The following is a 144,179-nucleotide window of genomic DNA, read 5'->3' as shown; positions in this document are numbered from 1 at the left end:
ATCATCTTTTTTATTTTATTTTTCTTAATAATTTTCTACAACAATATGATCTTTACGCTACAACAACAGTTAGAGCTCTTTTTTTTTTCTTTTTTTTTTTAAAGAAGGCTAACTCCCAACTGGTTCAAGACTACGCACAAAGCGAGTATTTAACTCTCTTAATCAAACTAGTAAGAGACTAAAAAGGGATTGGGGGTACAATCATTGTGAACGGCTTGATAATGCAAATAAGTGGATAGATTGAGGAGATCTATCGCCGGTACTAGCCATGTAGGATGTTCTAAAATTGTTCCCTTACGTTTTTTCTCCTGCAAAAACAAAATATGGAATACCTTTTACCTTTTATTGTCCTTCACCCTAGACCTGATTAATTAATCTTGAGGAAATACAAGTTAATCTTTATGATTGACAAAATATGTAAATCATAAGGGTAAAATTGACATTTCTATGAATTATTTGGGATAATTTTGTAATTTTAATAGGATGTCCGTTAGTTTTAGCATTTCTTCCAATTTCCTACTGCTTTCTCATCCTTCTCTCTGCTCACTCCTCTAACTCAACAATGGAGCTTCAACACTCAAAAATTAAGCTCAATTGAGGGAGCTTCAATGGAGGACATGGTAACCCCTACCCTTTGGGGTTGACCATGCCCTTAATTTCACCCTTCATTCATAGGGTTTTCGTTTTAGACCGGAAAAGGTGGGTGAAGATCTGGGAAGCTTCATTGGTGTTGGTATCGGGGAAGCTTCTATGGTATTTGAGATCGGGGAAGCTTTAATGGAGGAAGAGCAAGAAGCTTTTTAATGCAGGAAGTTCAATGGAGGTGTAGTCGGTGGAGTAACGGCGAAAACAATCGTGAAGTTGGCGTTATCTTTGCTCATGATGTGGCATCAAGTATTGTTCCCTATTATTACAATAATGCCATTAGATTGACAAATTTCGTCAATCATAAAGATTAACTGGGGCTGGCTCATTAATCTTTCATGCTTCCTTGACGTGGCAAAGAAGGTGAAGGTAGAGAGTGGTGGAAATGACTGCATCTATTCAAGTTCAAACATCATGGGGTCTTCATCATTAAATTAGAACCTACGGATTCCACTTCAGCAATATCAGTGGTAGTTAAATCTCTCGCGGTAACCTCACTCCCCTCCTCGATACTTGAACCCTCACTACTGCTAGAACTAAGGATATATAGTAGATATATGATCATCTAATCAACCTCTCAACGGCCCATGCTGACCACGTTGGTGTCTAGAGATCGCTTAGCCTTCTTCTTTTGGCTCTTCTTGACGCGACCCCTCTTTTCCGAACCCACTATCATAATGGGCATGAACAAGGTTTCAAAAATTTTCGATTCCTTTGCCTTGTGAAAATTAGGTTTTCCATCATGTGTGGTATTTTCCTTCACTTGTACAGTTATCCATGACTATGAAACAATAGAATGTTTGTAGAAACTCAAGGTTTTCCCTTGACTGAGCTCCGAGTAAGACAAATCTAAAACCTTAAGGGACTTATTACTTCTCGATCCATGGAGGAAAATATTGGTTTTCCTCGATCCCTTGACCTTAGCTTGCCTAGAATCCTGGTTGTCTGGGAAGCTGGTAGCATCGTCGTCTCCTTTTTCTAATGGGAGAAAACATTGATTGTAGGGGTAAGACTCTTTACCATCATCTCACTATTAGCGTTCGTGTTAGGTAATTTCATAACATCACTTTGGACGTCGGTACAAGACAACCTATCAGATTCCAGATTGGCAGCACACTAATCTTCCCCCTTTTGTTGAAGATGACATGTGATTGGTCGGAATCCTCAATGCCCCTTTTTCCCTTGAACTTGCTAGCCTTGCTTCTTAGACCCTGGCCTCCACTTTTTCCATTATACGGTGACTGTTTTGGTTGTTAGGCTCTCCTTGTATCAAATAAGCTAGAACTTATTTGATACAAGGAGATCAAGAAGCAATAAATGTCAATTAGTTAAGTTCATAAATGAACTAGGTTGGGGTTGGAGGAATATAAATATATTATGTGAAGTCAAAAATATTTTGTAAAGTGTTAAAAAAAAGAAACCGAACCGCTAAACCGATCCGACCTAATTTTTTAAATTATGAAACTAAACCGATTCGAATGTTTGAGAATCATTAATGAACCGTACCTGATATCAATCTGAACTAATACAACCCAAAACCGAGAACAACCTGAACCGAGTACTTTTGAATCCGATAGCAACCCGACCCATTGTAAACCGAAACTGTTTAAACCCGACAAAAACCCGATAAACCCAAATCATTTACAACCTGTAACTGGTTAGGATTGAACCGTTTATAACCCGTAATAAGTTATGATCGAACCGTTTATAACCCGTAATCGGTTATAACCGAACCATTTATAATCCGTAAGTCCGTAACCCGTTATGATTTTTTTTTTCTTTTTTTTTTGGTATATTTTATCAATAGTAAAAAAAAAGGGTTTAATTTGAATTATAAAGTATTTATATTGAAAAGGTTTGGAAATTTGATGTCATTGAAACTCTTATGCTACAATATTATCGTCCTCTAACGAGTAATGGCTTATGGAACACTATATTGTATTAAAAAAAATTAAAAAGCTAAATCTAAAGCTAACTCTAGATTTGTTATTATTATTTGATCCTTAAAAACATTATACAAAAAAGGACATAAAGTTAAACAACTAATTAATACTCCGTATGATCTACTGGAATAACCAATCAAAGAATAGTGGATAATATACGTTAACGAAACCCGTTTAAAACTAGCAAAACTAGTTGTCAAACCGACTGAGTTCAACTCGAACCAATTACAACCCAAATCGATAACAACCCGAACCGATTACAACCCGACTCGATTAGGACCCGATATATATGTGTTGACCCAAAACTCGCTTTAAACTGACAAACCCCGTTTTTAAACCGACCAATTTTAACTCGAATCGATTATGACCCGAATCAATTATAACCCGACTCGATTATAATCCGACCCGAAAAGAAACTGTAATAAAAATAAACCAAATCGAACTGACCTGAAATAATTTAAAACCGACCCGAATTGACCCGAAAAGGCCTTTTAATGTTTGCAGAAAGAGCTACAAGAACAATAATGTACATGACATTCGAAATTTTGAATATACCAACAAGAGTTGGCTTAAGTGGTAAACAACTTGATGTCGCTTAAGGGAGGTCTCGATTTCAAGCCTCACCGTATACAGAAACTCTTGTTGGGAGACTTACCCACCATAAGTCAGGTGTGGTACCCGAGTCGGATCCGGATGTAGTCGGAGCTAAGCTCCGGTGAACCGGATGGATAATATGACAACAATTAAATTAGAAGGTAATATGAGAACCAACATATAAATCCTTTACAAGAAACCTAGATTTCATTAACACATGACAAATACCGTGACCGTGCCATTGTTGCCATCATTATCGTCAAAATCGTTATTATCAACTTTCGTTCACTACCTTTATAGCTTTGAATTATTACTACAAACAAAATTTTATTTGCTAAACTTAAATTATTTTTATTGAACTTAAATTAATTTTACTGAACTAAAATTATTTTTGCTAAACTGATTTTCTATTACGCGTATAATTCTTCTTTAAGAAAACTGAATTTTACTTAACTGAAATTATTTTTACACAAGTGAAATTATTTTTGCTGAACTGAACTTATTTTTACTGAATTGAAATTATTTTAACTTAATATATATTTTTTTAAAGATGAATAGAACAGGGCCTTCATCTAACTTCACCCACAAATATTCTCTATTGGTTTCTTAGATGTATCTGTTATAGGTTAAGCAATCCGGCCTAATTGCAAATTGTATGAAACTTTTTGGCAATTTTGTCTGCAACATGTTATACGGAGTATATGAATAATTCTCATTCCCTATAGAAAGGACATTATTTAAGAGGAAGACCATTATTGAAAGAAAAACAAAAATAAATGAGAGATTTTCAGGATGATAAGTTTATATGAAATAAGTATAAATGTGTGTGATTCAAAAAATTTAGTAGGCCCTTCATTAGGCCATGTTCACTTCACCTTTAAAAAAAAATTAGTAGTATAAATTTGTGTTAGTCCATGTTCACTTCATCTTAAAAAAAATAATATTCAGTAAAAATAATTTCAGTTTAGTAAATATAAGGTCATTTCAGTAAAAATAATTTCAATTCAGTAAAAATAATTTCAATTCAGTAAAATAAGTCTAGTTCAGTAAAATTCAATTATCTTGAAGAAGACTTATAATTGAAAATCAGTCAAAATAATTTTAATTCAGTGAAATTAATTTAAGTTCAGTAAAAATAATTGAAGTTTAGCAAATATAATTTTATTTCAGTAAAAATAATTTCACTTTAACAAAAATAAGGTGAAGTGAACGGGGCCTTACACACAATAATCACTAATCCTCCGCGTTAACTTTTATTAAGCTCACACTACATTTAATGTTCATACTTTTTTTTACTTTGCTAAACTGCCAACAACAATTATGGTCACACACTTAATAATTTACAGAGTATAATAAATCTGATAAAACGTACTCTTTACTAACTTTTCATGTGTAACGTTTAACATAACTTATTTTTGTGTATATTCATCAAGGGACTGTTCTGATTTATTGAATTGAGCTGAACTGAACTGAATAGAGCTGATTTGAACTAAACTGAATTTATGTGAAAAGGAAATTAGGAACTGAACTGAACAAAATTGATTGGAGCTGAACTGAATTGAACTGAAATTAAGCCGAAGAGAACAAGCCCCAACTATTACTATTAACCCATAAACCTATAAATCAACAAGAATGTGACATGTAACGAAACTTTGTTACCAACCATTACCCCTAACCTATAAACCAACATGCAATGTGAAGTGTAAAAATATGTTAGCTATTTATTCCAAATTGAAATAAAAACCCCTTTATAATCCATCCTGCGTGAACAATTATTTGAGAATTTGTTTAATAAATGATGGACAATTATTTGAGAATTTGTTTTATAATTGATGCACAAGGGGAATTAATTTTTCGTTTTAACTATATTAAGGAAAATCATTTCTATCATATTAAATTTTTTTTTTTTATTTTAAAAAAAAGAATGTCGGTTTACTCGTATATCTCCTACACTATTTGAATTTGATGTATGGATCAAATCCATAAAAGTGATTCAAAATTGTAAAATACTAGATATAAGCTCGTGCAATGCACGATTTTATATATATTCTTAATTTAATTAAATCATATAATATTTTGATTAAGTTACTTTTTAGAAAAGGATAGTTTTTATTATTCATTGGTGTTAGTTATGTGAAAATTGTATTTATAATTAATAAAAAAAAATCATAAATACGGTATCTCGTTTCAAATATTAGGATACATATATCACTCAAAAATATTCTTTTTCATTGATCAAATTATATATATCACAAACTTCATTCACAACCAACTACATCTAAAAAAGTGAATAAATAAAACACTCAAATGTTAGCAAAAAATAAAATTGATATTTTTACGTTTATATGAAATATGCATTATTGAGTTTTTTTTTTTTTTTTCATTGTCCCTAATTGCTAGAACAACGGTATTTTAGAAAAATTGAATTATTATACGTGATATTGCTTCTTATTCGAAACGATAGAAAAGTAACTAACGGAATAAACTTTTGCTTCAATAAATTTTGGACAAAAGTGTTGAACAAAGTTGACTATTGAGGCATGAACTAATCACACTATAATCAAAAATAAGAAATTAAGTTGATTTAATAACTTGATTAAGCCACCTAAATCATCAATTCTGCTATTGTTCATAAAATAAATTAATAATTAATTTAAGAGGTTTATGAAAAATTAAATTTGTAAATACAATATATAAAAATACCTCCTTGTTCAATAGGACCATATCTAGACGTATTAAGTTATCTTTTTGGTGGAAATTTAGTACATCAAACCGGCTAATAACTCGTTCGTTGATTTTTCAATCATTTTTGGACTAATTTAATTCTCAAATTAAATTAAATATTTAGATTGCATGTGAAAACAAAATCAGTAAACAAAACATTAACATACAATCATTACGTTACGTTATCCAAATAAACACAATGTAAGTATAGTAATAATTACAGAAGTAAGGGCCTATTCATATTTATTTAATTTCAGTTCAGTTCAATTCAGTTCAGCTTCAATCAGTTCAGTTCAGTTCAACTCTAATCAGTTCAGTTCAGTTCAGTTCAGTTCAACTCTTAATTTCCTTCTCTCATAAAATATTCATTTCAGCTCAGTTCAGTTCAGTTCAGCTCTAATCAGTTTAGTTCATTTCAGTTCAGCTCAGTTCAGTAAATGTGAACATGCCCTAAATTTAAACATGAGTGAATTTTTTAATTCTTAAATAAAATACAAATCTAATTTTTAATTGGTTGAAATAATACATTTGCTTATGTGGCGCCGAATGTTCCTGAAAAATGAACATTATTTATATATATTAGATTTGTTGAAGTGAGTGTGCCACATTGATTATAGTTTGAGAAATATAAGCCCATTATAAGATCAAGAGGTTATTACTCATATTGTCATATGATTTTGCACTGAAATTTTCTTGCCCTTGCAAAGTGTTATGATCAAGTTATTAAATTATTTGATGTTAAAAGATAGGTTTTTTTTTTATTTTTTTTTTAATATAAAATCTCAAATCACTTTTTGCAATATTTTACTCGACATTTAAAATTACATTTGCAAATCTTATTCGTTAAATGTTTTACTATAAAATAAAATGTAAATTGTTTTGATTCAAAATAATGTCTTTGTAGATGTTATCTCATCCGTCGGATATTAGGATAAAAAATTTAATGCGAAAAGACATTTTTATTTTATAAACAATTTAAATCCTAAATCACTATTTGTATTTTTTTTTTTCACGGGACATAAAAATAAACTCTCAAATCTCATTCTTTAATTTAGCTTGATTTTATTAATTTAAATAAAATGTGAGTCACTTTTTATTGGTTGAAATAATGCATATGCTTATGTGGCATGCTGAATGCACCCAAAAAATATGTCTGTGCGATGCATGGTTTTTTAATTAAAAAATATTTTTCTTAGTTACATACCAAGTTTTTCGTTATCATTATTTGATTTATTTTGTTGTTTAGAAGTTTTTAGCAAAAAAAACACTTATGTAATTTAACTAAACTACTATTGGCTATTAAAAAAGTACAATTTTTATTTTTTTAAATATAATTGATAAATCTTATTTATGTAGGATTTATAACATGTTTATGCTAGTTTTATTATTGCTTTACAGGTCTTTTAGTCGCTTTTTTAGGTCATATTTTCATAAGCTGTCCATTTTGTCCTTTATTATATTTTGTTTGTGTTTTTAATGTTTCAGATAGTTTTCGTAACTATTTAGATGATTTCATAGTGGTTTTGGAGAAATCGAACAATGCAAGGACGAAACGTTGATGAATCAAGGTCGTTGAATGAATGATACGAAGTATTTAGCTGTGGAAACTTCGGTCCAGATTTATATGCATGAGGAATGAAAATAGCATCTACAAGATTCGCTATGCATCTTTTGAGAATGGATTTGAGTTAGAAACAAAGAAAAACGATGGTTTGTATAGTGTCAAAAATGACTGTTGTTCACTCTTTTGATCATAATTACTTGAGTTCTACGTATTAAATTGAGATGATTCAAGTTGGGTTGGAAACAAGACTTGAAGAGCTTTCTAACAATAGGTCACATGCCCCATACAATCTCTTGAACAAGGGTAATAGTCTCTACAATTTTCTCCTTTGAACTAGAAGCAACCTGCGGGTGCAGCTCGACACACCCAGCCACAAGCAGCTACATTATAAACTTGGGGAAGGCGGCGGCGGTGGAGATAGTAGAACTTCTGGTGGCGGTGTTGGAGATAGTATGTAACACCCCCAAAATTCGAGTCTTTTAAAAAAAAATAAGAGTAACCTTTAACTTTCAAAAACCCAACCATCGAACTCTGGAAGTGTTACTGCTACACTTATTTTCCGTAGAAAATAAATGCAAAGCAAAAATAACATAATATTTAAATAAACTAAGTGGTCTAAGTTGTGGCAAAATAATATAGTCATTACATCAAAACTGCAATTATTTTGAAACCAATAGTTGAAAGGAAATAATTAAATTTGGAAATAAACTAAATTGTCTTAGCTACGTGATTATTCTAACGTCTCCTCACACGTAACCGAGTACCCTCTTACCAACCTGCAAAATAAATCAGAAACAAGAAAAGAGAGAAAACTCCCAAAAATCAGATAAACTGATTAATTCCAACTCCATCCCGTAAAATAAATAATTTAAGTTCAAAACATTTTATACATAGTATAGTCTCATAAATATTTTAATACTCAACCAAGTTCAATAGTCACATAACATATTATTACTTTATTTAAGAAAGGGAAAGAGAACGCTAGTAAGCCGAGACTAGTTCCTGTCACCACCTACTTTACAGAGGGTCGCGCGTAACCCCAAATGGCCATGGAATAAACAGAATGTCCCTAGTGTGAACACCCCTCACTAATACCCAGTGATTAGGAGGAAGACTAACAGTAATATACAATAATTTAAACCAACTAGTAGCAACCATAACTACTAGTGGGCAACCTGTTCTTCACCCTTTCGGGTTTCATTTCCCCTCTTAAATCAAATTTCAATGGACATTTTATTAGATTACATTATCCGATCACATTGCACACAAGCATTGCACAAATCAATTTAATCCCAAGTAACAATATTTCAATTCCAATATTATTAGAACATAGTCATTCCACATGACATACTAATTATAACTCGATTCTCAATAGGCTTTAGAGACCATCAATTACATATAGTCAATCATCTAATTCCCAAGATTGTATTTATTTTAAAAAAAAACTCAAACAATAACAAACCATCAAATTTTTCGAATATACATATACTAGTACACAAAAATAGAAAAATCATATATAATATATGTGATTCTATAATATCATACGATAGCACACTCATCACATATAATTACATAAGCACGTATTTGGCACATAATATTTCAAAACAATTTCCTAACGGGATTCTAGAGATGATGGACATTGAAAATTACTTTGATTGCGCGTAATATCTCAAGGTAAATAACCTCTGAAACGTTCACCTAGTAGCCCCCGTCTACAAATAAATAGATGATAAACTAAGTTAGTATGTCTCGCATAGTTAATAATGAAGTTAGTACTAGCACGAGGAGAAAGAATTCTCATAAATCAAATATGTTGTGAGAAATTAGAAGTATAAAGGATTATTTGAGGAATCTAATGGCCCACTATCTACAACCTATTTCTCCTCCTAGTTTGCAATTCCCACGCACCAACTCCCAAGGTTTTCCTTCTCTGAAATAAATTTCATTGCTGTCTACTTTTTTCAGAAAGAAAACAACTCCCTTCTCTTAAAGTAATTCCAGTTCGTCAATTACATAGACAAAATTTTACAAAAAAATTGGGTGGGTAAGACATGAAATCATGAAAAAGTTTAATGATCAGTATATATATATATATACACCAAAATCCTCAAGTTGAAGCTTATCTTTTCAATAGGAATTTGCAACAAACTCAATCTGAATTGAGTCTTATCTTATGAATATTCTAGAGAAATTCAACCTAAGCTTTCTAACATATATATATACACCAAAATCCTAAAGCTAATACTACACTCACCTCTTTCAATTTACCCAGCCGTCATTCCCGATTAATCCCTCGTCGGTAAGCCATGGTTCCTTAATTTGATACACTGATCATTAAAAATTTTCATGATTTCATGTCTTACCCACCCAATTTTTTTTGTAAAATTTTGGCTCTGTAATTGACGAACTGGAAAACTTTAAGAGAAGGGAGTTGTTTTCTTTCTAACAAAAGTATACATCAATGAAATTTATTTCAGAGAAGGAAAACCTTGGGAGTTGGTGCATGGGAATTGCAGACTAGAAGGAGAAATAGGTTGTAGATAGTGGGCCATTAGATTCCTCAAATAATCCTTTATACTTCTAATTTCTCACAACATATTTGATTTATGAGAATTATTTCTCCGCGTGCTAGTACTAACTTCATTATTAACTATGCGAGACATACTAACTTAGTTTTATCATCTATTTATTTGTAGACGGGAGTTACTAGGTGAACGTTCAGAGATTATTTACCTTGAGATATTACGCGCGATCAAGGTAATTTTCAATGTCCGTCATCTATAGAATCCCGTTAGGAAATTGTTTTGAAATATTATGTGCCAAATACGTGCTTATGTAATTATATGTGATGAATGTGCTATTGTATGATATTATGGAATCACATATATTATATATGATTTTTCTATTTTTGTGTACTAGTATATGTATTTTCAAAAAATTTGATGGTTTGTTATCGTATGAGTTTTTTTTATAAAAAAAAATAAATATAATCTTGGGAATTAGATGATTGACTATATGTAATTGATGGTCTCTAAAGCCTATTGAGAATCGAGTTATAATTAGTATGTCATGTGGAATGGCTATGTTCTAATAATATTGGAATTGAAATATTGTTACTTGGGATTAAATTGATTTGTGCAATGCTTGTGTGCAATGTGATCGGATAATGTAATCTAATAAAATGTACAGTGAAATTTGATTTAAGAGGGGAAATGAAACCCAAAAGGGTGAAGAACAGGTTGCCCACTAGTAGTTATGGTTGCTACTAGTTGGTTTAAATTATTGTATATTATTGTTAGTCTTCCTCCTAATCACTGGGTATTAGTGAGGGGTGTGCACACTAGGGACATTCTGTTTATTTTATGGCCATTTGGGGTTACGCGCGACCCTCTGTAAATAGGTGGTGTCAGGGACTAGTCCCGACTTACTGGCGTTCTCTTTTCCTTTCTTAAATAAAGTAATAATATGTTATGTGACTATTGAACTTGGTTGAGTATTAAAATATTTATGAGACTATACTATGTATAAAATGTTTTGAACTTAAATTATTTATTTTACGGGATGGGGTTGGAATTACTCAGTTTATCTGATTTTTGGGAGTTTTCTCTCTTTTCTTGTTTCTGATTTATTTTGTAGGTTGGTAAGAGGATACTCGGTTACGTGTGAGGAGACATTAGAATAATCACGTAGCTAAGACAATTTAGTTTATTTCCAAATTTAATTATTTCCTTTTAACTATTGGTTTCAAAATAATTGCAGTTTTGATGTAATGACTATTATTTTGCCACAACTTAGACCACTTAGTTTATTAAAATATTATGTTATTTTTGCTTTGCATTTATTTTCTACGGAAAATAAGTGTAGCAGTAACACTCCCAGAGTTCGATGGTTGAGTTTTTGAAAGTTAAAGGTTACTCTTATTGTTTTTTAAAAGACTTGAATTTTGGGGGTGTTACAAATTGGTATCAGAGCCAAGGTTTTTCAAAATTTAGGGACTAAAATGAATTAAATTAAAGACTTAGGTTAAAAACTTGTATATAAGTTTGTAAATTGATTTAAGGTTAGGAAAGCCCTGAGTGTGGGAATCACGATAAGGGATTTATGTGTTTTATAATACTTTTATTTAATACTTATTATGTGGTTATTTACTTTCTTTTATTAGATGGTACGAGTACTTAAAACTGCAAGAAAGTCGAGTGCTAGGAAGAGTACACATTTATTACCTGATTTTCCTTACGGGATTCGTATGAATTATAATGAAAACATTCGACATTACGTGCACCGCTTAAATCGCTGCATTAAGCACTTCCATTACAATATACTTGGGGGCCAATTTGATTACCTCACTCTAGAGAGGCGATCTCAAATCCTTCTGCACACGTTAATTGGGAATGGACCCTTTGCTCAACTTACAAAGAAGTATGTTGACTTATACATTAATGGAAAACCGAATGATAAGTATTATTATTGTAGACATCCATTTGTGTCTCCCCAAAACCAAACCCGGTGATGAGTACCTTTCACGTCGAATCATAATCAAATGAAGTGAAAGTGTGGAAAGTTTAGTGTTGCGGATAGTTTTAATTTCTTTTCTCTTCTCTCTATTTTTGAAAACTTATTTTAAGAAAACAGCCAATCCAGTTTGGTTGGTCCATGATATGGGTCCAATAGTAGTGTAGTTGGATGGGGCTTGACAAGAGCTTTCCAACGATATATTATAAGCCCAATTCCGATGAATATTGAGGAAGTTATGGCCAATTTACTAAACTAGGCCCGTTTTGAGCCTTATATGCGGCCCAATGATCTAGGGGAGGGCCTGATAGATTTATCATTCCTAATGCAATTAGGAATGGTTTTAGTCTTCTAGATTCTTCTAGAAGGTTCTTTTCATTCCTAATTCAATTAGCATTGATAAATTGACTTTTGTTGACTTTTCGGAGTTTTAATTAAAATCAAAGAACGTTTTTTGAGGAAAATACGATTTTATCCTCCTGTACGGCAATTTTTATCTGATTTTAAGAAAACGCGTGAATTTCTGAATCAGCGCCAAACGCCAGCTGTAGCGCCTGGCGCTAGCATTGGCGTCTGGCACTAATGTTGGCGTCTGGCGCCAAAAGCCAGCGTTGGCGCAATCATCGTTTTATGTGCGCCAGAACTCTGTTGTGATATTTTATCTTTTTGGCTGATTTTCTCTATAAATAACGTGATAAAAGCTCCGTTTTTGATAACCAATTTTCATTCATCTTCAATCTACCAATTCTCTCTCTTTTCTAAACTAGCTTCTCTCAAATATAAAAATTATGCATTCATTAGATCTAGAAACGCTTAGCCATATTCGAAGTTGCCTTCGCCCTAGACGTGAAAGGTTTAATTTCTGAGGGTTTGGTCCCAAATCTCTCTTTCAATTATTTAATTTAATTGTTTGTTTATTATTTTCCTCGAAGTTACTAACGCGTGTATTTTGTTATTAGAAAGAGGTACGAGGCATCAAAGTAAGTGCTTTAATTGATTTATTGATGTTATGATATAGAGTTCATGTTTAGGTTGTTATTATGATATTCTTAGTATCATGTCTAGGGTAAATTTAATTTCAAGTACGATTATTATGATGCCTCCTATATTCTTCCTAATATTTATAATTGTTTGTATCATGTTAGGGTTAAAGATTTGATCTTTATTGTTTAGTGACATGTTAGGGTTTGTTATTAATCTTATTAGTATCATGCCTAGGATCTTGCTGTTATTATTATGCTTTAACATGATTATTGATTATGATTATTATTATGATTATTTTTATAATTGTTATGATTTTTATAATTATTTTTATGATTATTATGTTGCTTGATTATTTATATTTTTTATTGCTTGATCACGCCTTTTATGCATGTTTAAAGGGAATTTGTACTTGTAATCACGCTTAATAAGATATTTAATAATCTTGTTTAGGGTTAATTTGATTATAATTCAAGTGATCGCCAATAATAGATTTATTTGTGCATTTAATATTCAACCAACATAGATAAACAGGTTTAGGGTAAACCTATTGATTGCATGTTAGTCAGAAAGCGCACATGAATACGATCAGAATAAAGTAGAGGCCTATTACTAGGGCAGGTTCAATCTCTTTTAGGTTGGATTTGTACCTTCATCCCCGAACCCTATTTGGTTCAAGACCTTATGGAGTTGACGATCTCTTGGATTGTTAAGGGGTGTAACCTTCACCCTGTGAACGGTTTACAAGTTCCTAAAAAAACTTGTTGGCGACTCTTTTGCTCTATCTTTTTTCCCTTTGGACGCCACCGTACTTTAGTGTATGATCACAGTGGGGTTCAAGCTAGGGTATTAACGCTTGAAATATTCCCTACAGAAAATCTTGATGAGAGTTGGTGAAAATTGGTGATTGTTGATAAATGAAAATTGGTTATCGAAAACGGAGTTTTTGGCACGTTATTTATAGAGAAAATCATCCAAAAATATAAAATATCAAAACAGAGTTCTGGCGCCAAATTCTTCCAATACCGAGCCAGAAATATGCGTTCTAATTTCGACCAGTTTTTCGCATTGTTTGCTCGATCCTACTTCCTGATTGAGTTTTTCTCACTTTTCTGAAACCCATATGTGTTCTACATATGGACATAACCCTCTGGGAATTCATGCTCCATCTACCTGATTGAACGCTCTGAGCAACAAAGGGTACATCCGAGAATGTTGAATTCACCAAACCATGGAAGCGAGTTTTTCTAAAACTCGCGGTGTCCCATCCACTCGCGCCAACCCTTCACGGTTAGGCTTCCGCGCGGTTCATCCGGACAATTAACCATGGACCCTCTATTAACTAAACCATATCCCAAACTTTAGAGAACTAGAGCCATGGTTAGGTTGCAAACTCATTGCATCATATTGCGCCTACTTAACTAATTGTGCATTATTTGTTGTGCATATACTATGATTTCTTAACCGTTTGTTTGACTTGTGTTGAGATTTAATAAATTAATGACTTAAAGAACTTTTCCTAATTAATAAATTGATTAATTAATTTGAGTAAATAAAGTCTAATATTTTAATCAGAATTGACCTAGTACGACTTTAGGCATACCCCTATTGATTAATAACACCGAAAACAGTCTCAGATTGATGTTCCAGCACTGGCGCCAAAATATGAGCTGTAGTGCCACTCTGTGGAGTGTGGCGCCTGGCGACAGCTTTGTCGTCTGGCGCTACACTACACAGTGCGACGCCAGTCCGGTCGTTTTGACGACAGTTCGGATTATTGATTGAGTCATCACCTAGTGTCTAATTAACTAGTTTGCTAAATAATTCGGTTAAATTTTACTGTCAATAATACCTTGTTAAGTCATTAATTGAGTCTGGTCACATAGTCTAGCCACATAGTCATGACACGAGTATTAACATGTCACCTACACTCACTAGTCTTAGCACACACTTCGAGTATATGTCACCATGACCATGTGTTAGGTTCATGCATAAGTCGGTCTTTCCGTCATTTGAGTTGGGGGGTACATTCTATTCCTAATTCTTCATATCCCTCCATCTACATCATTTTCCTTCACATTCTATTCTAATATTTCTTCACTTCCTCCATACATTGCATGTTGAATAAAATTTGAGTCAAATAATTAACAATGAATATCTTCAAATTCCTTTTCCACAGTACTTGGTCGAGGAGAGAAGGGCGATTAATCAAGGACAACCTCTTTATTCAAGTCTCAGTTTTTGATAAACCAATTCGTCAAAAGAGGAAGGCTAAAAAGATAATGGAAAGTCAAGAAGAGGTGAATGAACTTAGGAATCAATTGAATGACGTGACTGAGGTGTTAAAGGCTTTAACCCTCAAAATTGATGACCCTGTGAAGCAACAACAAATGAACCTTATGCAAGAAAGCTTGAGCAAGTTATCTAGTGACTACAAATTTCAGGGCACACATTAGTTCACAAGGGGTCTCGCTGGACAAGGAACTTCTTTCGCATATGTTCAATGCCATTGACATCCCTAAATTCAAGGCAACAGATAACCCTTACTTTCATCTAAGAGCTTTTGAAACTATAATGAGCATTAAGGTTATCGATAAGAAGGTTTTCCCCTCTCTGTTCCCACTATCTCTCAAGACCGTTTGCCAGCAATGGTTCTTTTCTCTCGAGAAAGAAAAAACCTCCACCTGGGAGTCCATAGCAAACTCTTTCATAGATAGATATAAGTGTAACATTCAAGACGAAACAGACCATAGACAACTCGAGATGTTAAAACAAAAAGAAAACGAAGGGTTCACTTCTTTCTTCAACAAATGGAGGGAAACTTCCGCTAATATAGTCAAGGCTCCCACTGAAAAAGAATCTATGAGGATGTTTATTAAGAATCTCCAAGGGAAGTATTCAAGACACTTAAAGTACCAACACAACTTGAATACATTCAAGGCTGTCTATAATATAGGCATTGACATTGAAGATGACCTTCTGAAAGATAATAATGCGAGAGGAAAGAAGAACGACCATCCTTCTTCTTCTTCTTCTCCCATTAATGAGGTACATGCCACGAACGCCTCTAAATCATGAATCCAAAGGTCAAAAAGGATGTTCACTCCACTTGGTATGAGTTATGAAGCAGCTTTCGAGAAGCTACACCACAAAGGACTAGTTATGCCCATAGGGCTTATCAAAGATCCAGTTCCAGAAGCCAGGCCACCTAAGTGGGACCCCAATAAGCACTGCAAATATCACCAAGGAAAGGGTCACGACACTGAGGAGTGTTGGAAACTTAAAGAAGCTATTCAAGATCTGATCGATAACAATGAAACTTCCGAAATTCTAGCCATCGAAGAAGATCAAGCATCCTTCGATCCATCACTTCTTATCACACCTGTAGGAGAGCCCATTATCGAGACAGCTTATATAACCTCTCTCGATGAAGTGGCCATAATTGAGGAGGATGAAAGTCTTTTCTTAGATAATACCAGGGAAGATTCGTCAAGTCTAAAAGAGGACGTCCGAAAATTGCAAGATGTCGTTGCCATGCTCTTGAACGTGGTAGAAGGATTAGCAAATCGGGTGATGGTCATCGAACAAAATTCTCGCCAAGAGTTTAATGAAGAACTCAATGCTCCTAAGCCACGGGCAAAACGGACCATTGAAGAATACACACCAATAGGAATGACTCACAACGAAGCTTTTGACTGTCTTCACGATCAAGGCCATATTCACTCCATTGGTCCCAGTCAAGACCTTCCACATGAAAAACGTTTTCCCAATTGGGATCCAAATTCCTATTGTCAATACCATAACGGTCGCGGACACACTACTAAAAGTGTCTCGCCCTCAAGGATCGTGTTCAAGACTTCATTGATGCAAATCTCCTTCATGTTCCTCCGCGCGACAAGAAGGCCAAGATTAGTAACGATAATAACAGTGGCTGTAAAAGGAAGAAGAACGACTATCCTTCTTCTTCCGAAAACACCTACTCTAGCAACAGTGTTGGTACTTTCGACCTTAGTGATATCCTAGCCATGGATAGTCGAGGGTTTAGAAAGCAACAAAAAAGGGATTTTACCCTTATTGGAATTAGCTACGATGACGCTTTCGATCGACTCCATGCCAAGGGACTCATTACTCCTATTGGACCTCTTCAAGATCCCCCGCTTGAGAAGAGGTTTCCTATTTGGAATCCAAATGTGCGCTGCAAGTACCATCAAGGTAGGGGTCATGCTACTGAGAGCTGTTGGAAGCTAAAGGAGGCTATCCAACATTTGATTGATAATAAAAAGCTTCTCATACCTCCAGTTAACAAGAAGAGTGAGTGATGATAAAGCAAACAACAGAGGCGAGCTTCAACGACGAGATTTCATGACATCTTTTTTCCTTTTTTCTTTATTTATCCTTTCCCCAATAAGTCTAGCATATGCATCTTTCCTTTCCCTTAAATTAATTTTGTAGATTCTTTCTTTTCCCTTTTTTTAAATAAAATGAGCATTTATTCTCTTACATATAATCATTTCATTATACTGCATTAAAAAAAAAAAAAAAAAAAAAAAAATCCATGTCGAATTAAGCACAAGGTATACTAATGATTTGAGGCACCCTTTGTAGCCACATCATACTACCTTTCATCCTTCAAATATACAATCCTTTTTTTTTTTTTTTTTGATAAACCACTTTGAGCCTCGTCTAACGATAGACCTTTCATTTTTCAACCCATATCTACCTAACCTTGGGATGGGATGGTGTGTAACTTATGCAATCTCAAAATCTTGAGTGATTTCAAAAGATTAAAATAGCAAAAAAATAAGCGAAAAATAAATTAAAGTGTACAAAAGGGCAAGTGTTCCAATGTCATTGACATAAACATGTCTTTGATATGAATACGTCTCAGATTGCGTCTCTTATCGAGTGCTCAATACCGTGCCTGAGAAACATGAATGCCAAGTGAGTGATAGACCGCATGATCGGGATTGCCCACACTTATTAAAATAAAATAAATACTAAAGCAAAAAAGAGCTAAAAAAGAGTAGAAACTCAAGCATAAAAAAAAAAATACAAAGATTCAAAAGCGAGGTTGCACACCTTGGGGGCTTATCGAGGGTCTTGAACCTTTATTCCCTTCTTCTTCAAGCCTTTAGCCTAACCACGTTACAACCCTTAAAAAGACCTTTTTGAGGTATACATACACTTGTGCGAGGTTCGGCTAGAGCTACGTTCGGCCTGATTCCTAACAGATACATAGGCAACCTCACATTGAGGTGCGGCCGTAATAAAAATGCATTCATATTCACATTCACACACTTACACCATGATCATGTCAAGGGATATCCTATGTTCATCCCTATTCATGTAGAGCTAGACTTGGGGGCTTGATCCCTACATCATTAGCTTACCTAGCCTAAGAGTCACCACCATTTGACTCTTTTCAATAATATCTTTCCACACACTTAGCCCTTGCGGCCTAACTTTAGTTTCACTATCACACACATCACAGATACATGACCAAATATACTTCCCTTATGAACCCTTTGTCATGAAATCTTAACACGACGCTGAAGTATGCCTTGTCATGTCAAAATGCCCAACATCACTCATCAATCATAACCATCATTGCACATCAAAGTATGAAGTGCTTAGCCTCCATGCCTAAGCTACCCAAATACTTTCATCATTGAGTCAACCATTGAGATAGCCTAGGATGAATTAATCCTTGCACCTTGAGAGATAGTATCAAACAACATTTGACTAAGCTCATTTAACATGCACCTTCAAAACCTTCGATTCTTTTTTTTGTGTCTTTCTTTTTCGGGAGAAAATCGGTACCCTCCACAAAATAATGGAAAATTTTTGCTGTTTTGCATTTTTGAGTCGCATGATCACAATACAATGCACACACGGGTCATGGGTCACACGTGTCATTTCACTTCGAGTCAACCTCGAGTCAATCACAACGAGTCAAGTTTATACCTTGAGTCGTGTCAAGTCAATGAGTCAAGCAACGCTAAACATTATTAGGTCAACCCTAAGATAATTAAAGAGATTATCAAAGTTCTATATTAAAAAATAAATACAGGTGTGCAGCAGAATAGGGAAGACCCTACTCTAGCGCCAGACGAAAATATCTAGCGTCTGGCAATAGTTTTTAGCGCATGGCGCTAGATCTCAGCGTCTGGCGACAGAGTCAATTCTTGGCGCCAGAGATATTTCAGTAGCGATAGAGCTCGAAGCCTCTCAGAAAGGTGATTTCGACCTCATACAACAATTTCGGGTTCCTTGGCACGCCAGTTAGCCCCTATGAGCAATTTGATACGATTAAGTAGTCGGTTTGATTACAGTCGCAATAAGTGATCGACTTGACGAAAGATCGTCTCACTTAGCTTAAAGCGCCTAAGCGTTGGCTTATCACGGACATAATGGTTCACAAGCAGCAAACCGTCGACGTACTGGCAGAACGAAAGCAAAGATCAAGCGAGCTTTAGAGATCGGCAAGCGTTGGTCTTCAGAAATTTTTCTTCAGAATATTATCGCAACAAAAGTTCAAGTATCGAAGCTCTATTGTTCAGAGACGCGTGGACATATCATCAAAGCTCTTTTGTTCATAGACGCGTGGACATTCCTTTCAAGCTCTTTTGTTCAGAGACGCGTGGACATTCCTTTCAAGCTCTATTGTTCAGAGACGCGTGGACATATCACTCAGGCTCTTTTGTTCAGAGACGCGTGGACATTCCTTTCAAGCTCTTTTGTTCAGAGACGCGTGGACATTTCTTCCAAGATCTTTTATTCAGAGACGCGTGGACATATCCTTTCAAGCTCCTTTGTTCAGAGACGCGTGAACATTTCCATCAAGCTCTTTTGCTCTAGAGACGCGTGGGCATATAATCGAAGCTCTTTTGTTCAGAGACGCGTGGACATTTCTTTCAAGCTCTTTTCTCAGAGACGCGTGGGCATCCTATTTTCAAGCTCTATTGTTCAGAGACGCGTGGACATTCCATCAAAGCTCTATTGTTCAGAGACGCGTGGACACATAATTCAGAAGTTCATATTAAAAAAGAATATAATAAAGAAGCTCTATTGTTCAGAGACGCGCGGACATATCCAAAAAAAAAAGAAGCTCTTTGTTCAGAGGCGCATGAACATATCAAAAGAATATAAAAAAGAATCTCTTTGTTCAGAGACGAGTGAACATCGAAACAGTAAGATGGAGTTCCCTAGATTGTGGAGAGTTGTCATAAACAACTGAAAGTAATTTCAAGCGAAGTTGTCTTCGATCATGTTCCCTTAGACATGGAAGATGGTCATAAAGCGGAAGGGGATTGTTTCAAGCGAAGCAATCTTCGATAGTGTTCACTTAGACGTGGAATATTATCAAAACTGGAGAGGAACGTTTCAAGCGAAGCAGTCTTCTATATCGGAAGCAGTTACAAGCGTAGCGGTTTTCAAGCGGGATGGCATTCTCTTGGAAGGAGGTCGTCAAAACAACAAGGATACGACAGCAAATCGGTTACTTTTAGAGACGTGTGCTCGACGGTGCAAGATACGCGTTTCTTAACTCTTTTATCTTTTCAACTAACGCTAGTTTGCAGGTATCGGCGTTACAAGAGTGGTTTAGGATCGCAGAACGTTCTGAATCATTCTCCGTCCCTATCGATACTTTGACTTTTATTTTCGAAACTTGCGTTTCTCCAAACTCAGTCAAAGTGGGGGCTTCTGTAGACACCCATTTGTGTCTCCCCAAAACCAAACCCGGTGATGAGTACCTTTCACGTTGAATCATAATTGAATGAAGTGAAAGTGTGGAAAGTTTAGTGTTGCGGATAGTTTTAATTTCTTTTCTCTTCTCTCTGTTTTTGAAAACTTATTTTAAGAAAACAACCAATCCAGTTTGGTTGGTCCATGATATGGGTCCAATAGTAGTGTATTTGGATGGGGCTTGACAAGAGCTTTCCAACGATATATTATAAGCCCAATTCCGATGAATATTGAGGAAGTTATGGCTAATTTACTAAACTGGGCCCGTTTTGAGCCTTATATGCGGCCCAATGATCTAGGGGAGGGCCTAATAGATTTATCATTCCTAATGCAATTAGGAATGGTTTTCGTCTTCTAGATTCTTCTAGAAGGTTCTTTTCATTCCTAATTCAATTAGCATTGATAAATTGACTTTTGTTGACTTTTCAGAGTTTTAATTAAAATCAAAGAACGTTTTTTGAGGAAAATACGATTTTATCTAATTTTAAGAAAACGCGTGAATTTCTGAATCAGCGCCAAACGCCAGCTGTAGCGCCTGGAGCTACGCTTGGCGCCTGACACTAGCATTGGCGCCTGGCGCTAATGTTGGCGTCTGGCGCCAATAGCCAGCGTTGGCGCCAGCATCGTTTTATGTGCGCCAGAACTCTGTTGTGATATTTTATCTTTTTGGCTGATTTTCTCTATAAATAACGTGCTAAAAACTCCGTTTTCGATAACCAATTTTCATTCATCTACAATCTACCAATTCTCTCTCTTTTCTAAACTAGTTTCTCTCAAATATAAAAATTCCGCATTCATTAGATCTAGAAAAACCTAGCCATATTCGAAGTTGCCTTCGCCTTAGACATGAAAGGTTTAATTTCTAAGGGTTTGGTCCCAAATCTCTCTTTCAATTATTTAATTTAATTGTTTGTTTATTATTTTCCTCGATGTTACTAACGCGTGTATTTTGTTATTAGAAATAGGTACGAGGCATTAAAGTAAGTGCTTTAATTGATTTATTGATGTTATGATATAGAGTTCATGTTTAGGTTGTTATTATGATATTCCTAGTATCATGTCTAGGGTAAATTTAATATCAAGTATGATTTTTATGATGCCTCCTATATTCTTCCTAATATTTATGATTGTTAGTATCATGTTAGGGTTAAAGATTTGTTCTTTATTGTTTAGTGACATGCTAGGGTTTGTTATTAATCTTATTAGTATCATGCCTAGGATCTTGCTGTTATTATTATGCTTTAACATGATTATTGATTATGATTATTATTATGATTATTTTTATAATTGTTATGATTTTTATAATTATTTTTATGATTATTATGTTGCTTGATTATTTATATTTTTTATTGCTTGATCACGCCTTTTATGCATGTTTAAAGGGAATTTGTACTTGTAATCATGCTTAATAAGATATTTAATAATCTTGTTTAGGGTTAATTTGATTATAATTCAAGTGATCTCCAATAATAGATTTATTTGTGCATTTAATATTCAACCAACATAGATGAACAGGTTTAGGGTAAACCTATTGATTGCATGTTAGTCAGAAAGCGCACATGAATACGATCAGAATAAAGTAGAGGCCTATTACTAGGGCATGTTCAATCTCTTTTAGGTTGGATTTGTACCTTCATCCCCGAACCCTATTTGGTTCAAGACCTTATGGAGTTGACGATCTCTTGGATTGTTAAGGGGTGTAACCTTCACCCTGTGAACGGTTTACAAGTTCCTAAAAAAACTTGTTGGCGACTCTTTTGCTATATCTTTTTTCCCTTTGGACGCCATCGTACTTTAGTGTATGATCACAGTGAGGTTCAAGCTAGGGGATTAACGCGTTAAATATTCCCTACAATTATGATGAAAGATGGATCCCTACAGTGGACTACCTTTAAAAGGCAATGATGGAAGCCAAGCGAGACTTTGACTATAACCTGGATGATGAGGAGGAGGATGAGCCCCAGGAAAGTGAAGCTCGTGATAGTCAAGGGGAAAATAATAATTGAATTATTTTGTAAAAGTTGTGTTTAGTTTATTTGGTTAAAATTTTTATATATTAGTTTTACAAATAAAGGCTAGTTTCTTATGACTAGAAACTATAGTTTTGATTTATTTGTAATTAGTAGTTTATTGAGCTATTTAGTACTAGTATTTTATTTCAAAGACGATTTTCATTCTCTTCTGGTTTTGCAATAAAATACTTTTGGATTAACATATATATACTTTGCTATTTTATGATTATTAATAAAAATCAATTCATTTTTCTATCTATTGTATTTATATAGAACAAAGTTCTTATTTTCTTATGCTTACTTTTATCAAGACTAGTAATGACTTGGTCGGGTGACAGTGAAATCACAAAGCAATGCGCGAAGTTATAGTCTAATGCAATGCTAAGTTGATGCATTATTTGGTTTGGAAAATTGGACGACTCTATAAATCGCTTAATCCTTGTCTATATGTGCTGATGTGTGACATGAAAGAATGTGATTGTTAATATAATTGCAATTCACACGATTTAATAAGCCGTGTTTAAAAATGTGTGTGGTGGTAACACCAGTGTTGAAATTGTGCAGATTGTGTATGCAAAATTACAACGTTTACACTAGGTCTCGTCGGAGAAGAATTGCACAAATGGCTGAGACTCCTGACCAACTTGCTGCATGGTTGAGAGCACTTGAGCAAATGAACCAGAATCTTGGAATGTTGTTGCAAAACCAACTGAACAAAAACAACAACAACAACAACAACAACAATGACAACGACCCTCAAGCTGCCATGGCTAAAAAACTTGCTGCATTGAAACCTCCACTATTCATGGGGAAGGAAGATCCCATGTTGGTTGAGAACTGGGTACGCGACTTTGACAAGATTTTCACTGCTTCTGGTACCCCTGATGCTCAGAAGGTGGACCAGGCCACTTTCTATTTACGTGAGGCTGCTGATATTTGGTGGGAAAATGAAGGAGCCACTATAAGAGCTCAACAGAATTTTAACTGGGAGGCTTTTAAGAAAGCAATAAGGGATCGTTTCTTTCCTGAGCATATCAAGAGGCAGAAATACAGTGAGTCTAAGGTTTAACCAAACAGCTGGTATGAGTGTGTAGGAGTATGCTGAGAAATTTAATGAGTATGCTAGGTTTTGTCCCAATGTAGTGCCTGATGAGAGATCCAAAGCTCAGAAGTATGAAGATGGATTGACTTTTAGGATTCAAAAGAAGGTGATTGGGGCTGGTACTGCTGCTACCTATAAGGAGGCCTATGATAGAGCTTGTAATATCGAAAGGATTTTGAAACGCGAGCAGGAGGTCAAGGATAGGCATAAAAGGAAAGGGAATGGTGAGAGCTCATCGAACCATCAAGGTTATGACAAGAGACCACGCCTAGGGGGTAATAGCAATGGGAATGGTGGAAATGGTCAGCAGGGAGGCTGTAACAACAACAATCGAAGAAATAACCACCGGGTCCAGGGACAACAGAATCAGCAAGAATCTCGCAATCGACCATGCCGTAAATGTGATAAGAGCCATCCAGGACGTAACTGCAATGGAGATTTGCTTACTTGCTTTGAATGTGGGGAGGTTGGTCACAAGAAATTTGAGTGCCCAAAGAAGCAGAATGGCAATAATCAGGCTCAAAATGGGCAAGGTAACAATAATGGCAATAATGGAGGTGGTTATGGGAGGAACTCAAACTACAACAACCGCTTCAACAACAACAATTCTCAGGGCCAAAGTGGCAATGCTCAAGGAGGGAATGGCCAAAACAACAACAATGGCGAAGGAAGCAACCACAATGGCAATGGTAGGACCAGTAATGGAAGAATCTATGTCATGAACCAGATTGAGATTGACTCTAATGCCAACGTTGTGACAGGTACTTTTCTCGTGAACACAAAACCTGCTTACTTAATTTTTGATTCTGGGGCGTCTCATTCTTTTGTAGCCACTTCTTTTGTGAATAAGCATGCTTTAAAACCTTCATCTTTGTGTCGAACCAATATAACAATTCCTTTAGGGAAGGTAGTTCCTTGTAGATCCATATACCAAGACATTCCAGTTAACATTGCAGGAACTGAGTTGCTTGCAAACCTTATTCAGTTTGACTTAACTAACTTTGATGTGATATTGGGGATGGATTGGCTTAGCAAATATAAGGCTAGAATTGAGTGTCATACTGTAGACACCTAAAAATGTCTCCCCAAAACCAAACCCGATGATGAACAACCTTTCACCGCCACTATTGGTCGGGTTCAGTATTTAATCCCGAGAGTGCTTTAAAAATCGTATTTGATTAAATTCAATTTTTGAATAGTCCATGGATTAGTCTTGATGTTTGGTCAAAGCATAGTTTTAATTTCAACCCAAACTTATTATTTAATTTTAGCCTAAACCTTTTTTATTTTTATTTTACTGTTTTATTATTTATTTTGGCCCAAACTTTTTATTTATTTTATTTATTTTAGCCCAAATAATAATAAAATCAGAAAATGACCCGAAATTATCAATCGGCACTTAAAATGCTGAACGAAATTAGGGTTAAAAATGAATTTAGACGGAAAAGCGGACTGAAAATTCCCGCGTCACGGCAAAAGTCCACCGTGTCACGGGAAACTTTTCCGTCTGACGGTGGGATTTCCCTTGACACGGGAAACCTGCTGTGACACGGGAATTTCCGTGTCCTTTCCGCGTAAACCCTTAACGCGTTTTCTCCCCCGTTCACTAAATATTTCCCTCGTCACACAAAATGTGCACCGTGTCACGGGAATGTTTCCCGTCTGACGGTGGGATTTCCCGTGTCACGGTACACTTTGCCGTGTCGCGGGATACTTTTTTAGGGTTTTTATCATTTTAGGGTTCCGTGTGTTCCCTCAGCACATTTTTTCTATAAATACCCCCTCATTTCTGATGTACGGGGCATCAATTAATTCTCTATTTTTTCTCTCTCTTCTATTCTCTAGCCTAAACACTAGCCTACCCTTCTTCTTCCAAAATTCCTTCTTCAAGAACTCCTAGGAGTTCGTACTTTACTCGTGGTTCTGTCCTTAAGCCAAGGCGTGAAAGGTAGAACTGTTTGAGGGTTTGGCCCCAAATCAACTCTATTTAATTTAATTTAATTTAATTATTGTTTTATTATCATTTCCTTGAAGTTACTAATTCGTTATTATTTTGTAGTTGCAAACAAACAGAATCAAAGTAAGAATTATGTTCCTTTTATTTCTATTATTTTTCTAACGATTTTATATTGTTAGAATTATTGTTAAATTGCTTCCAATATTGATGTTATTTTATTATATTTATTGATCACCATATTGCATGTTAAAGGGAATATGTAATTGAAAATCACGCCTAATAAGATAATTTGGACAAACGGTTTTTAATCTTATTGTTTAATCAAGTGATCACAAATATTTTAGAATTATATGTTGCATTAATATTCAACCAATTTAGCTTAATAATAATAGTTTGGAGCGAATTGAATATTTTGTTTGTATGCCTTTGAGATCGCAGGATTGTTTTTCACTATAAGAATCGAGTAGAGGCCAATACGGGCGAATGTGACTTCATGACTCACTTCGTACCATCATCCCCGATCCTCTTTTCGTGGTTCCAAACCATATGGAGTTAGTAATCTCATGGATTATGAATGGGGTGTAACCTTCACGGGTCAATTGTTGTTGCCTTCGTTGTCCCTTATTCGTGGTTGCCTTTTATGATCCGTGAACGGTTTACAAGTTCCTTAAAAACTTGTTGGCGGCTCCCTACTTTATTTGTCCCTAATCGTAATGTCAATTCCCACTTCCTATGAGTGCCAAGCATATTCACAACATGCTTTAACGTAGGTGCACTTCGAGCAGCGCCTACACATACCCAAAAGGTGTCTCTTAGGGGGCCAAGGGGGAATAAAATCTCTTACCAGGGAGTTGTGTCAAAACCAGGGATCAGTATTGTGTCAACCATGACTTTTCATTATTATATCCGAAAGGGCTACCCTATTTATTTATGCCATGTGCAAGATGGGAGTGTAGAAGAGAAATCCATAGAAAACATTCCAGTGGTGAGAGAATTCCAAGATGTGTTTCCAGATGAAATTCCAGGGATGCCGCCGGTTAGGGAGATGGATTTCAAAATAGACTTAGTGCCTGGGACTAGAGCTATTTCTAAAGCACCATATAGAATGGCACCAGCAGAGATGAAAGAGTTGAAGGTACAGTTGGAGGAGTTGCTGGAGAAGGGTTATATAAGGCCAAGTGTTTCACCTTGGGGAGTACCAGTTTTGTTTGTAAGGAGGAAGGACGGATCCTTAAGGTTGTGTATTGACTACCGAGAGTTGAATAATATCACTATAAAGAACAAATATCCATTGCCTAGGATTGAGGACTTGTTTGATCACCTTAAAGGTGCTGGGATCTTTTCAAAGATTGACTTGAGGACAGGATACCATCAGTTGAGGATTGCTGAGGAAGATATACCAAAGACAGCCTTTTGCACAAGATACAACCATTATGAGTTCACTGTTATGCCTTTTGGACTCACTAATGCGCCGGCAGCTTTTATGGATCTCATGAATAGAACTTTTAAGCCATATTTGGATAAATTTGTGGTGGTGTTCATAGATGATATTTTGGTGTACTCGAGGGATAGAGAAGAGCACGAAGAACATCTAAGAAAAGTGTTGGAGATTCTTAGAGAGAAGAAGTTATATGCCAAATTTTCAAAATGTGAATTTTGGCTGGAGAAGGTAGCATTTCTAGGCCATGTGATCTCAAAGGAAGGAGTTGCGGTGGACCCATCCAAGATTCGGGCAGTTTCTGATTGGCCAAGACCCAAAAGTGTGATTGAAGTGAGAAGTTTCTTAAGGCTTGCTGGATACTATAGGAGATTTGTACAAGACTTTTCGAGGATAGCTCAACCCTTAACAAATTTGATGAAGAAAACTACTAAGTTTCAGTGGGATGAGAGGTGTGAGAAATCTTTTCAAGAATTGAAGCGAAGACTCACCTCAGCACCAGTCTTAACCTTACCGTCAGGGACTGAGGGGTTTGAAATCTATAGTGACGCGTCTAAGAATGGCTTTGGGTGTCTACTTATGCAACATGGGAAGGTTGTAGCTTATGCATCAAGGCAGCTCAAGCAACATGAACAGAATTACCCTACTCATGATTTGGAGCAAGGAGTTGTAGTGTTTGCTCTCAAGATTTGGAGACAATACTTGTATGGTGTGAGATGTAAGGTGTATACGGACCATAAGAGCCTTAAATACATATTCACACAGACTTATTTGAACATGAGGCAAAGGAGATGGCTTGCGGTGCTAACCGACTACAACCCAGACATTCTATATCACGAAGGAAAGGCGAACAAGGTAGCTGATGCTTTGAGTAGGAAGACAAGTCATACAGTGAACTTGATGATTTTAGCTAAGGAACTTTGTGAAGAATTTAGGAAGTTAAACATGGAGGTTGTAGAGTATGGCCAAGTGAACGCTCAGTTGAATGCAATGTCAGTCAAACCTACCATATATGATGAGATTCGTGAGAAGCAAATGTTAGATGAGTGGTTGACCAAGGTGAGAAAGATGAAAGAAGAAGGAGCAACAACTGAGTTTGATGTAGATGATAGTGGAGCAGTGAAATATAAAGGAAGATGGTGTATTCCTAAAAATGAAGATCTCAAAAGGAAGATTTTAGAAGAAGCTCACAACACCCCGTACTCTGTACACCCTGGAGGAGATAAGCTCTATAAGGATCTTAAGCAACATTTTTGGTGGTCGAACATGAAGCGTGAAGTAGCCGAGTTTGTGGCAAAGTGCCTTACATGTCAGAAAGTGAAGATACAACATATGAGACCTGGAGGGAAGCTGCAATCGTTAGATGTGCCAGGATGGAAGTGGGAGTCTATCTCTATGGATTTTGTGATGGGATTACCACTTACAAGGGAAGCAAAGAATGCTATTTGGGTCATATTTGATCGTCTAACGAAAACATCAAGATTCATAGCAATAAAGGATACTTGGAATGTGAATCAGTTGGCAGATGCCTATGTGAAAGAAATTGTGAGGCTACATGGAGTTTCCAAAGATATTATTTCATACAGAGATCCAAGATTTTTGTCAAAGTTCTGGGAAATGTTTCGGCAAGCATTTGGCACTATACTGAAGTTTAGCACAGCGTTTCACCCTGCTACAGATGGACAGACAGAGAGAACAATTCAAACCTTGGAGGACATGTTGAGAGCTTGTGTGATGGACTTTGGTAGATCGTGGGACTAAAGATTACTGTAGACACCCATTTGTGTCTCCCCAAAACCAAACCCAGTGATAAGTACCTTTCACGTCGAATCATAATCGAATGAAGTGAAAGTGTGGAAAGTCTAGTGTTGCGGATAGTTTTAATTTCTTTTCTCTTCTCTCTGTTTTTGAAAACTTATTTTAAGAAAACAGCCAATCCAGTTTGGTTGGTCCATGATATGGGTCCAATAGTAGTGTAGTTGTATGGGGCTTGACAAGAGCTTTCCAACGATATATTATAAGCCCAATTCCGATGAATATTGAGGAAGTTATGGCCAATTTACTAAACTGGGGCCGGTTTGAGCCTTATATGCGGCCCAATGATCTAGGGGAGGGCTTAATATAGATTTATCATTCCTAATGCAATTAGAAATGGTTTTAGTCTTCTAGATTCTTCTAGAAGGTTCTTTTCATTCCTAATTCAATTAGCATTGATAAATTGACTTTTGTTGACTTTTCAGAGTTTTAATTAAGATCAAAGAACATTTTTGAGGAAAATATGATTTTATCCTCCTGTACGGCAATTTTTATCTGATTTTAAGAAAACGCGTGAATTTCTGAATCAGCGCCAAACGCCAGCTGTAGCGCCAAAAGCGCTACAGCTGGCGCTAGCATTGGCGCCTAGCGCTAATGTTGGCGCTAATTCAATTTTATGTGCGCCAGACTCTGTTTTGATATTTTATCTTTTTGGCTGATTTTCTCTATAAATAACGTGCTAAAAACTTCGTTTTCGATAGCCAGTTCTCTTCTACAATCTACCAACTCTCATCAAGATTCTCTTGATTACTCTCTCTCTCTCTCTCTTTTCTAAACTAGCTTCTCTCAAACAAAATTCTGTATTCATTAGATCTAGAAACACCTAGCATAATTCGAAGTTGCCTTCGCCCTAGACGTGAAAGGTTTAATTTCTGAGGGTTTGGTCCCAAATCTCTCTTTCAATTATTTAATTTAATTGTTTTGTTTATTATTTTCCTTGAAGTTACTAACGTGTGTATTTTGTTATTAGAAAGAGGTACGAGGCATCAAAGTAAGTACTTTAATGGTTTTTATTGATGTTATGATATAGAGTTCATGCTTAGACTGTTATTTTGATTCTTAGTATCATGTCTAGGGTAACTTTAATATTAAATATGATTGTTACGATGCCTTTTATGTTCTTCCTAATATTTATTATTGTTAGTATCATGTTAGGGTTAAAGATTTGATTTTTATTGTTAGTGACATGCTAGGGTTTGTTATTAATCTTGTTAGTATCATGCCTAGGATCTTGCTATTATTATTATGCTTTAACATGATTATTATTATGATTATGATTTTTATGATTATTATTATTATGATGATTATTTTTATGTTGCTTGATATATATTTTTATTGCTTGATCACACCTTTATGCATGTTTAAAGGGAATCTATACTTGTTATCACGCTTATATAAGATAATTAATAATCTTGTTTAGGGTTAATATGATTATAATTCAAGTGATCGCCAATAATAGATTTATTTGTGTATTGAATTCAACCAACATAGATTAAACAGGTTTAGGGTTAATCCTATTTGTTGTATGTTAGTCAGAAAGCGCACATGAATACTATCAGAATAAAGTAAAGGCCTATTATTAGGGCAGGTTCAATCTCTTTTAGGTTGGATTTGTACCTTCATCCCCGAACCCTTATTTGGTTCAAGACCTTATGGAGTTGACGATCTCTTGGATCGTTAAGAGGTGTAACCTTCACCCTGTGAACGGTTTACAAGTTCCTAAAAAAACTTGTTGGCGACTCTTTTGCTCTATCTTCTTCCCTTTTGGACGCCACCGTACTTTAGTGTATGATCACAGTGGGGTTCAAGCTAGGGGATTAACGCTTGAAATATTCCCTACAATTACCTATGATCGAATTTTCATACAATAAGAGCCATCATGCGAGTATAGGAATGGCACCTTATGAAGCATTGTATGGGAGAAAATGTAGGAGTCCCTTGTGTTTGATTGATCTCAGTGAGTCTTTGACTTTGGGGCCAAAAATGATTGAAGAAACAACCAAGCAAGTTAGGCTTATCCAGGTAAATATGAAGGCAGCTCGGGATCGACAAAAGTCATATGCAGACCAGAATAGGAGAATAGTGGAATTTGAAGTTGGGGAAAAAGCCTTACTTAAGGTTTCACCTACCAAGGGAGTAATGCGGTTTGGTAGAAAAGGGAAGTTGAGTCCTAGATACATTGGCCCGTATGAGGTATTGAAGAGAGTTGGAGAGGTGGCATATCAACTAGCCTTACCCATGGAGTTAGCCAATGTTCATAATGTTTTTCATGTTTCCCAACTCCAAAAGTATGTTCATGACCCTACCCATGTTATCCAGCCCGAGACTATTGAGCTAGATGAGACCTTAACTTTCGAAGAACGTCCTGTGAAAATTCTCGACACCAAAACGAGAAGTACTCGAAATAAGGCGGTAAAGTTAGTTAAAGTGTTATGGTCTAATCAGAATTCTTAAGAAGTGACTTGGGAAGCGGAACATGATATGAAAAAGCGTTACCCGGAACTTTTTGAGCAGGTATGCTAAGTTTCGAGGTCGAAACTCTTAAAGGGGGGTAGAATGTAATACTAACTTAGCCTTTACCATCGCGTGAGCCTTATTTGAGAGCTAGCTTTAAAGTTCAAGGACGAACTTTCGTTTTAAGGGGGAGTAGATGTAATACCCCAATTTTCTAGTAAGTATAAACTTTAAATTTATAATTTACTTTTTTTCAAATATATATATATTAATATTTTTTTTTTCTATTTTTGGATTTAAAAAAATAATAATAATAGGTGTAGCAGTAACACTCCCAGAGTTCGATGGTTGGGTTTTTGAAAGTTAAAGGTTACTCTTATTGTTTTTTAAAAGACTCTAATTTTGGGGGTGTTACATAGTAGAACTTCTGGTGGCGATGGTTGAAGATGCAGCAGTAGCGAAGGCAGCAGCTACGACGATTTTGACCATTGAGTCTCTAGAATTGATTGAAAAAAAATAAAGATTAAGAGAAGAAATTAGAAAATAATCCCATGAATTTTTATTTATCCATGCCCAAAGAATTAGGATTTAGAGAGAATTGCAAGATAATCCCATTATACTAACCAAAAAAATGAATCAATAAATGAAGTTCCCAAACTTTTGTTCATCCCCAAATTGAATAAGAAAATCCACCCACCTTGACTTTAATGATGATGGACTATGAATAATGACATTTAAAGAATGAATTAAAGAAGTTTGATTTTAATTTTTATGCCTGATCTAAAGCAATGGAGGAAACCATACTTTGATTTGAACGACATGAGAAAGAGCAGAAGAAATGGAAGTAAGTTTTTTTTTTTATTTAAAAAAAGACAGTATTAGGTGGATTTCCTAACTGCTACTTCAAGTAGCGGTTTTGCCAAAAAAAACAACGAAAATAAATCTAATTGAAGCGGTGACGTGGACGATAGGTTGGAGATTTATAAAAATAAAAAATAATAATAATAATAATAATAAGCAAAGGTAATTACGGAAGGGAGGTACTAAATGTGGGTACCAAATCATCTAAATGCAGAGCAAAAGATTTTTTTATGAAAAAATAGATTTCAAATCTTATCCTTTTGATTAACGATAATCTTTCAAGGGTTCCAACCCATAAATTATTTTAATCATTATTCACTCCAGATTTTCAGTATGCATTTTCAATTTTTTTATAACCACTTTCATCCTTCTTTAATACAATGTTAATATTACCTTGTTACATTGATGGAAGATTTTCTCGAAAAGATTAATGAAAGGTAATGAATTGCATGCATTATAACAATACTTTCAAGACCTGCATCTACCTACCGGATTAAACTATCGGGGCTCTAAGTGGCCTACCAGATCAATTTCCATGGCTCTAAGATACCTACTGGATGATGTTTTTGAGACCTTTAGCTACCTACTGGTTGGTGTTACCGGTAGTCATGGAAAATACCTTTGTCAATTTTGGGGTAACATGATACATATCAAAATGTAATGAACCAATTAAATGGCACTTTTTTTATGAACTAGGCATATACCTAATTATGAAACAATAACTACAATCTGTTAAATTAATCGATTAAGCAACCAAAAATGTTTAAGAGATGAATATAGAAGTTGTTTGTAAGATTATATTAGACATTTTGGAAAAGGGGAAGAGTGAAGAATCAATTAGTGAAATGAAAGCATTGATTTCACTGAGAATATTTTTGTTAAATACCGCCAACAACTTTTATCAAAACCGCCAACATTTAAAGTGAATGGACATCAATAGCCTTACTATACCCCCACCCATCTTCTTTTTTCTCTTTTTTTTCTCCCTCATCACCCACAAGGCCACAACCACCACTTCCCAACCATCATCAATCACAATAGCAACTGTAAGTCGGAGAAGAAGAGAAGCGTCGGGCCCAGCAGTGGCAGCGATCTCAGGTAAGGAACTGGTATCATAGTGGTTTTACCCCCGATTTGTTTCAAGAAAATATCCGTCGCTCACAATCGACAATAGAATGATAATTATTTACTGATGAAATATCGAATTGGAAGAAGCAACACAATTAAATTACTGTAGAAATTCTTAACAAAAACCTTATCTACTGATTTGGATATTGTAGGGAATATTTCAAGCATTACCCCAAACTTGAACCCCACTGTGATCATACACTAAAGTACGGTGGCATCCAAAGGGAAAGAAGATAGAGCAAAAGAGTCGCCAACAAGTTTTAGGAACTTGTAAACCGTTCACGAGGTGAAGGTTACACCCCTTAACGATCCAGGAGATCGTTAACTCCAATAGGCCTGGAACCATGACCGGTAGTTCAGGGATGAAGATACAAATCCAACCTAAAAGAGATTGAACCTGCCCTAATAATAGGCCTCTACTTTATTCTGATCGTATTCATGTGCGCTTTCTGACTAACATGCAATCAATAAGTTTAACCCTAAACCTGTTTATCTATGTTGGTTGAATATTAATGCACAAATAAAACTATTATTGGCGATCACTTGAATTATAATCAAATTAACCCTAAACAAGATTATTAATTATTTTATTAAGCGTGATTACAAGTACCAATTCCCTTTAAACATGCATAAAAGGTGTGATCAAGCAATAAATAATCATCAAGCAACGTAATAATAACAATAACCATAATAATAATAACAATAATAATATTCATAAACATGTTATAGCATAATAATAGTAAGATCCTAGGTATGATACTAACAAGATTAATAACAAACCCTAGCATGTCACTAAGCATTAAAAATCAAAGCTTTAACCCTAACATGATACTAATATGAATATTAGGAAGGAACATAGGAAGCATCATACTTTTAATCATACTTGATATTAAAGTTACCCTAAACATGATACTAAGAAGATCAAAACACCCTAACATGACGCTAGGATTCATAATAACAACCTATAAGCATGATTTCTACATCATAATAACAATGTAAACAAATTAAAGCACTTACTTGGATGCCTCGTACCTCTTTCTAATAACAAAATACACACGTTAGTAAATTCAAGGAAAATAATAAATCAAACAATTAAATTAAATAATAATTGAAAGAGAGATTTGGGACCAAGAAATTAAAACCTTTCACGTCTAGGGCGAAGGCAACTTCGAACTTGGCTAGGTGTTTCTAGATCTTGTGAATGCGGAATTTTGTATGCAAAAGGGTTGTTTTAGAAAAGAGAAAGACAGAGAGAGTAATCAAGAGATTCTTGATGAAAGTTGGTGAGAATTAGTTATTGTTGAGAATTGATGATTGTAGATGATTCAAAACGGAGGTTTTAGGAGGCTATTTATAGAGAAAATCAGTCGGATGGATAAAAAAACAAATTAGAGTTTCGACGAGAATAAAACTCGATTAGCGCCAGACGTTGGTCATTAGCGCCAGGTGCCAAGCCTTAGCGCCAAGCGCTAATGCTTGTCGTCATGCGCTAATAATCAGTTTCACGCGTTTTTTGTTTTTATCATATCTTTTGATTAGAAAGTCCAAATAAGGCATATAATATGTCGTTGGAAAGATCTTGAAATCTACTTTCCAACCCAATAAGAATCAGATTATAATCTTTTGTAGATAAAAATATATGGCTGAAATAGTGGAAGGGTGTTAGTTTTGGATAAAGTTTTGTATTCCATTCATATCTTTTTCGTTATAGAACGGATTTAATATTATAATATATCATTGGAAAGATAATTTCAAGATCTATCCAACCATATAAAATTTGGATAAATATTATGAGGCATGAAAATAAAATCTGAATATATTCCACTTCGTACAAAACAAGGATTCTAAAAAGGAGTAGTTTTTTTCAATTTCAAACTCTTTAAAACATAATTATCAATCCTAACTCCATTAGGATTTAAAAGAACCTTCTAGAGTATTCTAGAAGACTATAATCAATCCTAATAGCTTTAGGAATGATAATTAATAATAGGCCCTCCTCTAAATCATTGGGCCGCATATAAAAACCAAATCGGGCCCAGTTTAGTATTTTGGCCATAATTTCCTCATTATTCATCGGAATTTGGCTTATAATATATCGTTGGAAAGGTATTTTCCAGCCCTATCCAACTAAACCATTATTGGACCCTTATCATTGACCAAACTAAATTGGAATTCACGTTTTTCATAAATAAGGTAAGAAAAGAAATATTTTCAAAAACAGAAAGAAGAGATATTTTAATAAAAACATCCTCATCACTAGACTTTTCACACTTTTGCTTTGTTCGATAATCAAATGACATGAAAGGTACTCATCACTGGGTTTGTTTTTGGGGAGACACATTTGGGTGTCTACAGATATCAACCCAAATTGGGCGTTGATTGTGTTCAAAATGTTCGAGTCAACTGAAAATTCCCTTATTGAAGAAAAATAGCAAAATTCTGCAAAACATGAACAAGTATAAGCACGTTTATTATTATGATGAACTACAGTACACTATTGAAATTATTAAGAGCAGCCATATTATTTATACATCTTTCTCATATAAACTTATTTATACACCTATATAGTCAATCACTTCTTTAAGCAACATGTCTTCATGAGCTACTGTTCTGTATGCGTAGCTAATTGTGCTGATTTGAAGCAAAGCCTCCCTCAAAACCGATTAAACACCATGGTAATCGGTTTTTGCACGCCGGTCAACCGTGGTCAATCGGCGTGCAAAACCGGTCACCCGGGACGATAACCGGTTTTGGACGTCGATTACCGTGGTCAAACGGCGCTAGAAATCGATTACCGTCTTGGGTGACCGGTTTTGAGCGCCGGTTGTGCTGGTCGCCAAAATTAAAAAAACCACCTTCCCGCTCGACAAGGGAAAGTGGTGGGTCGTCATTTCCCAATCATTGATGATTGCTCTTAATTTTGGCACCTCTTACTTTCTTGGTTGTCGTGGGCGGTGATGGTGCGGCGGGTGGTGGTAGTTGTGGGCGGTGATAGAGCAGTGGGTAGTGGTGGTCGTGGTTGTGGTGGCGTGGGTAGTGGTGGCAATGGTGGTTGCTTTGTGGTGGTTGACTATTGAGTTTGAGACATAATGGACTTATGAGAGAGAAAGCAAAGTGTGGATAAGTAAGGGTAATTTTGTCCCTTCATCACTTTTGTTGGCGGTTTGATAAAAAACGTCGGCGGTATTTAGCAATCCACTTTTTATTTATATGTTTTTAATCTTTTTCTACATTTAGATTATTTTGTATTGCATTTAGTACTTGTGTTAAAGAATTACAACTCTCCCAACATTATTTAGGGAAAGCACTCAAGGATTATTATTTTAATTCCCTTATGTCGTTTATGCCATTTATTATTTTATACGTTCTTTTTAATTAGTTTAATTTTCTCTCTAGCCCTAGTTTTTCATGGACAACTCCATGGATTCTTCCATGGATTTTTCCTTGAATTTGTTACCTTAATTTGATGAATACGTTCTTTGTGGTGGTTGACTATTGAGTTTGATATATGCGATAGATTTACCACAGTACAAGATCTATTCAACAATCGTATTTTTGATGAAGGAAACCTAATTTGATTCAATTTTATGTATTTGTTGATTTAAATTTCATTTATAGATGTATGTCGTATGGCTTTTGATTAATGATTTGTTTTGTTTAAAAAAAAAAGGAAAAATTGCAAGAAACCACCTTTTATAACACTTTTTTAATTTTGTGAAAAAATACCTTATATAAATTTTCCTATGGAAGCACACCTAGAACCACCTTTTTTTTTTTTTTTTTTTTTTTTTTTTGCAAAATAACACCTTAACCCGGTTCCTGGTGTTTGACTTGGTTTTCCGGCGTTGACTTTGCACATGTGGGTCATGTGATTTCATAAAACCAGCTTCCTTTATATTTTTCCCCTTTCCCTCACCAACACCACCACCACCTCACTGCCACCCCAGGCTGCACAAGAACGGGTACTAACACGGATACGAGTATGATACGAATACAAGAAAACGCCTATCTTAAAATAAGAGACACGAGCATGGGATGTTAAAATTCATATAATATATTTCAAAAAAAAAATTAACCATATATTTGTCATGTCGTCCTCTTATTAGATCATACTATATATGAAGGCACTCACCCTTATTTATCTTACTTTACTTAAATTTTCTAATTAAAAAATGTTGAACAACTCATAAAATTGTAGGATACGGTCCGAGACGTGTCCCACAAGTATCAATGTCTGACACGGTATTCGACACGGACACGACATTTGGATGAAGTGTCCATGTAACCTAGCTAGTGGCACCCTCACCAACGCCATCTCACCCAATAAATCTACTCCCATGAAAATTCCATCCTCACCCCCTTCCTCCATTAAAGCCCAATATAGCAAGCACATACAAAAAAATAAAATAAATAAAAAAAATAAATAAATAAATCAAAGATCACATTGGTGGGTATACTAAACACATTGGTCCTTTGAAATTATTGTTAATTCCATCCTAAACACATTGGTGGGAAAAAATCAGTACCAAAATAGTAATCCTAATTCCCAATTACAAACCTTAATTTATGAAAATTTGAAAACCCAACTAAATTAATAACCAATTTCATTAAATAAAACAACTTACTAACCTCGAAATTAGGTTAATTGCAACAATTTGAGCTCAACAATGGAGTTTCCTTCTTCAATTGAGAGTAATTGAGGCTTGGTTGGAAGAACAGAGGAGAGAGATAGTTCAATTGGAGGGAAAAGGGGGGGGGGGGGAATTAAGAAAGAGGGGTTTTGACCGGACCACATGAGGATCAATGCCTGAAAACCAAGTCAAACACCGGAAACCAGATTAAGGTATTACTTTGCAAAAAAAAAATATAAAAAAGTGATTTTAGGTGTGTTTTTACAAGAAAAATTTTCTAAGGTGTTTTTTCACAAAAAAAATAAAAAAATAAAAAATTGTACTCATTTTTTTATTTATAATGAACATCAAGTCGTCAACACCTACCTTCACTTATATGAAAGGGTTAACCACAATTAGTCAAAATTATACCATTAGAGATTGTTACAAATGTCAAACAAGAGGTTTTTTATTTTTATTTTTAGGAAATTTTGTGTAGAACTACCCTAAAGATAGGGTCATTTGTGAACAATTATCCATTTTTTTATTTGCTTAGAACTACCCGCAAGTTTGGAAAAGTTTGTGTAGCACTACCCACTAACGTTTTTCGTCCAATTAAAACGTTATTTTGGCCCAAGTTTTCACTTTTTCAATTACAATGGCCAATTAATGCTAACATAAGCAAAAAAAACCCCCAATTCAATTAAACCCCCAAACCTTAGAAATTAAAATCCCCAAATAATACTACACTCATGAACCCTAAAATGAATTATGATTAAAACCCTATATATTAGGTTAATTAAAGTAGATTAAAACCTTTATACAAATTGGGAGAGTTAATTGGGTGGCAAAAGTGAAAAAAATGAGCTCCGATTACGTCTTAATTAGACGGAAAATGTTAATGGGTAGTGATACTCAAATGTTTTCAAACTTGTGGGTAGTTCTAAACAAATAAAAAAAATGGGTAGTTGTTCACAAATGACCCTATCTTTAAGGTAGTTCTACACAAAATTTCCTTATTTTTATTTTGCCACTTGTACTGTTAATGCTTTGTCATTATTCAATTTTTTTTCTAATTCAAAGCTAAGTGTTTTTTCATTTCTCAACTATTATGTGGCCCAAACGTTGTACTGGGTTGTTACTTTTAATTACACCTTGTGATTATATGTACATAATAATTTTTTTTTTTTTGAAGGAATATGTACATAATATTTATGTTGTCTTTTATTCTTTTTTAATTAGTCTTTGTGATTTGCCATTATATACTACCTCCGTTAACTAGCAACAAAGGAATATTTTGTATCTCACAAATAATACCCCTTTGTTGCAAATAATAGTTAACGGAGGTAGTACACTTATTTTCATATTTATAGTATGATTGATGATTGGCTTAGATGATTAAATAAACATCCTTTTTATAAGATGCTGGATGTTCAAAGTACGGCGAACGTATAAGTTAGAGGTTTAATCCCTACTAGTGACAGTTTATGGGATGAGAGTCTCTTCTTACCTTCTAGAATATGTTATATACACCCAGGTGCACCGTAATCAAAATAAAAAACAATAATCAAAATCAGATTAAAATATCCATGGTGTATGGTACATTATTCGGGTGTATATAACAAGATCTCCTTACCTTCCCACTCTCCCAAATTGTTTAGCCCACTAACCAAGACAATCTATATATCATACTTCCTCCGTTCTTTTTTACTTGACCCGCTTTGACTTTTACACTATTCATCTCATCCTTTGACCGTATTTTGTTTATGATATATAAGCAAAAACATATTCATGTGTGATCTTTATGAATTCGTCTCAATAAATACTTCTATAATATATAACTTTTATAATATATTATGGAGAATTAAAGTTATTAATCATTAAAATTTTGCATTGACAAACGTGATAAAAGAAATCGGTCAAGTAAAAAAGAACAAGGAAATATGATTTATAAAAAAATTATATTCCGTGACAGTTAACATGAGTCAAGCATGCAAATAGTGACTAAGTTTTTGCATTTTTCACCTTTTGGGGACTCACTTTTTTTTCTTCACCTTCTGGGGACTCGAGTCACTTTTCCAGCCATTTGACCACACTTGGGTATCATTAACTCACTATTAACCACATATGCAATAAAAAAAAAGTAAAAACATTTACAACTTTGATTATCCCAAAAAATAGAGAGTCATTATTAAAAGGCAAATGCTAACGAATGCCCCCGAGACGTTGGATAAGCTAGCTAAAAGTACAAAAAATTAAAGTAAAAAATTAACATTAATTACACCGATCGACGTGTGATTTTTGTCATGCTCTCCCAAATTAATAACACTTTAGGTGATATTTTAAATGTTTATCCAACGCCCCGAGGGTGTTCGTTAGCAAGATTCTAATTAAAACTAGCCTCTCACCTTTATTCATTAGCCATCACCAACCAGAAAATTGTTCTTCGGGTTCTTTATCAACTACGGTGGCATTTTTTTTTTTTTTTTTTTTTTGGGAGTAGCTCGACTTTTTTATCTCCAATCCTTGGCATGCAATATTTTCTCAAACTACCAGTTGCTAGTAAATTACTTTATAAAAGTTGTTAAATTAACATGCTCAATTTTTTTTGTAATTAATGAGTTCAGTATATCTTATTCTGAAATTTAACTCAACTAGTCGTTGGAGCACGCGCGTTGCGCGTGCCCCTCCCCCCCCCCCCCCCCCCCCGACGGCAGGATAAGCAATATTCGTTGACTTGTATTTCAATTGCGGTATTTGTGTTTTTTTTATAGTATGAGATTATATAATTTTAGTCATTAGTGCTAGTGTTGTTATTGCGAAGTTTGTACCGCATAACATTGTGGAAAAGTAAGGTTTTTTTGGCTATTTGTGTATATCTAAATTATACGTTTCAATTGAACGTAAGGGATTCAGTGTGCTACAATTATACTGTGTCTAAAATAGACATGAGAAAGCTTTTACTCGTATTTACCATACGTGTGGTTAAATATCATGTTGAAAATAAAGTGCTATAGGAATTCGTATAGGAAAATAAAGCTTTTGCTCGATGGTTGGATAAGTACGTCTCGCGAATTCATATGGTTTATGTAGCATGCGTAGTAATACAAAATATTGCGTTATAAAAAGAGCGCGTTGCATTCCATAAATCTCAAATTTATTTAATCATCTATACTACTCTAAAAGTAACTCACTGAATTAGATTAGCGAAAGGAATTCATTTATTAATAATCTAAAATAATTAAATTAAGAATCATTATTAAGTTGTAGATAAACATCAAATGTAATAACCTTCCCGTGCTTAAGCTTTAGCACAGCGCCTTCATTAATCTGCACTTCATAATCTTCAATCAATTTATCAACACCTTTTCTGATAAAACATCTTATGATTTTATTTTCACAAATGTGGACCTTCAACTCAGCCTCAAAAGTTGTATCATAAAGACGTAGAAGGACCTTAGTCGTTTCTGCAAGGTTTTGAAAATGCTTCCGGGCAAAATCTAACGGGACATTCTACATTAAAAACAAAGGGAAAAAAAAATTAAAACAAGGCAAAAAAAAATATAATAGACAAATAAAGACATTTTCGATCTGAATAAATCAATATGAACAGACATACTATGATTCCTTGCGAGTGATATGATTCAGAGAATACAAACTGAAAGTTTCGCCTTTTCAATTTTGTTGAAATAGTATTTGCCCAAGAATTTGCTTCAATCATCATTGTCGAACAGCCTTTAATCAATTAACAAACCCCAACTGTCTAGCCCGTAATGAAGTAGTTCTAGGTGTAGTAAAGCGGAGCTAAGTAATGCTGTAATGATGTATTCTGTGTTGCTTATATAGTATGTAGTAGGCTATTAGGCCTCGTTTGTGGCTGAACTTTTATATAAAGCATCAGTAGCTTATTTAACTGAAGGTATATTAGATTGGTTTTTGCACATGGCTTTTATATATGTTTGTAAGCCCTAATACACTGTCCATTGTAGAAACTTTCTTGTTCAGTCATAAGCTGAAGCTGAATTGTTTTTCCCTTAACTGTCTTCTGCTCTTTGATTAAGACTGTCACTCTGTTACTTTATATTTTCGTGTATATGCCTTACTATATTAGAATGCATTTTCAATAGTGATAGGGAGAAGGCCTTGCAGTTTCATATCATATCAATATATTTCGTGGTAAGGAAGGGATAGCATTTGAGCTTAGTATAGACAGGGGAATAGTTTCAGATTGGAAACTGGTTTATGTAGAAGAAAGGTGAATACCTCTTACATCAAGATAGACTGATTTCTTGCCCTGTAGAGAAATAATAGCTTTCTTGTTTTTGGTTTATCTTAGCTTTTTACCAAAAGGACCATGGATAGTATAATAATCAAGGCTAAACTAATATACTTAAAAAATTGTCTCTCATGAACAGAAGTTGAACATGCTGTAGTTTTCTTTTTTTTTGTTCTAAAACCTCAAGTTATAATCTAAAGAGTGTATATAACTTGGTAGGTGTTCAGATGTTTAAAAGGGGAACAATCATTTGTCCAATGCTTTAAACTATATTAAAGAGTATATTTTGCAACAATCTAAGAAAGAAGTTATAATAGCATGAGTTATATTATAAATAAGCATCCTGATTTAAGGATAGAATGTCATACATCATAGATACCTTAGCATTTCTATATACACACCAAAAGATTCCAGTTCTACTACAGGACTATGCCTTAGATACTATCATAAAGGAGACATTTTGCATATTCCTACCACTATATACAATACTTAGTGTTTATAGGGAACAAAAGATGTCCAAAATGTTCCTTCTAAACACTCAAAAGGTCTTCCAGACTTAGTAAAGCATAATACCATAATACTTGACTAATACTACTATTTAAATAGGAACAGCTAATATATTCTAATATTTTTAAAGTTGCCTTAGTTCATGATTTATCAAGGAGGATTCAAGGGGTTTCTTTGTTCTCTGCCCTGTCTTTTTCTGAATTGTCTTTGAATAGGGCTGTTCTGAGTTTCTTTCTCGGAACCTGAACTTCATCATCTGATTCTAACATCTCTTCAACAGGTGCTGGCTGTTTGTTCTTGACATTGGTGCGGGTGCGAGCAAGGCTGGTCCATGTAGGAAGTTCAGCATCTGTTGCTGCTGGTTCTGAAATTGTAATCCCTTTGCTCGGTGGCGGGACTGGGATATCGAAGCAGTCTGAATCGAATGCTTGAGAAGCTAGTCTGAATTCATGGAGCTGAGCAATTTCAGCAAGGACTTCATCACTTGCCTCTGTGGTGTTCTGACTGTAATCAGCAGCTGCCTCTGGGTCTGAAACAACAATTCCTTTGCCATGAGCCTTAGTACAGGCAGAAGCTAGACTCTCGTTCATTAATGGTCGGTCTGTTGTGTGCCTGTTTTCTGTTGCAATGGACGGCTGCTCTTTGTTAAGCTGTGAAGACGATGAGCCTAGAACCTGGCCCTGTGGTTCTGCATCATCTACTGCAACAGTCTTCAGAGTCCATAGGAGAACGCTGTTCCTGGCTAACTCCAGAGTTGGAGTGACCTGAATCAAGAAAGGCTTTGTTGCTAGTATGCCTTGAACAGCCTTAAAAGCCTCGAAATTTCCCTACAAAATAAAAGATATTATGTAGGTATTAGGTATACTACGAGCAATGTAAACATTATGTAATCTAATAAGAAAACTCTGAACCAATAGAATGTACATGTTTCATAAGTCACTGTGATTAGGTTTTGCCTCATACAGATAAGTGCATTGAATGCGAAATGTACAGCATATCCAGCCATGATATTGTATATGAGTGTAGACGTACTTGAACTGAACGTGCAAAAATGCAAAGAATACATTGTTAATATGAATGCTTACAGTGGTTTTCATATCCCAGATTTCTGCTGCTGTCTTTCGAAAAATCTTTTCTGTATCATCACTAAAAGTCGTAAATGACATCGTTCCACTGTCATCAACAGCTTCAAACTTAAATGTAACTCTGTAGATGCATACAGGAAAAATTAGCCAAGTCTTGCACTATATTTTACTGTAAGAAAAATAATACAAGGCAAAATGTTAATGCTATACTTGTGTACAGCAAAAGTGTCAGCTTTTTTGCAAGAAATACAAGGGAACCGAGTCCCAAGTGCGAGATGTGTCCGTTTTCCACAGCCAAGGCAGCCTATATAGGCATTCACTCGTTGCAGATCAGCCTCTGGTACTGTAACTCTGATCCAAGCAACTTCATCAGGAGTTGCATTAGCTGCCTGTATTAATGTAAGTAATCATACATTAGCTACCAAATAACTACTATACTTGAGAAGAATATTGCACTGGAAAGCTAGAAAATGTAAAAGTACAAGTGGATTGTAAAAGCCTTTACCTTTTTGCTTCTGAGTTCAGCTATCGTCACTACTTTCTTTTCTGCGCTTGGATATCTCACATTTAAAATTCTTTCCTGTCTGTCTAGTAGAACATGCTGATACAATTTAACCCTGGAGCAGGAAAATAGACTCAGTTATGCGACTATTTGTCTGTGACGTAATCTTACATGCTAAATAAACAATAGCGTAAATATGCTAAGTACCATTCTCGTAGCATATCTGCCCTTGCTCCCTTAGGATTCATGATTATTCTAGTTGACATGGTTGTATTCAAAGTGAACCCTGTGAACAAGCAACAAATTAATTTGATAATCAGATTAATGATGATGAGTGTACTATCCACACTAATGCTACTAATTGTACCTCTTGTGTGACGGGTCTTGAGTGCAGTAAAGCCTACAACATTGAATTTCTCAGCCCAGTTGTTCATAGCATTACAAGGTTTTCCAGTGAGATCATTCCACGTTGAGATTGTCATAGCATGGTCTTGGATGGTTGACAATAGATTGTATTATGTAAGCTACCTAACACAGTTCGGTATGGTAAGGGATAAATTACAGTTAGTCTGGTGCGGGTGTATAGTTACCTTGTGTTAGTGACAGAAACCTCTCGAACTGGACTATCACGACCCCTTGCATTAGGTATCATCCTTAATGTTTCTTCAACAAAAAGAACTACACCAACTACATCTGATTGTAGCAAAGGGGCATTAGTAGAGAGCATCAAAAGCAGCACAAGAGTGTAAGATGAAAATCGAAGTTTAAATGTGCACTGAACATGTAAAAGAGTTAATACCATATCTGCCATTTGGATCAGGTGATCTAGGAATAGTTGAGAGAGGCTGATACTTTGGTTCAATTGGTCCGCTTTCAGGATTTAGACGTTGAACAATAGTCTGGTGTCCAATGGTCATCTGGTATGGAAGTTCTTCCAGATTGAATTTATACTGATCATCTACAGGACTTATAGGAGCTTTAGAAATTTCGTACTGACCAGATGGTTTAAAGACCTCTTCATAGGCTTCAATTTGATCTCCAAATAGAGCACATCGCATTCTATTTTTCTGGTTAAAGAGATAGAATAGTAATCAGTGGTAGGGTTCTATTATGAAAATACATAAATGCATAAAAGTAAAAGGAACAAGCACAAATATGCATGCTGGTAACCACATAGTACATAAAGTATGGCTTAAAATGGTGGGAATGATTGGAAATGCACAAACGGTATACATATTTATGGTAAGCAAATGCCATATACTCATATATATCAAAATCTGTACATTATCCAGTTGAAGAATGTATGCAGTAACTTTTTAATGCAAACTGATTCTTTTTTTATTTTTTTTTAAAAAAAACAGCTGACATTTATATAGCAAAGCATGAAAGAGCACACCTTCTCATCCTCTAAGATGATGGTCTGAAAGATCACACCAGGTTTTTTAGGCGAAGGCTGAGCTCTTCCCTTTTCAGTTACCGTGACTTTCACCTTGTAGTCCTTACTTTGAGCAGTTAGCTCGTCCAAGTACACTGGTTCCAGCTTCATTTTTGGAGGTGTATTCATTGTCCACAATATATAAGATGCAAATTAGTAAGTAAGTATAGCAAGAGAAGGCATGAAATATAATGTACATGCAGATCCAACAGTAAAACATGCTGTCCTCCAAGAGCTTAAAATATAAACAGGAAACAAGTGCATATAAAAAAAAAAAACAAAAAAGAATGCAGTAACAAACAATAATATGGTCTGCAATGATCAAATGTTAAAGTTTATTTTTGGCATGTATTCTTTTGTCTTTTCAGGAATATACAAACAAGTTTTTTTTTTTTTTTTTATTGGAAAAATACAAACAGCTATGTAACACTTTATAAGGTTAATATATGAAGGAGCATGAATTGTTTTGAGTAAACTAATGAATGTATAAAAGGGAGCTAGCAAAATATATATGCAATTACAAATGATCACATTTTAAAGGTTGTTTTAGCATGCATTCTTTTTTTGGTTGCTGTAAAATATATATAGATTAATAACAGTTTTGAAGACCTAAGAATCAAAAAACATGAATTCTCTCCAGAAACTAATGTATGTATAAAAGGAAGCCAGCAAAATATACATGCAGTTACACCAAATAAGATCTCAATTCTTACAAATACTCAGTATAACAAAGCAGCAAAGCAAATTCAAAAAAAAAAAAAAAAAAAAAAAAGGTCAGAACGTGGCTTTATTAGGATAGATTTGCATGCACTGAAGTATAGTTCAGGATTTAAGTGATAGTAAACACTCTTGACAAAGAGTACTACAAATAATTTCCATAAAAATAGAAGAATATACCATTACTATGGATGATAAGGCAGAGAATAAAAAAGGTTGGTAAAAAAAGTGAGAATTTCTTTGGTATTTATAGTGTAGTTAGGGAAGAAGCTAACCTGGATCTTTCTACTGATCAACTGTCCAGATTGTAGGAGAACTGTTCATTAAGCTGACTGAGTACAGCTTGCAAGCATAATACCCTTGGTAAGTACAATTTTCCCTTATGCATTAAGTTAAAAGGGATTAATTATTATGGCTAAGATAATATTGAAGTACTTATAATGCTGAATTTCTGATTTTTTGTGGTGAAAATGAAAGAGGAATACAGCTAGCTTTATTATAAAACAATTAGTTTACTCAAAACAGTAACTTTGACTTGTACTTGCCACTTACTTTAAGATATAATACAAAGTGCATTTCAGTTTTGAATCTAAGTAATCAATAAGTATATTTTATAGGGCTTCTTTATTGATTTGTTGTGGGCTAGAGTCAACTAAGCCCATGTATATTTCATTAAAGCCACACAAGAATTACAAAATCAAAAGAAGAGACTTAAATCATCACTAAATAATGTAACATACCACGGTATACTAAACACACCCTTTGCAATGTTAGCTATTTGTTTTCACGGTTCAAAAATATTACTCATTATTTATCTTGCCTTTTTTTTAAAAAAAAAGAGAGGAATTCAAGTCAGTAACTTGAGAGCAGCATCTTAATATCATAATTAGTACAGAGCAACTATAGTAAAATAGACGTAAACCTAGTAATAGATATTCCATTCTTGATTAACCTACAAATCGTAAAACTTTTAAACCATAATGCAGATTGCAATATACACCTCAGTCAAAAAAGAGCTAACTCAGTTAGCATATAGTAGTAAGCAGAACCTGAATCTAAGAAATGGAGTTGTTCAAGTGGACTTTTAATGACTTTATAATTTAAAGGCAGCATAAAATTGCAAGCTAGATTGTGACAACAGATCACTTGCTGACATGTGCAACAAATGTTTATGATTACTGTAATACAGCAGCATGTAAGTACATCTGCATCTTTTGCACACCAAGTATAACATAATATACCTAAGCTATTGCATGAAAGATACTGCTTCAGTGTTCCTATAAACAGAAGATGAATGACTTACATTGTCCTGCTATCAAGGGCAACCATGAACTGGAAACTGGTCCATTCTGCAGACAAGCAAATATAGATTTCAGAAATGCAATATTCAACAGCTAACTCTATTGTCACATAAAAGAAAAGACCAGCTTACCTATTAAAAGTTACTAATAGATACCTGGATTGGATTGGGTTTGTCTTCAGCAAGGGAGCAAATTAGGCATATTGCTGAGCCTCACTGTCAATTATGCCTGCTAGATGTAAAAGATCATAAGACACTACATTCTTCACTTCATTTGCAGAACACTGAGACGTACTTCCAGTTGTAAAGACACGAACATCTTTTGATTTCTTAGCCCGTGATAATGCAACATAGAGCTGGCCATGAGAAAAACATGGTCTTGAAAGGTAAATGGATACTTGATTGAGAGTCTGTCCCTGTGACTTATTAATCGTCATTGCAAAACTTAACTTTATAGGAAACTGTTTCCTTTCAAACAGAAATGGATAGTTCGCAGAGCTAGAAGGCCTTAAATTAATTCTATGTATGAATATCTCTTCTCCTTTGTAATGACCAACTGCTATGGCACACTAGATCACGTTAAGGAAAATTTTTTTGCAAATAAGCCTCGTACCATTGCAGAGACCTGAAGACGGCAGCAAATTCCGTAACAATATTACAGGGCAATTCTCCTTTAATACGAGCTCATGTGGACTCATTCCTCCGGGACATAATTTATTAATAAATTCTGTAGGATATACACTACAGGTGTCATTCAAAACGGCATCAAAACTCTTGTATGTAACAGCCTGACCAGGAAATTTATCTATCATGAATGTATTAACCGCATCCACATCTTCATTCATGGGTGTCAATATTGCCTTTTGAGTGAAAACCTGACTATCAAAGTGGCCATGGACCATTTCTGGGAATGTTGTTTGTACAACAGTACTCACTAATTCCGCGGCATCGCTAGTAGATTCCACAATCTGTTGTGGTAACTGAATGAAAGCATTTTCTGTTTGTTGCAACTGACCATTGCCTAAAGCAAGTAAAAAAGCAGCATATGTTGGATCCTCTCGTGCTCTTATATTTTCTGTTAACCTAAATTTGGTTAGTTTGGGCCATAGATAAGAAGTTACAATGCTTTCTTCTTCTGCTTCTTTCGTAGTTTTTCGTGGAACTACTGGCAAGACTTGCCTAAAATCCCCTCCAAAGACGACAACCTTTCCTCCAAATATGCTCTTATTTCCACATAAATCCTGCAGCAAAAGATCTAAAGATTCTAGATTTTGCTTTTTAGCCATAGAAGCCTCATCCCATATAATCAATGTTGTTTCCTTCAAAAGAGCTGCTAAGCTGCCTTGCTTTGGGACATCACAGACCAATGAATTTTCACTATCAATCGGAATTTTGAATCGAGAATGAGCAGTGCGACCAGAAGGAATATTTGCTGCAGCAATGCCTGATGTAGTTGTCGGCAGCACAATCTTGTTCATTTGTCGTATTTCTGCATATAGAGCATTGTAAAGGAAAGTTTTACCTGTACCTCCAGGGCCATCAACGAAGAACGCGCCCCCTTTTTGCTGCATGACATGATCCATAATACACTCAAAAGCAATATTCTGTGCAAAGTTGAGCTGTGAACGACAACTTAAGCATTCCTTTGGAATTGGTGCATCAAGAGCATCAACAATATCTTTGGTACGCCTGAATTCATCACTAACCTGAGAAATTAGCTGGTCCAAACCAAAAAAAGAAAGAGATTTACCCATTGCTTCAAGATGCTGTTCTATCGATCTAACAGTAAGCTGCTGTATTTTCGCCATCTGATTTGGAAATCTGTGAGAAAAATCTTCAGCAAGAATAGTGTAATAGGCATTCCATAAAGCAAGAGGATCACGTGGCTGACAGAACATCAAGACTGTAGCAAAAAGACGGCGCAGAGCAGCAGGCATATGAGTTTCGCATGCTTCAAACATGGTTGAATTAGCTGCATCATCATCCTCTATAAGACCGAGCTTTAGAGTAGCTTCCTGAAAAGTTGGAAGCAGACAGCCATTGACAGTACGTAAATCCTCAAACGATTTAGGACTCCTTGCATTTAACAATAAAAGTCTAAGGAAAAACCGTTCACCTTCTGCAGGAAAGACGAACGCTAACCTACCAACTGAAATTCGGTTCTGGACTCTTTGCTTCCATTTTTTGTCACCTTGATGCCATGTGTAGTGTTCACAGAATTCGCCATACAAATACCCCAGCCCAAGTTCGGATGCAGCATTCATTGCAAAAAATTCTGTTAATTGAGTTCTTGATCGCTTTGAATCTGAAACAACTGCACGGAGCCTTTCATGAGGGAAAACATGAACTGTCTGCATATCAGGCAAGTGGACCTGTAAAGACAAAACTGAAGGGTGCATTTCGAATAAATCAAAACTAAAGATTCGCCATGCAACTTCACAAGGAGATACCCATCTACCTGATTGATATTGCTTAATCTCATCTACAGAATTGCTGTCAGAAGCAACAACATTGTACGAAATCCGATCGTGCCCTTTATAAACATACTTGTACAGGTACTTTACTGCCTTAATTGTCGAACAAACTTCAACGTTCAAGTGACAATCAAATAGCATAGACAAATAAGGATTATAAGGGATAACCCACTGGTTATCTAAATTTGCATTTCTTATCATAACCTTTTCCTCGGTTTCTCTCCTACGATAGATAGGATACCCATCCTTATTATTAGTTGTTTCGGTGCAAAACTGTTTAGGATACTTGTTCTTACAGCTAAGCTTCAGACCATTCTTCCGCATACAGGGGCATTCAGGATTCAACACACCACAAGGGCCATGCATCATATGCGCCAACACAATTTTTCTCAAAGTAAGATTTGCCTCACTGGGTATCTCAGCGCAAACAAATCGATCATAATCAGCAGGAGACTTCAACTTGTATTCAGGTTTCAGAACAATTAAAAAATGAGCGTGTGGCAAACCTCTTTTTTGGAACTCGACGACATATACCATCGCAGCAACCTCTCCAAATACTTTCTTCTCCATAATTTCCTTTTTCAGTGCAATCAACTTTGCCCTAAAAATTCTAGCTACCAAGTCTGGCCTATCCTGCGCTGTCTCACCAGCCTCCAACTCAGCCTTGATTTCAGGCCAATTAGCATTACATGTAATCGTCACAAAAAGATCCGGTTTACCAAAACGCTGTACTAAAGCCATAGCATTCAAGTACCTCTTCTTCATATCACGAGGACCCCCAATATAAGTAGGAGGTAATATAACGCGCCGTCCAACATTCTGACCAAGAGTTTCCCCAGAATCTAGTGAATCCAATATACCTTTATACAAATCATCCCTTATTGTTTCTTGGTTGTTTCTGAAGTAATCAAGTCTGGTATTTTCGATTTTCACATACATATCGACTATATATTGCTGAAAACATCTACCTGCTCGTAGCAGCATGTTATTTGGGCGGATTTGCAACCTGTATGCATAGTATTCCCTAGCAGAAATGAATTTATCTGCTTTGGTATTTTTCCGCTTTGAACCTGTACATAAAAAAATAGAAATAAAAGTCACAAAAGACAGCAACATCAACAATATACTACAAATATGCAGCAGGATATACAGAATATAAGGGAAAAAAAAACAAAAAAACAAAATCAAGACTAAGATCATGCTAAAGAAATGCAGCAGAACATATAAAACCCAAAGCACTTACGGGCTTCTTCCTGACTTAATAAATCTTCTGCACTATGCACAGCACAGGACATAATAGGATCTGGAATCGAATCTGCTGCCCTTCTACTTGGATGAGAATTTTTCTTAAGGCCTTAAGTCCACCCACATTCTCCTCGAGGGAATAACAGCGGATACTGAAGCGGATCATAGCAACCATAACTATGATAAATTCGGTGAGATTCATCAGATCTTCCAGTGACTAATATATGAGGACCCAAACTTTCCCTTGATGAATAAGTTTCTGGCCAGATCACAGCCACATCATCAACAGCAGGAGCGTTATAAACTCGCTGATCAAGTACTGAACTTCGATTAAGAACAATTTTTGTATCTGCATGAATAGCCCTGTCTCGTAAAGATCGAAAGAAGGTAGCATATGGATTCTTTTCAGATACCTGCATAAGAATGCTAACCACATCTTCTCTTATTTTAGGGAAACAGCCTACTCTATTTTCTGCTTCATGCTGACCATCATAGAAGTATAACTGTAAGTACTTAGGATTGCTATCATCAGGCAATAGATCTGGCACAAAATGATACATTTGGCCTTGCAGCTTGAATAGGTACATCCCTTTGTAAGTACTTGCATAATAATGGCCCCCCAACGAACTAAATGCAAACAGATTATTGTATAATCTAGCATACTTTCGAAAATGCACAGCACCTTCATCCCTTGAGGTAAACAAGTAAACAAGCTCATGTGGATAATCAGCTGCAGCTATCGTAATATCTCCATTCCCACAACAGAAATGCAAAGATTCGAACATAAATTTCTTTGCACCACACTTGCCACAAAAGTCGGGCAAACAAAGCCTAAAAGGTTCAATTGGAAGCTGGCGATCTGTAGCAGCACCAAGGACATCTAACAGAAACATAAGAAAATACAAGCATATAGGTAATGTGGTATGAATCACGATAGTAAAGAAATCAAGGTGCATAATAAGTATACCAATTTACCTTCTACATGACTGTGTCTAGCCTTCTTTTTACAAGAGAGAGGTACCTTTGAAGGAGCACCACTGCATAAAACAAATAGTGTCTTACTATATCATTTGGACGATAATGCAGGAAAGCAAATACTGTACTATCATGCCATCTGTACAGCTAGTAACAACCACTTATCTCAGACAGGCATTCTGGCATCTATAAAATGGCTAGCGCTAACCACTGTTACACAGTATAGCCATTATAAGCAATAGAAAGACCCATATCCAACACAATCAAACAGCAATGGATAACCAATATAAAGACAGAAAATAATGTTGGCCTAGCCACCTAGATGACACCACATATACAACAGCACTAATGAGCACAAAGAAAGCCACCTAAATAAATCCAGTATACCTGTTTAGCAGTGGCGGTGCTAGCTCCTGTATACATTTTTGCCGCTTTGAGGTATGACCTTGTCGAGAACGTCTAGCACCACACTGAACGTCCAGCGAAGACAGGCTGCTAATAAAGGCCAAGTTATTTTTTTCACAGGCACGGTACTGCTTATCCTAACTACTCTTACCATTTGATGGGCACACATGCCTAGCATAAAGATGATAATACACCTACAAATAATTCTGAACTAATTACTTAAATACTACTGTATGCATAATAGCATAGCTAAGCACAAAAGTAGCTATTTCAATGGATATAGTATACCTATGTTGCTGTGGAGCACTAAGTTCCTGCATGCTATTTTGTCGATCTGAGGTGCAACTTTTTCGAGGCCGTTTAGCAACACACTGAGTGTCTGGTAAAGAGGGACTGCAAATAAAAGTAAAGGTATTTCCTTTACAAGCACAATGATACATATCATAAGTAAGATAACATCCCATGAAGTTGTATACCTAGCAAACGCTGACTGTGATGTTCTTTGTGCTGCCCTATTCAATCTGCTACAGCTTTGTCGAGACAAACGAGGAATGCCATAACGACAATCTAACATACAACATATACCAATTACTGCAGGGTAGCAAATGGTACGAAAACACAGATATATTAACTAAGACAAAGTGGAAGTAAGTTCAGCTAAGGCAATACCCATTGCCACCACTGCAAAGTAAGCTCGAAGAATTGGAACGTAATAGTACTCTCCAAAACCTTCTCTTGACAATATCTGTAATACCCGTAAAAGCGAAAAAGCATAAACCGTAGCTCAATAATAAGCATAGACAGCCTCTGTAAAAGAGGCCATAAAGGCAAAAAAAACAACACTTTAAACACTGAATCAAGAAATTCCAAAACTCAAAAAGCTTATGTTAAAGAGACCATAGGCAGACATGCCATATTTAAAATTTGAAGCACAAATGAACTGCATTCATTAAAAAGAGGCCATAGTGGCATTACAGTCAGATCAAGAACACCATTACAATACAAATATTCAAGTACATAATTTCAGCAGCAACATACCATCTATTACATATATTTTTCATATCCACTGGTAAGCAACAAAAGACACCTAATTAGTCTAGCATATCCTAAACAAAAGACTACCATCTGCTCACATACCCTTAATTACCTAAATCCAAAAGGCAGATAGCCATACTAAACATAGTTATTCAACCCTAGCACACTTATACACAACCTCTAAATCAGACAGACCAGCAACAAGACTTTCAGGAATCTGCATTCCCACACCACTGGTAGAGGGCTCGCTCCTATCAATTCTGCGCTTAGACGGAAGACTCGGTGGGAGGGCTAAAACTGGAAGCTGATTCGCTTCATCAGTCGGTGTCACACATACATCAGTACCTAATCCATTAACAGAATCAGTCTCCTTTGAACTACTCTCCAAGCATTCAAGATGGCCCTTCAAAACCATATACTTCTCTCTTATTAAAGAACATTCTGCACTAATCTTTGCCGCAGCACCATAATTAGCATCAACTATTTCTAGATTGCAAACAGAAGCTACAAAGAAACATGCTTTCTTCGCAACTCGCTGCTCAGCAATGTACACTTCAGGACAAGGATCACTGAAAATGCACTCCATGGAAATACTGTTACGAGGGCAGGTCACCGTTAACCAAGACATATAGCCATCTCCTTCTAATGTAGTGGTTTCAATGCCAGTCACAGAAACACCAGTCTTCCTAACTAAAACCCCCAAAAACTGTGCATAATCCAATGCCACATGAACATCATGAAACAGCGCATCCTCCCTTGTACTGCATTCTGCACGTATACGACTTAAATCTTCTCTGTCCTGCACTAACTCAGCACATCTATTCTTATACAACTTCACACACAATCGATACATCTTAATGCGCTCATAAGTGAAGTCAGACACGCGCACACTAAACCGACACATCAATCTCTTCACAGCTTTGTGTGCCGCTCTTTCACGAGATTCTTCAACTGAACTGGCATCTCCACCATAGAATATGAACCTTGCACGGGAATTTGGCTTACTAACTCGCACAAAGACATTATTCTTAGCAGCATCTATAAATCCATAAACAGGCGAAGGGAACTGCAGCCAAGCAACAACCTTTTCCAAAAGAGGCTGGAAAGGGACAAAAACTCTGTTTGACCGTCTAGCCATAACCTGTAATGGCAAAAACGATATTCAGCTGCAAAGCATCTAACAAGAGAAAAGGGCTTTCTCTCCTAAACAAGACTACTAAACCCTAAGCACACCAGACCGGAAAAAATAAAACTAAACTCCACTAATAAGAATCTAATCAGAAAAGGAAAGCTATAATAGATACAAAGGCAAATCATATAAAGAATCTAGAAAAAGAGGACATATATCTTATGCTAAACACACATACAGGTAAATAAATATTCCTAAAATCACAAACACTCCACCACAGAACAATCATGCCATTGGTGCACTATAACAAACAGGAACTCTAAATCTGAAGAGGCATACATAGAAAGCAACTCCATTAGTCCAACAAAATGTACAACTTTGTTCCACTCCATGTGAAATCCCCTCCCATGTGTACTCAATTTAAGTATTGGCGAACACTAATCCGCACTTCATCATTAGCTAACACTGAAGAGCTATGCCATATTTAAACGACCAAACAAATATTACTCTGGCTCTACATACAATAGCTAACAGGTACTATTTCTATTTAAAGCAAACATAAAATACACTACATAACTACTCAATTAACAAACCCCAAAACTATTATATGCAGCTAACCAACCAGTCAAGCACCACATCTCTAAAAACAGTCTTAACTATCCACCATCAAACACATTTTTTAAAAAGCTGAAAAAATACCTCAACAAATGTCCAACAACACCACAACCAACGATAGCAGCAAACCTGTGAGGCCAAAAGGTAAAAACCGAAATAAGAACATGCAAAGAAATCAAATTTATGTGTCAATAGTCCTATTACCACAGCAATCGAATCCATCAATATTATCACCATTTCTTTGACAGTGCAGAACAAAAGCAAACCCGACACCACTATCACGAACATTCAATCAGCATAAACAAATAAGTGTAGGGAATTGATTTGCTAGAATTGTAGAATTGTATATTCAATATCAGTCATTGTATCAGAACACATATAATAATCTATTAGTGAATTAAGGCTCAATTTTGCTAGAAAATCCAGAACAGAAACCATCTGAACAAACAAATCCTGTGCTATAATTAATATAAAATCATCCATAACAAAGTACCACCTTTCACACCAACAACTCCGCACAGGAAACTCAGATCACCCACCGCCAAAAATAAGCTGTTACTGCGCATGGATCGCTTGCCATGTCCAAAGAAAAGAACACCCTCAAGCTATATATATAGACTATGGTCAACAAGCGCACCGACATCAAAGGCATTATTTTTTTTCCCTTTGACACAGACACTGCAGTGGCGCCCAAGTAAGGCAATCCAATGCAAAAAACAAACCAAAATACTAAAAGGCTAAATAGCAAAGAAAGAAACAGAAACATACCAGCCATTCTGGAACTTCCAACCACAGCAAGAAAACTCCATTCCAGACCTGGCCATGGAGCAGAAAGGATCGGCAAACGAACCACCAAAAATACCCAAACCAGAGCAAACAAGCAAGACTAAATCAGAAATTCAACACACAAAGCTACCTGTACAAGCAAGCAACACCTTAGCTGTCAGGCAAACAAACACATGCACACCAGCTGGATTTTCCATCACACATGGCAACACAGAAAGCAATTCACAACAAGGGCAAACTCGGCATTCTATTTAATCCAGGGGCGTCTAGGTAATAACACGCAAAAGAACTATTCACCAGCTACAGTGAATACTTTTGCATGTTTTATATAGGTTATAGATTACAGATAAATTAAAGCCACAAAGAGCAAACAATAAATTACTACTTGAATCCTCAAACAAATGCGGAAATGCCCCCAAAAAATTGATTGTAGCTTACAATTGGTGAACAAATATATAAGATTTTAAAATGAAATTCTGAAAACTAGTTTTTTATTATTTTTTTTCTTTTTTTTTTTATAAATGATGTAAAGGGACTCACTTTTCTTAACCAAAGGGACTAACATTTTAACCAAAGGCACTAACATTTTGAAGGGAGTTTTTAAAAATTTTGCCGGAAAAGTAAGTTGAGTTCCCAAAAGATGAAAAATGCAAAAACTTAGTCTTTACTTGTATGCTTAACTCCTATTAACATGGTTCTCCTATTCTTCAAAAATAAGTATAAAATCATGGCTCTCTAATGTATGTTTATTATCCCGTTAATAGGATAGGTTTATAGTAAATTGGTATTGTGTGATTTTAGGAAACTTATACGGAGTACAATCTTAAGTTATATATATTTTATGTTTTTTTTTTTTGAGAAAATCGTAGTTATACAAGAATATGATTATCTGGTTATATGGAAAGTTTTTTATTTACTTTTTATTTATTTTTTCTGCAAATATGGTAAGTTTTATTTGGTAGTATGTGTTATCTTTTTTAGCCTATAAATATTGAAGAGGGAAGAGGTATTTAACTCATTACACAAAAGTCAAAAAAAAAACCACAATGTCGTCGAGCCTAGATGACTGGGTGCCTATGGATGAAAGGCTTGCACCACATGAACTCGATCGAGTTATTCGAGCAAAGGAAGCACGCTCCAGAGCTGTTGTTCTTGATGTAGAGAATAATATCAAGAAACTATCTTGATATTATTCTGAATCATATCTTTGACTAATAAAGATATTTATGGGAAATAGCATCAAATTAGCTTCGTAGTTTTGTGTAACTGATATCTTTGATTTAGAACTTTCTAAATCAAAGATATCAGTTACACAAAACTACGAAGCTAATTTGATGCTATTTCCCATAAATATCTTTATTAGTCAAAGATATGATTCAGAATAATATCAAGATAGTTTCTTGATATTATTCTCTACACTTGAGTGTATAGGTGATATCCCTGATGCAGATACTAAGCCTCCTGAAAATCAGTTGTTTGTGTGTAGGCTAAATCCGATCACAGAGGAGGACGATTTGCAAACAATATTCTCACGCTTTGGGGCTATTAATTCGGTTACTATTGTTCGTGACAAGAATGGAGATAGTTTGGGATTTGGTTTCATTGAATTTCAGAGTAAAGTAGCATGTGAACAAGCTTACTACGCCATGGATGGCACATTGATTGATGATAGGAGGATACGCGTTGATTTTAGTCAAAGTGCTTACAAAGAATGGCATAAATTTAGGCTGAAGAGGGCGCGAACCAATGATTCTTCAAATGATCAGATGACCCGATCAAGATCACTTCGACCAAAGAGGAATCATAGATCCTTTGTGCACAAGCCTACAATGGGACATCATATATATAATAGAGTGATGTAATCGTGCTGGTGAAAATCATATTGATTTTAACATGTACAGTTGTCATGATATATTGTGTTTTGATTTCCCTTTAACTGAGATGTTATACATTGGCATCTTTTCTGTTCTCCTAAACATCTGCAACTGTAAGACATTGTGTGGATTAAGGAAATCCAAATCCTTAGTTGTTTTACTGTCTGAAATCCAATTTTCTCATTAGGCCAGTCAGCTGTCTAGCCGCCTGACAGGTTAGCCTGCATACTGCATCAATATTTTCTGACTGAAATCTGTTTCTCTCAATCACGCTGTTTTTTATGTTTATTTTTCCGCGGCTTCCTAGACTTAGCTTTATCACTCCAACTGAGTTTGAACTTTGATGCTCCTCCACAGCTGATAAGGTTATTTGCACCCGGTTAATATCCTGACCCAACATACTTGTCACTAGTAGTGTCTCCTCTCTGCTTGTATCTTGCTGTGCTACTGACTGCGCAGTAGATAGAGATAAACGGCTGTTTCATCTCATTGCTCTGCTTGGGGTAAGAAAAAACAGAAAGAAATTTAGTTTAGGTTGTATGTCCTTCATAAAGTTAAGTGGTTAACTGACTGCGCGCTACCCCCTACTGATTCAGGAAGCCAGAGTGCAGCAGATGACATCATTAGCAGTGAAGTCTAGAATAGATTTTCAGATGTAAACCATTCTAATAAAGCTATTCTCAAGAGTTTTCCTTCCTTGACATCGAGTACTCAATAATAGTAGCTGTATAGCTGAATTGTGATAGGCAGCCGTGGAATTAGGAGATCGCGAAACAACCATTATCAATTCAAGCATCCCAGCAGCAGCTAATATCATGTATGTAAAACTTGAGTCTAGGCTCTGATAAGTGTTAATATTTGGGTTCCCTTTTATAAGACCTTAATATATTACTCTTTATAAATGAGTTGCTGTGATATTGGAATTGAGTGTGATGTAAAATCTTAGGTTAGCAGTTGAATATCATTAGATGTGACACCTACTTTGATGTATGATGGTTTACTAGCTTATATGTTTGCACAAGTTTGAGTTTGACAGATTGTGCTTTTTACCTAACACATCAGCTTTTAAATTGCTTCACCTGATTTAAAACAAAAATAATATTGAAAAATATGGACTGTAAAATATTTTAATTAGACCATACTTAAGAATTGATAATAATACTAAAAATAGGACCTAACCTAGTTGTTAATATTTTGTGACATTTCATATTTTTGTACAAAATGTACATTTTATAGGCGTGATCCACCTATTATGAGAGCACCAAAAACACTAAATCTTTGAACATTATAAACTTTCTTTAAAGCCTTATTGAGTTATTGTTAGGCCTTTCATATGCCCAATTGCCCATCAGCCCATAAACACTAATCAAACTGTAACCTAAAAGACAACTTTATGGGTAACCTTCAATGCTCCATGCTAAAAGGAATGATCTATATCTAAATCTGTCAAAACACTAAATACCATCAAATTAGAGGGCTCAAGGTAAATGACAGTCACATTTAATGTTGCATGACAGTCACATGTTTTGATTATTTCATTTCTAATGAAATTAGTTTTAATAATTTCTGTAAAAACTTAAATTAAAATTGTTTTTTTTTTTTTGAAACAATAAATTAAAATGGTTTTGAAATAAATTTGAAAATTACTAGCGATAAGAGTTTTTATTATATATTTACGGGGTTTGCAAAAAATCAAGGAATGGGTCAATAAAAATATCTGCATAGGCTATATTCCCCTGCCTCACTCTTCATCCACTGCCCCTGCTGCTATCATCGACCATTCACCACCTGAAGCCTGAAGCATTGAAGAAATTTTACACAGCAAATACAATATCAGCATCTGGTCATCTGTGAGAAACATGTACCTTAATAGACGAGATGTGCAAAGGAAAGTAAATTGGCTCCTATATTACACAGCTTACTGGAAGATTTTGGCTAATGATCCTTCTATTCAACCAGCTGAACACAATTCACAAGTATTTCAGTGAACAAATAATGTCTAAGAGAACTCTTTTAGGAAAAATGAAATAAAGTAATGATCCTCTAACTCCTAAAGATGGGAACATCTCAGAAAATTATACATATCAGGGTGTATAGAAAAACTGTGCAGCATCAACAACCCAGCTGCATATCTGCGCCTCAACCAATCTAATGAAATCTAGATATGAATAAGCAAGCCCCTTAACTGGAGCAGCAACCACCCTTCTTCACGGCAGACACTTCTTTGCCAATGTCTATCTTCTCACCAGCAGGGATAGATGAGCCATTTGCATCCTCACCAGCCTCCATAGCCTTCTTGCTGACAATTCGGTAAATCTGAGTAAGAACTTCTGTGAAGGCGTTCTCTACGTTGGTTGCTTCCAATGCAGAAGTCTCCATGAAATAAAGGGACTCCTTTTCAGCGAATGTTTTCCCATCCTCCATTTGTACTGCAACAAGGTGACGAAGGTCTGATTTGTTTCCAATAAGCATCACTACAATGTTGGGATCTGTGTGATCCCTTAGCTCCTTTAACCACCTCTCCACGCTCTCAAATGTAGCATGCCTAGTCACATCGTACACAAGAAGTGCACCAACCGCTCCTCGGTAGTATGCACTGGTAATTGCCCGATACCTAAAAAAAAGGGGTCAAACCAATTCAAATCAATTCAAATGTTAAAATATAGATACCCTATTCACACCAAACAGTTCTAAACACAGAACAGAAGCACACTTTAGAAACCCCTCGTGTCAGAATATTTTAATTACATATACTATACAAGTTAGGAAATATCATTACATTTCTGCATATAGTAATAGTTTGTAAATGGCCTTACAATATACCCTCACTAAGATTGTGCAAATGTAGAGAGTGAAAACGATGCAATGTTGTATTATTGCCACAATCAAGAACTGATAGAACAATGTGCTATTTATTCTGGACGGAGATTGTACCTAATAACAAGATCATTGCACAATGTATGATAAAATAGCAATTTGCCGAATGGTATTATCCACATTCACACAATAACTTGATGATTATGGTTGAATTTTAGCTAAGGCTGTTAGAATCCAAGTTCAAGAGTGTCAACTCTCAAAGAAAGTCAATCCCACAACACAATGAATGAATCAAGCAAATTAACAAGTTTGCAGCTACAATAGGAAATAGTAACAAGCGCAATGATATAAACTACGTTAGAAACAAGGAACTAAAGAGTAGCCTGAACATCTTGCCAAAGAGGCAAAAATAAGATGATAGTATAAATTTAATGAGAAACTAAGCAAATGCACATCAAAAGAAACTTCAGTAGTAGCAGTGTATCACAGTGCAACAGCAAGAATTTGTGAGTAATTATTAAAACTAATAATGAGAGGATAAACGCAATAAAACCAAGCCATACTGAAGAAAGGAACATTCTAAGAGGTAGAAGAAAACTTTACACCTTTTGTTCTATATAAAAGACACATTGCTTGTATAGTTGTATCCTCACAACAAAAGATTTGTCATGATTTGCCGATTTGTCCAAAATACCCTTTACGATACTACTTATTGTCCCCTCCATTTCCCATATAAATTTCAGGTATCTTGAAACATTTTATGAAAATGATTTTTTTTAACCCGCACACGTACATACACGCGTGCGCCCGCCCGTGCACACACGCGCGCACACACACACACACACACGGTCCAACTATATGACGGCGGGCTGTTCCGCCGTTCCCGAATTAAAGTTTCAATTATTTTATTAAGAGTAGAATCCCCAGTATTACACTTTCCTAAAGCAAGAGAAAAGAAAGTGCGCTATTGATGCTACATATTGCATAAGTACATACGGAATCACGAAAGCATAGTGACAGCAAACTCAATTTAAGGAAGCAAGACCTATTACACACACACACACACACACACTTTTCTCCTTCCAAAACAAAAAAAAAAGGGGGAGGAATGAATTCACTTAAAATGGACTTTTGGTTGCAACTAAATTCCACTCTAGCAGCACTACTATAAAATTATAACAAAAGTCTGCATAATAAGACTAATAGCCATCTTATTTGTATTTTGACCAATGTTAGCAGTTAGCTCTTGAGGGAATAAGGAAATTCATTTGGAAATTCAGGTGCCTGGGCATCCTTTGGATTTTGTATTAATAGAAGAATTACAGAATTATTTGGGAAATAAATTGGTGGTGAGCAGCCTACCTTGCTTCCTTTCGGTGTTTCTTGGGAATTTTACTTCATAGAACAGGTTGTCCACACAGAAAAGGGCAATGGGAGCAGGTTTGATAAACTAAAATATAAGAACAGTAAGAGAGCATGAGGATTTGACACAAACTTTCTGACTGATATGCAGAAGGGTTGGCTGGCTTGTAAAGACAAAGTGGATTATGGAAGTTTTTAAACAATATAAAGGAAAGTCTACCAACGTAGCAATATTAAACCCACAAGAAATGGACCAAGATCATGTTTTAAAACCAATAAAATATATGCAAGATCTACAATAACACACAGATTAATTGCTTCCATAACAACGTAAGGTAAATCTTAAGTCATATAGCTTGTTCAACAAGACTCCAGATTAGCCGTGCAGAAGCAGAACTGACCACTGTGCAGAGGGCTTCTAAACTTCAACTGGAAACCTTGATAAAAAGGGGTGAAAAGGTGGTGCTAATGACCAAAATAGATAAATGTAAAGACGGTATCCATGAGCTTAGTCCTTATTCTCTAAGAAAGATTATAAATGTAAAACAACCATGCAAGTCGGAACCATTCATAATTACAGAGCTAGCCCTTTGTTACCTAATTTTTCACATTTTTTTCTAAAACAATCAGTCCGTACAAGAACAATTTGTCCGTAAAAGAACAAATTAAACAACAAACTCTTGTTTATACTTCATTTCAGATTATAGAAAGAGAGTGGGATATAAAACCAACCATTGGCTCTTCAATCCCATCTGAAATGTTCAACCCTCAGACAAGGACCACAAATACTAAAGAAAACATAAACCATTAGAAACAGTATATCACAAAAAAAAAATAAAAAAAAAATAAAATAAAAAAAAAAAGAGCCTTTCATTCTGACAAGCAACCAAGCCCCCCATCATTAATAATTAATATAGTATAATGCAACTAATAGGAAAATTCTGGATGTTTATTCCTGATCTCTCAAGCTTTGACCTTAATAATATCACAATTTTGTCATCCTAAAGAAAAAGCACCTTTGCAACCAACAGATATTCAACATTTCAACCTTGCATCTCGAATACCTCATTTGCTACCACTGCCTAAAAGTGCAATTGAGCTAAAATGTTCACGAACTACTCCTAAACAAGCACCAATCAAACTTTGCATGTTAAGTTAATAAACATGCTAGGACATAAATTTGAATCTCAATAAGTAAATGTGCCTAGCTTGAATAATTATTGTTTAGCTTGTTAGTCTTTATGAAAAGGTCTTTTAAGTTTGCTTGTAGCTATTGTAATTTGTAAGTTTTATCATGTTCAATTTTAATTCATAAAACCTTGTTTGAAGTCAAAAAAATAAAAAAAAATAAATCTAAGGCATTTTAGAAAGGAAAAATTGCCCGAAATAATCAGACCTTTGCCTCATCCGCCCAAAATAATCCCACCTTTCGATTATTTTTTAATAATCCGACCTTTATAGCTCTTCTGCTTTAAATGGTCCCAACCGGTCATCTAACTTGTTATTACAAGTTACAAGACACGTGTTAGCCTATGATTGGTTAAAAAAATTTAAAAAAAAAAAAAAAACAGATCTTGGCAGCCCCAACCACTGGAACCTACCCAATTCCGGCCACGATCTCCGTCTCCCTTCCCCTTCCCGATTCCAGCCACCAATTCCCCTCCCCCTTCCCTGCCAACCCCTCCCTCAACCGGCAACCACCAACCACCGAAACCAACTCCCTAAACCAGCCCACCCATTAGCAACCCCACCTACTTCCTTCTTCAGTCCCAAAATCCCTTCCTTCCCCTTACATCGCCTGATCGCCACTTCGCCAAAATCATCGCACACTGATGTGAATCCCTATATAAACACTCTCTCTCTCTTATCTTTCATTTCACGCACACCTCTTTCTTCATTTGCTAGGTTTTCTCCATTTTCGCTCTCCTCCATTTTTGCTTTTTCAACAAGAAGGAGAACAACTAGCTATGTCTGACGAAGAACACCGGTTCGAATCCAAGCTGGTACAATTCGCAACGGTGGGTAGGCTGGGTAGAGGTGGTCTGGTTTCGGTGGTGGGTCTACCGGGGAAAGTGGCTGTGGGTTCTATTTTTTAAAAAAAAAAATTCAATTTTTATCTTCTTTTTTTAATTTATTTTTTACCAATCACGTGGTGACACGTGTGCAACTTAATCAGAAGTCACAAATGGTAACCTGTTTAGCCGGTTTCTAGTCATTTGGGACCATTGGTAACGGAAGAGCTATAAAGGTCGGATTATTAAAAAATAATCTAAAGGTGGGATTATTTTGGGCAGATGAGGCAAAGGTTGGATTATTCCGGGCAATTTTTCCTTTTAGAAAATCTTTGACCTTTTATAGGAAATTAAAGCTTTTATGTCCAAATGGAAAGTTGGTCATAATTTTCAACAAAGAGATAAGAAAAACCTTTTTAGAGAGAAAAAAAAAAAAAAAAAAAAAAAAAAAAAAAGCAACTTTGGTTTAAATTAAATTGATGCATAAAAAGGTATATACTGTATAAAAAAAATAAATTCACTTTTTAAGAGACAAATACAGCTCAATAATTAACCTAAAATACAAATGAACATATTCATGAACTAAGCTCGAACAAGATGAAGGTAATTAGGAGGGAAAAAAGGGGGGAGGGGGGGGGGGGGGGGGGGGGGGGGAGGGCTACATCTATTGAGAATACTTCCTCCGTTTTTATTTTATTACACCATTAGGACTTTTACACTATTCACGTAATCTTCTTTGACCATCATTTGTGATTTACTCATTCGGAAAAATATAGTCATATGGGATCTAATTAGATTCGTCTCGAAATATTCATTTCAAATATCAAATTTTTATAATTTTTACAATAATTGAAGATATTAATAGCTAAAAAAATACATTGGCAAGCGTGAAATCCCTCATGGTGCAATAAAAAAAGAATGAGAATGGAGGAAGTAGGAAGAACCACCCAGTGTGGTTTGGTTATGTGAGATGGAGATTAAGTCGCTGTGGTAAGATTGTAAGAATGCTTGAAGAGTGGCAAAGTGATAAGATTGTAAGGGGTAGGAGAAGATCTAAGAAAACTTTGAACATTGGGGATAAGGAAAATATGGTGTTTGATAGGGCATAGTGGAGGGAGAAAATCAGAAAATACACGCCGTCAATATCTCATGACATCAAATATATATACTACGTACTTACTTTCCATTGTTAAGGTGTACTCAAACTCTAAGTGCTTTAATTCCTCTCTTCCCTTAACCATCTTTTAGAAAACTTTCTCAAATTTTACGTTAATAGCTTTTTGGGTTTTCACTTTACATTGCTCTTTTTTTTTGCTTGTTGTGTTTTTTCTTGTTTTTCATCCACTCTCCCTTTATCACTTTTCCTTCTTTGTTCCATTTTTCACGAACGAATCCTTATAGTGATTCATGCTATCCACCACATATCTTTTTTGTTGCTGTAGTAAAGACCAGTAAGACGTCCTCCACTTCTCCCCTTAAGGATCTCAATCGGGTAGGCCTCCTCCCCCCCCCCCCCCCCCCCCCCCTCTTTTTCCATCAAACAAATCTCCAACTAGAACACATACATGAAATATTATAAAACAAGAGGTAACCCACTCAATCTTCCAACTAGCTGACCAAAATTATTTCATCTATATCAACAATTGTTCTCAATGTTAAGAATTTGTAGATCCTTTAAAATTCAATTCAAGAAAGATCATTATAATAACACCACATATTTCAAGCAATAGAGGGCTAGAGGCAAGTCAGGCAACAGAGGATAATAGTGCAGCATTGATCATTAGCAAAATTTGCAACTAGGATTATACAAAAACAAGCATATTCAGACAGCGGACCTTGCAGTATTACAAAAGGTCAATTAAACTTCCAATAATTTTTATAATTAATCTACTTACAGAAGCTACCGTTATTCTAAATCAGAACAAAGTAACAGCATCTACTTTGTATACAAGTCACTCCACAACCATATACAAGACATCTAAATCTTGCATGCAGAGTTCTTACAGTTAAAGACCATGAAAAGACTCATTAGTGCAGATACGAAAGATATGCTACCCAACAAATTACCAACACTTTCCCTTAGGAGAAATTTTGACTACTATGAACTATATTCAAGCACTCCAACTTCACTAAAATAACCACATATGGGGTTCTTAGAACAAGAAACTAGATAAACAAATCAAGAATATTGAATACAGACAAAGGGCATCAATAAGCGTCTAATCTCTGTATATTGAAAATGTTTAAACGACACTAGCTTTTGAACTTCATCTAAACATTCGGGATTGAATGAATGAGTATTTTGATTAAAATCATAAGAGCTTTTGAGTGTATCTGATTTTACCAATTTTCAACTCCGGTTTAAGATGATGATAACAACAGCTATGTAATTCATATTTGTTAACCACAAAGTCTAATGTCGGATACACTCCAACATGATCATAAACACTTTAACACTTAATTTTGGAGAAAATTAATTAACTAAGTTTTTGCAAAGTGACCAAGTCTAAACACAAACAAACATTGGACACTAGTATCCAACTGCGAAACACAAAAGAGGAATCAGCATTCTCTTCAGCCATTTCATAATAAAAACTAATACTGAAATATAGATCTCACACAATATCAGCTACCATAGAACTAAAAATCTCCAAACAAACAGCAGCAAGGTTACAATTTTGCAACTCCAAAAACCTATGATGAAATCAAACGCAGTATCATCACATATATCAAAATGTTAACATAATTCCATCCCAGGAAGTCAGACTTCCTCCAAAGCAAACTTCAATCCAATACTACTATCCAACATACTACTCAGATCAAATCAGATCTATCAATTCCATAGTAAATTACCCACAACAAAAACATGAAATCATTAACAAAATTAACAATACCCATTATCAAAAAATCCATAAAACTACATAAATTGTGCCAAAATTTAAGCAGATAACAAACTACACTCAAAATCACAATTCTAAGCAAAATCTATGACAAGATCTTCAAATTGAAGCAAAACCCAGAAAAATTAACACAAATTTAGAACAAAAATTACCAAATTACATAAGAAATGTCACCTTTCTTGTCCAGCAGTATCCCAAATCTGAGCTTTAATAACCTTGCTATCAACATTCAAGCTCCGAGTAGCGAACTCAACACCAATGGTGGATTTAGACTCGAGACTAAACTCATTCCTAGTAAATCTCGAAAGCAAATTGGACTTCCCAACACCAGAATCTCCAATCAAAACAACCTTAAAGAGGTAATCATAGTCATCTTCTGCTCTGTAACCCGACATTTCTGCAAATACCCACTTAGATTTTTTCCCTTTTTTGCTCAATTCGATTGTTTAATGGGAGAAAATTGGGAGAATTTGAAGTTCAAAATTTGAAATCCCCTTTTTTATTTTCTGGGTGTAGTAAAGAAAAGCAAAAAAAAGTGGGTGTTTCAAAATTGTAAAAAGTATGTGAACGTAAAAGGGTGAAATTGGAAAGTTAGGACTTTGAATAATGGTGAAGATAACCCGCGTTACTACTTTCGGACGCTAAATTATCGCGCTGGATCGCCGCGATGAGACTGCAGTCTACTGGGTTGGACTACTTGAGGTTTCCACGATTGGACCCCATTACTTTTGCAATACACCCCGGTCCACATGGACCCCTGAAATCGGGAGGAAAACTATAACTAACTGAGTTATCACCTACTTTCAAAATTTATTTACGTACATGGAAGTCAATATTTGAATTTATTCAATTGAGAGTTTGAGAAATTTTACGTAATGACCCTCTAATATTGCGTTTTTCAAGCCACGTTGTGCACTTGTGTCTCTCTTTTTGAAAATTACACATTGTAACCTTAAGATATAATTAGTAATTATACGGTGATCCTTTCGTTAATAGATTTTGTCTTATCGAATCGATTGACCCTTAGATATATTAAGCGTTCTTTACATATCCGAAGGATATTAGTAATAAATTTAATGTTACCTATTTACCTTAACCATGGTGGTGACTGATTGGTTAATTAGGGGTTAGGTATTTACAAATAAGAGTTTGGTTGTTTCAGAGGCGATCTCAAGAACCTTCATGCTATTTTATTGGAGGATTTTAGAGTGTGGCTTGACCAAGATTAGTTCCTAATATTAGTTTTCTTCTAGCGGAAAACCTTTATGGCAAGGGTGTGACCATGTGTGTTTGAGTTGCGTACTGTGGTTTTCTTTGTGTGTGTGTGTGCTTTATTTGGGGGAGGGGGTTTGAACCTTCTCTTTCACCCAAAATATAAAAAGATTTATGTTACCTCCTTAATTAAAAGAATAAATCATACTATAAAAAATAAATAATAGCCGAAAGATGACACGTGTCATTAAATTACAAAAATATATCTTTAATATATACAGAGTAGTTATTATTGTCCTTACTTTATCGATGATTATTGAACTTGTACCTCATAGGCTCATAGTAGTGCAATCTCTGGTTGTTCATATCGAATTCACTTAACTATCAGGGAAATTTGGTTTGGTTTGTATTTTGGTGATTGATGGATGGTTTCATTTGGTCTTAGGATTCTAGGCTAAAACGATGTAGTACATGATATCTATTTTTGGGCTACGCCATTTAGACTAAAGTTAATACACTTTGTTTTGGAAATTAAGGTCTAATTCATATCATTTTGAATCTTGTTACTTTTAGGGAATTGTTAAATAAAATAAAGTTTACATGGGTGTGATTTGTTTGATAAAAAAAAATTGTAATGATTACAAGATTACTTTTTTTTTTTTTTAAAAAAAAAATTATAACACTTAAAGACGAAAAGTCATTAAAATCGTATTAGGATTCATAGGGTGATGATTGGCAAGTCAATCAATTGAATTCAACTTAGGGCATTGGTTTACAATTGGTTTACTATTATTATTAATTATGGAGTACTTTTTTTTGAAATTTCGAGAAGTTAATTAACCGTCATTATAAAAGTAGTTTTACTTTCATTTGAACTTGTTTAAACTGAAATTATTACGAAGTAGACCAACTTCTTCGAGTTGATCAATCCCAAATTCACTCAATGTATACACATAATTTTACTTTTTAGCCTTTAGTTAAAACCTTTTTTTAAAAAAAAAAAAAAAAAAAAAAAAAAAAAAAAAAAAAAAATTGACTAGAGCACAATCCAAATCTGTGTGTCCAATCAAATTCATTTCAAGACAAAATCAAATTACTATAGTGTTACAGATCACGAGATCAGTTTTACCCAGTTAAAACTTTAAAAAAAGGCATTGGCTGAAAAACCTTTTTGTTTGTTGTTTTCCTTGATTGAGCTTTTTCATGTACAAATATAGCTACTGAATGCCTTTTTGGCTAAAGATCAAGTGAACAAAAGCAAGGTAAAAATGAAAACGTTACCACTATTCTTGTAACAAAGAAACATCTCTTTCAATTCCTTCTAACAAAATAATAAGGACCTCATCTTTATCCCCAATAAGTCAATAAATGCAGGCTTCTCATTTAATAATACTGATATTTCATATTTATCATAATTCACTTCTTATTTCCGTACATCATTAACTTTTACCTCCTGCTTTCACCATATTCCACCATTCACATGCATTTTTAGTAGAAAATAAATTCATCCCAATAAAAAAAAAATAAAAAAAATCATACCAATTAAAAAAAAAAAAAAAAATTCATCCCAATAAGAAATAAAATAAAATAAAATCATCTATCCTCATGAATAATATTGAAACTTTTACAATTGAATTACAATGAATTCAAGAATAAAATAAACTAAATATCCAATAATTTCAGAAATTTAAAATAAAAATTTTACATCCTAGATTAAATATTAAGGAATGAAATCAAGAAGAATATATGTAATAATAACAATAAATCATATATTCAATTATTTCAAAAATTAAAAAAAAAATATACATCCTAGTTTAATTATTAATCAATGGAATTAATAATAACAATAAATCATATATTCAATTATTTCAAAAAAAAAAAAAATATACATCCTAGTTTAATTATTAATCAATGGGATTAATAATAACAATAAACCATATATATTTTCAATAATATGAAGAATAATAAACCTTAATTAAGGATCTAAACTTAGCTTACCAAATTTCTCTACACAAATTTACATACCTAAAAAAAGTAAAATATTAAAGAAAAAAGACATTATAATTAAAATTTTCACATACCAAATGTAATTTCTTTTCTTCTCTTAACCCTTTTTTGGAATGTTGTAAACAAAGAAGAAATACAACCCCAAACATCTAAACAAGCAGAACCACTTCTTCTACAACTACCATTTCTACCTTCCAAAACACTTTTAAGTCTATCCATCATTTCTTGCTCGGTAAACATCCTTCCTGGCGAACCGACGTACGCGGTTCGCCTTATAGGAGGAGACCATATACCACTCTGCTCGTAATCGAACTCGAACTCGAATGCGTCGAAGTACTTCTCTAGGAGTCTCTCACTTTTTGATTTCGAAACCAGTTGAACTTTCATACCACCACATTTTGGAGTTGAGTTTGATGTTGAAGAAGTTGAAGCCTCTTCTTCTACTTCATAGATTATTGACATTAATATAGTGTGTAATAATGTAATATGGAAACATATATATATTCCTAGTTTTTAATTAAGGCATTAAGAAATATATATTGTTAATGACAATATTATAATTATTTTGGGGGGAATATAATTGAGATTCTTGAGATTGAGAAGGAGACAGGAAATTGGAGGGGTGTGTATGGATGGATATATATGTAATGGGGGGAATTATTAAAAGGACTTTGTTATGATAAAGACGTGTATGGCTGGCTGCTATCAATGATTATACAGGACGTGGGTAGTCAAGTTTTGAGCATGTTATTTTGTAGGACACTTTTTGGTTTAAGGTGGATTCTCGTCTCCTTACCATACAAAATAAGTGAATTGCTAAATACGAAGTAGTAAATACCGTTAACGATTTTTTTTTTTTTTTTTTTAAAGGCTTACAAGATATAGGTGTTATATACCACCATAAAAAATGATCAAAATCATTACACATGTAGTGTGAAATTGTGAATAGACAACCATGCTCTTAGTACTTCAATCACCTCTATCTATCCTCTTGCCACCAATCACTAAAACCTTGGCACCATCTTCCTAATCGGTGACGACCACCGTACTATCACCCAGTTGACTAGCGACGACCACTACCACCATCCAAACCGGTGACAACCACCAACACCTTGACTGGCGACAACCACCACCGCGCCCTGACAGGCGACGACCACATCCCTCTCAATGACTACCCACCACCTTCCCAAGTGGCAATGGAAGGTGTTTTTTTAAAAAAAAAAAAAAAAAAAAATTCCAGCAACCGCGCCAATTGGAGCCTGAAACTGGTTACCGTGCATGGTAATGGGCTCCGGTTGCCGGAATTTTTTTTTTTTTTTACAAAAAACACCACCTTCCGCCGGCAAGGGAAGGTGGTGGGTTGTTATTGAGGGGATAGATGTAGTGGGTCGCCGGTCGGGGTGGTGGTCGTTGCCGGTCGAAAGGGGTGATGGGTTGCTTGAAAGGACAAGGGGTTATGATGTAGTAAGGGCATGGTTGACGCTTGTGATATTTTTTATGACGGTGTTTAACAATCCACCTAAAAAAAGGTTGGGATAGTGAAATAGTTTCTAATCTAGATACTATTAAAACTTAGTTAAGTTGTCTCAATGGGCGTGGATTAGTGTCTAATATCGCTTCCTATACCAAAATCCTGTGTTCTAAGGATCAAGTTTCAAAGACCGGATTTTCCTAATATCTCTCTCTCTCTCCTCTCAAGTGATATTGACTGCCGCCTTTATATCCTTGTGGTTTAGGGATCAAATTTCATGTGGCTTATTTGACGGATTTTCCTTTCTAATACCTCGAGTTAGTCTATTTCTGCATACATTAAAAATACGGAGTATAAATAAATTTAAAAATAAATTAATACATGTAGACATGTAGTTTAAGGGTTTGTACTATTATAAGACACCAATAAAGGGTCATACTCCCATACCTAATTCAGGTGACTCTATACTTCTCACAACCTCATATGGTCATTAGTACAATCTTATTGATTGTAATATTATTATTATTGATTGATTAGGCTTTTAATATCCATTTGATGGACCCCAATCAATTAGGCATCCAATGACTAATTATCTAAGCGTGATGGTATATATGTCAATTGTCCTACAGTTAGTCTTTTTTATTTTTCTTGATTTGGAGAGCAACGTAAATTAATTTGCTTACTATGCTCTTTATTTGAAAAAATAAAAATAAAAAAATTAATAAGTGTAGATATTGATTATTATAGATGGTTAAACTATTTTGATGATGTCTATAATTTGATATCAAATCTCATCTGTGTCCTTCAAAAAAGTTTGTCACATCTTGAATTATTTTAATTATTAATCGACGTAAGTGAAGGCTATATCCTAACTCCCTGTCTATTTTAATTTTGAAATTATATACGTCCACTATTTTACTTAGAAATGAGAATATGATATTATCAAATTGATAGAAAATAGGTATAGGGTGAGTAGGCAATTAGGACATGACACTATCATGACTGAAATTTATGAACTTTTATATATGCTATATCTAGCACAAGTTAGAACATTATTATTTCAACTTAAAATTAGTAAATATTACAAAACGATCATATATAGAAAACTTATTTCAAAGTTTTCATATCATTATACTTGCATAATTTATTTTATATAAATATAAAATAAAAATTTACGAATAATAAAAACGTTATATTATGGTTAGAATTCCTAAGTTGTTTTCTTTTTCTATCTTATTACTCCGTATTTGACAAGAGGGTTTTTTTTTTTTTTTCACAAAATCTAACTATTAGACACCAAAAGCAATAAATTGAGAGCAAATTAAATCGAAGATAAGAGCTAGTTTGAGGTTTAGAAGTTGCTAATATGACTATAAAGTTAAATTAATGCTTGATTTGAAAATAAGTTAATTTTCGAAGGAGTAGATAGATAGTGGGAATCGATCCAAAACAACCATCAAACTGTGGGCATCAAGGAAATAAATTTCTAAAAACTATATCTTAACTAGAAATTAAAGAGTGATAATCAACCAAACTAGATTACTTCTTTCAATTCATCTCCAAGTATGGTTTAAAGGTCTCAACTTGTTACATAAATACAAAAGAGAACAATCATGTCATTAATTAATCAATTTAATCACACGATAATAAACGTTTAAATGTATCATAACATTAACTTTGATTTGGTGTTAACTTTCAACCATCAACTAATTTGAAGAAGTATAAACTATAAAGATTCTAGATATTAAATGGCCACCGTTATAACTAGCTAGTATAGATTATTTGTGCATGGAAATAACTAACAATCCACCTAAACCAATCTCCAACTAATTAGTGACCATTTAAAATCCATAACTAGCTAGTCTTATGACCTAGACTTATTTCGTGCACTATTGTATCTTTAGACAAAAACACATGCAACTTATTTCGTGTAAAAATAATATGGTTTAGCCTTAGACCTTTCAATAGTAGTAGGCCACTAAAGATGAGCTTGGTTTATTGAACCGAAAATATATACCTACATAAGGTAACATGTTAACTAGTCTCGGGGGTGTGTCTATCTGAGTTACCTCCTCCAATACCTAACTTAGGACGTGAAGAAAATACTAGAGAGAATATTGAATGATAGTGCAAGTACGATAAATTCTAAGAATATATATTTGTAAATATCTTGAAAAAGTGTAAAGCCTTGGACATTGGAGTTGAGCGTGAGTAACTTTAGACTTTAAGAACAAAAAGACTTTTTTGAATTAGTTAGACCTATATAATGAAAGATCCAAAATAAGAGTCATTTTAGTACCCCAAACATAACTCAATTGAGAGGGGGAAGGGAAATTAAGGGGCCAATTAGCCAAATTGGTATAAAACTTAGCACCCTTGTGACATATTGGTATAAAAATTATCTCCGGCGACAAATTGGTATAAAAGTTAGCAAGTTGTGACAGATTGACATAAAAGTTAGTCACCGGTGACGTTTTGGTATAAAAGTTACCATGTGATGACATATTGGTATAAAAGTTTATTAGTGATGACATTTAACCCTTTTTCTTCTTAGAATAATAAGCATATATTGTACAAAAGATAATTCTTATTTGTTGTAGCTTAAATCTATTGTTTTCCTTTACCTTTTTTTTGCTTTAAATATTTATTTTTGGAAACTATTAAAAGCCCCCAAAAAAGTTAAAGAATAAAAAAAAATAAAAAAAAATAAGAGAGAAAAAAAAAAGGAAAATATAGAGAAATATTCTAGATTATGCAGAAGAATTAATCAAGAAAAATTACCAGATCAAACTCTTTGATTAAATACTTTCAAGATTATATTGAGCTTTTTTGTTCCAAATATTCAATTTTATATAAATATATTTTCTCCCAACTTTATAAATATCATAACTTATTACATGACAATTTTCACTTTTGAGACACTAACTTATAAAAATTTCTATTTCCATTCATTTTTTGAGATTTTTTTTGTTATTATTTATCGATTATCTTAGGTGAATGAGCATGAAGGCAGGAGAGAATTATTTATCATAAAACGAGAATTAACAACAAATTTATTAAAAAAAAAAACTCATTCGGCAAGAAAAGAAGGGTGAAATGTCACAGCTTGTTAATTTTTATACCAGTTTGTCGCAATTTGTTAACTTTCATACTAATATGTCGCCGGTGAATAACTTTTATACCAATATGTCACCGGCGATAATTTTTATACCAATGTATCACAAGGGTGCTAACTTTTATACCAATTTGGCTAATTGGCCGGAAATTAAGGAGTAAAGAGGGAGTAAAATAAATTTAAATAAAATAAAATCAATGAATAGAGTGAATAGATAATTAGATATTAGTGTACAATGTGATCTCTAGACTCTAGTTGACCCATTATTTGTCAGTTAAGTTAAATTCTTTAATGGGTACAAATGACCCAAGAAATCAAGAATAGTGCTAGTAACTAATTAGAGATTGATTCTTCTAGGTTTGCCATTTTGGTATTATGGTCGGCAACAGTACTCAATCACTTAATTAATATACATTGTAATTACGACAATAGATTAATAACCACCATGATTCTGAATTAGTCATTGAATAAAAAATTTATTAATGGGAAAGCACTTCACACCCAACCTATACAATATACTCTATGACTTAATTAATAAGAAAAATACTTCTATAACATTACAAAAATACAATGTAAGATGAAATGTACGTAGTATATACAAATACAATTGAGTAAGCATCCAAGAATGTGCTTGTATACAAAGAAGGAAGACTTTCCCTCTAAGATACTATGATAGTATATCTTTGTAATCCCCCGTATTTTTTAAATATTTTATAAATGAAAATTTATTTTATTTATAATATTTATTTGTTATTTTTCATAATTTAATTTCAAAAGTTTCAAATTATTAATCTGGGTCGAAATTTATTTGAACAAATTATTTTATGCACCTTTATTCTACAATTTATGTCCAATCACACAAGCCTAACCCATTTGTAATCGACCCATTATTTTTACGAGGTCCAATCTTCTTATTTACCCTACAATTCTCTCCTATAAATACCCCATGAATCCCCAAAAAATTTCCCCACACAAAAGGTTAGTCTTATTTTCTTTCTCTTTTGTTTTATTAATTTGTGTAATTATAATTATTGATTATGGGTTTTGATTTTATTGTTTGAAATTAATTTAATTAGTATCAAATTGTATTTTGATTATTAAACTTTATAATTTCAGATTTTATAAGTGTCATAATTTTCAGATTTTGTAAATTTTATAACCTAGGGTTTTTAATTATTGAAAATCATGATTTTAGGGTTTTTATGAACAATTGATTTAGGGCTTTTATAGTAATGATTTTTTGAAATTTTGGTGATTATTAGTACTAATTAGTTTAACTTAATTCCAGATTGTTTTGAACACTTAAATTCGTGTTTTAATTTTAAGATTTCCGTTCATTAATATTAATCCCGTTTTAATCCCGATCAGGTTCTGAACTCATCCGATTTTGACAAAAAAGTAGTGTTTTCCATGTGGAAACAACGTTTTAAGAAAGACTCACTACCTTTGGTAGTGAGCACCACCCTCTCGTGGCCAAATTCAGCCTTTAAATATGATTTTCGGGCAGTTTTTGATTTTAACGAAGTTTTTTATACTTAAAATATTATCCTTGAGTTTGATTAATAAAATTAATTATGTTTAAAGTTAATTAAGCATAAATATATTTTTTTTTATTGAAGTTTTAAGTGCTGGAAATAGTTCCTAAGTACTACTTTTGATGTTTTATAAAGAGGGTTTAATCACCCATTAAAAAGGGAGATTATTAGAGGTTTTTAAATAATTTTAAGATTTTTATTAAACTTTAAACTTGCTGTAATTTCATGTATAATGATGTATTTTAAGGTTTTTATGAAGAAAATTTAAAGAACTATATATAAGCCTTTAATTTTAACTAAAGGGAGGGTTTTAAAGTATTGTTTGATTTGGATTTTGAAGGTTTTAAAGTAAGTTAGTGTTGCTGTAAATTTGATTGATTGGGTATTGATTGAGATGTTATTGTTTGGTTTAGGAGAGAAGTTTATTGAAGGTGATTTCTAGTTAGTAAAGTGGCACAAAAGATTATTTACACGAGGTACGTACATGTCTACTTCGTTGTAAGTAGTATCATGTTTAGGTACCAAAGAATTAAAGAACTTAGTTTCATGATTAGAGAACACTTGGATGAAAATTGTTTGGTTATACATTTAATTAATTCATGTGCTTATGTTTATGAGACATGTTTTGGTGAATTGATTATGTTTGTATGGAATTATGGATGCAAACATGTTGAATTATATTGGATTAATTGTTTGTATGGAATGTTGATACAAGCATAATTTTATTGGATTGGTTTGTTAACCACATTTGGATTATTAAAGGATTGGAATTGAATGGTTTAAGTGGAATGAATTTATTAAATTATTCCACAAGGATGTTATTTATTTTATTTATTACTCAATCATGACTCGTTAGTATGTTGAGTAAAGGTGGATTAAGCCGAATGGATAGGTGAGTTGACTATGTTCAACAATTTTGGATCATTTGGAAGTTTAATGGAATTAAAGGTCAATTTGTTATGTGATCATCATTGTCCTAAACAAGATTAAAAGTGCATTGATGTATGATTGTTACGTATGGTTTACTTGAATGAGTCGGCTATTAATTAAAATTGTAATCACGTAAAGTGAAACATGGATGAGCAATAAAACTCTAGAAAGCGTGCACTTCTAGAGTATTGACAATTATGGGTTGGGGTACACGGTAGTAGCCCGTGGCTTTTCGAGGCTTGTTTGATCAACATGTCCTCTTCTCTTTTGGTATTTACATTTTATTTTATAATGAAAGTTAGATGGGATCCTAGACTAACTTTGTGAGAATGGAGTCGCGCCCATTCTTGCATCGCGCTAAACTTTTATTTTAAATGGTCATTTGGGACAAAAATGATTTGGTGGATTGGACAACCTCGTCTATTGCTTACTCCAAACTAAATTAATTAAATTAAATATAAAGAGTCGAGTGTTTAGAATTGATTAGCAAGTATGTTGAGTCAATTGAATTGTTTAAGTGTGGAGTCTTGATTAATGAATTTGTGTTGTATGTTTATTTACTTTAATTAGTTGAGCATGCTAGGTTTGGTACGTTGTAGCTTGTATGTACTCAGCTTTGCTGATTGCGTGCTTTTGTGTGTTTTCTTTTGGTCATGGCCTTCGCCTTTCAATGACCCTGTGATGATCCAATTATTACACTTGTATTATTGGGGAGCAGTATTGCACAGGTTAGCTTGATGATGTGAAGTTCGGGGATTTGACATAAGCATTGTCAAGGGATTGGTGTGATTGAGAGTATTCGTTCTTTGTGTTGAACTTATTTATGTTTTGTTATTTCATTTATGTTTTGGGATTTTGAATATTGATTTAGTTTTAAAGAAGGGCCTTTATGGTTCCAATTTGTAAGCTTTGACTTATTGGTTTTCTAAATTATATTATTTTAATATTTAAGTTAGATTTCCGCTACAATACTTTGATAAAGCCTTAACGTTTTAACACGTGGCGGTAACATGCCAATGGTTCTCCTCTATTTTTATTTAAAGTAAGTGGTTTGGAAATGGGAGAATTATTGGGGTGTTACAATCTTCTTCCTCGAGATTATTTATTTATTTATTGACAAAGAGAACACACAAAAATTAAAAACATAATAAAGCAAATCCCTACGTCTGGCAGCAGTGGCAAGAGAGTGAGCATCCACAACTGAAGATCGTGAAACCTTCTGAATACGACAAGTAACAAAAGAAGACACCAAATCTCGGATTTCCTGTAAGATCCAGATCACCGAAATATCTCTAGTTCCAAGATCCGATAAAAACTGAGAAATCATCATACAGTCAGTGTGCAGGCTAAGCCGAGTAAAGCCCCGTTGACGAGCATGTCTAAGGCCAAAAAGACAAGCTAACAATTCAGACTGAAGTGCTAAACTGGCCTTACAAGCCCGGGCTCCACCTCCCAGAATCCGGGAAGAAGAAAATTCCTAAAAACACCACCCTGTACCAGCATTATGATCCCCTTGTTCCCAAGCTCCATTAAACAGTATAAAGACATCACAGGCAATGTGTAGATCACCCCGAAGAGCGAGACTCAAAGGAGGGGTAGAAACCCCAGAAGGAGTAGTATCGTGATAGTTTGTGAAGTCACGAGCCTTTTTACTTTTGTCACACCAGTCAGAGATCAATTCCAAAACAGACTGCGGAGTATAAACCGCAGATCGAAACCTAACATTATTCCGGGTTAACCAGATGGCCCAACAAGTTCCAAAGAAGCGATCTAGACTAGACCAATTCTTGGAAGTAGCATAACTTGAAATTAACTCCGAGAACCAACCATGGAAAGGAAGAGGAGTGTCTGACCTGGGACCAGCATCCCAAGGGAAAGAATCCCAAAGGATATGAGAGAAAGGACAATCCCGTAATAAGTGGCTCATAGACTCAGTAGAGGCCCGACAAAAAATGCAACTCAAATCAATCGGAAGGCTCTTGAGTACAAGTAATGTCGCCGTAGGAAGAGCATTATGTAAAACTTTCCAAGCCAAAATTTTCTAATTTGGAAGCACAGGCAATCCCCACAAGCACTTCCACTATGTAGAAGGAAGCACGGAAATAGGCGAGGATAAATTCTGAGAGAGTAAACAAGAGTAGGCTGATTTAGTAGAGAAGGATCCATCCAGGGTGAATTTCCAGTAAATAAAGTCATCAATCATCTGTAACCGCCGTTCTAACCCAAGAGTCGCCGATCAAAGCCACATAATTAGGGAAAAGATGCCGAACCAAGGACGCATTCCAAGCGCAAGAATATGGAAACATAAACTTTGACACCAGAGAAGGACACTCTTCTTCTGAAATAGAATCCTTAAAAGCAACCGTAACATTAGGCACCCATCAATCATTTAGGATACTAACCTTAGTTACCGAATCAAACTTCCAAGCACAACCATTGGATAAAACTAAGCCCCCCTCAACTAACCCACGACTTCCCCAAGAGGGCCTAAAACAAGTGACAGAAGGAGTGAAAGAGAAAAGGGAAGGATACTTAGCCTTAAGGACACAAGAGGCCAAGCCAAGAGTTGCGGGTTACATCTCAGCCGCCACGCTTGCTTGGCCAACAAAGCCAGGTTAAAGGACCGAAGATGGCGGATGCCTAAACCTCCTAGCCCTTTGGGGAGATGCATCGCAGTAGAATGCGCCAAGGCCAAACCCTTATAATCCTTACCGGAGTTCCACCAGAAACGGGAAAGCAACGAATCTAACCGATCACAAATAGTAGAGGGAACTTTGAACACTAAAAGTAGCAACCAAAATCGAATTAATAATGACTAACATGAGATTATTTCTTAATTGATTGAGAAAATCACAAGTAAAGCCAAATTATGATTAAAAACATCAACATTCAACGACTAACACAATACGTGCTTCGTAATACTAAAATGACCGATTTAACTTACTTGGTTATCTTTGTAACCAAAATTGATTAAGAAACAAATCATAACTCATATCAAAACAATTATTATCAACCTTAGCTAAACAAAAGTGTGTAGTAGATCCAAAACAACATTTCACTTGACAAGTCTTCCAAAGATAAAAAGAATGTAAATTGACCCCTTTGCCTTGAACAAGTACACCCCACAATCTTGTTGCAGAAGAAGAAGATACCATAATTGATCCCTCATTAAAATTATCCTTATAAAATATTATCACTATTACTAGTTGAAGAAGAATCCAAGCACCAAAATTTGTCTTGATATTCTTGTTTGGTAGTTATAAACCCAAGTTCTTCAACCAAGATAACACCATTAGGAATAGTACTATAACAACTGTTCTCCCACCTATGTTTGATCAATGTCCAACTATCAAACGACGTCGTTTTCTCTATTACAAATTTCATATTGGTGGTTGATGATGATGATAATTTAGAAGTTTTTTTGGGCCCATTTTGTGTGTAGATATGCACTAGCAATGGTGCTTCACCGACGTTCTTCACAATCTATGACACAATTATACAATATTAGAAGTATATAATATGATCCGATTTATGGATATATATGGAATATTACTATAAAATAGTATGTAGATGATAAAGTATGAACATCACATTGTAGTTGCTACCTGTCCCACCTAAAGAAACAATGATAACAGCTAATGGGTGTGTTTGTATGTTTTACTTCCTAGTTCCTACTAGTGTGTATATATATATATATATATATATATATAATTTTATTTTTTTAAGAAATGGAACTTATTTGTTTTTGTCGCATGTTAAATGATTCAAATTGTTTGAAAAACATCTTAAATACGAAGAAAATTTAAGGTAATAAAGCACTTAAACTGAGGCATTATTATTGCTTCAAGTATGTTTATCAATTTAAATTATACAGAGTGTTTTGTGTGCGGTTGGCCACAGTTTGTGGTTACTTGTAAATTAACAAAGTAACCTCTATAAAACTCTTCGAATAGCCCTTGTAACACTAATTTTAAATTATACAGAGCGTTTTGTGTGCGGTTGGCCTTAATTCTTATTATTATGGTTGTTTGGGTCACACTAATAAGTATAAAGTTTGTTTAAGGTTGTAAGTAGGGACCACATACAACGATTGTATGTGTAGCCTTTACTAAATTTGACTTCTAAACGTATACCTTAAATTGTACAAGGTGAAATTTAGAAACCCAATAAGAATACAAGGTTAGTTGATGAAATATGGAATGATGGGCGTGGTTTAATGTATAATATACCATTTTTTTTCTTTTTAATGATTCTAGGTTCATACTGACCACTTTATTCATATGCACCCTCGAGCCTAGATTAGTTTGCATATATATACCACTGATGTAGTAGGCATTGTACGGACTATTAAATAGCTCTGTACATCAACAAGAACCCTTAGCTATGAAATGCAACCACACCATGACATTATATGACCTACCTTTCTAATTTTCATTAAGATATCAAGCTAAGTTTAGTGTTTGTTTGGTTGCATTGAATAGGGAATTAAATTCTCATGGTAATTTACACTTTACAGGAAATAATTTCCTTCATGTATTTCTTAGGAATTTGCTAAAATTGTCGGGCTGACATGATGGAATTTGCATTTCATGTGAATCGTGAATGACCTAGGAGATGTTGTGTAATTATCTTCCATGATATTTAGGAACTCAAAATTCCTAGAAAGTTGCAATTCCCCCCATTTTGCAAATTTCATGTAAACCAAAATAACTAGGATTTCCCATTGCCTATGTTAAACAAGCTAAACATATGCCACCAAACAAGCTTTTTGTTTAGTGGTATGAATTGTGTTTTATTAGTCTCGAGGTTGGGGTTCAATCGCAACTAAGACTACTTTGTGGATAGAGAATTGACAATCTATTACCCCCATCACCCTCACTCTCAAAGTATCTAATATGTTAATCCGAACCAAGTAAACAAATACAAGATATTTAGTACTCCCTCCACCCCTTAATTATATGTCCATTTCTCTTTATGTGAGTAATAATTTAATAAATAAAAAAATAGGCATATAATTAAGGGACGGAGGGAGTACAATTCTTCTTATCCCTAAAAGGCAAAATATTAAACCCTTCTTTAAATAAAGTACTTTACCTTTTGCTTCGCATTTGATATCATTTTACCAATCTCATGTACTCTTAGGATGTGAATACCATAGTCATCTTTTTTTCTTTTAGGAGTGACCGTGAGACGAGGTCAATATTAATTATGTGGGGCTTTGCCTTGTCTAACATGGATAATATACACGATGATATATACAGTATATACATTGTGCAATGATGTAGACATGTAGTTATATCTTATATTGCTAGGGATGGCAACGGGTCGGACTCGGAGCGGATTATGCTAAATCCGACTCCGACCCGACAGGAAGTTAGAGGTTAAATCCGACATCCGACTCCGACTCCGACGTCCAACTCCGACATCCGACTCCGACTCCGACTTTAATATCCGACCTTCGACTCCGACTTCGATCCGACTCGACTCCGAGTTTTTTTTTTTCATTATTCAATATACTTTGAGATGTTGGGCTATTTGGGCCTTTAGAACCCACACCCAATGCCACCATGACCCATACAAAAATCCACTATCTATTAGAGTCGGAGTCGGATAATTAATCCGTTAAAGTTGGACATTTGTCGGAGTCGGATTTTTTTCTCGGATTTTTTGTAGGATCCGACTCCGACCCTCCTCCGACTCGGAGTCGGATTATTTTAACGGAGTCGAACTCGTATTACTTTTTTCTCGGACTCGGAGCGATATTTTACCTCGGATCGGGGCGGAGTAGGGTCGAATCCGGACTAGATTCATCCCTATATATTGCAATAAAATGTTTAACTATCCATTATCATATGTAATAATAGGTCAAATCATAGAAAATATTGGTCACTATCAATTGTGGTAGTGGGATGTATCTTGTAGTCGAATTCAAAAATTAGCTAGAGCTTCATGAAAGATTTGAAAATTGCTACTAAAGCATTCAAAAAACTTATTTTACATGTAAAGCATTCTTTATTATTGTTGTTTTACAAAAATTGTCAACTATCTGTCTTCTCAACTAGTGGAATCTTGACTAAATTTACATTTTGGGATATGTATGCCCCCAAATTCAATTTTCCAAAGCAGAAGATCTGAAAATAGAAGATGCTTTGTACTACTAGCTCGACCCAAAAAGTGTGTTAAATAGGTTTTGACATGATTTTTGAATTACAATTCGACATAACCTAATGATTAATCAATACTCGTTGTATATGTTATAATTTATTTTTTTTTCAAATTAAAATCAATCTATAGATAGAATTATAACTGTTTATAACTTAACTTAATCACACTTCACCTTTTTCACTCATTCTATGGACATTTTTCTTTTATAACAACAATCCTTGTTATAGAAGAATAACCATCAAATGTGTTTAAATAAATTTCAAAGTTCTTATCGTTCTAAACATATGGATAATTCCAATAAAGACAACCCTAGTGCTATTCATAAAATAATGATCAGTCAATAAGTTTAAGTTTAAAACAAACACATTCTTAATCTTTAATTTGTACAAAAATAGATGCTAAAAGTAACAGACATATTAGACAATTTCATCTTCAATTTTTACACAAATAATGCTTCCGAAATGCAAAGTAAGAGACAAAGGTATTGCTTCTTTTCCTTAAAATTTGTTTTGTGGGCGCGATTACACTCTATTACAATATATACACTGGCGTATTCAGGAATTCCGAACCGTGGGTTTGAAATCTTAAAAAAAAAAAAAACCGATGATCATATATTAGTTAAATATTCAATACATAAGTTCGAATTTTGCGACTCAATATCCGCATCATTAATAGGAGACAAAATATCTTCTTCTACTGGAGGATTCCTTGAACTAGGTGAAGAACTAGTAGAGGACTTTTGCGAATTCTTGGCACGTTTCCAAAAAATTCTAAACTCATGGTAAGTTGGTAATAAAAGCTCTACAATCTACAATAATACACAAAATAAACAATTAATTATCTAAACAATATAATAATTGTTATTTTCAATTTTAAAGTCTATATTACTCCCTCCGTTTTTAAATCCTTGCTCCACATTCCTTTTCCGGCCGTTTTTAAATACTTGCTCCATTTCCTTTTATGGAAAGCCTTTACAATATTTAATTCATTTCTCACCCTTAATGAACCCAACATAATACTCTCTCTCCTCCTATTCTTCCACTACTTTCGCTTTTTACAATTTTTTATTTTCTCAACTACCTCACTACCTCCATATTTTATTACTTTCTTCAATTTCTCCTAAAACTCCGCGCATGGAGAAATGGAACAAGTATTTAAAAACGAAGAGAGTAGTTACAACATTACTACTTCTATAAATCTATTACTTTTAAAGTATAATTCTATTGCAAAAAATTATACTTCACATAAAACAAAAATCTCAAGTCCCCGATAAACAATTTTTTTTAATGTTATTTTGTCTGAAATATGAAGAAAAAAAATGAGGGCAGTAATAATCGAACCTAGGACTTATAAGGAACTCGCTGCTCTTACTTTCAGCTCCTAACCAATGCGCCAAACTTACTCAACAGATTATTTACCTCACAAAAACTAAAAAAAAAAAATAAATAAATTAAAACTTATAATTTTTTTCCAAAAAATCTGTGGGTTCAATGAACCCCCTAGATCCGCCCATGATATACAGACTCTGTTTCTTTCGTACATATGTCCAGGGAAAAAATTGTAACTAATGCCAGTCTTAGATGGATGGTGGATGATATTCAATTTGCCGAACTAGTAAGGCCTTTACATGGTGTAGCATCCACAATGTGTAAAGGGAATGAGTTCACAAGCGCTTATCCTTATTACCACGGCTAATAGTAATTATCTTCCTTTGATAATGTTATTTAGTTGGTTAGCTTAAGCTCATGACCCAAAAAAAAAAGAAAAAAAAAAAGTGTTCTGACAATTTGAAGTCATTTGTTCATTGTTAGTCGTTTGCATTAGATGTTGGCTTTTAGCCATGTAAACACTAGTTTGATGAGCTGATTTTTTACATGAAGATTCTCCATCATATGAACTCTCTAATTATACCAGCAGCCTAAAATTATAGATAATGACTTTTAATTGATAAATTAGAATTTGCGTGAAATTCCTTACATGTGGTTGGCCACATCGTGTGACCAATCATGATAGGGATTACTTCGTTAATGTTATAGGGATTACCCAATCACTATTCAGAGGTTACTTTGTTAGTGTTACACAGGTTATTGCGTCAACGTTATAAGAGTTACTCGATCAGTGTTACAAGGGAAACACGACCAGTGTTTTAGAAGTTATTTGTTCTTTTACAAGCGGCCACTTTGGTGTGGCCAGCTGCACACAAGATTCGTTGTTATATTCTTATGAGTAATATGACGAGGATAAAGTAATCTATCATAATACCAATTACGAAGTATAATTTATCAAAGCATCTAAGATAAACTAACCTCGTTAACGGAGTTATGCAACCAATGTTCAAGTTGTTCAACAACAATTCTCTTGCTATCACCTTTCCCATCCATCATTCCATTTACCACTCCTTTGTAGAAGTTCATGGAAATCGATCATGAACTGTTGAAAGAGAAAGATGAAGAACTGAGAGAATTGAGAGAGAATATCTGAGAGATTATTATTTCTGTAAAACAGAATTAGAGAGTTACAACAATGGTATCTCTCTAAGATATTTATGCTTATTAGCTAATACAAACAAAAGCCTTAACAAACTTTCTAACAAACTAGCCAGCTGTAATAATAGCCTAACAAACTAATTCTATTATGCTGAGTCAACAACTTCATGCTATGAGCTAGATACACCAACACCCCCCTCAAGCTTGGGGATGACTGAGAATCAGTTATACCAAGCTTGGACATTAACTTGGAGTGCTGTGGATATGACAAAGGCTTTGTTAGCACATTTGCTGATCAGTAGAAGGCATGTAGGAAAGCTCAAGCAAACCATCTAGAACCTTGTCCCTTGTAAAGTGACAGTCAATTTCAATTTGTTTAGTGTGTTCATGGAACACTGAATTCCTTCCAATGTGACTGACACTCTGATTGTCACAATTTAGAACAATAGGCATTAAATTGTGAACACCAAGTTCAATCAGCATTCTGACAGTCCACTCTACTTCTGATGCAACTGCTGCCATTACTCTGTACTCAGCTTCACTGAAGACTTAGAATTAGTAGTTTGCTTCTTAGACTTCCATGAAACAGGTGAACATCCTAGTAACAGAATGTATCCAGTGACAAACTTCCTTGAACTTGGACAAGCAGCCCAATCTGAATCACTATATGCCTGTAAAGTGAGAGTTGTTGTAGCTTGAAGTACTAAGCCCTGCCCTGCTGTGTAAGCAATGTACCTAAGAACATGCTGCAAAGCAGTAACATGTGGCACCCTTGGTTTATGCATGAACTGACTAAGAGCTTGAACAACAAATGATAGGTCTAGCCTGGTGTGAGAGAGGAAGTTTAATTTGCCAACTAAGCTTCTGTAGAGGGCTGGATCAAAGTAAAATTCACCATAATCCTCACTGAGTTTAGGTGTAACAGTAAGAGGAGTCTTGGCTACTTTTGAAAGATCAAAAGTATAATCTTGAAGCAATTCTTTAGTAAACTTCATTTGAGTGATGATGATGCCTTGAGAGGTATGACTGACTTCGATTCCCATAAAATAATTCAGTAAACCAAGATCTTTGATACTAAAAGTATCATGTAAGTGAGTCTTTAGAGCCAAAATCTCATCTGAATCTGAACCAGTAAGGATAATATCATCCACATAGACAGCTGCAATTGCTATGTGATCACCATTGATCTTGATGAAGAGTGAATAGTCATTCTTTAACTGATAAAGTCCTTTGTTCAGCAACTCCTTGTTCAATCTAGCAAACCATTGCCTAGATGCCTGCTTCAAGCCATATAGTGACCTTTTTAGCTTACAAACTAACTTGTTAGGATTATAAAACCCTTTTGGAACTTTCATATAAACTTCTTCAGTCAACTCTCCATGAAGAAAAGCATTGTTGATGTCTAACTGATGCAACAACCACCCTTTACGAGCAGCAAGAGACAACAAACACCTGACAGTGGTCATCTTTACTATAGGTGAGAAAGTCTCCAAATAATCCATGCCATATTTTTGTGTAAAAACCTTTTGCCACAAGTCTTGCTTTTAACCTTTCAACTGATCCATCAGCTTGATTTTGTATACCCATTTACACCCTATGGCATTTTTACCCTTTGGTAAAGCAACAATTTCCCATATCTGATTTTTAATAAGAGCATCTAACTCTTTCTGCATGGCTTCAACCCATCCAGAATGCTGTGAAGCCTCAAAGTAACTAACAGGTTCAGATAAACCAGATGTATAGTTTATTAAAACCTTTATAGGAGTTGGAATGTGTTCAAACATAACAATATTACACCAATGACCAGAAATCCCTTCTGCAACACACACATATTATCCATCCAGGTAGGTCTTTTTCTAAACTGACTGTTTATTCACATCTGCAGAGTCAGAAACTGAAGATGAAATTGAGACAGAATTAGAGACAAGAACAGGAACATGATTTGTGTTTACGGGATTAGTGTTTGGGTTAGGATTTGTGTTTATGGGATTATTGTTTGTAGGGTTAGGTTCAGGATATAATTGAAGAGGTTCAGGGATGTCAAAATCAATATCAAGAGTAAAGGGTGTGTTTATAGGTAAGAAAATGGGTGATTTTTTAGAGGGAGTAGAAAGGTTGTAATGATATGGTAAGTGTTTTTCATGGAATACTATGTCTCTAGAAATGAAAATTTTTCTTGTACCCAAGCACAACACCTTGTAAGCTTTCTGATTTACTGTATATCCAAGGAAAACACAGGAAGTAGCCCTGGGTTCAAACTTAGACCTGTGTTGCCTTAGATGTAGAAACATAGCACAAACACCCAAAAACTCTAAGATGATCCAATCTAGGCTTGACGCCATTCAACTTTTCATATGGTGAACTAAAATTTATGCTGGTAAGTGGCATACTGTTAATGATATGCACAACACACAATAAATACTCTCCCCAAAACCTGATTGGAACTCTTGACTGGAAAAATAGAGCTCTTACAGTTTCCAAGAGATCATGTCTATGTTTCCTCTCAACTTTGCCATTTTTCCGAGGTGTATCCACACAAGACCTCTGATGAACCATTCCCCTTTTGTGAAACAAATCCAAAATATCACCCTCACATAATTCTTTTGCATTATCAGTCCTCATACATAAAATCTTCTTACCATATTGTGTATCAACAAAAACAGCAAAAGAATTCAATATACCAACTGCATCAGATTTGTTTTTCATAAGAAAAATCCATGTATTCCTTGAAAAATCATCTACAATGGTGAGGAAAAATGAGAAACCATCATGTGTCTTTGTCTTATATGGTCCCCAAGTGTCTACATGTATTATCTCAAAGCAATCAGTAGTAACTGAACTATTCTTAAGAAAAGAAAGTCTAGTTTGCTTTGCTCTAGAACAAATCTGAAAAACTGTGTCCTGAGCAGCATTATTAGGAAAATCTGACCTAACTAAGTGCAACTTATTGAAAGAGATATGCCCTAATCTGAGATGCCACAACATAGCATCTTCAGTCTGAGCTAAACAAGGAACTTCCTTGACTGTCTGCTCCTTGTCCTGTATCTCATTCACAACATACAACCCAGACTGCAATTTACCAAGAACTACTGAATGACTCATTGAATGACCCTGAAGTACACACAAGTCATGAGTAAATACCAAATCACAATACAAGTCCTTGCACAGCTTATGAGTAGAAATCAAATTGAATTTGAAATCAGGAACATGCAGCACATTCTCCAACACAATGCCATTATCAAACTTAACCTTGCCTATGTGTTTAACTATTACTTGTTTACCATCAGCTACAGTAATAGTATTAGGCATTTTATCATAAACTTCATAATAATCAAGTAAATCCAGACTTGTGCATATATGATTAGTAGCACCACTATCAATGATCCATCTAGTATTATAAAAGGTAACTAGACAAGTACCTGCCACATTAGCACATCCCGCGGGCTGTATTTCAGAACAAGAATTTGATTGAGTCTTCTGATACTCCAAGAAACTCTTATATTCATCCAAAGAAATTTGAACTGCTTCAGTATCTCCTTCTACAGACTCTTCTCCATAAGCAACAACAACTATTCTCTTCCCCTTGCTCTTGTTGTTACCAAAACTATGTGGAAAACCATGAATCTTGAAGCAAGAATCAACTGTATGTCCCGTCCTCTTGCAATAGTCACTATAAGGTCTTCTCTGATTGTTAACTGCATCTTCATTAGAGAACTTGTTTCTTGTAGTATTAGTGTAAGGTGTTTGTAAATACACCTTGTTATTTTGCCTGACATGTTTATTATCATAGCCTGAATTGACAAATGCCATAGGTGCAATGTCAGAGGTAATAAATTGTCTTTGCATTTCTTCCTGTACCAATAATCTGTATGCAACAGATACAGTAGGCAGAGGTTGCATCATCAGCAAATTTGTTCTGACATTTGCATATTTTCCATCAAGTTTCATCAACAACTAAATAAGCCTTTCTTCCTGCTGTTGTTGTAAGAACTTCTTAGTCAAATGACAAGTACAGCCATTACAGGTGTAGAAAGGTATAGGTCTTACAACACTAAGTTCATCCCATAGAGCTTTAAATTGTGAGAAGAAATCAACAACACTTGCAGATCCTTGACTTAAATCATACAAATTCTGTTGTAGAGTATAGAATTGTGGACCAGAAGTTTGAGAATACCTTTCATCAAGATCCTTCCAGATCTCTCTAGCTGTGTTTAAGTATAGCACACTTCTTGCAATTGAAGAATCCAAAGATCGTAGTATGTATGATATGATCAAATCATTATATCGATCCCATGCATGCTCTTCGATTAGGATCTACAGCATCAAGTTGAGGAAGACTGCCATCAACAAACATAAGCTTGTTCTTCGCTGATAAAGCTAGACTCATACTTCGTCTCCATTCGCCAAAGCCTGTACCAGAAATTTCTCTAATACAAGAGGAGTTGCTGGATTCTCTGATGGATGAATGAAATATGGACTTGAAGGATCTTGTGTAGAACTCAAATTTGCCATTGAATTCAAGAAAATAATCGATTGAAAAATTCGATTGGAACTGAAATTTTTCTAGAAAATGATGAAACAAATAAGAATTTGATGAGAAAAGGATCAAGATTCAATTGAATATGATCAATTGAATGAGAATATTGCGGAAAAACTCAAGATCTTAAGCAGAATTCCGCTCTGATACCATGTAGAAGTCCATGGAAATCATGAACTGTTGAAAGAGAAAGATGAAGAACTGAGAGAATTAAGAGAGAATATCTGAGAGATTATTATTTCTGTAAAATCAGAATTAGAGAGTTACAACAATGAGATCTCTCTAAGATATTTATGCTTATCAGCTAATATAGACGAAATCCTTAACAAACTTTCTAACAAACTAGCCAGCTGTAATAATAGCCTAACAAACTAATTCTGTTATGCTGAGTCAGCAGCTTCATGCTCTGAGCTAGATACACCAACATCCTTTAAATCCTTCATCATCATGGTAATCTCCACAAACATCAATACCATTTGTAGCTTTAATATAAAGTTTCTTCCTTAGCATAACACCAATATGTCCCTTACCAATGTTACAATATCTCAACATATTACACCCTTGGAAATCTCTACGCCACCATCCTCGTCGAGTATTTGTACCAATAACTTGATGAACTCCGCCAAAACACGTTGTCGTTGTCATCATTGTCTCCGTTTCAACTTTCAACGTGTAATCATCGATCAATTTCCGATCAAATTATTATTGGCATTCCAATGTTGGTACGTACACTAGCTAGCCTCTAGGATGGTTTTTTTGTTAAAGAATATATGATTGGAGAAATTTTTACTTTGACAAGTCTAGATATTGTAAATATGTAAGAAAAATTGAGATTTTAGGATTTGAATCATTAAAAGACAACTTTGATTACTAAAGAAATTAAAGGAGGAAGATAACATTTGCTTGTATTATGTTACACGTTCTTGCTTGTGATATTCTTAAACCTTTTGCGTGAATTTGTTGGTCTAGCTTTTGCCATATTTGCATTGAATTCCAAATCAAATCAAAATATATTATGACATATGTAAAACGTGACGTTTTGAGCTAGAAATATTGTCTTTTATTTTGAGGTGTTGCGTTTTGCTTGTGTCAAACACAAGTTTTGCACACATTGTTGCATGCATCCTTTTTTGGAAATATATGGTCATTTCCCTATGAATTTCCAATTGCATCAAGGGCAAAATAAATGGCCGAACTAGATTAAAATAATGGAAATTGCTTTAATATATGAGTCGTGTCATGCTATAGGCAATTTTTATTAAAGCAGTCATCATGTATACGTAACAAAACTGATGCAAACTAACTGCTTGAGAAGAGGATCGGAGTTGATATGAGTTATTCCCTAGCTAGAAATTTATCTCAGGACTATAATTAAATTTGTATTGGAATTGTTACTGATGAGTTTTATTACTCTTTTATCTTCTGAAACTCGTGAATGCCAATGATAACATTCACTAAATAGCCTCAGAATTGAGATGCATGACTTGTAGTGGACTCGGACCGTCGATAGAGAGATTTGTACAAACGTTATCAGCGAACCAGATACTCCATACGTACATATACCGATACACAAGTTTGCTGAGTGTGATTTCATATATTCACGTTGTGGTCCCTATCAAGTTACAATGACTACATCTAGCTATTCATTGCTAAGTATTATTTGTAATGCAATAATGCTACACAAGGTAGTGATTATATACGCAGGGTTGGGAAAAAAAATTTAAGGCCATTAGACAGACTCAAGCTGCCTGATGAACCTGGTCTGCTTGGGGTTCCCTTTCCCCTTGGCAGATAGAGCAGTACATGCATACAAGTCATAAACCATTTGCTGGACACGTTTAAGCTGATCATGTCAATCGAATTTTGTTCTCAGCTTATTCTGATTTTCTGATTGCTTCAGTACAGCCAACTACACTTCCTGCAACAGTAGGGTAAACCACTTATAAGCAAAGTGAATGTTCAATTAGGTACCAAGTGTATAGCTCTTATACACACTTAAATGGCTTGATGCAGCGTGGTATACCATTGTAAAACATCAAAAGTGGAAATCATACAGTTGAGACTGCATTTTGTTCCAGGAGTTCTTTCCCAGTAATTCCTTCCTTCAAAGTCTTAAAGAAAACTTCATAATCCTTTTCTGGAGGTGGGTTGTTAGGGTCCACTGTGAATGGCTCACTGAAAGGAACAACGCTTTTCACCTGTGATAATAGTATGTCAAAATGATTCAGTGACACTCAGCTTAACTGCTTAAGCAAAGCACAGCTAATACAGTTAAGATTAAGGCTTTGAGGATTCTAAGGAGCTTAGCATTCATTTTGTACGTATCTGTTTAGCTCCCCTAAGAACCTCTAATAATCATGAGATTCATGACAATGAGGACTACAAGAAAGTTACGGCAAAGGTCTTCCGATCCAAAAATAACACAGAAAATTTGAGTCGTCACGACCAAGATAGCTGACTAATAATTCTTGCAGAAATTTATTCCCTGAGACACAAAGTACTTTGTATATCATAAAAACTAAGCACATGCATGGGCACAGTGCCTACATAGCTAGGCAGCCTAGGCTCTCAAACTAGCTTGACTCGTTAGAACACATAAAAGCAAAATAAAAATTTTGTGATATCAATTCTGAAAATGATTTGAGATGGTATTCTAAAGTGTTACCTCAAATGTCTTGTTGCATGCATGTGGACTCGCTAAAGCAGCAACACATATTCGAGCTACTTCTTCCCTGGATATTTTTCCCTGTGATAACCAAATATGTTATGTTTAGAGAAAGAAGTGCCGATTATTATTGCTAACTTGATTTTGACTTCTAATAGAAAACATTGAAATTAATCTAGAAACAAAGAATAACAGATCCAATATGCAAGAGTAAGAGTGAACCGTGATATTATCCCCCTGGTCAAATATAAGATCTGCTCCTGCAGGTTCTTCTGTCAATGCGCAAGGCCTTACAATTGCATAAGGGATTCCACTCTCCCGCAACAAATCTTCTCCCTGAATTTCAGATAAATAAATCAATGATTATTAGATGCCAAGAAGCAAAGAGGTGAATAATTGGTCTGGTGCAGTTCTCAAAATTCAAATCGTACAAAAGGTAAGCTCATTTAAAATTTAGCAAAAAAAAGTCTGATACCGATGTCCATGTCAATGCTTGTTAATCCTCAAATTTCTTTCTAAATTTATATAATCACTCAAGAGTGGTAATGGATGGTAATGAAAACCCATATTACAGCCAGTAATTTGGGCTGTTAATGTTATGAAAACACCCAAAGAAGGATAGTAGTCAACCTTCAGTTTGTATGTGAGAATGAAGTCGAGTTCTTTGTTCAAACGGACAGCAGGAGGCTGCTTACTCAGATCAAGTCCAGGCCTATCAGGGCGGGTAACTCCTGCAGAGCTCACATGGACAAATCTACACATAATGCAAGAATGAACAATTAAGATATAAAGGAAAAACACTTAGCACTACATTTAGAGCTACAAAATCAAAGCTCAAAGTTGTAGACCTTGGTGTAATTGGTTCTTGCATGTATGCCCTTATAGCTGACAGAGGAAGCTGGAAAGGGCCCTCCACAAAAGTTGGATTCAGTTTTCCATCATATTCAAACTTACTGAACATTAACTGGAACAAGATAATAACGTCAGTTGTCAGAAATATCCTTTTAGTAACTTCACAGAAATTAAAGAATTTTTTTATTATACTACAATAAAGAGGAGGGGGGGGGGGGGGGGGGGGGAGGAGGATCTGGAGAGCACCTGCAGCGAGATAACATTGCGTGCATCAAAGGGTGGAGCGTCAGAGACTGTCCGTGCTCGGAATATAGGCCTCAATGAGGAGAATGGTACTTTTATCTGGAAGCACCAAGAAATGAGTAAGAATCTAATCTGCAAACGCACTCAATAACCAATCTGTAATAAGTGATTGTCACATACTGATTGCCATTGTCCCTCCATTGTGTCAAAACCTGCTGTATAACCTACAGTATCCCAATCACTGCTAGTGCGAATGATGAGCTTATATCTACGGCCGTCACCTTTTAGTCGTAGCTCCAAACCATCATAAGCTGAAAGATCCTCCGGCTCCGCAAAATTCTAGAAAAAATTACATAAAAGCATTCATCCGAAACATAAGTAATGTGGACTAAAGCAACAAAGTATGATGTTTATTGTCCAGACACGAGTCAAGAGCGAGAGAAACAATGAAGGAATAAATGAATCAGCCATACCACCTAGACTGTGAAAGTAACTCTGAAGACAGTGAAAGTGATCAAGGACTTGATTATCAAGAGATTGGATATAGACACACAGTACTAAGCTCCATTGTGGAGCATTCAATATACAATGATCAACGTACCAGGGAATGATCAACCACATCATCATAAAAGCTGAATGACCAACTCATTATCAGTCTCCAATGTTTATATGATACTCTCCCTCTTCTACATCTACTGTCAGAATTTTTTTCCTCTGAACTCAATCAACGATCTTGAACAAGTAATTCTCAACACTCCAAGAAATAAGCCATAAATCTCATTCTCTTGGAGCCAAGGACCCTCCCAAGCACAAAATCATTCAAATCACAATATCACATCATCCAGGCAATTTTTACTTCTTTTAATATTGCTTTTTAAAACCACTGACTATATACACATTTAAACTTGATCAGTAGTTTAGAAATTTGACATACAGTCCCTTTCATTACACCTTCATCCCTCTGCAAAAATCCCAGAAAGTTTAAGATGTCTAGCAACATTGTATTGACAATCATGGAGAAAACAGATGTGGCATATTGGTTATTGTGTTGAACCTAATGAAGAGCCACAATAGACCCACCATATTCATTATGATAACAAGCTCTACCCCCCACCTAATCCAGTAAAAACCTCTTTCTCAATTTAAAGCATCATTGGAATTTTTCTAAAATGTAAAATTATAAGCTTCACAGCCTATCTGCAACGTGCTTTACAAGTTTGTCCCCTGAGAAATGTCAGTGTTTTGTGACTCATGAAGCTGTGTAAAAATACAGGTTTTTAGAGTTTGTAGGTGTCGATGAGCCTTTGAGAAGGCTTCTTGTCATTTAAGTCTGAGTTTCAGTCATAATTTGCTTGATGTTTTTGATATAAGTTGCTACACTTGAATTTTTTGCTTGGCCTGTGCTGGGTTTGGCTTAACCGTGACTGATATTGTGATCAGTCCTGGCTTCTCTTGTATATACTGATCTGATGCTGCATTTATGGGTTTTGGGTAACTCCTGTTTCTGGATTCTGTGTATCCAGCAGCTCTGTTTTTGTTTAATTGCTATGTTTCTTATAAGGCTATTTGTTGCAGTTTGGTCATAAAGGCTCTGCAAATGAAATGTTCCGTCCCTAACCCTTCTTAAGTTCTTAGTATTCTGTGATTGGTTATAAATTTCTATAAAATTCTTCTTTCATAATGAAAAAAAAGGGTCACCACAATGAATCAACATTTAAAAAGGTTTTTGAATCTCTTCAGCTAATAAAGAACAACTAAATTGACCAAATTGCTAATCCTCTACTCATACTTTTGGCAACAACTTTTTCATTTTTCTGTTCTTTTTAAAATTTTAGGTTTTGCATCTAGTTGAAGCATGTGATTATGATAAACCAGCATCATTTTATGGTACTTCCATTTTCTTATAGACCTTGTAGCTATGATATGGCCTTGAATAACAAACCACCTCACCCCCCCCCCCCCCCCCTACCCACAATAATAATACTCCAAACCAGCATGAAAGTTCCATTTCAGTGAAGGACGACGTACCATGATACTTTCTGTTTGTCAAGCCCGACTTTGGTCTCTGGTTTGATGGTTGTATGTGCTAAAAATCCGGCCAGTCTGATTGATTTTGCCCTCCCTCAAGTGGTATACCCTTGATTAACAACCGACAAAAAGAGCCCCGAGTGCAAATGGCGGACGAGCGGTGATTGTATGTACGCTTCCCACAGGCAAGTAGCGCGTTGTACCCGAGAGTTATTTTGGTTGTGTCCGCTACACCATGCCCCTTCATTCTATGCTGACCCCGGCCAGGGCTGGCTTTTTGGGAAGCCCGTTCCCACCACGCCCACGGCCCGGCTAAGCGGTAGTGGGATTTTATCCCGTTCCCTGATCAAAGACTTAGGCGAGTAGAAGTACTAAGTTTAGGGTTGTGTAAGCCTGCCAGTGAGAAAGTTAGTTAGAGATTATGTATAAAGCCGATTATTGAGATTAGTAGATTACAAGCCAGTACCCTTCCAGACTTTTTAGTTAAAGTGCTTCGCCATTTACATTTAGTCATTCTCTTTTCGTTGGGATCTTTCCTCTAGTCGACCTTTGCTAGTCTTTGAAGATTTCGATGAACCAGGTAACCAAAAGCCACGATCAGCAGGTCGAAACCCAGATCATGATTCTGGAGCATGCTGGTTCAAATCCAGCTCGTGACAAGACCATGGTTATATAGATGGGAGGATAGCCCTTTTAGGAGAGTTCTTGTTGTTGTGCAGTCATCCGATACGACGGATGGCTTCTTTCTAGATAGGGTGGAGGCTCTCTAAAGAAAAAGGGCAAGTGGTTTTGTAACCAAAAGTGATTGGGAAAAAATGAATGAAATGAACCCCCGGATGAAGAAAAAATATCCCTCCCTTTCACTAAAGGGGAGCCCCTATAGACGTAAAGACTTGAATGGATTATTTCATCCAAAGAATAATCGGTTAGAGCGGGAAAGAGGATCAAGTCATCAAATTGAATGGATTCCGGATTTCCCAACTGTGATGAATTCAGGAGCTGATGTAGGGTGGAAAGTGGTTGGAGTGTTGGATTGAAGGAGATGAAATCCGCTCCACTAAAAGGAATCGGAGACAAAAGAGCTCTCGTTCAACTGCCTATCCCAGTTAAAGAGGTAAAGGAGTGGAATGTTGGAGACAGCGGAAGTAAAATGGGTGATTGGATCAGATTAATAAGAAATATTTATAAACTATATGAGAAATGAGTAGAGCTGCTGCACCTACTTATATTTATTGTTGAAAATGAAATGATACTGAAGAATATGTTTTCTTTTATTATATTCTCTTATATTGAAAATGATATCAATTACAGTTTATATAGGAAAAACTCATCCAAAATAAATAGTGGTAGAAAACTTAGGAGCATTATATGCTTTACATTATATTTAAGTTTTACTATTTTATAATTAGTTTTTCTTAATTTTACTTATCTTAATATAGTTTATACATTGCACAATTACCTTTTATCTCACAAATTCCCCCTCTTAATTTGCAATGTTTAATAAAGTTTTAAATTTCTCGAACTTTACTGTTGTTATAGCTTTGGTAAGCATATCTGCTGGCTGATCATTAGTGTTGATGAACTCGAGCTGTATTTCTTCTTCATTGACTAATTCACGTATAAAATGATGTCGAATCTCAATGTGTTTACTTCTTGCATGAAACCCTGGATTCTTTGTCATAGCGATAGCAGACATATTGTCACAAAATATCATCGTGGGGCTTTCTTGCTGAAGACCCAAGTCTTTTAAAATTCTTCGTACCCAAACTGCTTCACATGCTGCTTCAGTAGCAGATTTGTATTCTGCTTCTGCAGAAGAAAGTGCTACTGTTTGTTGTTTCTTTGAATTCCATGATATTATCTTAGTGCCTAAACAGAAAATGTACGCTAATGTACTCTTACGATCATCAATGGAACCAGCCCAATCACTGTGAGTATAACCAATCAATTCTTCATCAACTTCACTTTGGTATCTTAGACCTACTTTCTTAGTACCTTGAAGATATCGTAATATCCTTTTTGCGGCGGCAAAATGTAGTTTGCTAGGATTATTCATAAATCTTGATACCATATTCACTGCGTGAGCTATGTCAGGTCTTGTATGAGTTAAGTATAGTAAAGAACCTACCAAACTTCTGTATACATTAGCATCAACCTTACTAGCTCCATCATCTTGACTTAATTTTTCATTCAATGCCATAGGAGTATTCACTGGTTTGCAATTTTCCATATGAAATTTCTTTAGGAGATCCACAATATATTTTTCTTGATTAAAGAAAATTTCTCCCTTGGTTTGCGTAACTTGAATTCCAAGAAAGTATTTCATGAGTCCTAAGTCTGTCATTTCAAATTCTTGCATCATAGACTCTTTGAACTCATTAATGAGTTTCATATCATTTCGATTAGATCATCAACATAAAGACAAACAATGAGAAAATGCCCATCATTGTTTTCTTTAATGTAAAGTGATGGTTCACTTGGACTCTTTTTGAATCCGTTATTCATAAAATATTTGTCAATTCTACTATTCCAAGCTCTTGGCGCTTGCTTAAGCCCATAGAGCGCTTTATGCCAACGATAAACTTTATCTTCTTGCCCTTGAATTTCATAACCTTGTGGTTGCTCCACATACATTTCTTCTTCTAATACACCATTCAGAAATGCGGATTTCACATCAAGATGATAAACATATAATTCTTTCTGTGCAGCTATGGCTAACACTGTCCTCATGGTTTCAATACGAGCTACTGGAGCAAATGTTTCATTGAAATCAACTCCGGGTTTTTGAGCATATCCTTTGACAACAAGCCTTGCTTTGTGTTTTTGAATATTTCCGTCTTGGTCTAGTTTTGTTTTATAAACCCATTTTAGACCAATAATATCTTTACCTTCAGGGTAATCAACAAGCTCCCATGTCTTGTTTTTCTCAATAATAGCAATTTCTTCATCCATTGCTTTTATCCAAACATCGTCATTTGATGCTTCTTTATAGCTAGAAGGCTCACTTGCAAATAAAGCTAATGTTTCCGTGTCATTTGCTTTAGATAAATAGCACTCGTAATCATCCAAATAAGAAGGCCTTTTTCTAATTCTTCCTGGTTGATTTAAAACCGGAGAAGATGAGGTTTCTTGTATTTGTGTATTTGACACATTATTAGGAGATCTATGCGGACTGTTTGCTGCATTATTTATTGTTGTTGGAGCTGGGCTACGAGAATTTATAGCTTCTTCTTGCACAGGAAAATGAACTATTTCATCATCCCATTTCCATTTTGCCGATTCTTCAAATATAACGTCTCTGGAGACTATTAGCTTCTTAGCTTGTGGGTTTAAGAGACGATAGCCTTTTGATTCATCACTATATCCCACAAAAAGATACTTTCTCCCTTTGGGATCGAACTTGTCTTTACCTTGATCTTTATTTAAGGCATATGCAATACATCCAAAAACTTTTAAATGACTAACAACCGGTTTTCTACCATTCCAAGCTTCATAAGGAGTCTTGTTACGAACTGCTTTAGTTGGTGAACGGTTAAGTATGTAAATAGTTGTATTTATAGCTTCAACCCATAATGTTTTAGGAAGAGCCTTTTCTTCCATCATGCTTCTTGCCATTTCTACAATTGTGCGATTCTTTCTCTTTGCTACACCATTCTGCTGAGGTGTTCGTGAGACTGTCAATTGTCTTTTTATTCCTTCATTTCTACAATGCTCCATAAAAGGGTTATATATAAATTCACCCCCTCTATCAGTTCTCAATGTCTTTATCATATAACCACTTTGTCTTTCAACTAATGCTTTAAATTGGAGAAATACATTGAAAGCATTTAACTTTTGATCAATAAAATATATCCACATCATACGAGTGTAATCATCTACAAATAATAAAAAATACCTCTTATTCTGTAGAGAAGGATTTCTTGTGGGACCAAATATATGTGCATGTACTAATTCAAGAGGAGCTTTAGCTCTCCATGAAGTTTTTGGGAATGGAAGACGATGCATTTTTCCATATATACATCCTTCACAAACTTGAATATTTCTATCAATGTGTGGTAATCCCACGACCATGTCTTTTTGTTTCAATAATTGTAATCCTTTTTGGTTCAAGTGTCCATATCGTAAGTGCCATAGATAAGATTCATCCATAACATTTGCTTGCAATGCCAGCATATTTTGTGGCATATGAAGCGGGAAAACTTTATTATCGGCCATTTGTACTTTTGCCAATATAGTACCAGATTTTTTTTCCGTAACAATGCATTCCCCATTGTCAAAATTTGCTGAATATCCTCGTTGAACAAGTTGCCCAACACTTAGGAGATTATGTGTCAAATTAGGCACATAAAGAACATCATGTATGTATTTTGTGTCATTTGTTTTGCTATTAACAGCAATGACTCCTCGTCCTTCGACGTTTGCCTTTTTTCCATCACCTAAGGTGACTGATTTGCTACACCCATATCTAACTTGATGAACATGTCCTTATTTCCTGTCATGTGGTTGCTACAACCACTATCGAGAAACCATAAATTGTCAAGACTTATTTTGTGCATCCATGCACGTAAGAAATAATTGTTCACCTTCAGCATTTGCGGTGAAATTTGCTTCATTTGTATTATCTCCATTTTGATGCCAACAATCCTTTTGAGAATGATTTGAATTACGACATCTCTTACATTTAAAATAACATTCAGATGATTGATGGTTAGACTTACCACAAATACGACAAGAATTATTTGACCTTTGTTGATAATTTTGATATTGTCCGCGACCTCTTCCTCTACTTTGTCCTCGGCCACGACTAAAATTTTGGGTACCACGGCCTCTACCATATTGATGTCCTCTCCTTGATATTGTTTGTTTGATATGTTAAGTTGGGATTGAAAAGCTTGATCTACAAGTTAATCGGTATTTGCATTTCTTTTCAATTTTTGCTCATGTGATTCCAAAGATCCCATCAACTCATGCATTGTGAGAGTTGACAAGTCCTTAGACTCTTCTATTATAAATGTGGCAGAATTATATTTTTCTGTCATACTTCTTAATACTTTTCGAACAACTCTTTTTTCTTCTAATGTATCACCGAGACTTCTTATTTGATTAACTATCTCCGTGACTCGTGAAAAATAAACTTGGATATTTTCTGTCTTTTGCATTTCCAGGTTATCAAATCTCTCTATAGATTTTGTAATCTAACAGCAACAACTTTTTCATTTCCTAGAAATCTTTGTTTTAATGTATCCAAAGCTTCTTTGGATTTTTTCAATCCATATAAGCGGGGAAATATAGTTTTACTCACGGCTCCATGAATATATCGTAATGCAAGTGCATCTTTTTTCTTGTTTTCCTTGTGTAGTTTTTGTTGTGCTTCATTAGGATTTTCTGGAAGGTCTTCATAGCCTCCTTCCACGAGCTCCCATAAATCTTGGGATATAAAGAATGTTTGCATTTGACTACTCCAATAGTCATAATGTTCTCCATCAAAGATAGGAAGTGTCGGTTGGGAATAAGAGAAAAATGGTGTTGATGTACTGGAAGCCATGATATAATTATTCCAGCTCTGATACCAAATTTGTTGGAGACAGCGGAAGTATAATGGGTGATTGGATCAAATTAATAAGAAATATTTATAAACTATATGAGAAATGAGTAGAGCTGCTGCACCTACTTATATTTATTCTTGAAAATGAAATAATACTGAAGAATATGTTTTCTTTTATTATATTCTATTATATTGAAAATGATATCAATTACAGTTTATATAGGAAAAACTCATCCAAAATAAATAGTGGTAGAAAACTTAGGAGCATTATATGCTTTACATTTTATTTAGGTTTTACTATTTTATTATTAGTTTTTCTTAATTTTACTTATCTTAATATAGTTTATACATTGCACAATTACCTTTTATCTCACATGGAAAGGGGCAACACCGCTTCCATTTAAGACAACTTAAACTCACCGGGATTACGCCACAGAGAAAACCGAATTCGCCTTAACTTCGAATGCGGATTTTCAAAGGACGCAACCCCAACCCATGGGGGAGCATAAGGAAGGAGCAAAGCTACGACTTGTGAGAAAGAGCTGCATGCTAGCTTGACACTCGCCTTCAACCTAATTTGGCAGTTTATGACAATTGCCTTAGATGGAGGGACCCAAGCGAGGCTTTCTTCTTCTTCTTCTTCTTCTTCTTCTTCTTCTTCTTCTTCTTGAGAGAGTGTTCACAGTATTAATAAGGTCTGGATGAAATTTATGCCCAACTTATTCCGAGAGAACCGACTAACTACGGGGGTGTGCTCATAAACTCGTCCCCACCTAGTCTTAGCTGGCACCGAAGCCAAGGGAAAGCATTTGAACACAAGGAATGAAAGAAGAGCTTAATCTACGAGATTCCGGATTGGAAGCGGGTCTGGTATCCGATCTCCCACCGATGAAGGAGACTAGTCTCGACCAACGCTTACCTTATAAAAAAAGAAAGATATATAGTATATTCAATTTTCCAGATTCTATCTACGGAATGAAAATAGGGCAAAAGGGGAGAGAGCTCAATGAGGAAATAAAGAAAGAAGAGAAGGCAGCTAATTGACCATTTTCTTATAGACCTTGTAGCTATGATAATGGCCTTAAACAACAAACCACCTCCCCCCGCCCTACAATAATAAAAATAAATCTACTCCATCCTTTTCTTTATATTCTTATTCCTATGCGAATGAAATAGCGCGTTTTGTGTGCGGCTAACCACACCATGTGACCGCTTGTCAATGAACAAAGTAACCCCTATAACACTGATCGAGTAACCCTTATATTACTGCTCAAGTAACCTTTGTAACACTAATTGAGTGATTTTTATAACACAAACGAAGTAGCCCGCATGTGGCCAATCACATATAAGAATTTGTGCAAATTGAAATATAATATGGTTACACCAAAAAAAAAACCCTCAGGTGGCATCTTGTTTGATTCATCTCAAAGTGTTGTTCAAAGTATCCTCTTTTTTCAATTTATATTTACATACGTACTTAAAACTATTTATACTTAATCACGTGCATTTGAAATTGTGCCAAAAAATAAATCAAGAGCAAGTTCTGAAACAGATGTGTTATAAAAAATAGAAAGAAAAGTAGCACCCACTGAAAAAGAAAAAAAAAATTATAATGTACTGGAAGAGAAGACATGAACACATGATGCTTATGAAGCTGCAATTATCATTTGTAAGAAACCAAGAAGTCAAGACAGCAAGCTTACTCTTGTTCTCACGCTAGTGAAACCACCATTATTGGCGGTAGATACATTTCCTGAAAAACGAAAAAATAGCATCAGCATGATTTCAGAATAGTCACACATGATGCAGTATCATTTGCTTGAAAGAAACACCCAGTTTTTGTTGCACTATTTCAGAACTCAGTCCAAAATATATGTCTATAAAAATTCAGCCCAGAAAAATCCATCTCTCATTTGTCATAAACCAGATAACAGGGATTACAATGCTAATGATAGAAATGAAACAATCAATGATTGGTTCGTGATATGATTGGCTAAATCAGTCAAATAGTCAATGACTAATGATAAAGATGGATTAATCATAATTACAAGTTTACAACACATAAATATGTTTGATATTTTTAGCTGTCAATTATCTCCTTAATCGCAGTACTATATCTCCCATCAATCATGCATCTTTGGTATTATATGTTTTCCTGTTATGTTATAATACGCTTAAGGTTTCACAACAATATCATGGTATTAGGAGTCTTTCTATCTATTTCTCCCCACTACACACAAAATGATACCCAACCGTCCCTCTATCTCTACTCCTCTCATCTCCAACAATGACACATCAATAGAAATCTCACTGCGAAATAAGCCAACCACTCTTCAAAGCTTCAAATCGACCTTAAGCTCAACTCTGCGGTCTCGACAAACCATACCTTGGCAACCAACTCACTAACACTTCCATCACCAACAACTCTAACGATTAATCTTGCTCCCCATATCCTCTCTTCAAAACCATATGCAAAGACACAAAACCAAACATCATGACCTTCGAAAGAATATAACTTCTCACCCACCTACCTCCTCTCCAAACTCATAAGGAAAGACCCTAAACTCAACTATCCTATCATCATTGTTGTGAGAAGCCAACCTGATAATTAGCCTCACTCCCCTAACTTCTTTCCAAACTCCCAAGGGGAGTCTCTAAGATCAACCATTAACGCTTCATGTCACCTCCTTGAAGGACACATTGACACTCCATTTTCACAAAATAGCCAAGTCAGACAATTGGACATGTAGCCATGCTAGACATGGGTACTCATGTCCAAGTTACACAACTCAACTACAATACCACCATTGATGTTGTGAAGCTAATTCTAGTTATTAACTTTCCCTCCCCCCTCCCCCCATATTTCCAAAATCAGGAGAGCCCTTATAGCTTTGATGTAGCAGCATCCAAATTCATACGGTCTTAATCCAGAATTTGGAATTTGATAGAAGCATTGATGAATATACAACCTAATATGTGGATGGTATAGTTGGTTGGCGTGTTTCTAATATAAAGGCCTAGATTAATGGAAAAAAACAAACATAGAAAAGTTCTCAACAAGGGGGCATATTATGATTGCGAAAAGGAATGTACATATGCACATGGGAAACAAAGTCATGAAGTGCAAGCTATAAGTATGGTAAGAAAGATCATTATGTAATAAACTATCCAAATGAGGGGCAATATGGGTAGTCTAGTACTATTAGGTTAATAGTCCTTACTTGTATAAATAGGGAGAAAGGAAGAAAAAAATGAAAGGCAGAAATTGGATTGAATCTTTTTTAGAGGTGTGACCTAAGTCACTAATTAGAGATTTGTAGGCTAAACCTACTACCTTTTGTAAGAAACCATTAGCAAGTTTAATATGATATCAAGCTTCAATCTTTACTCATTGACATTATTAAATCAGAAACACCAAGTCAGATTATCAATCCATAACACATTAGGTAGGTGATTTTTGGAGGAAAGTGGCCTAAGGAAATATTTTTGTATGTCTTGTGTCATGTCTACAAAACTAGAGGAATATGATGGATATTCATACTACAAATGTAAGCCTTGATCTTGGAGAGCAAGTATTATAACCTTGGAGGCTAAGGGTCTTCATGCCTTGGAAACCAAGGATATCGTAAGTAGCAATAATAACTTGTTTGTGACTTAATTAGTGACATGACCTTGACACAGATTCCATAATAGTGTGTACTCATTGTATGAGCACCCAAGGTATTAGGCAGATATGTCACATGCTAAACCCGAATGATCTTAACAGACTGTGACATGTTTGAACTAGCCCGACGCGGAAGCCAAGACAAATTTGAAGTTTGGTATGCTGAAGTCGGAATTGAAGAACTTAATAATTTCATGAGCACCTTTGGAGACTTTAAGAACTCCACCTTGAGCTGAAAACGTGCACCCCTTAGAGTCAAAAGTACCCATTGAGATTAGATTCTCTTCATGGCAGGAACATGTCGAACATTAGATGTTCTAATATTCCCATCAATAGTCTTGATTCGAACATAGCCTACTCCATGAATTTTGCAACGAGTACTGTTGCCCATAAAAACAAAACCATTCTAAAAGCAAACATGGTAAGCACAACCGGAATCAAGAACCTAATTAGTATTTCTACTTCTAGGATGAGAAGTAGCCAAAAGAACAACTTTAATAATATTAATTTCATGCGTTTCCTATTTCTTTTCATTTTCTTCTCTTTCGAGCTTTCTCTTAAGTTTGTAACAATCAGAAAAATCGTGTCCAAGCATCTTGCAGTATTTGCAAGATATGTCGGAATTATGTCCCGTCGATCTGGACTGCTTTTTGGTACTTGAATTACTACCCACAACATACAAACCTTCTAAAGATTTGTCAGCACCATACAGATCATTTTTCTTTTTAGACAAAAGATTAGATTTAACATCCTCATATAACAAAATTTCTTAAATGCCATAAAGCATGATTTCCTTGTCATAAATTAAGTCACAAACAAATTATTTCAAATAAAAAAAAAAAGTCACAAACAAGTTATTATTGCTACTTACAATATCCTTGGACCTAAGGCATGAAGACCCTTGGCCTCCAAGGTTATAATACTTGCTCTCCAAAGGTCAATCAAGGCATAAATATTAATCATATTCCTCTTGTTTTTTGGACATGACAAGACACACAATACATAACACATGCCAAATACCACAAAGTGTATTTTCATAGAGAGATCACAATTACTAGCTCATTAGTGAGTTTCTTAGCTCTATTTGAGAATTAGATCCAATATAATCTAGAGAGTCATACCATACTCTTGTACCCTTTGGGGTTGCACTCTCATACCCCTTTTCATATATTGGATAATTAGTACTCGTTGGTGGGTTGTTTACCTCAATTAAGGGTTTTTCCCACGTTAAATTTGTGTGTCTCTTATTACTCTTCTTGTCCATCATTGGTTTGGTTAGGCCTCTCACACCCGTTTCTTAGACGTCTTTATGTTGGGTCTATGAAGGCAAGACCTGTTTATTAGCGATCTCCTGAGAGGTTCTTGTCTACACCTCAGTTTCCTCCATACAAGCTTCTCAAGTGCTATGACGGTTCAAGGTGGAGTATTTCGAACTCACATTTGAGGGGGGGGGGATTGTTAGGTTGCAAGTGTGAGGTGGTTATCCCACATGGGAAAATTAAACAAGGAACCACTAGTTTATAACCTAAGTGAGCTACTCCTCCTATTACCATATGGTTTTGGGATGGAGCCTTATTTGGGCTTATGTGTTGGTTTTTCTCTCTTCCTTGTCTCTTCCCAGATTCCTAACAAATATTGCAACCTCATTCAGGAGGTAAGAAAAATAATATTTTCATGTATTGTGCATTTTTGCACTTTTTAAACCACAAACACATTTTGGACATGCTTGTGCTTGCCGAGTAGACTCGCTTGTCCGTCACTAGCCTTGAAGGCTTGAACACCCCCTTGTCCACTCTTGTCACCAAAAGGCTTAATGCTTCCTCATAATTTAGACGCCTACTTGTAGTTCCATGTGACCACAAACCTCATTCGATCCAAGAATTGTGCTCTTGTCAACAAATAAGTGAGAGAGCGCCACACATAGCATCCAAAATATCTGTACCATGACACAAAACATATAATTGCTAGATTTATTGATGAAAAAAGAAAGGAAAAATTGTTCAAAATAACCACGAAAGTGGCTTCTTTTGTTCAGAAGGACCAAATAAGCCAAAAGTTGTTTAAAAGGGCCGCAAAACATACTCTGGGTTGTTGAGGGGGACCTCTTGTTATTTTCGGGCACATCAATTAAGTTGAGTCTAATTTTTTTACTTTTTTTTTTTACGATTTTCACCCAAAATTCCCAATTACCCCCAATTTTTTTTCATTTCATTTTTTTTTCTCTCTCCTCGAAGCTTAAACCCTAGATTGACTGGAACCTGCAATTGCATCCTCTATCTCCTAACAAATTCATCCAAAGTGCAATTGAGGACAAGTCACAAAAGGTAAGCATTGTAAATTTGTTTCAAATTTGTCGAATTTAGGTAATTTGGTTGATGTTTGTTTTTTTTTGTTTTGGATTTGCAGCAAAATGAATATGGGCAAATTGAAGAGAAATTAAGTGCAATTTCCCCTTTCCCTTGCGCTTTCCTTTTCTATTCGCCATTGATAAGATTGAAAAACAAAAGTAGTCCAGAAAAATGGCGAGAAAATAACTCAAATGAGTTAAAAACAAAGTAACAGGAGAGAGTAGAACATAAAGACTTTACCTTACATAGCCTATTAAATTGCTGCTCTGATCTCACCAACAATGGGAGACGGTAAATGCCATAAAAAGTCCTTCAAGGAGAGAGAAAGAAGAAAGAAATGAAAAATATTGGGGGTAATTGGGAATTTTTTTTTTTTTTTTTTTTTTTGGGGGGGGGGGGGGGAGGGGGAATCGTGAAAAAAAGGGGGGGGGGAAATAAAGAAACGTGACTAGCACGTGATGGTCAACGTCGAACTTCGGCGTTTGATCTACCTGAAAATGACAAGTGGTCCCCCTCAACAACCCAAAGTGTGTTTTGTGGTCCTTTTAAACAACTTTTGGCTTAATTGGTCCTTCTAAACAAAGGGGACCACTTTCGTGGTCCTTTTAAACAAATTTTCCAAAAAGAAAACTAGGCGAAAAGGTGGTTGCCTATGTTCATGGCACATTTTACAATATAGTACACGTGATAAAACCAAGAACTCTTGGGAATTCATCCTAAAAGAAGAATCTTCATAACTTTAGAAGAAGGCAAACAAGGTCAATATGACGAGCAGATATAAGGTATGTTGGTAAATGGCATCCCAATGCCTAGGTTTAAAAAGAAGATGAGCCGGAATCCTATAAATAGTTGATAATAAGTGCTATTTCAAAGGTTATTTGAGTTAAAAACATATCAAATCTTTAAATACGACAATGTGATAACAATCACAGGATGAAGGGACTAGATTACATGCTGTGTCAAAACAATAATGATTATTATAGAACAAAAATCATTTAATTAAGAATGACAGGCCAAAAAGTGAAGGGAACATCAATATAATATCATTAACCAAAAATAGAGTGTTGTCATCATGCATGCTTATTTGCCACAGCTCAACTATGTATACAATTACAAACTAATGAACACTGGTCCACCTTAACAAGTTACACCCACATATACCACAATTTCTATCTTACTCATGGAGTACCATGCACAAGGTACTCCATGTTTATAAAATTTGTGTTATTTCGATGTGAACCTCTTATTATTCAATTTATATATATGTTATTTTAGATAAGTACATGTTATTTTAATTTCGCCCTTCTTCTCAGTCATCTTCCTCCCACACTCGCAATCTCTTCCTCAACTCAAAATTAAATACACATTCTGTTGAAGCTTAAAGGTTTTGATGATGATAAACTTAAACTCAAGCAAACTTCGTCTAATAATGATTTTTCTAAGTGTGTGACTACACAGGTGAAGTAGACTTTGGAAGTGGAAGAGTAGCCTAGTTTAAGAAGACATGAAGAGATTCCATAGAAAGGTTAAACAAGATAGAAGAAGAGTTCCCAAACAGGAATTTAGTTCTCTAACAAGAACTATCTAAGTTTCCTAACAGGAATAGGGAACGTTCCCTAACAGGAACTTGAAGACAGCAAGTTAAGGTGTTGACTTGGTCTAAAGACAGCAAATTCTGGAGGAACTTGGCCTGTGAAGTTTCAATTTCAAACTGGAGTACAAGTGACAGCAGAAACTTAGTCCTGGACTGCGTGAAGCCCAAGCATCCTATGTTTACAGAATATTAGCGCAGCAAATTTATTTAGCTAAGATTTTATCTTTTAGATTTGCTGTAAATATGTTAAGTATGTTTACGAGTGAAACCTATTAGAAGCGTGATAAAGTGCTTGGCAAATATAATTAAAATAGGAAAGTTTTAAAAGATAAGCTTTTAAGAAAAGATTTTCTAAAAAAATTTATTTCTTAAAAAACTGATTATCAAAAGATATTATTCGATTGATAATCTATCTTTAATAAGTTTTCCAAAAAGATTTTCTTTAAACTAGATTTACTTAAAACCATGTTATGAGATTTTGTTAATTTAACATACTTATATTTTGAAAACCCTACTTGCTATACGAGCTAGTCTTGTATAAATAGTAGAAATCTCATTTCATAGTTTTCTGCGAGTCTATGCGTGAAGGAATCGAATTGTGCTTAATTGTGTAAGTTTTCCAAGCTTATAAACTTTGTCATATTAGTTTCGGGTTTCATGTGTGGCTTACCTTTCATACACTAGGAGTCAAGTAATTTTGTATTGGTTGGGTTCTTGGGTGAGTGTGTGAAATATTCTTTACATATAGTTGTGTAGGCATCTAATGTGAAGCTAAGAGGTAGTACTTAGAGAGTATGAGTAAATCTAAGTGTGGGACTTAGATTGGGTAGGATAGGGTCCTACTGTATAGCATGTGTAGCAAGTTCAGTCTGGAACTTGTGAGTAAAGGTCTGAGTATAATAGGTTGTAACTTGTGTGTTTACCCTATTATAGTGAAGTGGTTTGTTTTGGAAATCCCTTAGAAGGATCGAGGTTTTAATTCAGTTGGGCCCGGAAGGTTTCCTCGTTAAAACATGTTTGCATAGTAAGTTCCTTTACCTTCTGTTTTTATATTCCGCAAAAGTAGCCACTAGGAACTCACATACAATTCACCCCCCCTCTTGTAGTGTTCGTCTCAACTAACACATTCTCTCTCCTCTTTTCTTCTTCCAATTTTTTGGGTTTCTTAGAAATCAACTTCTCACACTCTCTCTCTTCCTCTCAGCTACTCCAACCCAAAATCAAATACACTTTCTCTCTCCTCTTTTCTTCTTCTAATTTCCGGGTTTCCAGAAATCAACACACTTTCTCTCTCCTCTTTTCTTCTTCTAATTTACTAGATTTCACTCAACGTTGCTAATGTTATTTTGATATGAACTTATTATTTCAATTTATATATATGTTATTTTTAAATAAGTACATGTTATTTTATGCAAAATAGCACGAGCTGAGGTTGAAGTAAATAAGTAAATGACACATTGTTTTAGCAAAATAACATAAGATTTAAGCAAAATAACATAAAGCTTAGGCAAAATAACTCAAGCATATTGGGTATAGAGTACCATGATCCATAGTACTCCAAGAGTATATAATACTAACTCCACATATACTCGAATGGAATCTTTGGTGTACTTCAAAGAAGTTTGTTTCACACTTTATTTATAAACCATACATTTTGAGCTATAAAAAATCTACTGTATTCCAAGTAAATGCCACCACAGGTTTACAGGGAGGGGTATATAGATTTATTGGTAGTGCAAAATGACTAGTATCTTGAGAAGGAAGAAAAGTGAGCTACTTAAAAGAATAATGTATTAGATTGAGCTAATTATGTAATTGCATCGTTAATACAAGCATTTATCAAATTTCCCCGAAATTTTCTTATTTCTCAGTTCTTCACAAATCTGAATTTTCATTTTATAACAGTACATGAATATGGCAATTTACAGAGCATAGTATTGGATTTTCTTCCAAAAATTAATTCAATCAACACTGCTCTGCTATTTATAATGTAAATAACACAGCATACATAATGATTGTACAGTAATACTAACCTCTGAAAATCCCAGCTGCCCCGCCATTTTCACCTCCTTTAGGGTCAATTACAAATGTACTCTGACTAACTCCTCCCATCACAACATCATCTAAAGCACCCCAAGGAAGATCCCTAAATGAAGTACCTGAAAATTTGCAAAATTTTCAGTTGTATAAAAAGACAAACACATGCAGAAACAAGGGCAGGTAACAGATGTTATCTTTCTTGAGCCCAAATGCCTCCCCGGAAAAATTTAATTGAATAATCACTTACTGGCAATCCCATTTTAACTAAATAATACTTCAGATTAGGTAGCAATGAACCAAATAATTAACAATGGTCTCATCTTTTTATAAATTTCTTAATGCATTCACTCATTGCCATCCACTGAGAAACATGTACATCTATGAGGAGAAGCACACACATCAACTTATAAACTAAATATGGACATCCTCCATTATTTAATAGCTATAGGATTAAACTTCATGCCCTTCATCTAAACATTTTGGACTGGTTTACACAAGGCCTCCTTTTCTCTAGGGCTCACTTATTACTTTATTAGAAACAATGGCCATGATGTAAATATATATTTTTGATCCCATAGATAGCAAATAAAGAGGAATACCTTCCACTCCAAAAAGCAATTTTCCTTCCTTTAGTCCAACACACCCTTTTACAGCATTGACCAAATTTCTCATGCCTATATACTCCACCATTTCGGGTGAATCACCTTTAATCTGTTCTTGTCAATTCAACAAAACCAATGCTTTAACAAGAATATTTGTATGTTGATAAAATATAATAATAACATTCACAGAACAATTTAAGGTATTTATTCCAACCTCTGGTTCAAAAAACTTGATGCCCTGCACAAAGTAAGAGCATCAGGTGTGTTAGAGCATAGGGAAAGCAAATAATAAAAATTGGTGAGTTGTGACAGCAATAGTTGATCAATAAGATACAAGATAGTAAAAGGTGATATGGATGGGCTGGTTAAAGGACAATAAAGAGAGAGATTATCCTTACTTGGCTGTATTTTGCTCTGTCAGGAGTATCCCCTTCTTTAGGGCCAACAATGACAGAGGCAGCATTAATCACTTTCTTGACTCCTTTGAAGTATTCAAGAGGTAGAGTGCTTTCCTTGGTGATGTCACCAACAACCTGAAGGTTTAGCCAAATTAGCATAGTTCATAACCGATAAATTATGGGAAGATGCTCTTTTTTCCAAATGGTTTTCACACGCTAAAGGTACGAGCTTAGTATGTTCGAGTTACAGGCTTACAGCAATTAAAAACAAAAGTTAATTAGAAGCAGGTAAGCATTAAAAGTCAAACATCTAGTACATATTACTAGTTAGAATCATAATGTGTAGCCAATATGTTTCACTGTCACAATAATTCACTTATTCTATAGAATTTCTGTTGTCACTAATCACACAGAAGGTTCTCTGATTTAGCAATTTCAAAGGGCCAGATTCCACTAAGAGAGTGTTTATAACTTGTAACGTAAATAAATAGAGAACCATCGTTATCATCGGGAAAGATGTATGAAAAAGAGTGTAATAGTATAGGCTATTAAATCAAGATAGCTGATGCTGATCAGTAGCTATTGATTTGAAAAAGAGTGATTAATACTTCCATGACAGAAGGGTTAGAACTAGTGCTACAGTTTTTCCACCAAAATTTAAAGGGATAGAAACATATTTGCAAAAAGGAAGAAACACAATCAAATAACAAAGTAAATAATACCGCAGATACGTAATTGAGTCATAATATTTACCAAGTCAACATCTGGGCCTAACATTCGCCTTGCCTTTTCTTCATTTCTAACCTGGAACAATGTGTTTGAAGAAAATGTTATGCATGAATAGTCACAGTCTCAAAGAGGCAACCATGTAAGTTTATCAGATAAAGATAAACATCTTGACAATATTGGGGAAAATAATGGAGAATATAATCAAGGACAATATACCAATACTCGAACTGGCAGTCCTTTATTTTGTAAAACATCAACTACCCGTCTACCCACACCTCCAGTTGCTCCAACAACAAGAACTATCCCAGAAGATTCCATTTTCCCTACTGGCTCAGTTGATGGTTGGCCAGACAGTTTCTCAACAAGAGATTCAATGAACTGCAAGGAAAAAGATCACAAACAAACTACTTTAAGTATTCCGCTGATATAAGCTTCAATAATTAAAGAAATTTTAATAAAGTAACAAACCTTTACAGGGGACGGAACTGCATCAAAGAAGAACAATGTTTTCACAAATCTACCAAGGTCCCAAGGTTGATTACCCGTTGCAGCATATATTTGACCTTTAAATAATCTTTGAGGTTTATAAAATGACGGCTTCTGGTAAATAAAGAGATCTTGTCTATTCCGAAGTTGAAGAAATGATTTACCAAGTGACAAGGATGGCACTGCTGTACATAACGTTCTTCTAGACAGTTCTTTCTTCACAGAAGATGATTTACACTGCAATTCAGAGATAAACCATCTTTACAAGGACAAGATGATTTAGATGTGCGTATAGAAAGAAACTTATAGCAAATGCATTATGGCATGAATGAACAATTGAACAGAGGAAACACTCCTACGATGACTGTCCCAGGAAGAGATTAAAATCTGCTCAGGGCATCTTAAACAGACAACCATGGAATCTTCATTAGGGAACCTAATGCCTAACACCTATGTGCTTCACCAACAAAGCACCCTCCTCCTACAATCAAGTTCACCTACAGCAGGCGCAAGGGGTAGAATTGACAAGCTCGAGTAATTATGTGAGCGCTTAGCAGGCATGTGTTGCATGGGGGAGTTAGTTGTAATGACTAATGAGAGAGTCATCAGAGAAAGAGAAAAGAAAGACAATCTCAAAATTGTAGTATATAGGGTGAGAGAAAGCATGTATGAAGAAAAATTCTGACATACAGTACTATAGTAGTATAACATACAAGATTGTAAAATGCAATTGGGAGAGTACACAGCCTTTCCAATGCTTTATGTTTATGCCTTTTGGGGGAATATCTAAATACAAAGTACATTCATCCTTTATATCCATTATATTCATCTTTTATTTCAGCTAACATCGCCTTCAACTCTTCTTTTTGTTCTTTGATCTCTCCTTTTATAGTTTCATCATCTCAAATCAGCTTAGTACTACAAGAATTAACACACGCAGAACATACTTCCTCCGTTACATATTAGTTGACACATTTTGACTTTTAACACTATCCACGAACTCTACTTTGACTAGCTTTCATGATTTATAGAAAAGAAAAAACATGATCATGTAGGATCTTGTTAGGTTCTTCTTATCGTGTAATTTCATAATACACATTGATTATTAGAGATATTTACAGTTGAATTTATGCGTCGGCCAAAAAAAAAAAAAAGTCTTTTGCTACTTGCTGGATAACGCTCAGTAGTCATTACTTTGTTTATAGTTTGAGAAAAGAGAAACAAGAAGGCATTACATTTGCACAAACTGAAATTGCAAATACACCATAACAAAATTTCAAATTAAATAATCTAATTAATTAATGACAAAAACAAAAAGGGGTTTGATCAAAATTAATTTATCATTGAATAAGTGCATAAATCAAATGTGACAACAGCAATAGCATAAAATAACAAGCTAAAAAAAACCCATATCAATACTTTTACCCACAAATCTTCTGCAAAATTAAATGTTGTTCAAAAAAAGATATGTAGTAAAAGAACAAAAGTATGTTAAATTGTAGAAAAGAAAGAATTTTAAGTTAGAATTATGTACCTGGAAGTTGAAAACAGGAGCCGGAGAAGATGATAGAAGCTTCAACGAAGAACAAGAACATTCCATTTTTGTGATTAAAGAGAGTGAGTGAACCAAAGTTGCCCCTCCATATAATTCGAATGTGGAGAAATAAATGTGAGCCACACGACGCCACGTACTCAAGTCTACAACTAACGGGCACTTGTTAGTTGGAGAAGTGCATCGATATACTCCCTTAATCCCCTTGTCTTAGAGGTGATTAGCAATGGTCCAGTCTACTAGCCTCATGTGGTCTGGTTCGGAAAAAAGTGCGGATTTGAACAACGCTTACAATCACAATTTGTGAACCAAAATGCTTGACTCGTAAAAAAAAAAAAAAAAAACGACTTGTCCAAGTAACCCTACATTATTTTGTGGGTTTTGGCCATGATTTTATACTCAGGTGTGTGACACTGTGACCTAACCCAATTTGTATCACCTCACTTTGTCTCTTTTTAAGTTATGTTCAGTTCACATTAAAAATCCGATATGGGCATATTTCTAATTTGTTTTGATTTGAATTTAAGTTTTTTAATAAGATGTATGATTGATATCAAAAGTAAGATCTATGCGCTGTCAACGACTCAGCGTTAAATGTTTGGATTTAACGCAATTTATCAATGCACATTTTATTGCATAAACATTGTTAACTACATATTAGTGGTAAAATTATAGACAGGTTTTTATATATTATTACATTAATAATATGAAGTTCTTTAAAAAAAAAAAAATAATAATAATATGAAGTTATTTGAATTCAACAGTACAAACTATAGTGAGATGTTTCCAATAACACCACCTTTAGTTATTAGCCAAAATAACATATAATGGTGTAAAGTACTCCTTAAGTCCTTATGGTAAAAGATCATGTCATAAATGACACCAATAACCCCTCCTCAGATGGGATTTAGGGTCAGCAACTTCACTTAGGGCATGCAATGGCAATGGCAATGGCAATGGCAATGGCAATGGCAATGAGACTTGTCACACATCATCATCATACAAACCCATCACCCAACAAACCTATTATCAACAATTGATATACTTCCTCCGTTTTCTTTTACTTGCAACACTTCCCTAAAAAGGAAATGTCACAATACTTGCAACACACTATAAAAGGAAAGTTACTTTAAGGAAAAACTATACTATATCCCTTATTTAAAGCACGTGGCCCACTAAATTACACTTCTAACAATCACTCATCCTTTAAAGTTTATTATATCATGTAAACCCCACCTTTCTTAATTACCGCGCTAAAGGGTGTGTTGCATCTAAAAGAAAATGGAGGAAGTATAAACTTGTTCATATTATCAAAAAATAAAGAAAATTCATCGTGGCTCCATCTAGTTTATTTTGCATCTTGTAAAGCATTTGCACGCAAATGCAAACCGGTTTATGAACCTTTGATTGTCAATAAAAAAAATAAAAAATAAAAACGTTTGCTGACAAACCTCTAAAATGTTACCACAAACCCATCAAAAAACCTTCCATTGATGATGTCCGGCGATAGCAATGGAACAAACCTCTAAATTCATCAACCTCTAAGGGGTTTGTTCACTTGCCACATCATCATCATACAAAGTTCTCACCCAACAAACCTATTGTCAACAATATATAAGCTTGTTCAAAAATTTGTGCATAGATTCCGCTGTCCATACTCCATACAATTCATTAAATTCTGAACTATTGGTGGATTTCCTGTTAACGGAAGACTCTGAAATATTGATTTTAGGAAATTCTGAACCTACTACCTACAAACAAGCTTTGACGAGCCCAGACTCTGAGAAATGGCTTGAGGCCATGAAATCCGAAATGGACTCCATGTCTGAGAACAAAGTTTGGACCCTAGTCGACTTGCCTGATGGGGTCAAACCTATTGGATGCAAGTGGGTGTTCAAAATAAAAACAGACAAAAATGGAAATGTCTATATCTATAAAGCAAGACCGGTTGCAAAAGGATTCAAAAAAATACATTGTATAGACTATGATGAAACCTTTTCTCCAGTAGCAAAGATTAAGTCAATTCGGATACTTTTAGCGATTGCTGCACATTACAATTATGAAATTTGGCAGATGGATGTCAAAACCGCCTTCTTGAATGGGTTCTTGATGGAGGATGTGTACATGACACAACCTGAGGGTTTTGAGGATCCAGAAAATCCCAAAAGAGTTTGCAAGCTTCAGAGATCCATTTATGGATTGAAGCAAGCGTCTCGGAGCTGGAATATTCGATTTGATGAGGCAATCAAATAGTTTGGTTTTCTCAAGAGTGAAGAACAATCTTGTGTCTACAAGAAATTTAGTGGGAGTAGCTTAGTCTTCTTGGTTTTGTATGTAGATGACATACTACTCATAGGAAATGACATACCAATGCTTGAGTCAGTCAAGGAATGGTTGAGAAGTTGTTTTTCCATGAAAGACCTTGGAGAAGCTGAGTACATTTTGGGAATCAAAATCCATAGAGATAGGTCTCGAAGGATGCTTGGACTGAGCCAAGAGACTTATATTGATAAGGTTCTTGCAAGGTTCAACATGGAAAACTCTAAGAGAGGATTCATTCCCATGTCACATGGCATTTCGCATAGCAAGAGTTAGTGCCCATCGGAGCCTGGTGAGTTAAAGCGGATGAGTAGCATACCTTACGCCTCGGCTATAGGTTCTATCATGTATGCCATGATATGCACTCGACCAGATGTTGCATTTGCTCTGAGCTTATGTAGCATATTCTAAGAAAATCCAGGTGAAGCACACTGGACTGGGGCTAAGAACATCCTAAATTACTTGAGAAGGACTAAAGGAATGTTTTTGGTCTATGGAGGAGTAGATGAGTTGGTTGTTAAAGGTTATACTGATGCGAGTTTCCAGACCGACAGAGATGATTACCGCTCGCAATCAGGGTACATATTTTGTCTGAATGGAGGAGCAGTGAGCTAGAAGAGTTCAAAGCAAGGCACTGTAGCAGACTCTACGACAGAATTAGAATATTTAGCGGCGGTAGAAGCAACTAAGGAAGCTGTTTGGATAAAGAAGTTTGTAACAGAGCTAGGCATCGTACCTAGTGTTTTAGAAGTAATTGAGTTGTTTTTGTGATAATAATGGAGCTATTGCAAAAGCAAAAGAACCAAGATCAAACGACAAATCCAAGCATGTAATGAGGAATTATTACCTCACTCGCGAGATTGTAGACAGGAATGATGTCAAGATCTGCAAAGTTCACACGGATGAGAATGTTGCTGATCCACTCACTAAACCTCTCCCTCAACCCAAGCATGAACGTCACGCTAGGGCTGTAGGGTTGAAGCAAGTGTTAGAATGGCTTTAGATTGTTTTTTGTCTAGAGAAACTTGTTACAATTTAAAGACATGATTTTGATGTTTTATGTTTATGAAATTTTTATCTTATTTAATTTTGGTTTAGTATTAAATAAAATGTCAAATATATTTTATTGAATTTAATGGGCTTGTCAAATACGTGATTTGATGAATGAAACCCCATAAGTGAACCAAATTCATACAATATTTAAGTTCCTAATCTGAGTTGTCAATTTGGACATAAATGACTTAATAAAAGGATTAGCATATAAGATTGATTGATAGTGTCGTTTCATGGGCTATGGAAACATGGAGATGTTTAGTCAATCATATGGATACGTATAGTCGATACATGATCGAACAGACCTACTTAGAAGTAGGGGTGAAAGTTCGGTTTTCGGTTTGGTTTTTTGCCCAAACCGAAACCGAACCACTTTAATTCGGTTTCTGGATTTTAGAAACCACACCGCACCACTTTACTTAAGAAAACGAACCAAACCAAACCATATTTATTTCGGTTTCATAATTAAAAACCGAACCAAACCGATTTTTCTGGGCCTCATTTATTTGGGGCAATAATTTGCAATAATCTGCAAAAAAAAAAAAAAAAATAAATAAATAAATAAATAAATAAATAAATTATAGTCATATTCCAAGTATAATGACAGCAAGTTGCACAAACTAAAATTGAGCAGTTAAATTATAGTCTAATTCCAAGAAAATGCAAGCCTAACTTGTTTATCAAAATCGACTAACTCAAAAAAAATTGCTCAAAAATAATTGCAAGTGAAAATCGCAATTCGCAAGTGAAAATAGTTGCAGTAGCAGAGCAACGATTTAAGCAAATTAAAAACGCAAATTGCAAATATTAAAACTTAATTGCATACCTTAACAAAAGTAGGAGGAGACAGGAGAGAGAGAAAGTTGTCGGTGGACTAGAGTACTGTACGATGGTCGGAGAGGAGACAAGAGAGGAATGAGTAGGAGGAGTGGAGAGAGAAACTGAGACTCTGAGAGTGAAAGAGGCTGAGAGTAATTAGGGTTTTCTTTTTTTGCATTATATATCTAGGGTACTTTAGTGTTGGGCCATGGGTTGTTTAGGGTTGGGCCTCTAATTCGGTTTGGTTCGGTTTTGTTCGGTTTTTCATTTTCACGAACCGAAACCAAACCGAAAACCGAATTTTATATTTATTTGACACCGAAACCGAACCACCTCCTAAAAAAACCGAACCACATTTCTTGTTCGGTTCGGTTCGGTTTTACACCGAGTTTCTTTCACCCCTACTTAGAAGTTCTAAAACTTCGCAAATTATATTAGTGGATTCCTTAGACATGAGTGGAACACTACTCAACTCAATGATTAGTGTAACTTTGATGTTGTTGAACGTCATGCCGTAAAAGGGGACTATAAAGGCAACACTCGGGTTGTGCTAAAAGTTGAGTGGGAGTTCTGGTTGCCACGAGATTGAATAGGTCCTCCTATAATTGATAGGATGGGTATCTTGGCCTCTTGAAGAGTAAGAATTGGAAATGCATGGTCGTGCTCAAATGGATCATAAGATGATCATTTGCTTAGCAATTCAAACTCGGATTTCAAGAAATAATTTGAACGCTAGTATGGACAGCATAGAGATGTGATCATACTATCAAATTAGACACTAAGAGACTTAAGGAATTTGAATATTGCATACTTGTCTTGGACAAGTGGGAGATTGAAGGAAATGTGTCCTCGACTTTAGTGCAATTACTTAATATAATTATGGATCGTATTATGGAGATAGTAATTAGTTTATTTGGGTCGTCTATTCATCTTGCTAGAGAATGCTATAGAACTTTGGGTTAGTTAGTAACAAACCCGAAGCCTGCCTAAACGGATCCTACAAGGTCACACATTAGGTTTGGATCAATAAAGGACCCGAAGCCCAAAGTGGGCCTTAGGGTGACCGGCCAAGGAGGGAAATGGGAGAGGAAAACCCTAACCTAATTAATGATAATGTGATTATATATTAATTAGTGTTTTGGGAAAATAAATAATACATTATTCAGTTTTCTGAAAACAACGTAAGTTTTCCTCTCAATATTTTTCTCTCTAAAATCGGTTCTCTACTCCAAGAAAGGTGAAAGGTTTTTCCCGTCCAACTAGCATTGGTGGAGTGTTGATTCAAACCGGTGGACCAAATAGAGGAGTCGCATTTGAGGCTCTTTATCTCCGTTAGAGAAGAGGATTGCTAAGAGGATTCACGCTTCAAAGGTTAATTCTAAACTATTATGTGATCCTTTATTTGTATATGCATGAGATCCTGTTTAGGTGCGTATGAATGAGATTCATGAAATTCCGCTTAGAATACCTAAAACCCTACAACAAACCCATCAAAAAAACCTTCCATTGCTGATGCCCTAACATGTGTTGCACCCTTCAATATAATTTGTGTTGCTTAACCTATCAGTTAAGGTGTTTCTAGGTGCACCAAAGTTGTAATTCGTGCTATTGAGACCTATTTTGTCTACTCTCTCTGTTATTATAAGTGTCTATTTGACATTTTTTTACTACTAGTCGTTGGATGTGCGCACTCCCCCGATCTTGCAAAATTAATCTCGACAAAGTGTGAGCATATTGTGATGTTTAAGCAATGTATATAAGCATGAGTATTAGTGTTTTGTAATTTGTATTTGTTAGTTGAGACGAACACTACAAGAGGGGGGGATGAATTGTAGTTGAGTTCCTAATGACTACTTTTTAAATATAAAACAGAATAAAATAAGAACTTCAATGCACACAGGATTTTACGAGGAAACCTTCTAGTGCCCAACTAGAAGTAAAACCTCGACCCTACCTTAGGGATTTCGAACACAAACAATTTCACTGTAATAGGGAAAACACCAAGTTACAACCTATTATAATCAAACCTCTACTCACAAGTTCCTGAACAAACTTGCTACAGAATAGGACTCTATTCTACCCAGTCTAAGTCCCACACTCAGCCTCTCTCTCGTACTCCCTAAGTACAGGCTTTCCAACTTCTCAACAGAAGCTCTCTCTCTGTATGCAATGATAACAAAATCACTCACACCCAAATAACCCAAACCAATTACAAGTACAAACACCTAGTATATGATAGGCAAGCTATGCATGAAACCCGAAACTAATATGACAAGATGATAAGCTTGGCAAACTTACACAATTATAGCTCTGTAAATTCTTCACGCATAAACTCACAAAAACCTAAACTCCTTTTATTTTCTACTATTTATACAAGTATTACTTGTATAGAAAGTAGGTTTTCTTAAAGATAAATAAGTTAAACTTACCTTATCTTTTCACACGGTTTTTATGTAAATCTTTAGAAGAAAATCTTTTCCGAAAAATAAGATAGAAAGATTGAGTTAAAAAGTATAATATCTTTTTAACAAACTGATTTTAAGAAATAAACATTTAAAGAAAATCTTTTTCCAATTCTATCTTTTATCTTTTCCGATTTTAATTTATTTGCCAAGCTAACTTGTCACGCTTCTAATAGACTTCATGCATATCCTACTTAACATATTTAACAATGAATCTACAAGATAAAATCTTAACTAAGTCATTGTTGCGCTGTGCTCTTGTACTGGCAGGTTTACTTGAGCTCCACGCTTACTAAGTTCCTCCAAAGATCTTAGTCAGCCATCTTCAAGTTCCTGTGAAGGAACGTTCCTGTTAGGGAACTCAGTTCCTGTGAGGGAACTCTTCTTCTGTTTCGAATAACCTTCTCAAATAAAGAACTTCTTCAAGTCTTCTTAGTTTCAGTTACATCTTCCATCTCCAAGATCAATTTCACCTAAACTAAACAAACACTTGAAAAACCTTTATTAAATGAGTTTGTTGTAGTTTAAGTTCCTCATCATCAAAACCTTTAAACATCAACAGTATTTAACATATTATTGTAGGTGGTTTTAATTGGAATGTGGTGCTTTTAAATGTTTATCTGTATTTCTGTAACATGAAAGAAAGGCTAAGGGCTTGTTTACATTTACTAAACTAAGCTGAACGAACTGAACTGATTGGAGCTGAACTAAACTGAAGTGAATAGAGCTGAAATGAATATTTTGTGAGAGAAGGAAATTAGGAGATGAAATGAACTAAAATTAAGCTGAAGTGAACAAGCCCTCAATGTTATAGAATACTATGTTCCTAAGCTCTAAAATAATATTGTCATTTAATATGTTAGTTGAGTGAATGACCTTTTTAATATGATGTGAGCAAAGCCAGAGAGATACGAAAGGGAAAACTTTATCTTTTTGAGTTTGTAATTAGAATCTATAGAATTAGATGACGTTGGATAGTGCGCTATTTTAACATTATCATTATGCTGGATAGAAGTGACTTTGTATGTTAATATATAAAAAGTGTTTGTAAAGCAAGTAAAGTGCACTTATTTATCTACATGGTGTGAGTTCATGAATCAGAGGGTGCACAAAATGTGGAATCCAAGAGGAGGGCTAGAAGTGATTGAAATGGAGAATGGGGTGTATCTGTTTCGATTTTCATTCCAGGATGATCTCGAAAAGGCCCTATTTGGGGGACCTTGGTTCATATTTGATCATTACTTAATGATGGCAAAATGGAAGCCCAATTTTAGGCCATCATCTGATAGTTTCAAGAGTATCTCAGTCTGGATTAGATTTCCAGAGCTACCTGTAGAATATTACGACAAGGAAGCCTTGTTCAACATCGCAAAGGTGGTAGGGAACCCAATCAGAGTAGATTATTCCACAGATAAGATAAGCAGGTGCAGGTATGCAAGAGTATGTGTCGAGATCAATCTTGATCAACCGTTAATCACCAAGGTTTGGGTTGGTAAAGCTTGGCAAAGAATTGAATTTGAAAAAATTCATACATTATGTTTTGAATGCGGCAGGATTGGCCATTCAAAAGAGCAATGTCATCTGAAAAAAGGAAAGAGTACTGCTCAGACCATGATAGGGGAAAAGCAGAACAGGGGAGCAATTGAACAGGGGCAAAATAGCTCGGAACACCACGAAAACAATACCATGGAGAGTGTTACACAAAAGGAGAATAGGGGAGGTCTAGATTTACAGCTAGAGCAAAAGGAAGAGTATGGCCCCTGGGTATTAGCAGCACCGAGAAAAAAATACAATAAAAAAGAAGAAAAAAATAAAAAGGAGGGAAAACAGGAGAAGGAGAAAAAAAATACAAATGAGAAAAATAAAGGGAAACAATCTAGGGAAGCCAACAGCCGCCAAAATCAATTAAAAAAAAATACAATGGGGGGTTCTCTTGGAAGAAGAATGTGAGGAGCCGACAATATTGAATAAAAAACAGGGAAATATTACTAGGGAACTTGCAAAAGAGAAAAAAGATTCCAAGCAAAGATATCACTCAGAGAAAACATCAGTATCGGGAATTACCAATATTAATGGCATAGTTGTTCCCGGAGCTTCGTACCATGAAACCACCAATGGAGCCTCTTCGGCGGTGCCGAGCCCCGATTCAATCCAACCCAATTTATCTCCTTCTAAAACCCCTATCACTTCCATTAATCAATCATCTTCTTCCCAATTCACCAAATCCCCTTCTCTTTGCCCTTCAACTGATACTAATCATGGAAAATCGGGAAACCCAAGAACACCAATCTCCGATGAACAGGGAATCAAACGCTCAAACCGTACCGCCTCCTTCGTCCCCAAATCGACTGATTTCCCCATTGAACCGCCAGATTTACCGCCTATCACCATACCATCCTCATCAATTTCAACTTCTTTCCCCTACAATTCGACCGACCATGTTCCCCCAACTCTCGAACTTAACCCGAACCCTAACCCCGTCTTATCTCTACCAGGCCTCACCTCAATATCTAGCTCAACACCTCTTCCCATCATTTCCCACCCCATACCTATGGCCTGTACTGAGAATGAATCTGGTTCCGAGCGAACAACTGAACCAAATCAACATGGGAATTCAAATAATGATGAATCAGTGTATTCACCCTTCCCTACCAGATTACGAAAATCTTTTCACCCATATAGAAGCTCCACCAAAAAATCCCCCAATCTATCCATTGCAACTTGCAAGTCAAATTTTAAATCTTATGGAGCACAGAAATATATTTGTGGTGTTGGAAACTCGAAAAGAAGCAGTGGGGATGGAAATGACTCTCATCTACAACTCGACGGGCAACTTGATTCAGCAAATCAAGATGATTGCACAATCAGTGTCGATGGAAGACATTTGGGCTATGGGGAAGCTCGACCTATGGAGGGATTGGGGGGCATTGTTCCCGACCAAGAATAACTATAGAGAACAAGAAAGGGGGATTTTCCCTGAATGTTCTTTGCCTGTGGTTAATATGAAGACAATTTTATGGAATGTCAGGGGAGCTTCCAGTAAGGAATTTATTCCACATGCCAAGGAGGTGGTTAGGATGCATAAACCAGATATTCTTTTTCTTTTAGAAACAAAGTCAACTGATGACATTGCAAGAGCCGTGTGCAAGAGGTTAGGGTTTGAAGATTTTAGAACCCTACCTGCTAATGGGCTTAAAGGGGGTATTTGGCTTTTTTGGCGAAAACCCGCAACTTTAATTGATTTTGTAACTGACTCACCCCACGTTATTCACTCTCTTTTCAAAATGTCTCCTGCTGATCCTGAGATCCTCATAACCGGGATCCATGCACCTTCGGCATCAAAAGACAAGAAGGATTTGTGGAGGGCTCTTGGTGAAAATTCACCACCTTCTAATACTCCTTGGTTGCTTCTTGGGGATATGAACGAGGTCCTAACCCAATCTGAAAAAATGGGAGGACGACCGGTCACAAACTCACAAGGGAAAGAGTTCTCAAAATGGACTGACGCGGAGGGTATGATTGACCTAAAGCGAAATGGCCCTGCGTTTACGTGGGATAATGGTAGAGATGGAACGGATTTAATAAAGGAAAGGCTTGATAGGGCTCTTGTTAATGCTGAGTGGATAAAAGTGCACCCACAAACTCAGGTATATCACCTCGCAAAAACTTACTCTGACCATTGTCCAATTCTTGTGGATACTAGTTTAATTAATTGCAATTTTAATTATCCGTTTAGATGTAAAGAGGCTTGGTTAGAAAACCCTAATTTTGATGATTTTTTTGCTAAGTCGTGGGGGAAGGGAGATAATTTCTATGATTCAAAAAATTATTTTACTAGTGATGTCAAACTTTGGAACAAATTTGTTTTTAACAGTTCAATTCAAAGTAAAAATAGAATTATTGCTCGTATTCATGGAATTCAAAAAGCGCTTAGTATTAAGCACTCCTCCTTCTTAATCAATCTTGAGAAAACCCTTCTAAAAGAGTTAAATGATGTCCTTAAAATCGAAAGAATTTCTTGGGCTCAAAGGGCTGGGGTTGATTGGCGAAAATACGGGGATTGGAACACTAAATACTTCCACATTTTGGTTAAAATTAAGAACTCTAGAAGCAAAATTTTATGCTTAAAAGATGACAAAGGGGAGTGGGTGTACGACCAAATTATGCTAAAAAATATGTGTATAAACTATTTCAAAAGCATTTTTGAGTCGAAGCGTGCCTGTCAACGTAGGAGTGTTAATTTCGTGCCTAATTCGATAATAAAAGATGATGACTTAGTGTTTCTTGCTAGAGAAGTCACCAATATGGAAATTAGGAGTGCTTTGAAATTGATGGCCCCTATGAAAAGTCCCGGTCCTGATGGAATTCAACCAAAATTTTTTCAAAAATATTGGGATGTGGTGGGCAGCTCTATTGTGAGACTTGTTTCAAATAGCTTCAAGAATGGGAAAATTCCGGATTATATTAATGAGTCTTATATATGTCTTATTCCTAAAATTGATAACCCGGAGAAAATGAATGATTTTAGGCCTATAGGGTTATGTAATTCTATCTATAAACTTATCACTAAGGTTATAGCTAATAGGATTAAGCCCCTATTAGGTGAGTTAATAAATCCGGTTCAATCAAGTTTCATAGAAGGAAGAACTATCGATGAGAATGTGCTTGTCATTAAAGAAATTGCTCATTTTTTTAAAAAGGCTAGCAAAAAACATCTTATGGCTTTCAAAATCGATATTTCTAAGGCCTATGATAGCTTAGAATGGGATTTTATTCGTGAGACTTTAGTTGGCCTTAACTTCCCTACTTCCTTGGTTAATTTAATTATGAGTTGCATTACTACGCCATCCATTTCCATTTTATGGAATGGGGAGGTGACTAGTAGTTTTACCCCTTCGAGAGGAATTAGACAAGGAGACCCCCTTTCTTCATACATTTTTGTATTATGTCTTGAAAGGCTTTCCCTAATGATTGAACATGAGGTAAGAGAGGGTAATTGGCTTCCTATCAAAATTGACAATGAGGTTAGCATTTCTCACCTTTTTTATGCCGATGATGTCTTCCTTTTTGGAAGGGCTTCATTCTCTAATGTGGAGGTTATTAAAAAGGTGCTCCTTGATTTTGGTAATAGATCGGGTTTGTTCATAAGTCCAACTAAGTCAAAGGTCATCTTTCCTCCTAAGATGTGTCTCTCCCTTAAAAGAGCTATCATTGACGCTTCAAATATCAATGGAGCTCCTTCGTTTGGGAAGTATTTAGGTGTCAATATTATCCCTAACAAGCTTAAAAAGGCAGATTATATTGACCTTCTTAATAGAACTAAGAACAGAATCAAAGGTTGGCAAGCCAATCTCCTTAATATGGCCGGAAGATGCACCTTAATAAAATCGGTTCTTAACTCTTTTCCTCTTTATGTAATGCAAACTACTATGCTCCCTAGTAATATCATAAAGGATTTGGAAAAAAGTTGTAGGCGGTTTTTGTGGAATAAGGTGGATAACTCATTATCTTCCTAGAACTAGTTGGGAAAAGGTTTGTCTCCCCTCGGGATTGGGGGGGTTAGGAATGCGTAATTTAAAAAATTGGAATCTTGCTTTCATGGCTAAACTAGGGTGGAGAATTATTCATGATCCGGATAAAATTTGGGTTAGAATTCTTCGTGCTAGATATTTTAAAAGATCTTCCTTTCTTAATAGCATTCCTAATACTAGTGATTCTCCTCTTTGGAGAGATATTCTCAAAGGAAAGGAGTTACTTATGAAAGGAATTTCTTATAGAATTGGGAATGGGAAGGACATTTGTCTTTGGTATCATCATTGGGTTGGTGATAAACCTATTTATTTAGTAGTTGATAACCCCATTCCTAATTACATGGCCCATTGGAGTGTTAATTACATTATTAATAATGGTAGATGGAACACTCATAGAATCAAACATATAATTCCGGAATTTCTCTGTAAGCTAATTGAGGCTATCCCTCTTCCCAAGGTAGCTTCGATGGATGACACTCTGTGTTGGGGAGTTGAGTCCAATGGAAAATTTAACATTAGAAGTGCTTATAAGTTGGCCTCCAATTTTGCTGCTCACCCCTCTTTTCCCCCAATTAATTGGAAAAAAATCTGGCATATCCCCATCCCCTTTAAATACAAAATGCTTGTGTGGAACGTGTGTCACCAAATTCTTCCTACTGCAACTGTTTTGGCAACGAGAATTGATCATTTTAACCCCATTTGCACTAGATATAAGTTGAATGATGAAAGCCACATGCATATTTTTCGTGATTGTATCAACTCTAGAACTTTGTGGTCTAGGATTTTTGGTCTTAATAGAATGGATAAGGACTTCAATTTTCAAACCTTCTACAATATTGATTGGAATGGATGGATGAATTATAATATGAATATGAGCAATAATTGGAGAGTAATTTTTGCAGTTACTCTTTGGCACTTGTGGAGAGCACGAAACTTCACAGTTTTCCAACATGCTGTTTATCACCCCCTAACCTTGTTTAATAGATTTAAGTTCGACTTGGATATCACCTTTAATATTTTTCAGGGGAAAGGGAAGATTCCTACAGTACTAATTCGTGAATCGAGATGGCAAAGACCACAAGGAACAGTAGTCAAAATTAATACTGATGGTGCATGGGAATGGAGAAAAAAAGACAGCTCAGGTGCAGGAGCAGTAGCTCGTACTTCAGATGGTGATTGGTTCTTTGGTAAAGCATGGAAAATCGCTGCTGGAAGTGCTGCCCAAGCAGAGCTGGTTGCAATCTGTGGAGGTATGCAGATGGCGGTTGACGCAGGGCTGAAGGAGGTGGTGATAGAAACTGATGCACTCTCACTGAAACCTGCAATTGAGGAGCTGAAGCAGACTGGTACTCATGAGTTTGCTGCCATTTTCAAGGATATGCAAAAGCTGCTCGACAAAGGTTGTTCATTCTCCTTCAACTATGTGCCTAGAGTAGCCAACAGAGTGGCTCACTACCTTGCCCAAATTGCAAAGGACTTAGAGACTGGAGTACAGTTCTTTGATCAACCGCCCACTTGTGCTAAAGATGCGTATGAGGATGACATTGCTGGAAGTATTTGAAGACAATCTCCCTAGTTGCAGTATGCAGATGAATATCATGTTTAGACTGATTTCTGTTGCTTTGGATAATGTTTGTGTTGAACCTTTGAACCATATTTTTAAGCTTTCTGTCTTATGTTGTAGTAATAGGAACTTGCTGTTGGGTTTTGCTAAGCCTAATGCTTGGCTTTTGGGTTGTACTGTTTCTTATAATTAATTAAAAGGTTCCTTTATTTTTTATAAAAAAAGGTCTAGTTCATGTAATTTTTTAATATAATTAAAACCCAATTAAAGTAATTAATAATTTAACTTTAATAATAGTGGAATAATAATTTGTTAAGTGGTGATGACACATTGTTAAGTGGTGATGTGGCCCTATGCTAGTTGAGAAAGATGACGTGGCATAAGCAAAAGAGGGGATGACGTGGCGCATAGACAATTGTAGGAACGCTTTTTAATATATAAATAAAATATAGGGAAATTCTCTTTGGTGAACTCCAACTTTTTAGTTTTCTAAGTGGTAAACATTCTTAAATTTTATTATCAATGGTAAACCTGAATTTTTTATATTTAACTATAACATTAATGACAAATTTGAACTAAATATTTAACCATAGTTAGGAAAATATTTAATCATAGTTAGGTTTTTTTTTTTTAATATTAATAGTAACCACCTAGCCACTTGACCTAAGCCCTAGCCACATGACCCATCAACCTAACCACCTGACCCACCCACCTAACCCCTTGACCTAAGCCCTAGCCACCTGACCCACCAACCTAGCCACTTGACCCACCCACCTAACCCAACCGCCTAGCCACCTCACCCACTCGCCTAGCCAGTAGCCACCTGACTCACCCACTTAGCCACTTGACCCGCCCACTTAGCTACCTGAGCCACCGTCTAGCCACCTGACCCACCGTCGGCGTCCAACCCTCAACCTCGCTAGAATTAATTCTTTTTTTTTTAGAAAAAAAACCAACCCCTTTTCCCCACTCACCTAGCCAGCCACCTTACCCCCTCCCCTAGGTCGGCTGGTGTCCAGTTCCCCACCACAAGCGACGACGCCCCCACCCCTGCCGAACCTCTTGTAAATTGAAACACCAAAAATACCCTAACCCGTTTAGGGTTTTGAAACTAAACCCAGAAAACGGGTTTGAGTTTTCATCTGGTTTTGGGTGCCGTTTAAGGTTTTTGGGGCACGTGAAAAGGGGAAAGGAGTCGTCGGGGAAGGGGGGTGATTTTCTAGGTGGTTAGCGAACGACGGTGGGCGTTGAGGGTGCGAAAAGGAGAGGATGGTGACGGGGAAACGGGTTTGGGTTTTAGGAGAGAGTGGAGGCTGGTGTCGAGGTGGAGGAGAGGGAGGCGGTATAGGTCGCCGGCGCTAGGGGGAGAATCGCCAGCGCGGGAGGGTCGCCGGTTTTCGGCTGCCGAGAAAGGGCTGGGTTGGGGGAGGGGGCTGGCAGTGGGTTGGGGGAGGAGTTGAGTTTTTTTTTTTTTTTTTTAATTTTAATATAATAAAAAAATAAAAAAAAACTAACTATAGTTAAGGAAATAATACTTATCAATGGTAAACAATAATTTAGGTTTACCATTGATAATAAAATTTAAGAATGTTTACCACTTTGAAAACTAAAAAGTTGGAGTTCACCAAAGAGAATTTCCCTAAAATATAATAAAGTATAGGTTGAGCGAATGACCTTTTTAATAAGATGTGATCAAAGCCAAAGATACTAAAGGGGAAAACTTTATATCTTGAGTGTGTAGTTAGAATTGATAGAATTAGATAACATTGGATAGTACGCAATTTTAACACTATCATTATGCTGGACGAAGGTGACTTTGTATGTTAATATACTACCTCCGTTACATATTATTTGCAACGATTAGACAGTCAAATCGTTGCAAATAATATGTAACGGAGGTAGTATAAAAAGTGTTTTTAAAGCAAGTAAAGTGCACCTATTTATCTACATGGCATGTTCTAGTCCATGTAGATTTTTAATATAATTAAAACTCAATTAAAGTAATTAATAATTTAACTTTATCTTGGTAGATATACTTTAAAGGAAAAATGTCGTTATACATCACTAACAAGTCCTCATGTGTCTAAATTCAATAAGATTATCATACATTGTACTAATTACATGGCATTAAAGCTAAGTACTATTCTTGCGGTCCAAATACGTGCACCATGTCATATAGCTCTTGAAAAGTTTTCTCATCACAGAAAAATAAGCAGAAATATATTCATTTTGATGCCAATGGAAATTGAAAGAAATTCAGATAATAGTTAAATGTCAGGACAAGTAATATAGATTAATACGAAAAGAAAAAGTATGTCCACTTTACATGTTCAGACATTCTAACAATAATTTCAATATTAAAAGTACCAACAACAACTATAATTAAGATCTAATCAACCACAAAGAGGTAATACACATCTTAATTCTTAACCCTCAACTTATATCTTGGGATAAAAATCGATAATGCCAACTCAGATAAGACAATGGTGTCCAACCTTTTCTAGCCTTTGAAGAAGAGCAGATTTGAATTGACAGACACCACGCACTTTCTCAAATGCGTAGTTTTGAAAACAAATTTATTTTGTTAATGTGGTTGATAAACGGGCTTGTGCCACACCCGTCACAACCGTCTATTTTATAAGACTAATGAGGTTTCACCTTAAAATCATATGGCAACGAGAGGAGTGAGCCCTTAGCATTATTAAATGGACACAACTTTCTCTTTTCTTCAATGTGGGATACACATCTCAATATTTCTCTTCACTTTTTTCAATCTTTTAATGTGGGACAACAGTACAACACTTTCACTCGTAGAGGTAGTTATTGGGTAGGGTAGCCCAATGATAATAGGGTCAGGGCCAAGCTTAAAGGACTTTTAATGGACATGACCCTTATTGGACAGGGTCAATATAAGGTCAAATGTTTTTCTAATTTAATTGATAAAGAAAAAAGATAATGTAAAAATAATTACATAGATAAATTTATATTCATATATACTTAAAGGCTCGACTCCGCTTGGGTGGGTGAAAGCCTCGGGTTGCGTAGAGAAAGGTAGTTTACTTTAAAACTTGAATAAGTAAGCAAGTAAACTACCTTTCTTTTTATTTGTTTCGGTCTAAATCGAAGCTCTTGCAGTCCTTAATACTTTGCAAGCACTAAGCAAGAGTTCTACCTTTCTGGCATGCCAAAGCAAGGTAAGCGATCTCTTCTATTTCCCAAAGCCTACTGAGCCAAAGCTTCATGCCCGACCTTGGATCTTGCAAACAGCAGGTAGACCAACCGAAGCAAAGACTAGCAGCAAATCTTGTTCACTCTGACTACGTAACCTGTACTGTGCCTATGAACTCATCTTAAGCTAAGGAAAAAGACAGAGGAAATGGCTTTGTCCAATATTTTTTTAATTGATATTTTGTAGGCCCGCCCATTATCGATCCGCTATTGACCCGCGACCCGCATTGACCCGACCCAATATTGACCCTATAAAATGTGACCCTCTTTGACCCGACCCGCACCGACCCTGACCCGACCAACCCAATAGTATAAACAGGTCTATTCACTTACATGTGGGTTTGCTTATGGACTCAACAGTGAAAAATGGTCAACTTAATTAAAAATTATCATTAAAGTTCCGGCTTAGTTTTTGTTAGTGATAATTTGATTTCAAATGCAACGTTCCAATCCAATATGAGGTAATAATTTGATTTCCAATCCTATAAGAGGTAATAATTTGATTTCAAATGCAACGTTCCAGCTTTGTCAGGTCTTTGTAAAACGGTCATTACTTTCTAATTTCTTATTAGAATTGGAATATGATTTGGAAAGCTCTTAAAACAAGCTATCACATTTAACTGTTTTTTTTTTTTTCAAACCCTGTAATGGGTGCAGGGCCTGTTCTCATTGACTGAACTGAACTGAAATGAATATTTTATAAGAGAAGAAAATTAGGAGCTGAACTGAATTGAACTGAATTTCAACGTATGAGAATAGACCCTTAAATTGATAGCTTATCTATCAAAACATATGGAGAAACCTCACATGGGCAACTATCACCTTTAACTTGAATCACCTCAAAATCATTTATATTTTGAGAGATATCAGTTCATCCCTACTAGATTTTGAGTTTTAACTTGAAATATGGCCATAACACTAACTAATTTGGTTTAATTAGTTCGTCTAGTGTGTATACATCTATTAACCGTTGTGTCATAATCAAAAATCGATTCATACTTTGAATACCATCTCCTAAACTGAACTAGTAACCACATAATCTAGTTATTAAAATTCACTACAGAATATCTTACATTAGTAATGCGACAAATAAATCTACGCGGGAGTAGCAAAAGCAATGTTAATGTCAACTCTCTTATCTATTAAAACAATATAATACATATCTTTAGCGGGTTTGTTGAAAATAAACTATAGGTGGTGGTGGTGGATAAAAGTTTCAATCACTGTCTTTGTATTGTATATGCGAAAGTGAGACCAGAAATGTGGGTATATTCGGTCGGATCATTGAGCTTCAATTCACAATTAATTGCAATCCCAAGTTCTCTACATTTTTCTTAGCTAAGGACCCTCGTGTTTTCTTGTTGGGCATCAAATCTATCAACTTTCCTTTGTTTATTATTTGCATGAAATAATGATTTTTATATATTTGCTCTATTAATTAATAAGTATATCTTTACACACAAAGAGGAACTCGATAAAGATACTACGAAAATGAAGTGTTTTGATCGAATGTATAGCTTGAATTAAGTTTATATTGTATGTTACATTGTATGATTAAATTAAATAAACATATATGCTGGTATTAACTTGAAGCATATCTAGAGAATATAAAATGTTACAAATACATAATTACTACATCTGCCGTCAACTTTTGATCATTATTTTTGCTTTGACAAAATGATTTCAAATGTAGAGACTAAAAAGTGATAGAGTGAGTCTACTTTGGTTCTTTTATGCCTTATTTAGTAACTGTACAATACGTATAAGAAAATTTGAAAAAAGCCAAAAATTGAATTGATTTTTGATATGATAAAGTAGGATATATTGAAGAAAATATTGTGTAAAAGATAGGTGTGTATCTATAAGATGATGTACTCCTCAGTCTCTATTTTTTAGCCTCATTTGACTTTTCATGGTATCCAAAACGCGTCATATAATGTATATAACTTCATTTCTATACACGTAAGAATTATAAAAATTAATATTAATTAAACATATAATGAGACGAATTCAAAAAGACTCAAATATTTGCAATGAGACAAAAAATAAAGACAAAAGAAGTATCATTAAGAAAAAATAGGTTTGATAGATGTAATTATATATTGAAGGGTAAAGAAAAAAAAGGTGTGAAACGAAAATTTACTAAAACAAAATTTTAGCAAAATTAGAAAAAAAAAAAGAATAGACAAGATTGAAAAGTTGGTAAAACAAAAACAAAAGAAGGGAGCACTTATTCCTAGAGTTTCAAAATGCCTTTATACATTCCTTTAAGGCATTTTTATGTCGTTTTGATGTCTATATGTGTTGGAGTTCATAGTTCAATCCGTATTTTGTATTGAAATACACGTTTTATTGTGTGTAATTAATTGAAATTGGGTGCCACATTCCAAGTAGGCTGAATTATAATACAATATGTACGGAGTAAAGACGATATAAAGATGGTTGTAGGCCAAGATGCACTTACATGTCTTGTCCTTGCTAGATCCGACCTACAACTAACTTCACTCACTACCTGTTGTACCAAAAATTTAAATGAGACAACCTAATCCCACGTGTCACAATGCATTGCTTTCGTGCATGAACTAAATGAGACAACCTAATCCCACGTGTCACAATGCATTGCTTTCGTGCATGAACCAAATTTACTACTCCGTATAATTTAACATGTTATATCATCTCAGGTCATTCAATTCAGTGTCACATTGGATCATTTTTAGAATATATATTCCAAACCCTGCCGACGATCCAACACCCACAATGGTATGACTTATTGTGCCTTCATCATATGTGCTTTTTTCAGTGTCAAATCGTACATCAAATCACTCATTTGTCCAATTGTATACAAAACTCAAGGGGTCAAAAAAGTGCAACACCAATACTTAACTAGATTTATGCAAAATGGGTACACGAATAAATGGCGTAAGTATAGCCCACAACCAAGCCATTACAATGGTCACGGATATGTGAGACGGCAGAGTAGCATAAAATTAAAGCATACAAACGCGATAAGTAAAATGGGCGGCATTATTGTTGATAAGAAACATGTTTTTTTGACTAAGTTGATGCAAACATGCATGCTATATACTCACAAGCTTGTCAATTTTGTTGTTACCTAACTCTATTAATTCTCATTTTAGAGTGGATCTAAATCATGGGTGTGTACTATTAAAATCTTTGACCACGCCAAGTTTGGTACACGCAGCGTTCTCACCCAACAATTTTTTATTTTTTATTTTATTTTTTATTTTTTATTTTTAATTTTAACTTTTTTATTACACAATTGAATTTTGAAGTATCAAATTTGTTCACCACATTTTATTCGCATTCCTTGATAAAACAGTTTTAATTCGTACAATGTGAAGATTAGTTATGGAAATTTAGAGAGATCGGAAATTTATATAAAGCCCTAAGGGCTATGTATAACATTACCCTAATTTTTTATTAAATTTACAAATATAAATGGAAGACTAGAGGGGGTTTTAATTTAAGGACATAAATTTTTGAACCTTTTTTTTTTAAAAAGAATTATAATGATAAAATATTTAACGTAATTCAATTCCTTCAATTTTTACTGTTGGATGATGTTAAAGGTCGCATGTTGTAACAAAATAAAACATTCACAATTTTAATTTTTCAAATAATATATCTCAAATGATACAAACATGAAAGAACAAAATGAGCAATTTTCTAAGATTAAAGATTTGAAGGAGAAAATACTGCATCAATAACTTTGGACGACTATTAAGATAGTGACTCATAACCACGTAGTAGCTACTATGTTGCTTATTATCACCACCAATTTTGGTCACATTTTAGTCAAAATTTTCTCAAAATTCTTCCACACACGAAACTACAAACCATCTCTCAAACTTTTTTCTTTCTTCTCTTTAATCCTCCAATTAAACCCCCACAAATCTTTATATATGCACCCTTTGCCACACCCCTTCTCTTACAAGTTACAAATATTTTATTCCCATTTAATTTTCCAATTTAGTTAAACCTCCAAAGATTTCTCTCTCAAATATTAGAATATGAATCCCTTCCACTCTACGCTACTTATATTATGCATAATACTATCAACTTATTATTCACATTTAGGTTGTCACGCTAGAAAGTTATGGATGATTAACGAAGTTGATCATCATCAAGAAGAAAAGAAGACATATTCATCATTAGAGAGCTTAATCTTACCTACTCTACCAAGGGGCACAAACAATCCAACTTCTTCCCCTAGTAAGGGCCATTTTTCTACCACCACCACCACTCTCAACGATGAGAAGCTCTTTGTTCGGCACCTTGCCGCCATTGATCGGATACTACGGTCCGTGCCTAGTCCCGGTGTTGGTCATTGATGCATTTTATGATACTCTCTAGCTTAGCTAATTGCTAGCTTAGTAATCTCACTTTACTTTTTTCTTAATTTTTGGAGGAAAAAATTACTCCTAAGTTGTGTATATATGTATGGGAGGATATTGCTTAATTTAGTTTTGGGGTTCATCATTGAAATTTTCTTTCTTTTTTCAATACTTTTTATAGTACATGTATTTTTTGTAAGAGAGTATGGAAATTAAAGCTATGAAAATATATGCATCCTTTATATCTTAAATTTTTGCTTGCTTTAAGTTTGTTCATCATGCTAGCTCCATTTGTTAGTTGAGTGAAGAATAAAAATTTGAGATAGAATGAAAATCTAACATTCTAAGATGATTTATGGTTAATTAATTTATTTAGGAGTAACAAATAATTACCATGTACAAAAGTTACAAAAGTGATCCATAGTTCGGATTAAGGTACTAGTAATAAGAGCTTAATTAATCAAGTGTAGCCCAATCAAAAAGAGCAATGTGTATTATTATTACTTGTAACATTAGATGAATTAATTAGAAGTAGTTAAAAGTCATAAATCGTAGTCCCTAGACTCCTAGAGTCGACTATATACCTTAGTTCCATGCTAGATTGCTAGTTCAATCTTTGACTAAGTTACTTAGTTACCTACCACACGTAAAAGTTTACAATTGGCTACTAGGCTGCTATAATATTATAATAAGCTTAGCTATTAGTCATATAGTAGAGAGTAGAGCAAGAAAATTCATATTTCTGTATTATTTCCTAGAAAAATACAAATCTTATTTTTTTCTCTCATCAAGAAATTAAAGCTATGATTATCTACATAGTGATTACTAGTAAACATTAATTAAAATGGTTAATTGGTTGTATCTTATGTGATGATGATTTAACTACTTTGGCTAACCGCAAAGCAATCAAGTTCCATATATATGAGTAATAGTGCACATAAGCAAGGTCCATTAGGTAGTATACATGCACACCAGTAAACTCAATCAACAACACACAATTAGTGATTTAGTTATAATGCTAGCATTAAAATTTAATTAAGGATCGTTTGATGTGGGGTACATGCGTGATATTTATTTGGGTGAAATATGATTACAGGAAAAGTCTTACTCGATATACTAAATTGAGGCCGATCGGCTGTTATACGAGTTATTGATTGCTTTTACATGCTAAAAAAACTAAAATATGTAATTCATTATGACTGGTTTAACCACAATGTCCTTATTAAGAAATTTAAGTACGTAACAGAAAAGTGTTTAACATAGAGTAGTTATTACAAGTTTTACCTATGATTATCTTTATTATTATGCATGTTTATGCTTAATAATGAACTACTAGGAAAACCTATTGTTTTCATACAAGAAAATATGTATTCAAGATATTAGGAATAAAATAGAGTTAGCAATTTTGGTTCCAATATACGGAGTACTCTATATTAATTTTCACACGCAATGGCGGCCGGCATGTGGTAGAACGTAGAATAGGGTGACCATTTTGGATGGTCAATGTTTCAATGTTTTGCATGATGAGGGGCCCTCAAAAATAACAAATATTTGTGAACTTTAAATTTTGGCTTATCGTAGTTTTAATGGATCTACATTAAATATCCATGTTTCTTGTAATTTAATTCGTCGTTGAGCATGTAACACGACCTTGGCTTGAAATTGGCATAGCTATTTTCATTTAGGTGGAAAAGTTAGGTGCATTCCTACTTGGTTAAGAAAATGACTTCGATTAATTAGTGTAACTATCAAATTATCAAATATGCTCGAATATGTCATTTAGTCCACTAGTCCAAGTGTTTACTTTCATTGTTATACCATATTGTTATACTCAGTCCACTAGTCCAAGTACTTATTAAATTAGAATTGACTATAACTTGTGACATTAGCATACTTATGCATGCTTTTTTTGTGTTGGGTAGAACCATAACCCTTACGATTTTTTTGGTCTTATATTTGTGAACTACGCACATGGAATCGGGGTATAGAGGAAGGTAAAGGATCATAATCTCTAACCTCAAATACCCTTACTTGAGAAGATTCAAACTCTATACCTTAATGATGTAGGATAAGAAACATATATAATTTCCAAGTAAACCTAAACTTTGTTGGTATAGGACTTATCAAACTTACTAATAAAATAATATTGAGTAAAATTGTGTTTGCTATATTCGGTATTTTCAACTTGAGAAAACATATACTTACTCCGTTCTTTTTAAATTGCAATGTTGGGGATTTCACATTTGTCAATGCCTATATATTAGTAAAACTTTAAATGACTAACAAAATCTTATATGACTATTGTATTTTCAATAATAAATAATCACAACAAGATTAAAGGAGTATATGTGAAACTAATTAAATAGTGAGATATTTCAAACATTTTGATTGAAAATGAACAGAGTAAAGGTCTGTTCTGATTTACTGAAGTGAGCTGAACTGAACTAATTAGAGTTGAACTGAACAGATTGGAGCTGAACTGAACTGAACTGAACTAAAACGAATTGATTATGAAATAAAGAAATTAGGTAGTGAACTGAATTAAACTGAAATTAAGCTGAAGAGAACAGAGTTTAAGTATAACTTACCGGAATAAAATATAAAGAGGAAGTGGGGGAGAAGACAACACAAGGCAAGGACTATTATTTTTTGTAATTTTGGGCAATATTACTCTAAAATAGAAGATAAGAAAGATGAGGTGATTAATTGATAATTAGATAAACAAGTCCATAATGTGAATTTTGAGAGCAAGGTTCTATAAAATGTCAACAATTTGACGTAGGATGCACGCATCACGTATGATAGTGTAATATTACCAATACTAATTGAGGTAAGTTACTCGTTTTCATTGGCTTAAAGATGAAGAATTCCACATTTAATAGTGCCTAATTTGGCAATTGAATACAACAAAAATGGATTAAAAAGATTATTGGAAACATAGATCAAATTTTTTTTTTTTTAAGGTATAAGATGAAGGAGCCCTACCTAGCTAGCCAAAATTCTTTATAGGTCTACATGACCTGGGTTAGCGGGCTAGACAATATGGGAGAATAGGGCCGGGGGGAGATAAGGGAATCTCATTCTCATCCCCTAATGTGCATTGAACCTCTGAATATGCTCTCCTTTTAACTAGATGCTAGATCAAACGTAGCTCCGTAGAAACATAGAACAATTAGGAGGTAGCTAAGCTAAGACCATGCAAATACATGCAAGTGCAAAAGAGCAGTTTAGGAGCCCACATGCCCCGTTGGTCGTAGACTTTAGAAAAGAAATGGCGTAAAGTGCACGTGTTAGATGGATTTGTGGTCGGTGGTCATCTTCAAGCTTTGGAAATTTTGTGAGATTTTGTTGGCACTTAAACATTTATTATAGATTGCTACTTCCTACCTTAAAGCACCTCAGCTTTAAATGCACCTTACCTTTAATAGTTTAATTAGGATTTTACTATGAATTAGTGCTCTAGTACTTTGATTTCATTTTAGGTTGTTTTAAGATATTAGTAGATAGCTAGATTGATTGTTTTGTAATTAATCTTTTTCATATGTTAATAAAGTCTTTCTTTGAAATGTCTAATCTGTCATTAAGAGTATCAATGTATCATTAACGCATTAGGAGGGAAATATAGAAAACTTTTAAATTTAAATTAACTATAGTTAGCAATAAACTAGTATAGTGCCCGTGCGATGCACAGTTTATAAATTAATCAAATTATTAAACCCGTAGGAAAAATAAAAATAAAAACAAAGGTAATTCATTTACTATTAAAGGACTTGGTAATTACTAATGGTCAATAAAAAAAATTAAAGGAACGTTATTTGAATAGTATTTTATGTTATTTAAATATCTTTTAATTTTTTATAATGTTATTTTATTAATTGAAAAATAATTGAATAATACTCCACATAGCTACATAAGAAGTGGACTAATTTATTTATATCTCCTGTTGAGAAAAAACTAAAATTTTCTTATCATATCATCCACATCAGTAGCTACAATCAATCTAATATATACATGTTTTATTTACCCGTCGCACTCATTAAATCTATAGACACAATAATAACCTTATATTTGACCTACCAAAACATATATTTTCCTAAGTTAACCATTGTGCCAAAAACTATATATTATATAATAGTCACATATATAACCAACAACCGATTAAATATAGTATACAACACAAATACTTCGTATATAGGTATGGATACTGATAATTTTATATATATAAATAAAATATACGGAGTATATATTACTAAGATTTATCCCTACCTTAATTATAAAAAGGTTAACAAAACTCTTATAATAGTGCATGGACATTTATATATCTAAAAATGTTATTTTTACATATATTTTCCCCCATTTAATTTTAAAAGCCTTAAAATTGTCTCTTGAATTCGCTAAATTGATTTAAAATGTTATGTTTATTTAAAGCCATTTACTATTTTCATTTCCTTTTGTTTTAATTTTTCTATTTAGAATTTATTAAACTATTAGGTTTCAAGATCGAAGTTAATATCTTTTTACCGTACAATCACTAAATCAAAGTCGCTCAACTAAAGTTTTGGACATTGCATAGCTACACAACATCCAACACATTTTATGATTACATGCAAATAATTTTAATAAAACTACGCATTTGATATAAGTTATTAAACAATTTAATTATATATACATTTTGATAGGTTTATATCTTTCATATTAACAAAAATTTACAAATGTTATTATTATATTTTGAAAAAAAATTTAGACTTTGGAGTTTTGTATAAGATAGATAAAGGATAAGTTAATTCCCGTCATATATGCATTGAGTTTTGGGTGTTATATCCGGTTCACCCTTTGGGCTAATCCAGATTTGAGGATCAGTTCTAGGTTATTAGGTTCCATTCCTCTTCCGATTGTTGTTGCAGGGGAGCGAATACAGGTCCTCCCTACCTAGTGTAGTCTCAGTCACCACTACACCAACAACCAATTGGTGTAGTGGTGATTGGGACTACACTTGGTATGGAGGACACGTGTTATAAAATATTATATTATATACATATACTTTTTTATATTATAAAAAATATTATATTATATACACATACTATTATAGTTAAAAGTATGTATAAAACAACATAAATTATTGCACATGATTGTTGTATATCTAGTATAGTACATGAGCAATGCACGATTTTTAAATTAAAATGTCAGTTTTTTTTAAAAAAAAAAAAAAAAATCATAAGTAATAGCATTGTTATTATGAATATTACAATTTAAAACACGAATAATAGTTATAATACATTTTATATCTGTCCCTTTTCCGTCAAATGTCTAATTCAATTTAACTTTTATTTTTCTTGTTTAGATTGGTTATTGGTTCAGTTTTTTTTTTTTTTTTTTTTTTTTTTTTTTTTTTTTTTTTTTTAATGCAAGAAAAACAAAAGGTCATTGTAAAAGACATTGTATAGAAAATGAAAGGCCGATTAAAATTAAATTTATGTTCAAGATTATGTATTTTTTTTTCCAAGACAATATTTCGGCTCAGCATTCAGTATTTGTCAAGAAGTACAACAAACAATAAAAGTAATTTTTACACTATTTTGTATCTTTATCAAAAACTTTTGTATTCATCCGATTACTTGAATTGAATTTAGGATAACTTGTAGGCTGTTTTGGGTAACTTTTATCAATAAAGCATAAATAACTTTCATTCATTACAGGGTAGCTTTTATAATAGGTGCACAATATTTTATTGTACATCTGATTTTTTTTTAAATGTTTGTATTGATTTCATAATTGACGTAAAATTAAATTCTATCGATTTTATTTAATTTTCATAAAAAAAAAAATTAGCCTTTCAAAATACGAAATATTTGTTTTCTTAATTATGCCACTTTAATCATATTCTTCAAATTAGTTATTATTCTTTAACTTGATTATAAATAAAGATTGGAAAGACTTTATGGATTATTTGTAGTATTGGAAAGTATATATTTATTATAAAAAAAATTAAATCAATATTTATGCTAGGAAATTATGAAAATCTTATGCATGTATAGAAACTTGCTTTTATTGTTTGAAGTTTAACAAAAATAACTATGCTTGAATATGTAAACAATATTTATATAGATATATTTTATACATAAGATAAGCCAATGAGAGAGTGACATTTTTCATCCTCACATTGAGGCGCTTGTCTTTTAGTATAATATATATAGATATAGATAGATAGATGAGATATAATACTTCGTATATAATAAGACGACTTTATTTCTATATATACAAACATAGGATCTGTTCTCTTCAGCTTATTTTCAGTTCAGTTCCAATAAGTTTATTTCAGTTCGGTTCTTAATTTCCTTCTCTCATAAAATATCTAGTTTAATAGTTCAGTTCAGTTCAGTTTAGTTCAGTAAATCAGAACAGGCCCTATAGTGCTCTTTAAGTACAGTACTAATTTAGTTTATTAATGCATGATACAACTTAGTGTTAAATATTATTCTTTATGCCATATAATTTATCTTTAGAATTTAAAGTTTAGGATAACATGAAAAGTTGGAATTTAATTTCCAATTGAAAAAAGCTAAGAACTAATAATAGTGACAAATAACTTCACATAGAACTATCTTTTTATATACTCCATATAATTAATTAATATTTGTTGACATGATATTTTATTAATTTAGTAATAAAGGCATAGTTATCATTGTATAAATTAACACTTTAGGATTTGGGGTGAATTTTTTTTAATATACTTGTCAAACCTATAAGCAATGTATGACGAGAAGCTTTAAATATCCTAATACTCCAATATTCTTAACTATGCCACATAATATAATTTACTCTACTATATCTTATATAACGTCATACCTTATTCTCAATATTAAGATATTTTTCACACAAAAAAAAAATTAACATGGCATGCACAAATCACTCAGATCATATCATCGTGAAAAAAATAAAATTGACAAAATAAATAATTAAAACATCAATTTAACCGTAAATGTCAAAAATTAAACACTTTAAAAGGGTCATTAGAGGCTAGGATTTTCAGTTTGTTACCATATATTTAATGGGATTTTGAGAACAATTACGATGCCAATATTTTTAATTAAATGTAAAATAAGAGTG

General features: G+C 34.9%; 6 protein-coding genes and 1 pseudogene across 8 annotated transcripts; 1 reads left to right on the top strand and 6 right to left on the bottom strand.

The window, feature by feature from the left end:
* Positions 1-42,748: 42,748 nt before the first annotated feature.
* On the bottom strand, positions 42,749-50,264 carry LOC145635065 (uncharacterized). 3 transcript variants are annotated; one of them, XM_081686359.1, is made up of 12 exons: positions 48,065-48,470; positions 47,912-47,957; positions 46,884-46,940; positions 45,853-45,996; positions 45,256-45,523; positions 45,047-45,149; positions 44,824-44,946; positions 44,664-44,742; positions 44,460-44,571; positions 44,165-44,343; positions 43,955-44,075; positions 42,749-43,696 (listed from the first exon to the last, which is right to left on the bottom strand). In XM_081686359.1, the coding sequence occupies exons 6-12, from the start codon at positions 45,096-45,098 to the stop codon at positions 43,031-43,033; spliced, it is 1,332 nt and encodes a 443-aa protein (XP_081542485.1). In that variant the 5' UTR covers positions 45,099-45,149; positions 45,256-45,523; positions 45,853-45,996; positions 46,884-46,940; positions 47,912-47,957; positions 48,065-48,470; the 3' UTR covers positions 42,749-43,030. The 3 variants fall into 3 exon arrangements, 1 of the variants encoding a protein (XP_081542485.1); XR_014113767.1 differs by lacking the exons at positions 42,749-43,696; positions 43,955-44,075; positions 44,165-44,343; ... (1 more) ...; positions 44,664-44,742; positions 44,824-44,946 and adding an exon at positions 50,025-50,264 and having other exon boundaries at positions 44,956-45,149; positions 45,256-45,373; positions 45,454-45,523; positions 48,065-49,923; XR_014113766.1 differs by lacking the exons at positions 42,749-43,696; positions 43,955-44,075; positions 44,165-44,343; ... (1 more) ...; positions 44,664-44,742; positions 44,824-44,946 and adding an exon at positions 50,025-50,264 and having other exon boundaries at positions 44,956-45,149; positions 48,065-49,923.
* On the bottom strand, positions 49,889-51,761 carry LOC145637107 (uncharacterized). The gene is made up of 3 exons (XM_081688615.1): positions 51,626-51,761; positions 50,025-51,452; positions 49,889-49,923 (listed from the first exon to the last, which is right to left on the bottom strand). The coding sequence occupies exons 1-3, from the start codon at positions 51,675-51,677 to the stop codon at positions 49,889-49,891; spliced, it is 1,515 nt and encodes a 504-aa protein (XP_081544741.1). The 5' UTR covers positions 51,678-51,761.
* A 2,202-nt stretch (positions 51,762-53,963) lies between these two features.
* LOC145635064 (uncharacterized) lies at positions 53,964-56,672 on the bottom strand. The gene is made up of 3 exons (XM_081686358.1): positions 56,555-56,672; positions 55,871-55,915; positions 53,964-55,183 (listed from the first exon to the last, which is right to left on the bottom strand). The coding sequence occupies exon 3, from the start codon at positions 55,178-55,180 to the stop codon at positions 54,191-54,193; it is 990 nt and encodes a 329-aa protein (XP_081542484.1). The 5' UTR covers positions 55,181-55,183; positions 55,871-55,915; positions 56,555-56,672; the 3' UTR covers positions 53,964-54,190.
* A 946-nt stretch (positions 56,673-57,618) lies between these two features.
* On the top strand, positions 57,619-58,434 carry LOC145637106 (peptidyl-prolyl cis-trans isomerase CYP59 pseudogene; annotated as a pseudogene).
* A 1,899-nt stretch (positions 58,435-60,333) lies between these two features.
* LOC145636196 (ras-related protein RIC2) lies at positions 60,334-68,237 on the bottom strand. The gene is made up of 2 exons (XM_081687686.1): positions 67,712-68,237; positions 60,334-61,060 (listed from the first exon to the last, which is right to left on the bottom strand). The coding sequence occupies exons 1-2, from the start codon at positions 67,930-67,932 to the stop codon at positions 60,628-60,630; spliced, it is 654 nt and encodes a 217-aa protein (XP_081543812.1). The 5' UTR covers positions 67,933-68,237; the 3' UTR covers positions 60,334-60,627.
* A 22,175-nt stretch (positions 68,238-90,412) lies between these two features.
* LOC145637104 (uncharacterized) lies at positions 90,413-90,970 on the bottom strand. The gene is made up of 2 exons (XM_081688613.1): positions 90,875-90,970; positions 90,413-90,772 (listed from the first exon to the last, which is right to left on the bottom strand). Exons 1-2 carry the CDS (start codon positions 90,968-90,970, stop codon positions 90,413-90,415), a joined length of 456 nt encoding a protein of 151 aa, XP_081544739.1.
* Positions 90,971-92,561: 1,591 nt separating this feature from the next.
* Positions 92,562-115,883, bottom strand: LOC145636195 (protein HIGH CHLOROPHYLL FLUORESCENCE PHENOTYPE 173, chloroplastic-like). The gene is made up of 17 exons (XM_081687685.1): positions 115,724-115,883; positions 114,172-114,426; positions 113,920-114,081; positions 113,728-113,778; positions 112,975-113,109; positions 112,791-112,814; positions 112,574-112,685; positions 111,968-112,093; positions 104,032-104,081; positions 94,936-95,094; positions 94,759-94,854; positions 94,509-94,624; positions 94,291-94,414; positions 93,883-93,996; positions 93,661-93,741; positions 93,019-93,193; positions 92,562-92,913 (listed from the first exon to the last, which is right to left on the bottom strand). Exons 1-16 carry the CDS (start codon positions 115,787-115,789, stop codon positions 93,044-93,046), a joined length of 1,821 nt encoding a protein of 606 aa, XP_081543811.1. The 5' UTR covers positions 115,790-115,883; the 3' UTR covers positions 92,562-92,913; positions 93,019-93,043.
* Positions 115,884-144,179: the final 28,296 nt, after the last annotated feature.

The sequence above is a fragment of the Chenopodium album genome, chromosome 6 (genome assembly GCF_948465745.1).
Source record: "Chenopodium album chromosome 6, dcCheAlbu1.1, whole genome shotgun sequence".
Lineage (NCBI taxonomy): Eukaryota > Viridiplantae > Streptophyta > Magnoliopsida > Caryophyllales > Amaranthaceae > Chenopodium > Chenopodium album.
The sequence above is the reverse complement of the archived record's forward strand: the minus strand, read 5'-3'. Positions and strand labels throughout refer to the sequence as shown.

Excerpts from the sequence above, each read along its gene's own strand:
- LOC145635065 (XM_081686359.1), bottom strand. The coding sequence starts at position 45,098 with ATGCAAGGGGTCGTGATAGTCCAGTTCGAGAGGTTTCTGTCACTAACA. Across the intron at positions 44,947-45,046 it reads GTTTCTGTCACTAACACAAG|ACCATGCTATGACAATCTCA; the intron begins GTAACTATACAC and ends CAACCATCCAAG. Across the intron at positions 44,743-44,823 it reads CAAGACCCGTCACACAAGAG|GGTTCACTTTGAATACAACC; the intron begins GTACAATTAGTA and ends GCTTGTTCACAG.
- LOC145637107 (XM_081688615.1), bottom strand. The coding sequence starts at position 51,677 with ATGTCCTGTGCTGTGCATAGTGCAGAAGATTTATTAAGTCAGGAAGAA. Across the intron at positions 51,453-51,625 it reads ATTAAGTCAGGAAGAAGCCC|GTTCAAAGCGGAAAAATACC; the intron begins GTAAGTGCTTTG and ends TTTTATGTACAG. Across the intron at positions 49,924-50,024 it reads GTTCGTCTTTCCTGCAGAAG|GAAGCTACTCTAAAGCTCGG; the intron begins GTGAACGGTTTT and ends CCAACTTTTCAG.
- LOC145635064 (XM_081686358.1), bottom strand. The coding sequence starts at position 55,180 with ATGGCTAGACGGTCAAACAGAGTTTTTGTCCCTTTCCAGCCTCTTTTG.
- LOC145636196 (XM_081687686.1), bottom strand. The coding sequence starts at position 67,932 with ATGTCGGGTTACAGAGCAGAAGATGACTATGATTACCTCTTTAAGGTT. Across the intron at positions 61,061-67,711 it reads GATACTGCTGGACAAGAAAG|GTATCGGGCAATTACCAGTG; the intron begins GTGACATTTCTT and ends CCTTTTTTTTAG.
- LOC145637104 (XM_081688613.1), bottom strand. The coding sequence starts at position 90,970 with ATGGCAAATTTGAGTTCTACACAAGATCCTTCAAGTCCATATTTCATT. Across the intron at positions 90,773-90,874 it reads TTGTATTAGAGAAATTTCTG|ATCCTAATCGAAGAGCATGC; the intron begins GTACAGGCTTTG and ends TTGATGCTGTAG.
- LOC145636195 (XM_081687685.1), bottom strand. The coding sequence starts at position 115,789 with ATGGAATGTTCTTGTTCTTCGTTGAAGCTTCTATCATCTTCTCCGGCT. Across the intron at positions 94,855-94,935 it reads TGGAGGGACAATGGCAATCA|ATAAAAGTACCATTCTCCTC; the intron begins GTATGTGACAAT and ends TGGTGCTTCCAG. Across the intron at positions 94,415-94,508 it reads CAAGAACCAATTACACCAAG|ATTTGTCCATGTGAGCTCTG; the intron begins GTCTACAACTTT and ends CATTATGTGTAG.